Raw genomic sequence first — 135,180 nt, 5'->3', positions numbered from 1 at the left:
AGGGCTGGGAAGGGAGGGAGGGCTGCCTGAACTGGGGAAGGAGGGCTGTCTAAACTGAGGAAGGAGGGCTGTCTGAACTGGGGAAGGAGGGCTGTCTGAACTGGGGAAGGAGGGCTGTCTGAACTGGGGAGGGAGGGCTGTCTAAACTGGGGAAGGAGGGCTGGGAAGGGAGGGAGGGAGGGCTGCCTGAACTGGGGAAGGAGGGCTGTCTAAACTGAGGAAGGAGGGCTGTCTGAACTGGGGAAGGAGGGCTGTCTGAACTGGGGAAGGAGGGCTGTCTGAACTGGGGAAGGAGGGCTGTCTGAACTGGGGAGGGAGGGCTGTCTGAACTATCAACAAGAAGGCAGAGCAGTGCTTTATTATGGACAGAATTCTCCCCATTTTAGCTGCTGTTCTATCAATATGTTTGGACCATAACACTTTATAATCCAGGGTTACTCCAAGCAGGTTTAGTCACGTCAACTTGCTAAATTTCCACATTATTTATTACATTACATTACACACACACACACACACACACACACACACACACACACACACACACACACACACACACGCACACACACACACACACACACACACACACACACACACACACACACACACACACACACGCACACACACACAGTCAAAGTATTTTTGCAGCAATGGATACTGATACGTGCAGGAAGGGAGAAGTGTGGAGTAGAGGGGTGAAGGAAGGGAGGGAGGGCTGGGGAGGGAGGGGGTTAGGAGGGCTGTCTAAACTGGGGAGGGGGGCTGTCTAAACTGGGGAGGGGGCTGTCTAAACTGGGGAGGGAGGGAGGGAGGGCTGGGAAGGGAGGGAGGGAGGGCTGGCTGTCTAAACTGGGGAGGGGGCTGTCTAAACTGGGGAGGGGGCTGTCTAAACTGGGGGGGGGGCTGTCTAAACTGGGGAGGGAGGGAGGGCTGGGAAGGGAGGGAGGGAGGGCTGGCTGTCTAAACTGGGGAGGGGGCTGTCTAAACTGGGGGGGGGCTGTCTAAACTGGGGAGGGAGGGAGGGAGGGCTGGGAAGGGAGGGAGGGCTGGCTGTCTAAACTGGGGAGGGGGCTGTCTAAACTGGGGAGGGGGGGCTGTCTAAACTGGGGAAGGAGGGCTGTCTAAACTGGGAGGGAAAGAGGGCTGTCTAAACTGGGGAGGGAGGGCTGTCTAAACTGGGGAAGGAGGGCTGTCTAAACTGGGGAGGGAGGGAGGGAGGGCTGTCTAAACTGGGGAAGGAGGGCTGGGAAGGGAGGGAGGGAGGGCTGTCTGAACTGGGGAAGGAGGGCTGTCTGAACTGGGGAAGGAGGGCTGTCTAAACTGGGGAAGGAGGGCTGTCTGAACTGGGGAAGGAGGGCTGTCTGAACTGGGGAGGGAGGGCTGTCTGAACTGGGGAGGGAGGGCTGTCTGAACTGGGGAAGGAGGGCTGTCTAAACTGGGGAGGGAGGGAGGGCTGTCTAAACTGGGGAAGGAGGGCTGGGAAGGGAGGGAGGGAGGGCTGTCTGAACTGGGGAAGGAGGGCTGTCTAAACTGGGGAAGGAGGGCTGTCTTAACTGGGGAAGGAGGGCTGTCTAAACTGGGGAAGGAGGGCTGTCTAAACTGGGGAAGGAGGGCTGTCTAAACTGGGGAAGGAGGGCTGTCTAAACTGGGGAAGGAGGGCTGTCTAAACTGGGGAAGGAGGGCTTTCTAAACTGGGGAAGGAGGGCTGTCTAAACTGGGGAAGGAGGGCTGTCTAAACTGGGGAAGGAGGGCTTTCTAAACTGGGGAAGGAGGGCTGTCTAAACTGGGGAAGGAGGGCTGTCTAAACTGGGGAAGGAGGGCTTTCTAAACTGGGGAAGGAGGGCTGTCTGAACTATCAACAAGAAGGCAGAGCAGTGCTTTATTATGGACAGAATTCTCCCCATTTTAGCTGCTGTTGTATCAACATGTTTGGACCATAACACTTTATAATCCAGGGTTACTCCAAGCAGGTTTAGTCACGTCAACTTGCTAAATTTCCACATTATTTATTACAAGATTTAGATGGTTTAGGGTTTAATTAATGATTTGTCCCAAATACAATGCTTTTAGTTTTTGAAATATTTAAGACTAACATATCTTATAACTGCTACAGACCAGAGATCTATCCTGCCCTGCCATTTTAAGGTCTTCGAAAGCCAAGTTAACAAACAGATCACCGACCATTTCAAATCCCACCGTACCTTCTCCGCTATGCAATCTTGTTTCCGAGCTGGTCATGGGTGCACCTCAGCCACGCTCAAGGTCCTAAACGATATCATAACCGCCATCGATAAGAGACAATACTGTGCAGCTGTCTTCATCGACCAGGCCAAGGCTTTTCGACTCTGTCAATCACCGCATTCTTATCATCAGACTAAACAGCCTTGGTTTCTCAAATGATTTCCTCGCCTGGTTCACCAACTACTTCTCAGACAGAGTTCAATGTGTCAAATTGGAGGGCCTGTTGTCCCGACCTCTGGCATTCTATATGGGGGTGCCACAGGGTTCAATCCTCGGGCCGACTCTCTTCTCTGTATATATCAATGATGTCGCTCTCACTGCTGGTGATTCTCTGATCCACCTCTACGCAGACGACACCATTCTGTATACTTCTGGCCCTTCTTTGGACACTGTGTTAACTAACCTCCAGACGACACCATTCTGTATACCTCTGGCCCTTCTTTGGACACTGTGTTAACTAACCTCCAGACGAGCTTCAATGCCGTACAACTCTCCTTCCGTGGCCTCCAACTGCTCTTAAATGCAAGTAAAACTAAATGCATGCTCTTCAACTGATCGCTGCCCGCACCCGCCCGCCCGTCCAGCATCTCTACTCTTGACGGTTCTGACTTAGAATATGTGGACAACTACAAATATCTAGGTGTCTGGTTAGACTGTAAACTCTCCTTCCAGACTCACATTAAGCGTCTCCAATCCAAAATTAGATCTAAGCATCCTTCACTCATGCTACCAAACATACCCTCGTAAAACTGACTATCCTGCCGATCCTTGACTTCGGCGATGTAATTTACAAAATAGCCTCCAACACTCTACTCAGCAAATTGGATGCAGTCTATCACAGTGCCATCCGTTTTGTCACCAAAGCCCCATATACTACCCACCACTGCGACCTGTATGCTCTCGTTGGCTGGCCCTCACTTCATATTCGTCGCCAAACCCATTGGCTCCAGGTCATCTATAAGTCTTTGCTAGGAAAAGCCCCGCCTTATCTCAGCTCACTGGTTACCATAGCAGCACCCACTCGTAGCACACGCACCAGCAGGTATATCTCACTGGTCACCCCCAAAGCCAATTCCTCCTTTGGTCGTCTTTCCTTCCAGTTCTCTGCTGCCAATGACTGGAACGAACTGCAAAAATCACTGAAGCTGGAGACTCATATCTCCCTCACTAACTTTAAGCATCAGCTGTCAGAGCAGCTTACCGATCATTGCACCTGTACACAGCCCATCTGTAAACAGCCCACCCAACTACCTCATCCCGATGTTATAATTTATTTTGTTGCTCCTTTGCACTCCAGTATCTCTACTTGCACATTCATCTTCTGCACATCGATCACTCCAGTGTTAATGCTAAATTGTAATTATTTTGCCACTATGGCCTATTTATTGCCTTACCTCCCTTATCTTACTTCATTTGCTCACATTGTATATAGACTTTTTCTCTATTGTATTATTGACTGTATTTTTTTTATTCCATGTGTAACTCTGTGTTGTTGTTTGTGTCGCACTGCTTTGCTTTATCTTGGCCAGGTCGCAGCTGTAAATGAACACTTGTTCTCAACTGACCTACCTGGTTAAATAAAGGTGTTCTCAACTGGTTTACCTGGTTAAATAAAGGTGTTCTCAACTAGCCTACCTGGTTAAATAAAGGTGTTCTCAACTGGTTTACCTGGTTAAATACAGGTGTTCTCAACTGGCCTCCCTGGTTAAATAAAGGTGTTCTCAACTGGCCTCCCTGGTTAAATACAGGTGTTCTCAACTGGCCTCCCTGGTTAAATAAAGGTGTTCTCAACTAGCCTACCTGGTTAAATAAAGGTGTTCTCAACTAGCCTACCTGGTTAAATAAAGGTGTTCTCAACTAGCCTACCTGGTTAAATAAAGGTGTTCTCAACTAGCCTACCTGGTTAAATAAAGGTGTTCTCAACTGGTTTACCTGGTTAAATAAAGGTGTTCTCAACTGGTTTACCTGGTTAAATAAAGGTGAAATAATCTAATAATAAAATCTTGCCACCCTGAAACTACCTGCAGCTCTTTGTTAAGTGTAATTTCGCTGCAGTGTATAGTGTTGAGTCATCAGCATATTTTTTTATCCTTTATTTAACCAGGCAAATCAGTTAAGAACACATTCTTATTTTCACTTTGACGGCCTGGGAACAGTGGGTTAACTGCCTGTTCAGGGGCAGAACGACAGATGTGTACCTTGTCAGCTCAGGGGTTTGAACTCGCAACCTTCCGGTTACTAGTCCAACGCTCTAACCACTAGGCTACGCTGCCGCCCCCATATAGTTCCAGTCCAAAGTTTGGACACACCTACTCATTCCATGTTTTTTCTTTATTGTTACTATTCTCTACATAATGTATAATAAATAGGGAAGACTTCAAAACTATTAAATAGCACAGATGGAATCATGTTGTACCCAAAACAGTGTTACACAAATCAAAATATATATTTTATATTTGAGATTCTTCAAAGTAGCCATCCTTTGCCTTGATGACAACTTTGCACACGCTTGGCATTCTCTCAACCAGCTTCATGAGGTAGTCACCTGGAATGCATTTGAATTAACAGGTGTGCCTTGTTCATTTGTGGAATTTCTTTCCTTATGCGTTTGAGCCAATCAGTTGTGTTGTGACAAGGTAGGGGTGGTATACAGAAGATAGCCCTATTTGGTAAAAGACAAAGTCCATATTATGGTATGAACAGCTCAAAAAAGCAAAGAGAAACAACAGTCCATCATTCCGTTAGACGTGAGGGACTTTTTGCACATCGAGAGACTGACATTTTTTCCCATTCCTCCTTGCAAAACAGCTCGAGCTCAGTGAGGTTGGATGGAGAGCATTTGTGAACAGCAGTTTTCAGTTCTTTCCACAGATTCTCGATTGGATTCAGGTCTGGACTTTGACTTGGCCATTCTAACACCTGGATATGTTTATTTTTGAACCATTCCATTGCAGATTTTGTTTTATGTTTTGGATCATTGTCTTGTTGGAAGACAAATCTCCATCCCAGTCTCAGGTCTTTTGCAGACTCCATCAGGTTCTTTCAGAATGGTCCTGTATTTGGCTCCATCCATCTTCCCATCAATTTTAACCATCTTCCCTGTCCCTGCTGAAGAAAAGCAGGCCCAAACCATGATGCTGCCACCACCATGTTTGACAGTGGGGATGGTGTGTTCAGGGTGATGAGCTGTGTTGCTTTTACGCCAAACGTAACCTTTTGCATTGTTGCCAAAAAGTTCAATTTTGGTTTCATCTGACCAGAGCACCTTCTTCCACATGTTTGGTGTGTCTCCCAGGTGGCTTGTGGCAAACCTTAAACGACACTTTTATGGATATCTTTAAGAAATGGCTTTCTTCTTGCCACTCTTCCATAAAGGCCAGATTTGTGCAATATACGACTGATTGTTGTCCTATGGACAGAGTGTCCCACCTCAGCTGTAGATCTCTGCAGTTCACCCAGAGTGATCACGGGCCTCTTGGCTGCATCTCTGATCAGTCTTCTCCTTGTATGAGCTGAAAGTTTAGAGGGACGGCCAGGTCTTGGTAGATTTGCAGTGGTCTGATACTCCTTCCATTTCAATATTATCGCTTGCACAGTGCTCCTTGGGATGCTTAAAGCTTGGGAAATCTTTTTGCATCCAAATCCGGCTTTAAACTTCTTCACAACAGTATCTCGGACCTGCCTGGTGTGTTCCTTGTTCTTCATGATGCTCTCTGCGCTTTTAACGGACCTCTGAGACTATCACAGTGCAGGTGCATTTATACGGAGACTTGATTACACACAGGTGGATTGTATTTATCATCATTAGTCATTTAGGTCAACATTGGATCATTCAGAGATCCTCACTGAACTTCTGGAGAGAGTTTGCTGCACTGAAAGTAACGGGGCTGAATAATTTTGCACGCCCAATTTTTCAGTTTTTGATTTATTAAAAAAGTTTGAAATATCCAATAAATGTCGTTCCACTTCATGATTGTGTCCCACTTGTTGTTGATTCTTCACAAAAAAATACAGTTTTATATCTTTATGTTTGAAGCCTGAAATGTGGCAAAAGATCGCAAAGTTCAAGGGGGCCGAATACTTTCGCAAGGCACTGTATACTGGCTTTACTCAGAGCCAGTGGCATGTCATTAGTTAAAGATTGAAAAAAAGTAAGGGGCCGAGACAGCTGCCCTGGGGAATTCCTTATTCTACCTGAAATATGTTGGAGAGGCATCCATTCTAGAACACCCTCTGTGTTCTGTTAGACAGGTAACTCTTTATCTACAATATAGCAGGGGGTGTAAAGCCACAACACATACATATTTCCATCAGCAGACTGATCGATAAGCCAATCAGCAATCACAATCTTCTTATCATCAATTTATCTCAGCCAATCATCAGTCAATTGTGTAAGTGCCATGCATGTGAAAGGTCCTTCCCTATCAGCGTGCTGAAAGCCTGTTGTCAATTTGTTTTCTGTAAAATAGCATTGTATCTGGTCAAACACCGTTTTTCCCAGATGTTAACTAAGGGTTGGTAACAGGGGCTTTACTATTCTTAGGTAGTGGAATGACTTTAGCTTCCCTCCAGGCCTGAGGACACACACTTTCTACTAGGCTTAAATTGAAGATGTGGCAAATAGGAGATGTAATATTGTCCACTATTATCCTCAGTAATTTTCCATCCAAGTTGTCAGACCCCGGTGGCTTGTCATTGTTGATAGACAACAGAAATGCACCTCTTTCACACTACATTTTTGAAATTCAAAATGACAATGTTTGTCTTTTCATAATTAGATCAGATATACTTGGATGTGTAGTGTCGGCATTTGTTGCTGGCATGTCATGCCTAAATTTGCTAATCTTCCCAATAAAAACATCATTAAAGTAGTTGGCAATATCACTGGGTTTTGTGATGAATGAACCATCTGATTCAATGAATGATGGAGCCGAGTTTGCCTTTTTGCCAAAAATGTCATTTAAGGTGCTCCAAAGCTTTTTACTATAATTCTTCATGTCATTTATCTTTGTTTCATAGTGTAGTTTCTTCTTTTTATTCAGTTTAGTCACATGATTTCTCAACTTGCAGTACGCTTTGTAATCGGTTGTGCAGACAGATTTATTTGCTATTCCTTTGGCCTCATCCCTCTCAACCATACAACGTTTCAATTCCTTATCAATCCACAGGGATGTAACAGTTTTTACAGTAATTTTCTTAATGGGTGCGTGCTTATTAGTAAATGGAAAAAGCTATTTCATAAATGCATCAAGTGCAGCGTCTGGTTGCTCCTCATTACACACCACAGACCAGCAGCGTCTGGTTGCTCCTCATTACACACCACAGACCAGCAGCGTCTGGTTGCTCCTCATTACACACCACAGACCAGCAGCGTCTGGTTGCTCCTCATTACACACCACAGACCAGCAGCGTCTGGTTGCTCCTCATTACACACCACAGACCAGCAGCGTCTGGTTGCTCCTCATTACACACCACAGACCAGCAGCGTCTGGTTGCTCCTCATTACACACCACAGACCAGCAGCGTCTGGTTGCTCCTCATTACACACCACAGACCAACAACTATTCTTTACATCAACACCATTCGGCCCACTGTATTACATATAGCTGCACAGAGACTAGCTAGATAATTGGCACATTTCGTTTGAATGTTTGGCAGTGTTAGGAGAACGTAGGGTAGGATTCACAAATGAATAGATCCTTTTGATAAAATATAGCAAATAAAGACGTTAGTTGGGAAATGTTTTAAGGCTTCCTCTGTTATTTCCCTTTGGGGAAGCACTGGTCATGTACTGAATAACTAAGTTTACCTTTTCTTCAGAAGAAGGGGAAATGTTTTAAGGCGTCCTCTGTTATTTCCCTATGGGGAAGCACTGGTCATGTACTGAATAACTAAGTTTACCTTTTCTTAAGAAGAAGGGGAAATGTTTTAAGGCGTCCTCTGTTATTTCCCTATGGGGAAGCACTGGTCATGTACTGAATAACTAAGTTTACCTTTTCTTAAGAAGAAGGGGAAATGTTTTAAAATATATTGTAGTAAGTTCTAATAGACTTGTATGAGTGTGCTATTATGTATAATAATGTTCTGATACGATATAATGGTAGGAAGGCTTTCTGTTAGATGGGGCTTTACAAGCCTGTGGTGTGTGTGTGTGTGTGTGTGTGTGTCTATGGACAGGCTCGCTCACAGTGTCTGCACACAGTGCACACAGTGCAGGCAGGCATTTCTGTGTCTGTATGTCAGAGAGGGGGAAGGGATGGTTGTTATTCTGGTAGCAGTAGGCCAGCCCTCCCTCTGCTGTTGTCACATGGTCTCTAGGATGCATCTGAAATGGCACCCTATTCCCTATATATAGTGCAATGTGCCATTCTAAAGTAGTGCACTATATAGGGAATAGGGCCCTGGTCTATAGTAGTGCACTATATAGGGAATAGGGCCCTGGTTTAAAGTACTGCACTATATAGGGAATAGGGCCCTGGTTTAAAGTACTGCACTTTATAGGGAATAGGGTGCCATTCTAAAGTAGTGTACTATAATAGGGAGCCATTCTAAAGTAGTGCACTATATAGGGAATAGGGCCCTGGTCTAAAGTAGTGCACTATATAGAGAATAGGGTGCCATTCTATGTTGGGATAACAGTGACTGGCTGCCTGAGGCCCAGTGAAGAAAGAATCTCTCTCTCTCTCTCTCTCTCTCTCTCTCTCTCTCTCTCTCTCTCTCTCTCTCTCTCTCTCTCTCTCTCTCTCTCTCTCTCAAACCTCTCTCTCTCTCAACTCTCTCTCTCTCTCTCTCTCTCAGATCTCTCTCTGAACTCTCTCTTCTCTCTCAATCTCTCTCCTCTGGGTCTCTCTCTCTCTCTCTCTAATACTGAATCTCTCAAGATCTCTCTCTCAAATGACTCTCTCAGGCTCAGTCTCTGGGGAGGTCTCTCTCTCTCTCTCTCTCTCTCTCTCTCTCTCTCTCTCCTGGTCAAAAGTAGTGCACAATACTGAATAGTGTATAGGATGCCATTTGTGATGTAACACCGGTGCAGGCAACAGTTGGGGAGGTGCTGTTCTACTCTACTCTGTAGAGGACCGTGGGCTCTACTCTACTCTGTAGAGGACCGTGGGCCCTACTCTACTCTGTAGAGGACCGTGGGCTCTACTCTACTCTGTAGAGGACCGTGGGCTCTACTCTACTCTGTAGAGGACCGTGGGCCCTACTCTACTCTGTAGAGGACCGTGGGCCCTACTCTACTCTGTAGAGGACCGTGGGCTCTACTCTACTCTGTAGAGGACCGTGGGCTCTACTCTACTCTGTAGAGGACCGTGGGCCCTACTCTACTCTGTAGAGGACCGTGGGCCCTACTCTACTCTGTAGAGGGCCGTGGGCTCTACTCTACTCTGTAGAGGACCGTGGGCTCTACTCTACTCTGTAGAGGACCGTGGGCCCTACTCTACTCTGTAGAGGACCGTGGGCCCTACTCTACTCTGTAGAGGACCGTGGGCTCTACTCTACTCTGTAGAGGACCGTGGGCTCTACTCTACTCTGTAGAGGGCCGTGGGCTCTACTCTACTCTGTAGAGGACCGTGGGCTCTACTCTCTGACGTTCTACCAGCTGTAGAGGACCGTGGGCTCTACTCTACTCTGTAGAGGACCGTGGGCTCTACACTAAACAAGTTTATACATTTACACATGCTATTTGGGTTAATATGCAAAAGAAAGACATGAAAACTAATCGGCCTAGTTTCTCCTAAAATAAGTGTAACACACTTTAAAACACCTTGTGACAAACGTAAAATATAACGTAAAATATAACGTAAAATAATAACACATTTGACTGGTAGATAATAAGTGACTTGTTATTTCTTTAAACTTGTTATAGTTTCTAACTGGTATAACCTGTTATTACCGTGATAAACAGTGTCAGACAGAACAGATCCTGTAGAATGAAGCATTTGCCCGGAGTTCTATAACTGACCAGCACACAGCTTTACAACACTTGTATGACAGCTGGCATGAAAGTGTGTGAGCTGTGTGTGTGTGTGTCAGCTGTGCGTGTGTGTGTGAGCTGTGTGTGTGTGTGTGTGTCAGCTGTGCGTGTGTGTGTGTGTGTGTGTCAACTGTGCGTGTGTGTGTCAGCTGTGCGTGTGTGTGTGAGCTGTGTGTGTGTGTGTGTGTGTTCACGCTTCATCTGATCTTAATGTCTTTCTCTTTGTGTGTTTACCCCAAATGGCTCCCTTTACAGTGCACTACTGTTGGTCACTACCCTGTCCAAAAGTACTGCACTTTAACAAGTAATATGCTATTTGTGACTCAACTTCAGTCTCCCTGTGAGGAGGACATGGCTGATATAAAATGGCAGTTGGTTCTTTTGTGGTGTTTTTTTTTTTAATGGCGTGTCATGGCTGGTGTCGTGTCCCCGCCCTTCTTCTCCTCCATGCAGGCATCTGACGCGGTGATGTCACAAAGGAGGCGGGGCTGAAATAGGAAACCACAGCTTCCTGTTGACGAGACTGAGCCATGAAAAGGGAAAGGCTGTGGAACGCTTTAAATAGTACCCTTCGTAGTACACCAAGGCTCCTGGGGGCTCTACTCAAAAGTAATGGATTAAAATAGGGGTTAGGGTAGCATATGGGAGGCAGACTGAGGCTAGCAGAGTGTATGAGAGTGTATGGCTGTGCTATTGGACTGCATCGGTTCTCTCTAAACGAACGAACGTAAAACGTTTAAGCCCTGTTTAACTAATGTAAAGCTGAGCTCCAGAGTGACTTCAAGCCCTGTTTAACTAACGTAAAGCTGAGCTCCAGAGTGACTTCAAGCCCTGTTTAACTAACGTAAAGCTGAGCTCCAGAGTGACTTCAAGCCCTGTTTAACTAACGTAAAGCTGAGCTCCAGAGTGACTTCAAGCCCTGTTTAACTAATGTAAAGCTGAGCTCCAGAGTGACTTCAAGCCCTGTTTAACTAATGTAAAGCTGAGCTCCAGAGTGACTTCAAGCCCTGTTTAACTAACGTAAAGCTGAGCTCCAGAGTGACTTCAAGCCCTGTTTAACTAATGTAAAGCTGAGCTCCAGAGTGACTTCAAGCCCTGTTTAACTAATGTAAAGCTGAGCTCCAGAGTGACTTCAAGCCCTGTTTAACTAATGTAAAGCTGAGCTCCAGAGTGACTTCAAGCCCTGTTTAACTAATGTAAAGCTGAGCTCCAGAGTGACTTCAAGCCCTGTTTAACTAACGTAAAGCTGAGCTCCAGAGTGACTTCAAGCCTCGTTTAACTAACGTAAAGCTGAGCTACAATACAAGCTCGGTATTCTCACTGTAATGCTCAACAGCTTCTTTACACTTTAGGAAGCGTTGAATATATTTCAAAGACAGGATGTCAGTGGTAACAATCTGAGTTTTGTATTCAATGTTAACCAGCTAAATAAATTAAATAATTATTTAGCAAATTTTATAAATACCCTGAATTTGTACCTTGTACTTGAACCTGGCTAGTGGTAACGACTTAAAATAAGAGTTAACAACAGAGTGTTACCTAACATAACCCTCAGACCCTCAGTCTTAACCCTCAGACCATTTATAAAGTAGACCCTCAGCAAGTATCAAAGTCGTCTTAACCCTCAGACAAGGTACAAATCTGTCGTCTAACCCTCTAATATATAATATAATCTTAATATCAGACCATTATAAAGTAGACACTTTTACTCTCAGACCATGTATAAAGTACAGTCTTAACCCTCAGACCATGTATAAATTCTACGTCTTAACCCTGGACCATGTATAAAGTAGACGTCTTAACTCTCAGACCATGTATAAAGTAGACGTCTTAACTCTCAGACCATGTACAAAGTAGACGTCTTAACCCTCAGACCATGTATAAAGTGAAGTCTTAACAGACCATGTTAACAGGAAGTTAACCCCAGACCATGTATAAAGTCTTAACCCTCAGACCATGAAAATAGACGTCTTAACCCTCATTTGTATAAATACGTCTTAACCCTCAGACCATGTATAAAGTTCTTAACTCTCAGACCATGTATGTAGACGTCTTAACTCTAAATGTAAAAAAACGTCTTAACTCTCAGACCATGTATAAAGTAAATAGATGTCTTAACCCTCAGACCATGTATAAAGTAGAAGTCTTAACCCTCAGACCATGTATAAAGTAGAAGTCTTAACCCTCAGACCATGTATAAAGTCTTAACCCTCAGACCATGTATAAAGTAGACGTCTTAACCCTCAGACCATGTATAAAGTAGACGTCTTAACTCTCAGACCATGTATAAAGTAGACGTCTTAACCCTCAGACCATGTATAAAGTAGACGTCTTAACTCTCAGACCATGTATAAAGTAGACGTCTTAACCCTCAGACCATGTATAAAGTAGAAGTCTTAACCCTCAGACCATGTATAAAGTCAGACCAGTATAAAGTCTTAACCCTCAGACCATGTATAAAGTAGACGTCTTAACCCTCAGACCATGTATAAAGTAGACGTCTTAACCCTCAGACCATGTATAAAGTAGACGTCTTAACCCTCAGACCATGTATAAAGTAGACGTCTTAACCCTCAGACCATGTATAAAGTCTTAACCCTCAGACCATTTATAAAGTAGACGTCTTAACCCTCAGACCATGTATAAAGTAGACGTCTTAACCCTCAGACCATGTATAAAGTCTTAACCCTCAGACCATGTATAAAGTCTTAACCCTCAGACCATTTATAAAGTAGACGTCTTAACTCTCAGACCATTTATAAAGTAGACGTCTTAACCCTCAGACCATGTATAAAGTCTTAACCCTCAGACCATTTATAAAGTAGACGTCTTAACTCTCAGACCATGTATAAAGTAGACGTCTTAACCCTCAGACCATGTATAAAGTAGACGTCTTAACCCTCAGACCATGTATAAAGTAGACGTCTTAACTCTCAGACCATGTATAAAGTAGACGTCTTAACTCTCAGACCATGTATAAAGTAGACGTCTTAACTCTCAGACCATGTATAAAGTAGACGTCTTAACTCTCAGACCATGTATAAAGTAGACGTCTTAACCCTCAGACCATGTATAAAGTAGAAGTCTTAACTCTCAGACCATGTATAAAGTAGAAGTCTTAACCCTCAGACCATGTATAAAGTCTTAACCCTCAGACCATGTATAAAGTAGACGTCTTAACCCTCAGACCATGTATAAAGTAGACGTCTTAACCCTCAGACCATGTATAAAGTAGACGTCTTAACTCTCAGACCATGTATAAAGTAGAAGTCTTAACCCTCAGACCATGTATAAAGTAGAAGTCTTAACTCTCAGACCATGTATAAAGTAGAAGTCTTAACCCTCAGACCATGTATAAAGTCTTAACCCTCAGACCATGTATAAAGTAGACGTCTTAACCCTCAGACCATGTATAAAGTAGACGTCTTAACCCTCAGACCATGTATAAAGTAGACGTCTTAACTCTCAGACCATGTATAAAGTAGACGTCTTAACTCTCAGACCATGTATAAAGTAGAAGTCTTAACCCTCAGACCATGTATAAAGTAGACGTCTTAACTCTCAGACCATGTATAAAGTAGACGTCTTAACCTCAGACCATGTATAAAGTAGACGTCTTAACCCTCAGACCATGTATAAAGTAGACGTCTTAACCCTCAGACCATGTATAAAAAGTCTTAACCCTCAGACCATGTATAAAGTAGACGTCTTAACCCTCAGACCATGTATAAAGTAGACGTCTTAACCCTCAGACCATGTATAAAGTAGAAGTCTTAACTCTCAGACCATGTATAAAGTAGACGTCTTAACCTCAGACCATGTATAAAGTAGACGTCTTAACCCTCAGACCATGTATAAAGTAGACGTCTTAACCCTCAGACCATGTATAAAGTAGACGTCTTAACCCTCAGACCATGTATAAAGTAGACGTCTTAACCCTCAGACCATGTATAAAGTAGACGTCTTAACCCTCAGACCATGTATAAAGTAGACGTCTTAACCCTCAGACCATGTATAAAGTAGACGTCTTAACCCTCAGACCATGTATAAAGTCTTAACTCTCAGACCATTTATAAAGTAGACGTCTTAACTCTCAGACCATGTAAATAAAGACCATTTATAAAGACGTCTTAACTCTCAGACCATATAAATAAAGTCTTAACTCTCAGACCATGTATAAAGTCTTAACCCTCAGACCATGTATAAAAACGTCTTAACCCTCAGACCATGTATAAATAAACCATGTATAAAGTCTTAACCCTCAGACCATTTATAAAGTAGACGTCTTAACTCTCAGACCATGTATAAAGTAGACGTCTTAACCCTCAGACCATGTATAAAGTAGACGTCTTAACCCTCAGACCATGTATAAAGTAGACGTCTTAACTCTCAGACCATGTATAAAGTAGACGTCTTAACTCTCAGACCATGTATAAAGTAGACGTCTTAACCCTCAGACCATGTATAAAGTCAGAACGTCTTAACTCTCAGACCATGTATAAAGTAGACGTCTTAACTCTCAGACCATGTATAAAGTCTTAACCTCAGACCATGTATAAAGTAGACGTCTTAACTCTCAGACCATGTATAAAGTAGACGTCTTAACCCTCAGACCATGTATAAAAAGTCTTAACCCTCAGACCATTTATAAAGTAGACGTCTTAACCCTCAGACCATGTATAAAGTAGACGTCTTAACCCTCAGACCATGTATAAAGTAGACGTCTTAACTCTCAGACCATGTATAAAGTCTTAACCCTCAGACCATTTATAAAGTAGACGTCTTAACCCTCAGACCATGTATAAAAGTCTTAACCCTCAGACCATGTATAAAGTAGACGTCTTAACCCTCAGACCATGTATAAAGTAGACGTCTTAACTCTCAGACCATGTATAAAGTAGACGTCTTAACTCTCAGACCATGTATAAAGTAGACGTCTTAACTCTCAGACCATGTATAAAGTAGACGTCTTAACCCTCAGACCATGTATAAAGTAGAAGTCTTAACTCTCAGACCATGTATAAAGTAGAAGTCTTAACCCTCAGACCATGTATAACCCTCAGACCATAGACGTCTTAACCCTCAGACCATGTATAAAGTAGACGTCTTAACTCTCAGACCATGTATAAAGTAGACGTCTTAACCCTCAGACCATGTATAAAGTAGACGTCTTAACCCTCAGACCATGTATAAAGTAGAAGTCTTAACTCTCAGACCATGTATAAAGTCTTAACCCTCAGACCATGTATAAAGTAGACGTCTTAACCCTCAGACCATGTATAAAGTAGACGTCTTAACCCTCAGACCATGTATAAAGTAGACGTCTTAACCCTCAGACCATGTATAAAGTAGACGTCTTAACCCTCAGACCATGTATAAAGTAGACGTCTTAACCCTCAGACCATGTATAAAGTAGAAGTCTTAACTCTCAGACCATGTATAAAGTAGACGTCTTAACCCTCAGACCATGTATAAAGTAGACGTCTTAACCCTCAGACCATGTATAAAGTCTCTTAACCCTCAGACCATGTATAAAGTCTTAACTCTCAGACCATGTATAAAGTCTTAACCCTCAGACCATGTATAAAGTAGACGTCTTAACCCTCAGACCATGTATAAAGTAGACGTCTTAACCCTCAGACCATTTATAAAGTAGACGTCTTAACCCTCAGACCATGTATAAAGTAGACGTCTTAACCCTCAGACCATGTATAAAGTAGACGTCTTAACTCTCAGACCATTTATAAAGTAGACGTCTTAACTCTCAGACCATGTATAAAGTCTTAACCCTCAGACCATTTATAAAGTAGACGTCTTAACTCTCAGACCATTTATAAAGTAGACGTCTTAACTCTCAGACCATGTATAAAGTCTTAACCCTCAGACCATTTATAAAGTAGACGTCTTAACTCTCAGACCATGTATAAAGTAGACGTCTTAACTCTCAGACCATGTATAAAGTAACGTCTTAACCCTCAGACCATGTATAAAGTCTTAACCCTCAGACCATTTATAAAGTAGACGTCTTAACCCTCAGACCATGTATAAAGTCTTAACCCTCAGACCATGTATAAAAACGTCTTAACCCTCAGACCATGTATAAAGTAGACGTCTTAACCTCAGACCATTTATAAAGTAGACGTCTTAACCCTCAGACCATGTATAAAGTACGTCTTAACCCTCAGACCATGTATAAGTCTTAACCCTCAGACCATTTATAAAGTAGACGTCTTAACTCTCAGACCATTTATAAAAGACGTCTTAACTCTCAGACCATGTATAAAGTCTTAACCCTCAGACCATGTATAAAGTAACCTTAACTCTCAGACCATGTATAAAGTAGACGTCTTAACCCTCAGACCATTTATAAAGTCTTAACCCTCAGACCATTTATAAAGTAGAAGTCTTAACCCTCAGACCATGTATAAAGTAGACGTCTTAACCCTCAGACCATGTATAAAGTCTTAACCCTCAGACCATTTATAAAAGTCTTAACCATGTATAAAGTCTTAACCCTCAGACCATTTATAAAGTAGACGTCTTAACCCTTGTTAACAAACTATAGTTTTGGCAAGTTGGTTAGGACATCTACTTTGTGCATGACACAAGAAATTTACCCAACAATTGTTTACAGACAGATTATTTCACTTATAATTCACTGTATCACAATGCTAGTTGGTCAGAAGTTTACAAACACTAAGTTGACTACAAACACTAAACAGCTTGGAAAATTCCAGGAAGTGATGTCATGGATTTAGAAGCTTCTGATAGCCTCATTGACATCATTTGAGTCAATTGGAGGTGTACCAGTGGATGTATTTCAAGGCCTTCCTTCAAACTCAATGCCTCTTTGCTTGACATCATGGGGAAATCAAAAGAAATCAGTCAAGACCTTAGAAAGAAAAATCTATATCCACAGTAAAATGAGTCCTATATCGACAAAACCTGAAAGGCCGCTCAGTAAGGAAAAAGCCACTGCTCCAAAAACGCAATAAAAAAGCCAGACCTCGGTTTGCAACTGCACATGGGGACAAATATTTTTTTTTGAGAAATGTCCTCTGGTCTGATGAAACAAAAATAGAACTGTTCGGGCCACAATGAGGAAAAAGGGGAAGGCTTGCAAGCCGAAGAACACCATCCCAACCGTGAAGCACAGGGGTGGCAGCATCATGTTGTGGAGGTGCTTTGCTGCTGGAGGGACTGCTGCACTTCACAGAATAGATGGCATCATGAGGATGGAAAATGATGTGGATATATTGAAGCAACATCTCAAGACATCAGTCAGGAAGTTAAAGCTTAGTCGCAAATGGGTCTTCCAAATGAACAATGACCCCAAGCAACTTCCAAAGTTGTGACAAAATGGCTTAAGGACAACAAAGTCAAGGTATTGGAGTGGCCATCACAAAGCCCTGACCTCAATCCTATAGAAAATGTGTGGGCAGAACTGAAAAAGTGCTTGCGAGCAAGGAGGCCTACAAACCTGACTCAGTTTCTGTTGGGAGGAATTCTGGCCCAGTCCTCCTAACTTATTGTGGGAAGCTTGTGGAAGGCTACCCGAAACGTAACTGTTCCTGAAGGCTGTGTCTGTAGAGTCAGATAACGGTTGCTGATGGCTGTGTGTGATGGAAAGTAACACAGAAGACCGATAAAGGCTCTGAGAGACACGTTGACAATGGTACAGGTGGAATAACATAGTTAACTGCAAAAATAATATAAAAACCACCAAACAAAGTGTTTTAGTAGGCTGTCGGGCCACCACAAGCCGCCAGAACATATTCAGTGCAACTCGGCAGCGCCTCGATTCTAGAAGTGTCTCCTATTGGAGGGATGTGACACCATTTCTTCCACCAGAAATCCCATCATTTGGTGTTGTTGTTGATGGTGACGGGAAACCTCTGGTCTTCGGGCACCACTCCAGAATCTCCCATAAGTGTTCAATAGGATTGAGATCCGGGGACTGAGACGACCGTATGGTTTTTCATGCTCATCACAACGTTCAGTGACCACTGGTGCTGCCAATTAAAAGGTGTAATTTAGATTTCGCCATTGAGACTCCAATAAAGGTGTCATTGATATATACACCAAGTGTCCGAAACATTAAGGACTGTAGCCTGTGGCCTCTGTAGCCTGTGGCCTCTGTAGCCTGTGGCCTCTGTAGCCTGTGGCCTCTGTAGCCTGTGGCCTCTGTAGCCTGTGGCCTCTGTAGCCTGTGGCCTCTGTAGCCTGTGGCCTCTGTAGCCTGTGGCCTCTGTAGCCTGTGGCCTCTGTAGCCTGTGGCCTCTGTAGCCTGTGGCCTCTGTAGCCTGTGGCCTCTGTAGCCTGTGGCCTCTGTAGCCTGTGGCCTCTGTAGCCTCCATAGCCACTGTTCAGTCATTAGTAAAGAGAATAGAGAAAACACACTACTCACTAAAATTGTCCATGGAAATCTCAAAATAACACAAAGTCCTTTCTCCACCCAGTGATCCAAAATGGCTTAAATAATAAAATCACAATCGAAAGATATTCTGAGTTTTAATTCTCCATAGAAAAAAAGAGACATAAATCAATTACAACCATGCAATTCTGTAGTACAGATCAGATTCACATCATTATGTAATGTAAATGGATTTAGATCACTCCAGGGTGAAGTTTCCCCTCAGGTACAGATCTAGGATCAGCTTCCCCTTCCCACAATCCTAATGTTAACAATTAGTGGTGGAAAATTCAAAAACTGACCCGAGACCAGCGTCTAGGGGCACCTTCAGTCTCCCCACACCACCTCAAGGAAGTCAATAACACCATCTGAGGTAAAACGACACGGCCCTGTCCCCTGGTGGTGGAAAATGGAGCTGGTTTGATTGGTTATCGGCCCTGTCCCCTAGTGGTGGAAAATGGAGCTGGTTTGATTGGTTATCGGCCCTGTTTCTTTATAAATTAAAACTACACTATGCCGGTAACACGATTGCAGTTGGAGGTTAGAACATAAAAAAAATAAAATGAACGTCCCTAAAGTCAGAATATGATTGGAGGAGAAGTCTTGGGACTAGCATGGTTGTTAGTCCCAATTCGAGTCGGGTAAGACTGTGTCAAACGAGAGGTCCTCTCTCTCAATGTCTTGTGGATCTCCTGTCAGTTTCTTTGGGAGGTTTTCAGCTTCCTTCTTGCATCCTTGTGTTTTTTACGGTACTCCTGGGAAGAAAAACAAACATCAGAAAGACATTATCATATACATTATCATATACATTATTCTATATCGTCTACATTATCGTATTCGTGATTCTATATTGTATACATTATCGTACTCGTGATTCTATATTGTATACATTATCGTATTCATTATTCTATATCGTCTACATTATCGTATTCGTGATTCTATATTGTATACATTATCGTATTCGTGATTCTATATTGTATACATTATCGTACTCGTGATTCTATATTGTATACATTATCGTATTCATTATTCCATATTGTCTACATTATCGCATTCGTGATTCTATATTGTATACATTATCATATTAATTATTCTATATTGTATACATTATCGTATTCATTATTCTATATGGTATACATTATCGTATTCATTATTCTATATCGTATTCAAATCATTATTGTATGCATTATCACATTCAGTATTCTATATTGTATACATTATCATACACCTTATTCTATATTGAATACATTATCGTATTCGTGATTCTATATTGTATACATTATCGTATTCATTATTCTATATTGTCTACATTATCATATTCGTGATTCTATATTGTATACATTATCATATTCATGATTCTATATTGTATACATTATCGTATACATACATAGGTACTTTTTTTCGTTGCTTTACTGACAATCATTATTTTACAAAAGAATCCTTTTAAGTTATATTGAAAATTCTTAATTCATGTAATTTGACAGCAAACATTTACTAAAAGTAACTGTATAATAGTTTTAAGTCCATTAAAGTGTCAGACAGACAGGGCCTGACCTCTATGAGTCCCGTCCTCTTCTCCTCCCACATCTCTCTTTGGTCCTCCAGCTTGGATGACCTGCAGAACGCTTTAGGCCCCTCTGATTGGACAAAACAAAAGTGTGTCATGTTGATATTGTGATTATATGTTTTTAATACTTTTAAAAACATTTTTTTTTAAGTTAGTTGAAATTTTAAAACAAAGTTTCCTTTAGCCAAAAAAAAGAAGAGTGTTGTGACTGTGAAAAAAGGCCTAGTTAAAGTTACCTTTTAACCGTTCATCGTCGAGCCGGAAAAAGAAGAAAGCTTTCTTCGACGCCAGCGGCTCTCTAATGAACAGAAACAAACAGTTAACAAAGTCAATACACTGGCAGCACTGTCAAAGCAACCCATCATAATCAATAGTCAAAGCAACCCATCTAATACCATCATAATCAATATCCAGATGTTCCCAGGTTCACTAAATAACGATGCTATCGATACAGGTAAACGGGGGCCTAACTGTCGATACAGGTAAACGGGGGCCTAACTATCGATACAGGTAAACGGGGGCCTAACTGTCAATACAGGTAAACTGGGCCTAACTGTCGATACAGGTAAACAGGGGCCTAACTATCGATACAGGTAAACAGGGGCCCAACTGTCGATACAGGTAAACAGGGGCGTTTAACTCGATGTTTGATGTTACTCTGAAGCTGTAAGTAGTTGATAAAAAGACAAGTGGCTATAAGGTATTACTCTGTGGGTGTAGTGGTGTCAGTCTGTTCCTTGGCCTCCTCTTCCTCCTCCTCCTCCTCATCACTGCTGTCCTGGAAACGAGGGTCCACCTGCCATGACACCTTGGCCCCCTTGAGCGTCTCGAAACGGTACTCCTCTGGAGAGGGACAACCAGAGACAGATATAGACACTAAACTTGACGTCAAAGATCAAGCCACTGCTGTGTGTACTGACAACTGGCAGGGGGTCAGACAAGAGGAGAAACAGGGGGTCAGACCAGAGGAGAAACAGGGGGTCAGACCAGAGGAAAAACCCAGTGGGTCAGACCAGAGGAGACCCAGGGGGTCAGACCAGAGGAAAAACCCAGTGGGTCAGACCAGAGGAGACCCAGGGGGTCAGACCAGAGGAAAAACAGGGGGTCAGACCAGAGGAAAAACAGGGGGTCAGACCAGAGGAGAAACAGGGGGTCAGACCAGAGGAGACCCAGGGGGTCAGACCAGAGGAAAAACCCAGTGGGTCAGACCAGAGGAAAAACCCAGGGGGTCAGACCAGAGGAAAAACCCAGGGGGTCAGACCAGAGGAAAAACCCAGGGGTCAGACCAGAGGAAAAACCCAGGGGGTCAGACCAGAGGAAAAACACAGGGGGTCAGACCAGAGGAAACCCAGGGGGTCAGACCAGAGGAGACCCAGGGGGTCAGACCAGAGGAGACCCAGGGGGTCAGACCAGACGAGACCCAGGGGGTCAGACCAGAGGAAAACATGGGGTCAGACAGAGGAGACCCAGGGGGTCAGACCAGAGGAGACCCAGGGGTCAGACCAGAGGAGACCCAGGGGTCAGACCAGAGGAGACCCAGGGGTCAGACCAGAGGAGACCCAGGGGTCAGACCAGAGGAGACCCAGGGGGTCAGACCAGAGGAGACCCAGGGGGTCAGACCAGAGGAGACCCAGGGGGGTCAGACCAGACCAGAGGGTCAGACCAGAGGAGACCCAGGGGGTCAGACCAGAGGAGACCCAGGGGGTCAGACCAGAGGAGACCCAGGGGGGTCAGACCAGACGAGACCCAGGGGGTCAGACCAGAGGAAAAACATGGGGGTCAGACCAGAGGAGACCCAGGGGGTCAGACCAGAGGAGACCCAGGGGGTCAGACCAGAGGAGACCCAGGGGTCAGACCAGAGGAGACCCAAGGGGTCAGACCAGAGGAGACCCAAGGGGTCAGACCAGAGGAGACCCAAGGGGTCAGACCAGAGGAGACCCAGGGGGTCAGACCAGAGGAGACCCAGGGGGTCAGACCAGAGGAGACCCAGGGGGTCAGACCAGAGGAGACCCAGGGGGTCAGACCAGAGGAGACCCAGGGGGTCAGACCAGAGGAGACCCAGGGGGTCAGACCAGAGGAGACCCAGGGGGGTCAGACCAGAGGAGACCCAGGGGGTCAGACCAGAGGAGAAACAGGAGGTTAGACCAGAGGAGACCCAGGGGGTCAGACCAGAGGAAAAACATGGGGGTCAGACCAGAGGAAAAACATGGGGGTCAGACCAGAGGAGACCCAGGGGGTCAGACCAGAGGAGACCCAGTATTGGGCCATCACATGGTCATAACTGGTCCTGTGTGTAATGAGATTGAACAGAGGAAGATGCCAGGACCGGTAAGAGCAAAGACAGCTGGTTGCATTAGCAGAAGAAACGTAAACACACAACACGAGTCCAGTCCATTACCCTTTTCAGTGGTGGTTTCGGCTACCGTGTCACCCCCAAAGAACGAGAACTTGAAGCCTGACGATGCCTCTCCCTCATTGGTTGACAGGTGAGATGACGCCATCACTGGATCGACTGCCATAGGCTGACTGGTCTCTTCCTCTTCTTTATCCCAGGCCACATTCTCCTCCTCCTCCTCCGTTTTCTCCTCCTTGGAGGTTCCAAACACCTCCTTCAGATCCATGGACACATCGTAATACATCTCCCTGGAGACCTCTGGCAGCTTCTCCGCCTCCTCCCGCTTCTTCTTCCTTGCCAGTTTACTGTGATTAACACATGGGACAAGAACAACTCAGTAAAACATGTTCCTCACCTTCCTACGGCACCGCACCTGATCGCTGCACCTACTCTTTGTTTTTAATGATTTCTAAATTGGTAGTTACAGTCTTGTCTCAGCGCTGCAACTACCGAACGGACTCGGGAGAGGCGAAGGTCGAGAGGCACGCGTCCTCTGAAACACGACCCTGCCAAGCCGCACTGGTTCTTGACGCACTGCTCGCTTAAATCAAATCAAATGTATTTATATAGCCCTTCGTACATCAGCTGATGTCACAAAGTGCTGTACAGAAACCCAGCCTAAAACCACAAACAGCAAGCAATGCAGGTGTTGAAGCACAATTGGTTAACCCCGGAAGCCAGCTGCACCAATGTGTCGGAGGAAACATCGTACACCTGGCGACCGTGTCAGCGTGCACTGCGCCCGGCCCGCCACAAGAGTCGCTGGTGCGCAATGGGACAAGGACATCCCGGCCGGCCAAACCCTCCCCTAACCCGGACGACGCTGTGCCAAACCCTCCCCTAACCCGGACGACGCTGTGCCAAACCCTCCCCTAACCCGGACGACGCTGGGCCAAACCCTCCCCTAACCCGGACGACGCTGGGCCAAACCCTCCCCTAACCCGGACGAGGCTGGGCCAAACCCTCCCCTAACCCGGACGAGGCTGGGCCAAACCCTCCCCTAACCCGGACGAGGCTGGGCCAAACCCTCCCCTAACCCGGACGAGGCTGGGCCAATTGCGGGCCGCCTCATGGGTCTCCAAGTCGCGGCCCTGCAGCGACACAGACTGGGATCGTACCCGGGTCTGGAGTGACGTCTCTAGCACTGCGATGCAGTGTCTTAGACCGCTGCCCAACTCAGGAGGCCCCATGTACCTTACAGTATTTAGTTTGTACAAGGATGATGTTCAAAGGCAGACTCTGTGATAATAACAGGGTATATTTCTGTAAAGTCAGAGAAGGAGAAACAGTGTACTCTTCATCTATCATTACTTCGTGCATAGGAGGCCGGGCTACTTGGCGCGCAGGAGGCCGGGCTACTTGGCACGCTGGAGGCCGGGCTACTTGGCGCGCTGGAGGCCGGGCTACTTGGCGCGCTGGAGGCCGGGCTACTTGGCGCGCTGGAGGCCGGGCTACTTGGCGCGCAGGAGGCCGGGCTACTTGGCGCGCTGGAGGCCGGGCTACTTGGCGCGCTGGAGGCCGGGCTACTTGGCGCGCTGGAGGCCGGGCTACTTGGCGCGCTGGAGGCCGGGCTACTTGGCGCGCTGGAGGCCGGGCTACTTGGCGCGCAGGAGGCCGGGCTACTTGGCGCGCAGGAGGCCGGGCTACTTGGCGCGCAGGAGGCCGGGCTACTTGGCGCGCAGGAGGCCGGGCTACTTGGCGCGCAGGAGGCCGGGCTACTTGGCGCGCAGGAGGCCGGGCTACTTGGGCGCAGGAGGCCGGGCTACTTGAGCGCAGGAGGCCGGGCTACTTGGCGCGCAGGAGGCCGGGCTACTTGGCGCGCAGGAGGGCTGGGCTACTTGGCGCGTAGGAGGGCTGGGCTACTTGGTGCAGAGAATCACTGTTTGTACATACAGGAAACTTTTGTAATGAAAACATTTGACTTAATTTAAAAATAAAATGCATAAGGGCTTTTTGGTCCAGAACTACAAATCAAATTAGATTTCCTGATTCTCCTTTTGTTACTATGACAACGGGCTCTTTGTTCTTACGAAGCGGCTACCTGTCTTTCTTGGGCTTGTCGTTCTTAGTTTCAAAAGCAGCGTGCTCCTCTTTGGTTGGGTCATACTGCAACGCTGAGATATCTCTGCAACAACAGAAAAAAAAAACATTACAACATGCTGTGAAAATACAAAACATCAGAAATGGGGAACAAGATTAGACTTCAGAGCCATCTTTGCCCTCATACAGTAATCTGACCTCACAATTCGACAGACAGGCTGACAAGACGGTTGTCATTAGACTAACAGACACAACTCTTAGTGTTATGCAAACAGTGTCTGAAATGGCATTCAATTCCCTATATAGCGCACGACTGTTGACCAGGGGCCCCATAGTGCACTACTGTTGACCAGGGGCCCCATAGCGCACTACTGTTGACCAGGGGGCCCCATAGCGCACTACTGTTGACCAGGGGCCCCCCCATGACCAGGGGCGCACTACTGTTGATCAGGGGCCCCCATAGGGGCCCCATACTGTTGACCAGGGGGCCCCATAGCGCACTACTGTTGACCAGGGGCCCCATAGCGCACTACTGTTGACCAGGGGCCCCATAGCGCACTACTGTTGACCAGGGGCCCCATAGCGCACTACTGTTGACCAGGGGCCCCATAGCGCACTACTGTTGACCAGGGGCCCCATAGCGCACTACTGTTGACCAGGGGCCCCCATAGCGCACCACTGTTGACCAGGGGCCCCCATAGCGCACCACTGTTGACCAGGGGCCCCATAGCGCACCACTGTTGACCAGGGGCCCCCATAGCGCACTACTGTTGACCAGGGGCCCCATAGCGCACTACTGTTGACCAGGGGCCCCATAGTGCACTACTGTTGACCAGGGGCCCCCATAGTGCACTACTGTTGACCAGGGGCCCCCATAGCGCACTACTGTTGACCAGGGGGCCCCATAGCGCACTACTGTTGACCAGGGGACCCCATAGCGCACTACTGTTGACCAGGGGACCCCATAGCGCACCACTGTTGACCAGGGGGCCCCATAGCGCACCACTGTTGACCAGGGGCCCCATAGTGCACCACTGTTGACCAGGGGCCCCCCCTACTGTTGACCAGCGCACTACTGTTGACCAGGGGCCCCATAGCGCACCACTGTTGACCAGGGGCCCCCATAGCGCACCACTGTTGACCAGGGGCCCCCATAGTGCACCACTGTTGACCAGGGGCCCCCATAGTGCACCACTGTTGACCAGGGGCCCCCATAGTGCACCACTGTTGACCAGGGGCCCCCATAGTGCACCACTGTTGACCAGGGGCCCTACAGTGCACCACTGTTGACCAGGGGCCCTACAGTGCACTAGAACCCTATACAGGGAACAGGGTTTTCAGACACCATTCTAGTGACATGAACTCCAGTGAGTTCTGACTGACCTGAACGTCTTGCCCTTAGCTGTGGGTTTATTAGGGTCAGAGGGTTGTACGTTGATGTTGAGGAGATGATTTAAGATGTCTAGACTTTTCTTCTTCTCCTCTACCAGCTCACACTCTCTCTCCGGCTGAGACGACTCCATCTCTGTCAAGGGAGAAATTAAAAATAGTAAATAAAAATCAAACCCATAAGAGTACCGACTAAAAGGCAGAGTCCGATGGAGAGGGTTTAGGAAGGGGATTTTCAGAGAGAAAGAACATTCCAATAAGGACAGTCGATCTGCCTCACCTGGCTCACCTGGCTCACCTGGCTCACCTGGCTCACCTGCCTCACCTGGCTCATCGTCGTCGTCGTCGTCGTCGTCGTCAATAAACCTGCGATCCATCTGGAAACGCTCATCTGTTCCAAACCTCGACTGCAGTTGCATGAGCTACAAACAATTTAATAAAACAAGTTTGTAAGGAAAGATAATAAAAAGGTAGTATGTATATATATATATATATATATGCTCAGTGACTAAGTATATGCTGTTTGCTAACAGTTCTGTAAGTTGTTTCGGATCAGAGTGTTTCCTAAATGACCGTATTCTCATTGTTATTTCATCGGCTATTTATATTTTTACAGATCAGACTCTCTTATCCAGAGATACTTACAGTCAGTGAGTCATTTATCTGACTCTTATCTAGAGAGACTTACAGTCACTGAGTAATTTATCAGACTCTCTTATCTAGAGAGACTTACAGTCAGTGAGTCATTTATCAGACTCTCTTATCCAGAGATACTTACAGTCACTGAGTCATTTATCAGACTCTTATCCAGATAGACTTACAGTCACTGAGTCATTTATCAGACTCTCTTATCCAGAGAGACTTACAGTCAGTGAGTCATTTATCAGACTCTCTTATCCAGAGAGACTTACAGTCAGTGAGTCATTTATCAGACTCTCTTATCTAGTGAGTCATTTATCAGACTCTTATCTAGAGAGACTTACAGTCAGTGAGTCATTTATCAGACTCTTATCCAGAGAGACTTACAGTCAGTGAGTCATTTATCAGACTCTCTTATCCAGAGAGACTTACAGTCACTGAGTCATTTATCAGACTCTTATCCAGAGAGACTTACAGTCAGTGAGTCATTTATCAGACTCTTATCCAGAGAGACTTACAGTCACTGAGTCATTTATCAGACTCTCTTATCCAGAGATACTTACAGTCACTGAGTCATTTATCAGACTCTTATCCAGAGAGACTTACAGTCAGTGAGTCATTTATCAGACTCTCTTATCTAGAGAGACTTACAGTCAGTGAGTCATTTATCAGACTCTTATCCAGAGAGACTTACAGTCACTGAGTCATTTATCAGACTCTCTTATCCAGAGAGACTTACAGTCAGTGAGTCATTTATCAGACTCTCTTATCCAGAGAGACTTACAGTCAGTGAGTCATTTATCAGACTCTTATCTAGAGAGACTTACAGTCAGTGAGTCATTTATCAGACTCTCTTATCCAGAGAGACTTACAGTCACTGAGTCATTTATCAGACTCTCTTATCCAGAGAGACTTACAGTCAGTGAGTCATTTATCTGATGCTGTAAGTATCTCTGAGAGTCAGCTAAATGACTCACTGACTGTACATCTTTCCGGATAAGAGTGTCAACAGTCTAATGTCAGTATAATGTCAGTCTAATGTCAGCCTAATGTCAACAGCCTGAAATGTGTCTAATGTCAGTCTAATGTCAGCCTAATGTCAACAGTCTAATGTCAACAGCCTGAAATCTTTCGGATAAGTGTCAGTCTAATGTCAGTATAATGTCAGTCTAATGTCAGCCTAATGTCAACAGCCTGAAATGTGTCTAATGTCAGTCTAATGTCAGCCTAATGTCAACAGTCTAATGTCAACAGCCTGAAATGTGTCTAATGTCAGTCTAATGTCAACAGTCTAAAATGTGTCTAATGTCAGTCTAATGTCAGTCTAATGTCAACAGTCTAATGTCAACAGCCTGAAATGTGTCTAATGTCAGTCTAATGTCAGTCTAATGTCAACAGCCTGAAATGTGTCTAATGTCAGTCTAATGTCAACAGTCTAATGTCAACAGTCTGAAATGTGTCTAATGTCAACAGTCTAATGTCAGTCTAATGTCAACAGTCTAATGTCAGTCTAATGTCAACAGTCTAATGTCAACAGTCTAATGTCAGTCTAATGTCAACAGTCTAATGTCAACAGTCTGAAATGTGTCTAATGTCAACAGTCTAATGTCAGTCTAATGTCAACAGTCTAATGTCAACAGCCTGAAATGTGTCTAATGTCAACAGTCTAATGTCAACAGTCTAATGTCAACAGTCTAATGTCAACAGTCTAATGTCAGTATAATGTCAGTCTAATGTCAACAGTCTAATGTCAACAGCCTGAAATGTGTCTAATATCAGTCTAATGTCAGTCTAATGTCAACAGTCTAATGTCAACAGTCTAATGTCGTCAGCCTGAAATGTGTCTAATGTCAGTAGCCAGCCAGACAACAGTTTGTAAAACCAGCTCACCTTCGCTCCAGCTTTTCCTTCAAACTGAGGTTTAATCTGGAACCTGTCCCCATCCTTCTCCTCCTCCTCCTCCTCCTCATCATCGTCGTCAAACAGGTTGCTGCCCGCCAGCTTCTTATATCCCTGAAACAGGTAACAGCTAAAATGTACATGTGAAACAAGCCTACAGCCTGATCTCAGATTACCAGCCTGGGTACAAGTCTGTTTGTGCCATCATGCCCGTCTTTCTGATGACAAAACAGGGAGTGGCATGATGGCACAACAAGACCGGTACCCAGGCTAGTCAAACAACAGATAAGAGACCACGCTACCAATCATGTGTCTTTACTACGGTAGATAAGATGTGACTGTTGAATAAAAATGGTTTCTTCAAAGGGTCGTAACAGAAATCAAACGCTCAGGTTTTACGGATGTTATTTTGCCGTGATCCAACGACTTTAATATATCAGCTCACGGTTGTAACAATGCCCACCCCCCCAAAAAAACAATTACCTTGTTTTTAAGGCCTGGCTTTCCTCGAGCTGGTGATTCTTCATCACTAGAGTCTTCCTCATCGGACTGGCTGTTCTGGAACAGTGTCTTCTTGGGGTTGGGAGGTACAGGGGAAGTATGTTCTTCCTCGTCGCCATCCTCTTCCTCATCAGAGCTGAACTTGATGTGGTGATTCCCATCAGCAGCTGAATCCTTGACCAAAAACACCATGAAATTGGTGAGGAAAGTCTGACAAAAGTCCTTTTCTTCTTTTGTTGAAATATTTACATAAATATTTAAATATTTACAAGAGTTAAGAACCAACAATAAAGACATTAACCCAACAAAACAATGTGTCAAAGCCAAATATCCCACTGAGTTGGTGTATATTCAACAGGCCCTCGCAGTCTTCAGGACATTACATCAAAGTTGGATCAGCCTGTAGTGTGGTTTTCCACTTTAATTTTGAGTGTGACTCCAAATCCAGACCTCCATGGGTTGATACATTTGATTTTTGTGTGATTTTGTTGTCAGCACATTCAACTATGTAAAGAAAAAAGTATTTAATAAGAATATTTCATTCATTCAGATCTAGGATGTTATTTTAGTGTTCACTTTATTTTTTTGAGCAGTGTATATATACCACCCAGACTATAGAGTACTATGTGTCATGATATCACCACAGTCATCAACAAGCCAATAGCCACCCCCAGATAACAACATAACAGAGAACATAAGCAGCAATAGCACTACTTACTGGTGGCTCTGACCAGGAGACGGGCCTTGTACTGTACTGTGTTGTTGCTACTTGTATGTGTGTGACAGAGTGACATGCCACCAGTGACTTACCAGTTTAGCCAGAGCCTCCTGGATGAGCTTCTTCTGTAGTTCAGCCTCCTTCTGCCTCTGTTCCTGAGCAGCTAGGCGTTTCTGGTTGTCCTGTTGCTTAGCATCTATAACCCCACCAGCAGTCTGGGGCTTCTTGGACACCTGCAACAATTAATACATCCGATCAACACTTTCTTTAACGTGCATTTATTTATTTATTTACCCAGGTAGGTTAGGGTACTGACATAAAAGATTAAAAACAAATACAAGGCAATAAAAGAACAGAGAGAACAGAGAGAACGAGAACGCAGAGAGAGAGAGAGAACAGAGAGAACAGAGAGAACGAGAACGCAGAGAGAACGAGAACGCAGAGAGAGAGAGAGCACAGAGAGAACGAGAGGACAGAGAGAGCACAGAGAGAGAACAGCGAGAGAGAGAGAGCACAGAGAGAGAACAGCGAGAGAGAGAGAGCACAGAGAGAGAGAAAGCACAGACCTCAGCCTTCTGAGTCTTTTTAGCAGGTACATCTTCCTCCATCTCTGACTCCACACTGGAGCACCCACTGCTGCTGGACGTTGAGCTGGCCGCTGGGACGGACTTCTTCTCTGGCTCGGCTTTCGAAGTCGTTTTCCGTCCGAGGGCTGGTGACTTGGTTGTATCTTCACTGTCCGAGCTGCTAGGAGGACGAGTTTTAGTGCCTTTAGTTTCTGAGGGTTTTGACACAGTCTTGGCGTCGTCCTCTGAGGCACTGGGTTTAGACAATCTGTCACGTTTCTGTTTCTTAGTGGACGTCTTCATTTTTCCGTCCTCCTCAACTTGTCTCTTTAGACTTTGCGGCGATGTGGCTAAGAGAGCCTTGGTCCCCTGGAAAGCAGGAAGAGATGTTGACAGATTTGTTTTCTTCTTCTTCTTCTTCTTCTCTCTCACCTCGTCGCAGTTGTCCTCTTCAAAGATGGCCGCCAGAATCTCCTCCGGTGTGTTGCCATTTCCTGTCTTAGCCAGCGGTACAGGAGCCTCAGAGGCAGTAACCCGGGGTTCCATCCCCAGCACCTCAGACACTCGGTTTGGTCCAGGTTGTTGTGAATCAGATCCCGGATTGTCGTCGTCACTGTCCCGGTCCAAGCCTTTTAAAAACGATTCTTTAACCAGCTGCTGCAGATCGTCCAGTGAAAACGCTAACCTCTGACAGTTAGTAAACATGGCTTCGTATTCGGAATCGGCGCTAGCCTCAGATGTATCTTCATATGATTCACTATCGTCAGATGATAATGCTGAAGGAGGAGTCTTCTTTTTAGAGACAACCTTCTTGCCGGTCTTTTGGGCTTTTGAAGAGTCAGAATCACTCTCTTCTTCCGAATCATCATCATCATCATCATCAGATTCTGAAGGGGTAGTGGATTTCTCAATAGCCTTTTTCCTAGGGAGGACGTTATAAGTCCTTTTGGCTTTTGAAGAGTAGGAATCTTCCGAGTCGTCATCCTCACCGTCACCACTATCATTCTCTGGCGAAGGGGTCTTCTTTATAGGGAAGACTTTCTTTACAGCCTTTTTTGGGAGGACTTTGTTAGCCTTTTTTCCTTTAGTTCTGTCTGTTTCCAGGTTGTTGGTTTGCTTATTCACCTCAGCTTTCTCTTGTGTTTTACTGGCCTTGGGCAGTTGGTCCTGCTTGGTACCGCTGGGTGTTTTTCTGGAGTTGAGGATCTCATCAGTATCCGCTGAGTCATAATCCTCCTCGTTCTTCCCAGAAGACCCACCTGGAAGCTGGCAGACATCCTTAATCTTCTGCTGGGTAAGGAATGTTCTGGGTATGTAGTTATCGCCTACCACCTCCAGGTTATCTTCATCCTCATCTACTACCGGGCAGTCCACCGGGGTGCTCCGCTGTGCCAACATCCTAATGTCCCCACCTGAGTCATCGCCACTGTCAAAAACACACACGGAGGTCTGCGCCTGGAGTTTCTTAGAGGTCTGTTTAGGTTTAGTTGGAGGTCTGGTTTCGCCGTTAGACTTCAGAACCGTTGAACCTTTCTCCGAGGACTTCACACGGTCGGACTGTCCGTTTGCAACGACTTGGTTCGGACGGTCTTTCTTCTTTTTAGCAAGTGGTGTTTTCTGCGGTGGGAACTCTCCTCTCCTCTTCTTACTGATGTCGTCGTCGCCGCCTGATATTTCCCACGTTAGTTGGGACACGGGCGTCGGGTCTGGAACCTCGGCTGAACTCTCTAGTTTCTTGATGTTGTGGCTGTGTTTTGACGGATCGTACTTGATGAAGTGATACTGGAGTCAAGGGGAACTAACATTCTGTTTTTGAGACAATTCAAATAAATTAATATTTGTCACATGCGCCGAATACAACAGGTGTAGGTAGACCTTACCGTAAAATGCTGAATACAACAGGTGTAGGTAGACCTTACCGTAAAATGCTGAATACAACAGGTGTAGGTAGACCTTACCGTAAAATGAATACAACAGGTGTAGGTAGACCTTACCGTAAAATGCTGAATACAACAGGTGTAGGTAGACCTTACCGTAAAATGCTGAATACAACAGGTGTAGGTAGACCTTACCGTAAAATGCTGAATACAACAGGTGTAGGTAGACCTTACCGTAAAATGAATACAACAGGTGTAGGTAGACCTTACCGTAAAATGATGAATACAACAGGTGTAGGTAGACCTTACCGTAAAATGCTTACTTACAAGACCTTAACCAACAATGCAGATGAAATTATTATTTAAAAGAGTTATATAAAAAAACACAAATTATGACAAGGTTATATACAGGGGGTACCGAGTCAATGTGCGAGGGTGCAGGTTAGTCGAGCTAATATGTACATGTAGGTAGCAGGGGTAAAGTGACCCCATTTCCTGTAGTCTACGATCAGCTCTTTTGTCTTGCTCACGTTGAGGCAGAGGTTTTTGTCCTGGCACCACGCGGCCAGGTCTCGGACCTCCTCCCTGTAGGCTGTCTCATCGTTGTCTGTGATCAGGCCTAAAAACCTTCTGCAAATTTAATGGTGTTGGAGTCGTGCGCTGCCAAGCAGTCGTGGGTGAACAGGGAGTACAGGTGGGGAGTAAGCACGCACCCCTGGGGAGCTCCAGTGTTGAGGATCAGCGTGGCAGATGTGTTGTTACCTACCCTCACCAGCTGGGGGCGGCCCATCAGGAAGTCCAGGATCCAGTTGCAGAGGGAGGCGTTTAGTCTCAGGGTCCGTAGCTTTAGTGATGAGCTTTGTGGGCACTGTGGTGTTGAACGCTGAGCTGTAGTCAACGAACAGCTTTCTCACGGTTTAGAACTATATCGAGAAGATAAGCATCTGTAATAAAAACAAACACCATCACTAAATGATGACCAGGCAACGAGACAGGATTTCTACATTTACCACGTTTTTTTTTTCTCTCTCTCCAGACTGGACCATAAAAAATAAAATAAAATAAAAACATTTTTTAAAAGGATATCTTGTTCCTTCCTTGGCACTTGAGATTAAGAACCGGGAGGACTCGTCCAAATTTACTCACAACCCAATCCTAGAAAAAAAGAACAATAATTGAGAAATAACACTAAAACATTGATGTTTAAACAAAAAAAAAAAAAAAAAGACCACAGAACAGCCATTCAGCGCTCAGATTGCTTTGCTTTGTGTTGTATGACCATTGTCGCACCACATGCCAATGACTATAGGAGTTGACAGTCAATACAATTAGATCTGGCACCAGTCTAGTACAATAATAAAATACAGGCAAATATACCCCCCAACCCCCCCCACACACACACACACACACCTTGTGCCCAGGTATCTCTGTCCCAGGAACAGCTGCCTTCATGTGGAAGTTCTCCACCCCTGCCTCCTTCATTGACTCCACGAGTTTGTCTTTGTGGTTGACGCTTGGTGATTGGATCTTCTCTGCAGCTTCATGACGCTCCTGAGCTAATCTAGTAATAGAAAACAACATACACATCAATTCAATCATACTGTGATTCTGTGATACACAACAAGAGTTGGCCAACCTTCCTTTTGAGGAGCTACACTCGTGTAGGACTCTGGACCAGCCCTTATCTTCGTTCCCCTTTCAGGACTTTGATTCGCTGAAAGAAGTGTTTAGAACAGGGCTGGAGCAAAAGCCTGCACACGTAGTAGAGCTCCAAAAGGCTGGTTGGCAACTTCTGATGTAGATACATCATGTCAACACTCGTTCAGAAGATACCCAGGCCTACAGACGACACTAGTTCAGAAGATACCCAGGCCTACAGACGACACTCGTTCAGAAGATACCCAGGCCTACAGACGAGACTCGTTCAGAAGATACCCAGGCCAACAGACACTAGTTCAGAAGATACCCAGGCCAACAGACACTCGTTCAGAAGATACCCAGGCCAACAGACACTCGTTCAGAAGATACCCAGGCCTACAGACGACACTCGTTCAGAAGATACCCAGGCCAACAGACGACACTCGTTCAGAAGATACCCAGGCCAACAGACGACACTCGTTCAGAAGATACCCAGGCCTACAGACACTAGTTCAGAAGATACCCAGGCCAACAGACACTAGTCCAGAAGATACCCAGGCCAACAGACACTCGTTCAGAAGATACCCAGGCCTACAGACGACACTCGTTCAGAAGATACCCAGGCCTACAGACGACACTCGTCCAGAAGATACCCAGGCCAACAGACGACACTCGTTCAGAAGATACCCAGGCCAACAGACGACACTAGTTCAGAAGATACCCAGGCCTACAGACGACACTCGTTCAGAAGATACCCAGGCCTACAGACGACACTCGTTCAGAAGATACCCAGGCCTACAGACGACACTCGTTCAGAAGATACCCAGGCCTACAGACGACACTCGTCCAGAAGATACCCAGGCCTACAGACGACACTCGTTCAGAAGATACCCAGGCCTACAGACGACACTCGTCCAGAAGATACCCAGGCCTACAGACGACACTCGTTCAGAAGATACCCAGGCCAACAGACGACACTCGTTCAGAAGATACCCAGGCCAACAGACGACACTAGTTCAGAAGATACCCAGGCCAACAGACGACACTCGTTCAGAAGATACCCAGGCCAACAGACACTCGTTCAGAAGATACCCAGGCCTACAGACGACAATTGTTCAGAAGATACCCAGGCCAACAGACACTAGTTCAGAAGATACCCAGGCCAACAGACACTAGTTCAGAAGATACCCAGGCCAACAGACACTCGTTCAGAAGATACCCAGACCTACAGACGACACTCGTTCAGAAGATACCCAGGCCTACAGACGACACTCGTTCAGAAGATACCCAGGCCTACAGACACTAGTTCAGAAGATACCCAGGCCAACAGACACTAGTCCAGAAGATACCCAGGCCTACAGACGACAATTGTTCAGAAGATACCCAGGCCTACAGACGACACTCGTTCAGAAGATACCCAGGCCAACAGGACACTCGTTCAGAAGATACCCAGGCCAACAGACGACACTCGTTCAGAAGATACCCAGGCCTACAGACGACACTCGTTCAGAAGATACCCAGGCCTACAGACGACACTCGTTCAGAAGATACCCAGGCCTACAGACGACACTCGTTCAGAAGATACCCAGGCCTACAGACGACACTCGTCCAGAAGATACCCAGGCCTACAGACGACACTCGTCCAGAAGATACCCAGGCCAACAGACGACACTCGTCCAGAAGATACCCAGGCCTACAGACGACACTCGTCCAGAAGATACCCAGGCCTACAGACGACACTCGTCCAGAAGATACCCAGGCCTACAGACGACACTCGTTCAGAAGATACCCAGGCCAACAGACGACACTCGTTCAGAAGATACCCAGGCCAACAGACGACACTCGTTCAGAAGATACCCAGGCCAACAGGACACTAGTTCAGAAGATACCCAGGCCAACAGACACTCGTTCAGAAGATACCCAGGCCAACAGACGACACTAGTTCAGAAGATACCCAGGCCTACCACACTCGTCCAGAAGATACCCAGGCCTACAGACGGCACTCGTCCAGAAGATACCCAGGCCTACAGACGACACTCGTCCAGAAGATACCCAGGCCTACAGACGACACTCGTCCAGAAGATACCCAGGCCTACAGACGACACTCGTCCAGAAGATACCAAGGCCAACAGACACTCGTTCAGAAGATACCCAAGGCCAACAGACACTAGTTCAGAAGATACCCAGGCCAACAGACGACACTCGTTCAGAAGATACCCAGGCCAACAGACGACACTCGTTCAGAAGATACCCAGGCCTACAGACGACACTCGTTCAGAAGATACCCAGGCCTACAGACGACACTCGTTCAGAAGATACCCAGGCCAACAGACACTAGTTCAGAAGATACCCAGGCCAACAGACACTAGTTCAGAAGATACCCAGGCCTACAGACGACACTCGTTCAGAAGATACCCAGGCCAACAGACGACACTCGTTCAGAAGATACCCAGGCCTACAGACGACAATTGTTCAGAAGATACCCAGGCCTACAGACGACACTCGTTCAGAAGATACCCAGGCCTACAGACGACACTAGTTCAGAAGATACCCAGGCCTACAGACGACACTAGTTCAGAAGATACCCAGGCCTACAGACGACACTCGTCCAGAAGATACCCAGGCCAACAGACACTCGTTCAGAAGATACCCAGGCCAACAGACGACACTCGTTCAGAAGATACCCAGGCCAACAGACACTAGTTCAGAAGATACCCAGGCCAACAGACACTAGTTCAGAAGATACCCAGGCCAACAGACACTAGTTCAGAAGATACCCAGGCCTACAGACGACACTCGTTCAGAAGATACCCAGGCCAACAGACGACACTCGTTCAGAAGATACCCAGGCCTACAGACGACAATTGTTCAGAAGATACCCAGGCCAACAGACGACACTCGTTCAGAAGATACCCAGGCCAACAGACGACACTCGTTCAGAAGATACCCAGGCCTACAGACGACACTCGTTCAGAAGATACCCAGGCCTACAGACGACACTCGTTCAGAAGATACCCAGGCCTACAGACGACACTCGTTCAGAAGATACCCAGGCCTACAGACGACACTCGTCCAGAAGATACCCAGGCCTACAGACGACACTCGTTCAGAAGATACCCAGGCCTACAGACGACACTCGTCCAGAAGATACCCTACAGACGACACTCGTTCAGAAGATACCCAGGCCAACAGACGACACTCGTTCAGAAGATACCCAGGCCAACAGACGACACTAGTTCAGAAGATACCCAGGCCAACAGACGCTAGTTCAGAAGATACCCAGGCCAACAGACACTCGTTCAGAAGATACCCAGGCCTACAGACGACACTCGTTCAGAAGATACCCAGGCCAACAGACACTAGTTCAGAAGATACCCAGGCCAACAGACACTAGTTCAGAAGATACCCAGGCCAACAGACACTAGTTCAGAAGATACCCAGGCCTACAGACGACACTCGTTCAGAAGATACCCAGGCCAACAGACGACACTCGTTCAGAAGATACCCAGGCCAACAGACGACACTCGTTCAGAAGATACCCAGGCCAACAGACACTAGTTCAGAAGATACCCAGGCCAACAGACGACACTCGTTCAGAAGATACCCAGGCCAACAGACACTCGTTCAGAAGATACCCAGGCCTACAGACGACAATTGTTCAGAAGATACCCAGGCCTACAGACGACACTCGTTCAGAAGATACCCAGGCCAACAGACGACACTCGTTCAGAAGATACCCAGGCCAACAGACGACACTCGTTCAGAAGATACCCAGGCCAACAGACAACACTAGTTCAGAAGATACCCAGGCCTACAGACGACACTCGTTCAGAAGATACCCAGGCCTACAGACGACACTCGTTCAGAAGATACCCAGGCCTACAGACGACTCGTTCAGAAGATACCCAGGCCAACAGACGACACTCGTTCAGAAGATACCCAGGCCAACAGACGACACTAGTTCAGAAGATACCCAGGCCTACAGACGACACTCGTTCAGAAGATACCCAGGCCAACAGACACTCGTTCAGAAGATACCCAGGCCAACAGACGACACTAGTTCAGAAGATACCCAGGCCAACAGACACTCGTTCAGAAGATACCCAGGCCTACAGACGACACTCGTTCAGAAGATACCCAGGCCTACAGACGACACTCGTTCAGAAGATACCCAGGCCTACAGACGACACTCGTTCAGAAGATACCCAGGCCTACAGACGACACTCGTCCAGAAGATACCCAGGCCAACAGACGACACTCGTTCAGAAGATACCCAGGCCTACAGACGACACTCGTTCAGAAGATACCCAGGCCTACAGACGACACTCGTTCAGAAGATACCCAGGCCTACAGACGACACTCGTTCAGAAGATACCCAGGCCAACAGACGACACTCGTTCAGAAGATACCCAGGCCAACAGACGACACTAGTTCAGAAGATACCCAGGCCAACAGACACTCGTTCAGAAGATACCCAGGCCAACAGACGACACTCGTTCAGAAGATACCCAGGCCAACAGACGACACTCGTCCAGAAGATACCCAGGCCTACAGACGACACTCGTTCAGAAGATACCCAGGCCAACAGACGACACTCGTCCAGAAGATACCCAGGCCTACAGACGACACTCGTTCAGAAGATACCCAGGCCAACAGACACTAGTTCAGAAGATACCCAGGCCAACAGACACTAGTTCAGAAGATACCCAGGCCAACAGACACTAGTTCAGAAGATACCCAAGGCCAACAGACACTCGTTCAGAAGATACCCAGGCCTACAGACGACACTCGTTCAGAAGATACCCAGGCCTACAGACGACACTCGTTCAGAAGATACCCAGGCCTACAGACGACACTCGTTCAGAAGATACCCAGGCCTACAGACGACACTCGTTCAGAAGATACCCAGGCCTACAGACGACACTCGTCCAGAAGATACCCAGGCCTACAGACGACACTCGTTCAGAAGATACCCAGGCCTACAGACGACACTCGTTCAGAAGATACCCAGGCCAACAGACGACACTCGTTCAGAAGATACCCAGGCCTACAGACGACACTCGTTCAGAAGATACCCAGGCCTACAGACGACACTCGTTCAGAAGATACCCAGGCCTACAGACGACACTCGTTCAGAAGATACCCAGGCCTACAGACGACACTCGTTCAGAAGATACCCAGGCCTACAGACGACACTCGTTCAGAAGATACCCAGGCCTACAGACGACACTCGTTCAGAAGATACCCAGGCCTACAGACGACACTCGTTCAGAAGATACCCAGGCCAACAGACGACACTCGTTCAGAAGATACCCAGGCCAACAGACACTAGTTCAGAAGATACCCAGGCCAACAGACACTCGTTCAGAAGATACCCAGGCCTACAGACGACACTCGTTCAGAAGATACCCAGGCCTACAGACGACACTCGTTCAGAAGATACCCAGGCCAACAGACACTCGTTCAGAAGATACCCAGGCCAACAGACACTCGTTCAGAAGATACCCAGGCCAACAGACACTCGTTCAGAAGATACCCAGGCCAACAGACACTCGTTCAGAAGATACCCAGGCCAACAGACAACACTCGTTCAGAAGATACCCAGGCCTACAGACGACACTCGTTCAGAAGGCCAACAGACGTTTGCAGTGAAACACAAATGGGAATATCCTTACTTCTGTAAGAAGGTTTCTCTGGCCTGCTCAATTTGTATTGTTTCGCCTTTCCATTTGGACTTGTTCAACACAGTCATACCTGACAGGGACACAAAGACCGTCAGAAACACAGTCATACCTGACAGGGACACAAAGACCGTCAGAAACACAGTCATACCTGACAGGGACACAAAGACCGTCAGAAACAGAATTAATCATCGGACGTATCAGAATGTGTATATCATGTTTGAGAGAGCACACAAATAAAAGACACCTACATTTCTTAAAACCAGCATCAGTAATTTCTAAATTGATATATCCAAAGGTTTTATAAGGAACTCCTGTGGAAGAAGGACAAGACATCGTTACAAATGACAGTAAAACTGCGGTGGAAATACAATCAATGTCAGCAACGGGGATTAGCCCTACGAAGCTTGCCGTCACGTATCAATGTCAGCACGGGGATATCAATGTCAGCACGGGGATTAGCCCTATGAAGCTCGCCGTCACGTATCAATGTCAGCACGGGGATTAGCCCTATGAAGCTCGCCGTCACGTATCAATGTCAGCACGGAGATTAGCCCTACGAAGCTCGCCGTCACGTATCAATGTCAGCAACGGGGATTAGCCCTACGAAGCTCACCGTCACGTATCAATGTCAGCACGGAGATTAGCCCTATGAAGCTCGCCGTCACATATCAATGTCAGCAACGGGGATTAGCCCTACGAAGCTCGCCGTCACGTATCAATGTCAGCACGGAGATTAGCCCTATGAAGCTCGCCGTCACGTATCAATGTCAGCACGGGGATTAGCCCTACGAAGCTCGCCGTCACGTATCAATGTCAGCACGGAGATTAGCCCTATGAAGCTCGCCGTCACGTATCAATGTCAGCACGGGATTAGCCCTATGAAGCTCGCCGTCACGTATCAATGTCAGCACGGAGATTAGCCCTATGAAGCTCGCCGTCACGTATCAATGTCAGCACGGGATTAGCCCTACGAAGCTCGCCGTCACGTATCAATGTCAGCACGGAGATTAGCCCTATGAAGCTCGCCGTCACGTATCAATGTCAGCACGGAGATTAGCCCTATGAAGCTCGCCGTCACGTATCAATGTCAGCACGGGATTAGCCCTACGAAGGCCGTCACATATCAATGTCAGCACGGGGATTAGCCCTACGAAGCTCGCCGTCACGTATCAATGTCAGCACGGAGATTAGCCCTATGAAGCTCGCCGTCACGTATCAATGTCAGCACGGGATTAGCCCCGAAGCTCACCGTCACGTATCAATGTCAGCACGGAGATTAGCCCTATGAAGCTCGCCGTCACGTATCAATGTCAGCACGGAGATTAGCCCTATGAAGGGTCACGTATCAATGTCAGCACGGAGATTAGCCCTATGAAGCTCGCCGTCACGTATCAATGTCAGCACGGGATTAGCCCTCTGGCTCGCCGTCACGTATCAATGTCAGCACGGGATTAGCCCTATGAAGCTCGCCGTCACGTATCAATGTCAGCACGGGATTAGCCCTATGAAGCTCGCCGTCACGTATCAATGTCAGCACGGGATTAGCCCTCTGGCTTCGCCGTCACATATCAATGTCAGCACGGGATTAGCCCTACTGGCTTCGCCGTCACGTATCAATGTCAGCACGGAGATTAGCCCTATGAAGCTCGCCGTCACGTATCAATGTCAGCACGGGGATTAGCCCTACGAAGCTCGCCGTCACGTATCAATGTCAGCACGGAGATTAGCCCTATGAAGCTCGCCGTCACGTATCAATGTCAGCACGGAGATTAGCCCTATGAAGCTCGCCGTCACGTATCAATGTCAGCACGGAGATTAGCCCTATGAAGCTCGCCGTCACGTATCAATGTCAGCACGGAGATTAGCCCTATGAAGCTCGCCGTCACGTATCAATGTCAGCACGGAGATTAGCCCTATGAAGCTCGCCGTCACGTATCAATGTCAGCACGGGGATTAGCCCTACGAAGCTCGCCGTCACGTATCAATGTCAGCACGGGGATTAGCCCTACGAAGCTCACCTTCACGTATCAATGTCAGCACGGGGATTAGCCCTACGAAGCTCACCTTCACGTATCAATGTCAGCACGGGGATTAGCCCTACGAAGCTCACCTTCACGTATCAATGTCAGCACGGGGATTAGCCCTACGAAGCTCGCCGTCACGTATCAATGTCAGCACGGGGATTAGCCCTACGAAGCTCGCCGTCACGTATCAATGTCAGCACGGGGATTAGCCCTACGAAGCTCACCGTCACGTATCAATGTCAGCACGGGGATTAGCCCTACGAAGCTCACCTTCACGTATCAATGTCAGCACGGGGATTAGCCCTACGAAGCTCACCGTATCGTATCAATGTCAGCACGGGGATTAGCCCTACGAAGCTCGCCGTCACATATCCAAGTCAGCAACGGGGATTTCAATGTCAGCACGGGGATTAGCCCTCAGTCACGTATCAATGTCAGCACGGGATTAGCCCTACGAAGCTCACCGTCACGTATCAATGTCAGCACGGGGATTAGCCCTAAAGCTCACCTTCACGTATCAATGTCAGCACGGGGATTAGCCCTACGAAGCTCACCGTATCATCAATGTCAGCACGGGGATTAGCCCTACGAAGCTTCACGTATCAATGTCAGCACGGGATTAGCCCTCAATCGCCGTCACGTATCAATGTCAGCACGGAGATTACGCTCGCCGTCACGGATCAATGTCAGCACGGGATTAGCCCTACGAAGCTCGCCGTCACGTATCAATGTCAGCACGGAGATTAGATGAAGCTCGCCGCCGTATCAATGTCAGCACGGAGATTAGCCCTATGAACCGTCACGTATCAATGTCAGCACGGAGATTAGCCCTATGAAGCTAGCCGTCACGTATCAATGTCAGCACGGGATTAGCCCACGGCTCGCCGTCACGTATCAATGTCAGCACGGGGATTAGCCCTACGAAGCTCACCTTCACGTATCAATGTCAGCACGGGGATTAGCCCTACGAAGCTCACCTTCACGTATCAATGTCAGCACGGGGATTAGCCCTACGAAGCTCACCTTCACGTATCAATGTCAGCACGGGGATTAGCCCTACGAAGCTCGCCGTCACGTATCAATGTCAGCACGGGGATTAGCCCTACGAAGCTCACCGTCACGTATCAATGTCAGCACGGAGATTAGCCCTATGAAGCTCGCCGTCACGTATCAATGTCAGCACAGGGATTAGCCCTACGAAGCTCACCGTCACGTATCAATGTCAGCACGGGGATTAGCCCTACGAAGCTCGCCGTCACATATCAATGTCAGCAACGGGAATTTCAATGTCAGCACGGGGATTAGCCCTACGAAGCTCACCGTCACGTATCAATGTCAGCACGGGGATTAGCCCTACGAAGCTCGCCGTCACATATCAATGTCAGCAATGGGGATTAACCCTACGAAGCTCACCGTATCGTATCAATGTCAGCACGGGGATTAGCCCTACGAAGCTCGCTGTCACATATCAATGTCAGCACGGGGATTAGCCCTACGAAGCTCACCGTCACGTATCAATGTCAGCACGGAGATTAGCCCTATGAAGCTCGCCGTCACGTATCAATGTCAGCACGGGGATTAGCCCTATGAAGCTCACCGTCACGTATCAATGTCAGCACGGGGATTAGCCCTATGAAGCTCGCCGTCACGTATCAATGTCAGCACGGAGATTAGCCCTATGAAGCTCACCGTCACGTATCAATGTCAGCACGGGATTTAGCTCACCCGTATCAATGTCAGCACGGGAAGCTTCACATATCCAAGTCAGCAACGGGGATTTCAATGTCAGCACGGGGATTAGCCCTATGAAGCTCACCGTCACGTATCAATGTCAGCACGGGGATTAGCCCTACGAAGCTCGCCGTCACGTATCAATGTCAGCACGGGGATTAGCCCTATGAAGCTCACCGTCACGTATCAATGTCAGCACGGGGATTAGCCCTACGAAGCTCGCCGTCACGTATCAATGTCAGCACGGGGATTAGCCCTACGAAGCTCGCCGTCACGTATCAATGTCAGCAACGGGGATTAGCCCTACGAAGCTCACCGTCACGTATCAATGTCAGCACGGGGATTAGCCCTACGAAGCTCGCCGTCACATATCCAAGTCAGCAACGGGACGGCTCACCGTCACGTCAATGTCAGCACGGAGATTAGCCCTATGAAGCTCGCCGTCACGTATCAATGTCAGCACAGGGATTAGCCCTACGAAGCTCACCGTCACGTATCAATGTCAGCACGGGATTAGCCCTACGGCTTCACATATCAATGTCAGCAACGGGAATTTCAATGTCAGCACGGGATTAGCCCTACGAAGCTCACCGTCACGTATCAATGTCAGCACGGGATTAGCTCGCCGTCACATATCAATGTCAGCAATGGGGATTAACCCTACGAAGCTCACCGTATCGTATCAATGTCAGCACGGGGATTAGCCCTACGAAGCTCACCGTCACGTATCAATGTCAGCACGGGGATTAGCCCTATGAAGCTCACCGTCACGTATCAATGTCAGCACGGGGATTAGCCCTATGAAGCTCGCCGTCACGTATCAATGTCAGCACGGAGATTAGCCCTATGAAGCTCACCGTCACGTATCAATGTCAGCACGGGGATTAGCTCTACGAAGCTCACCGTATCGTATCAATGTCAGCACGGGGATTAGCCCTACGAAGCTCGCCGTCACATATCCAAGTCAGCAACGGGGATTTCAATGTCAGCACGGGGATTAGCCCTATGAAGCTCACCGTCACGTATCAATGTCAGCACGGGGATTAGCCCTACGAAGCTTGCCGTCACGTATCAATGTCAGCACGGGGATTAGCCCTACGAAGCTCACCTTCACGTATCAATGTCAGCACGGGGATTAGCCCTACGACGCTCACCGTCACGTATCAATGTCAGCACGGGGATTAGCCCTACGAAGCTCACCGTCACGTATCAATGTCAGCACGGGGATTAGCCCCATGAAGCTCACCGTCACGTATAAATGTCAGCACAGGGATTAGCCCTACGTAGCTCACCGTCACGTATCAATGTCAGCACGGGGATTAGCCCTACGAAGCTCACCGTCACGTATCAATGTCAGCACGGGGATTAGCCCTACGAAGCTCACCGTCACGTATCAATGTCAGCACGGAGATTAGCCCTACGAAGCTCGCCGTCACGTATCAATGTCAGCACGGGGATTAGCCCTACGAAGCTCGCCGTCACGTATCAATGTCAGCACGGGGATTTCAATGTCAGCACGGAGATTAGCCCTACGAAGCTCGCCGTCACGTATCAATGTCAGCACGGGGATTTCAATGTCAGCACGGAGATTAGCCCTACGAAGCTCGCCGTCACTTATCAATGTCAGCACGGGGATTTCAATGTCAGCACGGAGATTAGCCCTACGAAGCTCGCCGTCACGTATCAATGTCAGCACGGGGATTTCAATGTCAGCACGGAGATTAGCCCTACGAAGCTCGCCGTCACTTATCAATGTCAGCACGGGGATTTCAATGTCAGCACGGAGATTAGCCCTACGAAGCTCATCAGATGGTTCTGATGAAAAGGCCATTGTTTGCATTGCAGAGCCCGTGAAAGTATTCAAATCTAATTATTATTATTATTAATTATTTGATGCTACCACCCACTTCTAAGTCCAAACCAAACATGAATTCCATGTTGTGTCTCTCTTGTCACAAACACCGACCGGTCTGTGTTTCACAGCTGTTTGTCTAGCCAATCAGCCGCCTTGCATTTGGGCAACATGCTGCAGTAGATGGGAGATAGAACGAAGCCTGAGCACCATGTATGACTTGGGAGGCTGGTGGCAGCATCAAACAACATAATACTTCCTTGGGCTCGGAGATGAAAGTGACCTTTCCATCAGAACAGTCTACCGATTATGGGATACCTTCCACCGCGGGATACACGCTGCAAAAACAAGTGTTGCTACGGGTCGTGGCATAGCCACAAAGTTGTTGCTATAGATGGCCATTAGACTGTAATTTCATTCATTAAATAATTTTTTAAAAAGGTTGAATAAACTGGGCTAAACAGGGATATGATAATCACTGATCTGATCCTAGAAGATGTTGGGGTAGTGTGTGACCATACCTTCATCATCTCTCCGGGTCCGGAGTTCCACATCCTGAACAAAACCAAATTTACCAAATCTGTCTTTCAGATCCTTTTGAGTGATGGTGTGGCTCAGGCCACCGATATATAGACGTTTCATGATGACCAACTCCTCAGATTGACAGATCTGTCAAAGAGAACACGGTAAAAACTGATCAGCTAGCTAACTAAGTAAAGTCCTGCATGGCGAAAGCTAGGTGCAAGACCGATTGCACCATCAACTCTAGCGGACTAAACCTCACTATCTTAAAGTTGGTGAAGTTCATCATAAACTAACGGCGTGGAGCCGAGACTTTGTGGACTGTGGATCCGACTACATTCATTTGCCCAAGGTCAACACGTAACATACATGATGAAACTCCCACATATGTTTGTCTTCTGTAGCTGCGTCCCTTTTTTTTTGTTCGCTGAAAACTTTCTCAAACGTTTATTAAAATAGATCCACCTAGACTGTTTGCGCATTGCTTTTCAGCGCAAATGGCCGTGTTACAATTGAATCTCACCAAGGAAACAGTCGGTGGTCGTATTTGATTAACAAGCAACCACAGAAGACAAACAGTCAAAATGAGGGCATTTAATATTCGTGTTGTTGTTTCAGTATTGACCTTGGACAAAAACGATGTAATCGGAGCTAGATTCCACAACGCATGGTATCGGCTCCACGCCGTTATTGAAGTTCAGAAACTTCCTTCACCGCGGAGTTGAATCCGTTTATATCAACACCAAACACAACAGTTCGCGTTGACATAAGTACCTTTACTAACTGGACAAGTTGAACAAAATTGAGGCAGAAATCCAAGTGTGTAAAGTAACAGATTAAATATATTAATCGATCCGAAATGAACATGTAATCACGAACTGTTTACCTCGGCGTTGGAAATTCACACGCATCCAGATCGGTGGTACACGAAAAAGATTCCGGACACATTTGTGAACATGTGTGTTTTAGTTCCGGAGTTTCATGGTTCCGCGTTGTGTCGTCGTGTGTATTTCGGGGACGTTGGCTTTCTAAAATAAATAAATAAATAAAATACTTATCACACAAGTATCATATAATTTACCTTCGCTATCGTGGTATTACCAATGTTGTTTGAGTTGACAAAACGTTATGATCTTCTGAGATGTAATATACCTCCGTTAATTTGAGCAGATCCGTCCCACAACATTTATTCCGGAAGTCAGAAACAGCGCGAAAGGTTTGTTTTGAAACACAAGAGTATTTCAGAGGAGTCTGGCAGGTAAATTAGATCCACGTTGTCATAAATCTGCCAATACAGATGAGCTATCTGTGTTCAGTTAGCGAGTTCATCATGCTGAGTTACTAGTTCGTTCATCATTGATTAGATAAGTGTGAAAACTAACTATATGACGGGATATTTATGAGAATAGCAAGCTAGTTCTCTTCGTTGCTTTGCAAGAAGTTGCCACTCAAAAAAAAAACCCGTTGATTTCTTTGCAGAATGAAGAAGAGTCTGGAAAATGTTTACGAGGCTCAAATCGAAGCACTCCAAGAAGAGATTGCAGCACTGCAATGCCAACAGGACACGAATGAACGAGAGATCGCTATGAACCTCACGGGAGGACGCATGCAAGATGCTCTGTGAGTTGAAATTAGGACAGAATTGACTAAACTCGGTCCGGGGCTTTGGTGGGAAAAGTACGCAATTGTCATACTTGAGTAAAAGTAAAGATACCTTAAGAGAAAATGTCTCAAGTAAAAGTCACCCAGTAAAATACTACTTCAGTAAAAGTCTAAAAGTATTTGGGTTTTAAATATACTTAACTATCAAAAGTAAATGTAATTGCTAAAATATAGTTATAGTATAAGTCATTGAAAATTCCTTATTGAGCAAAGCAGACGTGTTTTAAAAATGTACAGATAGCCAGGGGCTCACTCCCAACACTCAGACATCATTTACAAAATATGCATTTGTGTTTAGTGAGTCCTCCAGATCAGAGGCAGTAGGGATGACCAGGGATGTTCTCTGTTTAGTGAGTCCACCAGATCAGAGGCAGTAGGGATGACCAGGGATGTTCTCTGTTTAGTGAGTCCTCCAGATCAGAGGCAGTAGGGATGACCAGGGATGTTCTCTGTTTAGTGAGTCCTCCAGATCAGAGTCCGTAGGGATGACCAGGGATGTTCTCTGTTTAGTGAGTCATCCAGATCAGAGGCAGTAGGGATGAAGGGATGTTCTCTGTTTAGTGAGTCCACCAGATCAGAGGCATTAGGTTTGACCAGGGATGTTCTCTGTTTAGTGAGTCATCCAGATCAGAGGCAGAGGGATGACCAGGGATGTTCTCTGTTTAGTGAACATCCAGATCAGAGGCAGTAGGGATGACCAGGGATGTTCTCTGTTTAGTGAGTCCACCAGATCAAAAGGGATGACCAGGATGTTCTCTGTTTAGTGAGTCATCCAGATCAGAGTTTAGGGATGTCCAGGGATGTTCTCTGTTTAGTGAGTCCTCCAGATCAGAGTCCTAGGGATGACCAGGGATGTTCTCTGTTTAGTGAGTCATCCAGATCAGAGGCAGTAGGGATGACCAGGGATGTTCTCTGTTTAGTGAGTCCACCAGATCAGAGGCAGTAGGTTTGACCAGGGATGTTCTCTGTTTAGTGAGTCATCCAGATCAGAGGCAGTAGGGATGACCAGGGATGTTCTCTGTTTAGTGAGTCCTCCAGATCAGAGGCAGTAGGGATGACCAGGGATGTTCTCTGTTTGTGAGTCCACCAGATCAGAGGCAGTAGGGATGACCAGGGATGTTCTCTGTTTAGTGAGTCCTCCAGATCAGAGGCAGTAGGGAGGACCAGGGATGTTCTCTGTTTAGGGAGTCCTCCAGATCAGAGGCTGTAGGGATGTCCAGGGATGTTCTCTGTTTAGTGAGTCCTCCAGATCAGAGGCAGTAGGGATGACCAGGGATGTTCTCTGTTTAGTGAGTCCTCCAGAAGAGGCAGTAGGGAGGACCAGGGATGTTCTCTGTTTAGTGAGTCCTCCAGATCAGAGGCTCAGGGATGTCCAGGGATGTTCTCTGTTTAGTGAGTCCTCCAGATCAGAGGCAGTAGGGATCACCAGGGATGTTCTCTGTTTAGTGAGTCCTCCAGATCAGAGGCAGTAGGGATGACCAGGGATGTTCTCTGTTTAGTGAGTCCTCCAGATCAGAGGCAGTAGGGATGACCAGGGATGTTCTCTGTTTAGTGAGTCCTCCAGATCAGAGGCAGTAGGGATGACCAGGGATGTTCTCTGTTTAGTGAGTCCTCCAGATCAGAGGCAGTAGGGATGACCAGGGATGTTTTCTGTTTAGTGATTCCACCAGATCAGAGGCAGTAGGGATGACCAGGGATGTTCTCTGTTTAGTGAGTCCACCAGATCAGAGGCAGTAGGGATGACCAGGGATGTTCTCTGTTTAGTGAGTCCTCCAGATCAGAGGCAGTAGGGATGACCAGGGATGTTCTCTGTTTAGTGAGTCCTCCAGATCAGAGGCTGTAGGGATGACCATGTGTTTTCTTGATAAGCACCGTCCGTTTTACAATTTCCCCGTCCTGCTAAGGCATTCAGATGTGATGAGTACTTTGGGTGTCAGGGGAAAATGTATGGAGTAAAAAGTACATTATTTTCTTTCTTTAGGAATGTATCGAAGAAAAGTTGTCAAACATAAAAATAGTAAAGTACATATACTCCCCCCAAAAAAACTTAAGTAGTACTTTTAAAGTATTTTTACTTAAGTACTTTACACCACTGGTCCGGGGGACAACCAAGGGGTGCACTTTTTTTTTTGCTGTAGTTTATCAATTGACTGAAGTTTCATAATGAGTTGATTTAATCTGATTTAGCTGTGTACAGTGCTATGGCAATAACCAAAATGTGCACCCGTCCCCAGAATTTGTGAAACGCAGATTTAGGGGGTCAAATGATTTCATTTATTAGGATCCCCATTAGCTAATGCAAATGGCGACAGCTTGTCTTACTGGGGTCCGACACATAACGAATAAGACATCGCAGACAAAGTAATTGACCATTTACATGCATTTAAAAACATGAACAGGTAGTGTGTGTACATCTATCAGTTCCACATACATGTCAGTACACACACACAACCAGTAGGTCACATGTCAGTACACACAACCAGTAGGTCACATGTCAGTACACACACACACAACAACCAGTAGGTCACATGTCAGTACACACAACCAGTAGGTCACATGTCAGTACACACACACAACCAGTAGGTCACATGTCAGTACACACACACAACCAGTAGGTCACATGTCAGTACACACACACACACACACACACACACACACACACACACACACACACACACACACACACACACACACACACACACACACACACACACACACACACACACACACACAACCAGTAGGTCACTTGTCAGTACACACACACACACACACACACAACCAGTAGGTCACTTGTCAGTACACACACACACACAACAATTAGGTCACATGTCAGTACACACACACACACACAACAATTAGGTCACATGTCAGTACACACACACACACACTCACACAACAATTAGGTCACATGTCAGTACACACACACACACACACACACACACACACACACACAACAATTAGGTCACATGTCAGTACACACACACAACAATTAGGTCACATGTCAGTACACACACACAACCAGTAGGTCACATGTCAGTACGTACACACAACCAGTAGGTCACATGTCAGTACACACAACCAGTAGGTCACATGTCAGTACATACACACAACCAGTAGGTCACATGTCAGTACGTACACACAACCAGTAGGTCACATGTCAGTACACACACACAACCAGTAGGTCACATGTCAGTACACACAACCAGTAGGTCACATGTCAGTACATATACACAACCAGTAGGTCACATGTCAGTACACACACACAACCAGTAGGTCACATGTCAGTACACACACACACACACACACACAACAACACACACACACACACACACACACACACACACACACACACACACACACACACAACCAGTAGGTCACTTGTCAGTACACACACACACACACACACACACACAACAATTAGGTCACATGTCAGTACACACACACAACAATTAGGTCACATGTCAGTACACACACACACACACTCACACAACAATTAGGTCACATGTCAGTACACACACACACACACACACACACACACACACACACACACACACACACACACACACAACAATTAGGTCACATGTCAGTACACACACACACACACACACACACACACACACAGGTCACACACACACACACACACACACACACACACACACACACAACAATTAGGTCACGTGTCAGTACACACACACACACACACACACACACACAATTAGGTCACGTGTCACACACACACACACACACACACACACACACACACACACACACACACACACACACACACACACACACACAACAATTAGGTCACATGTCAGTACACACACACACACACAACAATTAGGTCACATGTCAGTACACACACACACACACAACAATTAGGTCACATGTCAGTACACACACACACACACACAACAATTAGGTCACATGTCAGTACACACACACACAACAATTAGGTCACATGTCAGTACACACACACACACACAACAATTAGGTCACATGTCAGTACACACACACACACACAACAATTAGGTCACATGTCAGTACACACACACACACACAACAATTAGGTCACATGTCAGTACACACACACACACACAACAATTAGGTCACATGTCAGTACACACACACACACACAACAATTAGGTCACATGTCAGTACACACACACAACCAGTAGGTCACATGTCAGTACACACAACCAGTAGGTCACATTGTAGTTTTAAACCAGGTTTACTGATCACATGCTCTGTATATAAGATGGAAGGGAGGTCCATGCACTCATGGCTCTGTATAATACTGTATATGAGATGGAAGGGAGGTCCATGCACTCATGGCTCTGTATAATACTGTATATGAGATGGAAGGGAGGTCCATGCACTCATGGCTCTGTATAATACTGTATATGAGATGGAAGGGAGGTCCATGCACTCATGGCTCTGTATAATACTGTATATGAGATGGAAAGGAGGTCCAGGCACTCATGGCTCTGTATAATACTGTATATGAGATGGAAAGGAGGTCCATGCACTCATGGCTCTGTATAACACTATGCTTCCTTGAATTTGTTCCCACTGGACTACTGATATAACCCCTCCCACTAGACTACTGATATAACCCCTCCCACTAGACTACTGATATAACCCCTCCCACTAGACTACTGATATAACCCCTCCCACTAGACTACTGATATAACCCCTCCCACTAGACTACTGATATAACCCCTCCCACTAGACTACTGATATAACCCCTCCCACTAGACTACTGATATAACCCCTCCCACTAGACTACTGATATAACCCCTCCCACTAGACTACTGATATAACCCCTCCCACTGGACTACTGATATAACCCCTCACACTGGACTACTGTTATAACCCCTCACACTAGACTACTGATATAACCCCTCCCACTAGACTACTGATATAACCCCTCCCACTGGACTACTGATATAACCCCTCCCACTAGACTACTGATATAACCCCTCCCACTAGACTACTGATATAACCCCTCCCACTAGACTACTGATATAACCCCTCCCACTAGACTACTGATATAACCCCTCCCACTAGACTACTGATATAACCCCTCCCACTAGACTACTGATATAACCCCTCCCACTAGACTACTGATATAACCCCTCCCACTAGACTACTGATATAACCCCTCCCACTAGACTACTGATATAACCCCTCCCACTAGACTACTGATATAACCCCTCCCACTAGACTACTGATATAACCCCTCCCACTAGACTACTGATATAACCCTCCCACTAGACTACTGATATAACCCCTCCCACTAGACTACTGATATTATCCCTCCCACTGGACTACTGTTATAACCCCTCCCACTGGACTACTGATATAACCCCTCACACTAGACTACTGATATAACCCCTCACACTAGACTACTGATATAACCCCTCACACTGGACTACTGATATAACCCTCCCACTAGACTACTGATATAACCCCTCCCACTAGACTACTGATATAACCCCTCCCACTAGACTACTGATATAACCCCTCCCACTAGACTACTGATATAACCCCTCCCACTAGACTACTGATATAACCCCTCCCACTAGACTACTGATATAACCCCTCACACTAGACTACTGATATAACCCCTCACACTAGACTACTGATATAACCCCTCCCACTGGACTACTGATATAACCCCTCCCACTGGACTACTGATATAACCCCTCCCACTAGACTACTGATATAACCCCTCCCACTAGACTACTGATATAACCCCTCCCACTAGACTACTGATATAACCCCTCCCACTAGACTACTGTAACACTGTTTCCTCTCGTCTCATTGGTTCCCCAATAGAGAGATTATGCTGTGCAGGTGATTAGCGATTTGTTTAGGATGCACATAAATTCTGAAATGTGTGGAGTTTTGTAGTTCAGATGATGTGTTTGCAATATGTTAAACTACAGCCTAAGAGGGCTTCATCAACTGTTTTTTTTCTGGGTTTATTTAAATACTGTGAATAAAACATCATATTTGGTGAGAATCACCAGTAGTCTACGTTGGGTGGACAATTTTCAATTACAGTGTTATTTAATCTGCCGTTATTCATTCCTCTGCTATTTATTTTGTTACCAATAATATTTAAATGTTAATAGTATCTTCTGATTACAATTATTAACTAAATGCAATCTATTAGCTTCAAAATGTAAGTAGGTATATCTAGCTGTCTGATAACACATTCTGATGAAATAGCTTGTCCTGCACTTTGTAAAAACCCAGAATGCATTGAGTGAATGTTGTAAAAATATCTTGATTCCTTTCTTAACACAACAATGTGAATGCAAACAGGACTCGGACCACAACACGGGTGAAGTGAACTGGCAAAAGAGTTGAGTCCTCATTCAAAGTCAGGGGCAGTGGGAATACAAAGAGTTATTTTGGTCATTTAACGAGGACTGGGATCGGTTCTTTACAGGAGGACTGGGATCGGTTCTTTACGGGAGGACTGGGATCGGTTCTTTACAGGCGGACTGAGATCGGTTCTTTACAGGAGGACTGAGATGGGTACTTTACAGGAGGACTGGGATCGGTTCTTTTTTATTTTACCTTTATTTAACCAGGCAAGTCAGTTAAGAACAAATTCTTATTTTCAATGACGGCCTAGGAACAGTGGGTTAACTGCCTGTTCAGGGGCAGAACGACAGATTTGTACCTTGTCAGCTCGGGGATTTGAACTTGCAACCTTCCGTTTACTAGTAGAAAGCTCTAACCACTAGGCTACCCTGCCGCCCCGGGAGGACTGGGATCGTTTTTTTACGGGAAGACTGGGATCGGTTCTTTACAGGAGGACTGGGATCGGTTCTTTACAGGAGGACTGGGATCGGTTCTTTACAGGAGGACTGGGATCGGTTCTTTACAGGAGGACTGGGATCGGTTCTTTACGGGAGGACTGGGATCGGTTCTTTACGGGAGGACTGGGATCGGTTCTTTACGGGAGGACTGGGATCGGTTCTTTACGGGAGGACTGGGATCGGTTCTTTACGGGAGGACTGGGATCGGTTCTTTACAGGAGGACTGGGATCGGTTCTTTACGGGAGGACTGGGATCGGTTCTTTACGGGAGGACTGGGATCGGTTCTTTACAGGAGGACTGGGATCGGTTCTTTACGGGAGGACTGGGATCGGTTCTTTACGGGAGGACTGGGATCGGTTCTTTACGGGAGGACTGGGATCGGTTCTTTACGGGAGGACTGGGATCGGTTCTTTACGGGAGGACTGGGATCGGTTCTTTACGGGAGGACTGGGATCGGTTCTTTACGGGAGGACTGGGATCGGTTCTTTACGGGAGGACTGGGATCTGTTCTTTACGGGAGGACTGGGATCGGTTCTTTACAGGAGGACTGGGATCGGTTCTTTACAGGAGGACTGGGATCGGTTCTTTACGGGAGGACTGGGATCTGTTCTTTAAAAGAGAAAAAGTTCTTTAAAGAAGGACTGACTCCGGGGCATGGGCAATACAAAGAGCTGAGTTATGTTTACCACATAGTTTCAATCCATCAATCACATTTATTTACAAAGCCCTTTTTTACATCAGCCAATGTCACAAAGTGCTGTACAGAAACCCAGCCTAAAACCCCTTTTTTAAAAGAGGGCTATTTGTGAAAACACACCACGAGCATGTTGGAAATGAACACGTTTGCTAGTTCCCAACCAGCGTGTGAACGCGGCATGCGGTTGATGGCTTTCACAGCCTCCCGGGCCACTCTAGGAACACGTACAGTTTCCCCATTTAAATGTTCTAACATGTTGAATATATTTCGCCTCAAATCTGCCAATCGTACGTACTGCTGCGGAGGTGCCACCAATGTGTATGTACTATACCGATTTAAAAATAAATAAATACAAATAAAAATACAAACGCCACATGTTGGTTCCATGTTTCAAGAAGCTGATTTAAACCGCATGATCATTACATGTGTGTAATAAAATAAAAAACCATCGTCATTACACAGGTGCACCTTGTACTGGGGACAATTAAAATGGCACTCTAAAATGTGCAGTTTTTGTCACACAACACAATACCACAGATGTCTCAAGATTAGAGGGAGCGTGCAATTGGCATGCGGACTACAGGAATGTCCACTAGAGCTGTTGCCAGAGATTTGAATGTTAATTTCTCTACCATAAGCCGCCTCAGAGAATTTGTCAGTACGTCCAACCGGCCTCACAACCTGCAGACCACATGTCATAAGCTACGGACAACGAACACAATTGCATTTTATCAATGGCAACTTGAATGCACAGAGATACAATTTGGAAGCTGAAAATGTCCCAGTTCTTCCATTGCCTACGTACTCACCAGACAAGTCACCCATTGAGCATGTTTGGGATGCTCTGGATCGACGTGGTACGACAGCGTGTTCCAGTTCCCGCCAATATCCAGTAACTTTGCCACAGCCATTTATAGAGGAGTGGGACACCCCATCCCACAGGCCACAATCAAAAAGCCTGAACAACTCTATGTGAAGGAGATGTGTCGTGCTGGATGAGGCAAATGGTCACACCAGATACTGACTGGTTTTCTGATCCGCACCTCCACCTTTTTCTGTTTTCTGGTATCTGTGACCAACAGATGCATATCTATATTCCCAGTCATGTGAAATCCATAGATTAGGGTCTAATGAATCTATTTCAATTGACTGATTTCCTCATATGAACTGTAACTCCGTAACCCCCCCCCGTGGGAATCGAACCCACAATGCTGGCGTTGCTCTACCAACTGAGCCACACAGGACCAGTTAATTAATCTCTGGTGGTGTTGTTGTTTCCTCAACACACAGGTTGATCATGACAGGTCATCAGGAGAAGGAGATGGGGAAAAGTCAGAGAGACATCACAGCTCACCTGAAGACTGAGATAATGGAGATGGAGGAAGATCTCATCAGACAGACCAAGCTAAACGGAATCGTTCTGGTCAACTGCTGTGTGAAGACTGTGGAGAAAGGTAAGGGCTATGACTAGTCAACTGCTGTGTGAAGACTGTGGAGAAAGGTAACTGTCATTCTTTAGAACTACTCCTAAGACTAGGACTATGGGTAGGACTATGGGTAGGGGTAGGGCTAGGTTTACGACTAGGGGTAGGACTAGGTCTATGACTAGGGTTAGGTCTATGACTAGGGGTAGGACTAGGTCTATGACTAGGACTAGGGGTAGGGGTAGGGCTATGACTAGGACTATGGGTAGGGTTTAGATTAGGGGAAGGACTAGGTAGGGTTTAGATTAGGGGAAGGACTAGGTAGGGTTTAGATTAGGGGAAGGACTAGGTAGGGTTTAGATTAGGGTAAGGACTAGGTAGGGTTTAGATTAGGGGAAGGACTAGGTAGGGTTTAGATTAGGGGAGGGACTAGGAGTAGGGTTTAGATTAGGGGAGGGACTAGGTAGGGTTTAGATTAGGGGAAGGACTAGGTAGGGTTTAGATTAGGGGAGGGACTAGGAGTAGGGTTTAGATTAGGGGAGGGACTAGGTAGGGTTTAGATTAGGGGAAGGACTAGGGGTAGGGTTTAGATTAGGGGAAGGACTAGGGGTAGGGTTTAGATTAGGGGAAGGACTAGGGGTAGGGTTTAGATTAGGGGAAGGACTAGGGGTAGGGTTTAGATTAGAGGAAGGACTAGGTAGGGTTTAGATTAGGGGAGGGACTAGGTAGGGTTTAGATTAGGGGAGGGACTAGAGGTAGGCTTTAGATTAGGGGAAGGACTAGGGGAAGGCTTTAGATTAGGGGAAGGACTAGGTAGGGTTTAGATTAAAATATGTAGTGTTGGGGGTACTGGAAGACCGGAGCTGGGATACAGTGCAGTAGGAGACTGACTGGACAGAGACCAAGGGGAGGTCATCCATGATCCTGGAGTGTCGTATCCACTTCATGTTTTTGATTTAACCAACATGGAAAACCAGGTGTGTTTAAATTTAGTCGATCGCTGAACTGATCAGTTCGCTCAGTTGGTCAGACGTGGTGCCTAGTTGGAACAAAACCCTGCAGTATTGGCATCACTCCAGGTACAGGGTTGTCTTTCCCCTGGTCTACACAAAGATAAGGGCTCTCTCAATTAATCTTTCCACGATTCCTCATCTCCTTGCCGCCTCAACTGTATTGCAGGAGAAGGTCCAAAGCTCTCAGACTTTCTCCAATCTGTTTTGAGAAGGAGCCAAGGAGGTGAGGAGAGAGGATGTGAGGAATTGAAGAAAGATGAATAGATTAAGAGCTAAAGTTTGGTATAATCTTATGTTTTTCCTCTGCCCTCTTCTAAAGGCAACAAGAAGATGGTGCAACAACACAGGCTGACGGGCCACTGCTCCTTCTTAGACTTCCAAGTGGAGTTTGAGCTCACTGATGTTCAGGTGAGAAGAATGTCTGAAAAGGCTATTCTGAACTATTGCCTCTGGAGGGTGCTATTCAGCCAGAAGAGGTCCCCTTAAAGGACCCCCCCCCCCCCATTTAGGGCCAGTGTTCCGGTCTAAAATAACCGCTTCGACTGCTCCTACAGTTCTGCTTCGGAACTGCAGTTTAACTGATGATGGGTTCAGGTCAGGGCTTTTGTCGACCTCGTTTTGTGCGCGGGGGGGGGCGTGAATCCGCCATAGAAATAGTTAGAAAGAATAAGATGAAGCTCTGGTAATATGGATAACGATTGAAAGATGACTAATATGCATTTTCCTACGTTGAAATGGACCTTTAGGTAGGTAGGCTGCTGGCAGACACGGTGCAACCATTAGGTAGGTAGGCTGCTGGCAGACACGGTGCAACCTTTGGTAGGTAGGCTGCTGGCAGACACGGTGCAACCATTGGTAGGTAGGCTGTTGGCAGACACGGTGCAACCTTTAGGTAGGTAGGCTGCTGGCAGACACGGTGCAACCTTTAGGTAGGTAGACTGCTGGCAGACACGGTGCAACCATTGGTAGGTAGGCTGCTGGCAGACACGGTGCAACCTTTTGGTCGGTAGGCTGCTGGCAGACATGGTGCAACCTTTAGGTAGGTAGACTGCTGGCAGACACGGTGCAACCTTAGGTAGGTAGGCTGCTGGCAGACACGGTGCAACCTTTGGTCGGTAGGCTGCTGGCAGACACGGTGCAACCTTTAGGTGGGTAGGCTGCTGGCAGACACGGTGCAACCTTTAGGTAGGTAGACTGCTGGCAGACACAGTGCAACCTTTAGGTAGGTAGACTGCTGGCAGACACAGTGCAACCATTGGTAGGTAGGCTGCTGGCAGACATGGTGCAACCTTTAGGTAGGTAGACTGCTGGCAGACACGGTGCAACCTTTAGGTAGGTAGGCTGCTGGCAGACACGGTGCAACCTTTTGGTCGGTAGGCTGCTGGCAGACACGGTGCAACCTTTAGGTAGGTAGGCTGCTGGCAGACACTGTGCAACCTTTAGGTTAGGTAGGTAGGTTGCTGGCAGACACGGTGCAACCTTTAGGTAGGTAGGCTGCTGGCAGACACGGTGCAACCTTTAGGTAGGTAGGCTGCTGGCAGACACGGTGCAACCTTTGGCAGACACGGTGCAACCTTTAGGTAGGTAGGCTGCTGGCAGACACGGTGCAACCTTTAGGTGGGTAGGCTGCTGGCAGACACGGTGCAACCTTTAGGTAGGTAGACTGCTGGCAGACACAGTGCAACCTTTAGGTAGGTAGACTGCTGGCAGACACAGTGCAACCATTGGTAGGTAGGCTGCTGGCAGACATGGTGCAACCTTTAGGTAGGTAGACTGCTGGCAGACACGGTGCAACCTTTAGGTAGGTAGGCTGCTGGCAGACACGGTGCAACCTTTTGGTCGGTAGGCTGCTGGCAGACACGGTGCAACCTTTAGGTAGGTAGGCTGCTGGCAGACACGGTGCAACCTTTAGGTAGGTAGGTTGCTGGCAGACACGGTGCAACCTTTAGGTAGGTAGGCTGCTGGCAGACACGGTGCAACCTTTAGGTAGGTAGGCTGCTGGCAGACACGGTGCAACCTTTAGGTAGGTAGGCTGCTGGCAGACACGGTGCAACCTTTAGGTAGGTAGGCTGCTGGCAGACACGGTGCAACCTTTTGGTCGGTAGGCTGCTGGCAGACACGGTGCAACCTTTAGGTAGGTAGGTTGCTGGCAGACACGGTGCAACCTTTAGGTAGGTAGGCTGCTGGCAGACACGGTGCAACCTTTAGGGAGGTAGGCTGCTGGCAGACACGGTGCAACCATTGGTAGGTAGGCTGCTGGCAGACACGGTGCAACCTTTAGGTAGGTAGGCTGCTGGCAGACACGGTGCAACCTTTAGGGAGGTAGGCTGCTGGCAGACACGGTGCAACCTTTAGGTAGGTAGGCTGCTGGCAGACACGGTGCAACCTTTAGGTAGGTAGGCTGCTGGCAGACACGGTGCAACCTTTTGGTCGGTAGGCTGCTGGCAGACACGGTGCAACCTTTAGGTAGGTAGGTTGCTGGCAGACACGGTGCAACCTTTAGGTAGGTAGGCTGCTGGCAGACACGGTGCAACCTTTAGGGAGGTAGGCTGCTGGCAGACACGGTGCAACCATTGGTAGGTAGGCTGCTGGCAGACACGGTGCAACCTTTAGGTAGGTAGACTGCTGGCAGACACGGTGCAACCTTTAGGTAGGTAGGCTGCTGGCAGACACGGTGCAACCTTTAGGTAGGTAGGCTGCTGGCAGACACGGTGCAACCTTTGGTAGGTAGGCTGCTGGCAGACACGGTGCAACCATTGGTAGGTAGGCTGCTGGCAGACACGGTGCAACCATTGGTAGGTAGGCTGCTGGCAGACACGGTGCAACCATTGGTAGGTAGGCTGCTGGCAGACACGGTGCAACCTTTAGGTAGGTAGGCTGCTGGCAGACACGGTGCAACCATTGGTAGGTAGGCTGCTGGCAGACACGGTGCAACCATTGGTAGGTAGGCTGCTGGCAGACACGGTGCAACCATTGGTAGGTAGGCTGCTGGCAGACACGGTGCAACCTTTAGGTAGGTAGGCTGCTGGCAGACACGGTGCAACCTTTAGGTAGGTAGGCTGCTGGCAGACACGGTGCAACCATTGGTAGGTAGGCTGCTGGCAGACACGGTGCAACCTTTAGGTAGGTAGGCTGCTGGCAGACACGGTGCAACCATTGGTAGGTAGGCTGCTGGCAGACACGGTGCAACCATTGGTAGGTAGGCTGCTGGCAGACACGGTGCAACCTTTAGGTAGGTAGGCTGCTGGCAGACACGGTGCAACCTTTAGGTAGGTAGGCTGCTGGCAGACACGGTGCAACCATTGGTAGGTAGGCTGCTGGCAGACACGGTGCAACCTTTAGGTAGGTAGGCTGCTGGCAGACACGGTGCAACCATTGGTAGGTAGGCTGCTGGCAGACACGGTGCAACCATTGGTAGGTAGGCTGCTGGCAGACACGGTGCAACCTTTTGGTAGGTAGGCTGCTGGCTGCAACCTTTAGGTAGGTAGGCTGCTGGCAGACACGGTGCAACCATTGGTAGGTAGGCTGCTGGCAGACATGGTGCAACCATTGGTAGGTAGGCTGCTGGCAGACACGGTGCAACCTTTTGGTAGGTAGGCTGCTGGCAGACACGGTGCAACCTTTAGGTAGGTAGGCTGCTGGCAGACACGGTGCAACCTTTAGGTAGGTAGGCTGCTGGCAGACACGGTGCAACCTTTAGGTAGGTAGGCTGCTGGCAGTCATGGTGCAACCTTTAGGTAGGTAGGCTGCTGGCAGACACGGTGCAACCATTGGTAGGTAGGCTGCTGGCAGACACGGTGCAACCTTTAGGTAGGTAGGCTGCTGGCAGGTCTTGGCTGCGGTACAGCTGAGCCAAGTCAGCCCGTGGTCATGGTTCTCACAAGGGGAAGTGAAATGACAGACTACAATGACTTTGCTCGTGATCATGCACGCCACAAATAACATATAACTAAGTTCCTTGAATTTTTTCTTTTGCGAGCTGCCTTTTCATTATCTAGACAGACCCTTGTGGTTTCTAGCTAACGTTACACCAATCAAAGCAGTGGAGCGTGTAGTGAAGCAAAACTTCTGTGGTCAAAGCCATTTATCTTGGGGGGGACTGGGGGAGTGGGTTTGCAAAATGCCATCGTAGCACACAATTATATCATTTTATAAAATGCCTTCAGTAACTATTCAGACCCCTTGACTTTTTCCACATTTTGTTACGTTACAGCCTTATTCTAAAATATATTCCTCATCAATCTACACACAATACCCCATAATGACAAAGCAAAAACAGGTTTTTAGACATTTTAGCAAATAAAACAAATAATTTAAAAAACATACCTTATTTACATAAGTATTCAGACTCAAAATTGAGCTCAGGTACATCCTGTTTCCATTGATCATCCTTGAGATGTTTCTACAACTTGATTGGAGTCCACCTGTGGTAAATTCAATTGATTGGACATGATTTGGAAAGGCACACACCTGTCTATATAAGGTCCCACAGTTGACAGTGCATGTCAGCAGAAACCAAGCCACGAGGTTGAAGGAATTGTCTGTAGAGCTCAGAGACAGGATTGTGGCAAGGCACAGATCTTGGGAAGGGTACCAAAAACACAGTGACCTCCTTCATTCTTAAATGGAAGAAGTTTGGAACCACCAAGACTTTTCCTAGAGCTGGCAGCCCGGGCCAAACTGAGCAATCGGGGAGAAGGGTCTTGGTCAGGGAGGTGACAAAGAACCCAATGGTCACTGACTGAGCTCCAGAGTTCCACTGTGGAGATGGGAGAAGGACAACCATCTCTGCAGCACTCCACCAATCAGGCCTTTATGGTTGAGTGTCCAGACAGAAGCCACTCCTCAGTAAAAGGCACATGACAGCCCGCTTGGAGTTTGCCAAAAGGCACCTAAAGGACTGAAGAAATGAGAAACAGGATTCTCTGGTCTGATGAAACTAAGATTGAACTCCTTGTCCTGAATGCCAAGCGGGCTGGAGGATACTTGGCACTATCTCTACGGTGAAGCATGGTGGTGGCAGCATCATGCTGTGGGGATGTTTTTCAGCAGCAGGGAGTCAGGATCGAGGGGAAAGATGAACGGAGCAAAGTACAGCGAGATCCTTGACGAAAACCTGCTCCAGAGTGCTCAGGACCTCAGACTGTTGAGCCTTTTTTGTAAAGTTACCCTGTATTGGAATTAGCTCCCAGGCTCAGGAGGCCAAGTAGACACAAGGCTGTTTGGCTCATCTCAGTCACCAAGAGGTAGAGCTTTGCAAGCTGTTTCTGATGAATAAATAATGCCATGCTGGTGGATGGTAATGTTCAAATACCCAGCCAGCCCTGAAACAAAATGTAGGTTGATAACAATTTGTACATCATATCATAGGAAAAGACACTACATTCACACTGATTTTCACAAAGTGGGCCGTTTGATTTTGTCACGTCAAGCCCAAATATATGACTAAAACGATGATCTGTTGACTTAAATCATTGTGCAACGTCATGGCATAGCTCTGGCCATCGTCTGTGAGCTCGAAACGGTGGATATTCGCTGGTTTGGCCATTTTTAATTGACAGAAATATTGTCCAGAAATTGCCTGTAGTATGTAGGCCTATATATCTTCAATGGTTGAATGGATGAACCTGTTATCTGCTGTCTTCAACACCAGGGGGCAGTGTAGATCTATATTTATGGCAGACGGAAGCAAGGGCATGTAGTCAACACAGGAAACAGACATATCACCCCTCAGTTTAGGGATTCTATGGCAGACTGAATCGAGGGCATGTCGTCAACATGTTGTCAACACAGGAAACAGACATATCACCCCTCAGTTTAGGGATTCTATGGTCAACACAGGAAACAGACATATCACCCCTCAGTTTAGGGATTCTATGGCAGACTGAAGCGAGGGCATGTTGTCAACACAGGAAACAGACATATCACCCCCTCAGTTTAGGGATTCTGAGAGGGCATGTTGTCGAGGGCATGCGAGGGCATGTCAACACAGGAAACAGACATATCACCCCTCAGTTTAGGGATTCTAGAACCTTTGATTAATGGAAACCAGGTAGTATAAAGTTTAGATTTCCAATGGAGAACTGTCTAATACTGCTGGTTATAGATGCTTTTAGACCAAACCAATGGAGAACTGTCTAATACTGCTGGTTATAGATGCTTTTAGACCAAACCAATGGAGAACTGTCTAATACTGCTGGTTATAGATGCTTTTAGACCAAACCAATGGAGAACTGTCTAATACTGCTGGTTATAGATGCTTTTAGACCAAACCAATGGAGAACTGTCTAATACTGCTGGTTATAGATGCTTTTAGACCAAACCAATGGAGAACTGTCTAATACTGCTGGTTATAGATGCTTTTAGACCAAACCAATGGAGAACTGTCTAATACTGCTGGTTATAGATGCTTTTAGACCAAACCAATGGAGAACTGTCTAATACTGCTGGTTACAGATGCTTTTAGACCAAACCAATGGATAACTGTCTAATACTGCTGGTTATAGATGCTTTTAGACCAAACCAATGGATAACTGTCTAATACTGCTGGTTATAGATGCTTTTAGACCAAACCAATGGATAACTGTCTAATACTGCTGGTTACAGATGCTTTTAGACCAAACCAATGGAGAACTGTCTAATACTGCTGGTTATAGATGCTTTTAGACCAAACCAATGGAGAACTGTCTAATACTGCTGGTTATAGATGCTTTTAGACCAAACCAATGGAGAACTGTCTAATACTGCTGGTTATAGATGCTTTTAGACCAAACCAATGGAGAACTGTCTAATACTGCTGGTTATAGATGCTTTTAGACCAAACCAATGGAGAACTGTCTAATACTGCTGGTTATAGATGCTTTTAGACCAAACCAATGGAGAACTGTCTAATACTGCTGGTTATAGATGCTTTTAGACCAAACCAATGGAGAACTGTCTAATACTGCTGGTTATAGATGCTTTTTGACCAAACCAATGGAGAACTGTCTAATACTGCTGGTTACAGATGCTTTTAGACCAAACCAATGGAGAACTGTCTAATACTGCTGGTTATAGATGCTTTTAAACCAAACCAATGGAGAACTGTCTAATACTGCTGGTTATAGATGCTTTTAGACCAAACCAATGGAGAACTGTCTAATACTGCTGGTTATAGATGCTTTTAGACCAAACCAATGGAGAACTGTCTAATACTGCTGGTTATAGATGCTTTTAGACCAAACCAATGGAGAACTGTCTAATACTGCTGGTTATAGATGCTTTTAAACCAAACCAATGGAGAACTGTCTAATACTGCTGGTTACAGATGCTTTTAGACCAAACTAATGGAGAACTGTCTAATACTGCTGGTTATAGATGCTTTTAGACCAAACCAATGGAGAACTGTCTAATACTGCTGGTTATAGATGCTTTTAGACCAAACCAATGGAGAACTGTCTAATACTGCTGGTTATAGATGCTTTTTGACCAAACCAATGGAGAACTGTCTAATACTGCTGGTTATAGATGCTTTTAGACCAAACCAATGGAGAACTGTCTAATACTGCTGGTTAAAGATGCTTTTAGACCAAACCAATGGAGAACTGTCTAATACTGCTGGTTACAGATGCTTTTAGACCAAACCAATGGAGAACTGTCTAATACTGCTGGTTACAGATGCTTTTAGACCAAACCAATGGAGAACTGTCTAATACTGCTGGTTATAGATGCTTTTAGACCAAACCAATGGAGAACTGTCTAATACTGCTGGTTACAGATGCTTTTAGACCAAACCAATGGAGAACTGTCTAATACTGCTGGTTATAGATGCTTTTAGACCAAACCAATGGAGAACTGTCTAATACTGCTGGTTACAGATGCTTTTAGACCAAAGTAGGCTTTTGTTGAATAAGTATCAGTTCAGTGTATCATATAATTGTATTATGATTGGTTGTAATTGATCCCGTTTAAAGCTAACTGACATCTTTGACCTTCTCATAGGATGATACTACCCTGGTGAGGACGATCACTGACCTCAACATCGTCATGGACAGCACTGAGTTTAAGGACTTCAGTAATTTTGTGTCTGGGTAAGGTTTTAATGTTGAAACATGTATTTCAACAATTACTGTTCTAACACTCGCACTCGATCAATAGCGATCAATATCTTTACTGTCAGGGTATAAAGACACACTGTAGGTCTAACTACTTACCGGTGCAAGTCATTTGTAAATGTGAAACTTCGGAACGAGTTGTGGTTGTTTAGCTCATCTTAGGACTCTACTAAACACGCGTTTGTTTAGGAATGCTAAAAAAAATAAAAAAAATAAAGTTAATTCAGAATATTTAGGTAAATTAGGTGCTCCTGGAAGGACTAGGGGTAGGGTTTAGATTAGGGGAGGGGGTAGGGTTTAGATTAGGGAGGGGAGGGACTAGGGTTAGGGTTTAGATTAGGGGAGGGGTAGGGTTTAGATTAGGGGAAGGACTAGGTAGGGTTTAGATTAGGGGAGGGACTAGGGTTAGGGTTTAGATTAGGGGAAGGACTAGGGGTAGGGTTTAGATTAGGGGAGGGGGTAGGGTTTAGATTAGGGGAAGGACTAGGTAGGGTTTAGATTAGGGGAGGGGGTAGGGTTTAGATTAGGGGAAGGACTAGGTAGGGTTTAGATTAGGGGAGGGGCTAGGGGTAGGGTTTAGATTAGGGGAAGGACTAGGTAGGGTTTAGATTAGGGGAGGGGCTAGGGGTAGGGTTTAGATTTGGGGAGGGGGTAGGGTTTAGATTTGGGGAGGGGGTAGGGTTTAGATTAAAATATGTAGTGTTGGGGGTACTGGAAGACCGGAGCTGGGAAACAGTGCAGTAGGAGACTGACTGGACAGAGACCAAGAGTAGGTCATCCATGATCCTGGAGTGCTGTATCCATGGTCATAAAGTACATTAAGTTTGCTGGTCATAAAGTACATTAAGTTTGCTGGTCATAAAGTACAGTAAGTATGCTGGTCATAAAGTACATTAAGTATGCTGGTCATAAAGTACATTAAGTATGCTGGTCATAAAGTACATTAAGTATGCTGGTCATAAAGTACATTAAGTATGCTGGTCATAAAGTACATTAAGTTTGCTGGTCATAAAGTACATTAAGTATGCTGGTCATAAAGTACATTAAGTATGCTGGTCATAAAGTACATTAAGTTTGCTGGTCATAAAGTACAGTAAGTATGCTGGTCATAAAGTACATTAAGTATGCTGGTCATAAAGTACATTAAGTATGCTGGTCATAAAGTACATTAAGTATGCTGGTCATAAAGTACATTAAGTATGCTGGTCATAAAGTACATTAAGTTTGCTGGTCATAAAGTACATTAAGTATGCTGGTCATAAAGTACATTAAGTATGCTGGTCATAAAGTACATTAAGTATGCTGGTCATAAAGTACATTAAGTATGCTGGTCATAAAGTACATTAAGTTTGCTGGTCATAAAGTACATTAAGTTTGCTGGTCATAAAGTACATTAAGTATGCTGGTCATAAAGTACATTAAGTATGCTGGTCATAAAGTACATTAAGTATGCTGGTCATAAAGTACATTAAGTATGCTGGTCATAAAGTACATTAAGTATGCTCCTGTTTTGTACTACCTTCCTCTGGTTATAGACAGCTACAGGCTGTTGGAAGATCTGAAGACCAATCACATGTTCCCTATTGGCATTCTATTCCCTACAAAGTGCACTGCTTTTGACCAGCTCCGGAGTAATTTACTATATAAGGGAATATGATGAAAGTGCACTACTTTTGACCAGCTCCGGAGTAATTTACTATATAAGGGAATATGATGAAAGTGCACTACTTTTGACCAGCTCTGGAGTAATTTACTATATAAGGGAATATGATAAAAGTGCACTACTTTTGACCAGCTCTGGAGTAATTTACTATATAAGGGAATATGATGAAAGTGCACTACTTTTGACCAGCTCTGGAGTAATTTACTATATAAGGGAATATGATGAAACTGCACTACTTTTGACCAGCTCTGGAGTAATTTACTATATAAGGGAATATGATGAAAGTGCACTACTTTTGACCAACTCCGGAGTAATTTACTATACAAGGGAATATGATAAAAGTGCACTACTTTTGACCAGCTCTGGAGTAATTTACTATATAAGGGAATATGATGAAAGTGCACTACTTTTGACACTATGTAGGGATTAGAACGACATTAGGGACTGGTCTTTGTTTTTGGCTTGACCAGAGCCTTGGCATCATCTCTCTAGATTTATTTTCCCACTAGTGGAAAAGTATCCGAATCGATTCTCCTCAATGTGTATTACATTTATAGACAGATGGTCTGTGTTATTGAAGCCCTTGAGTGAATATATCAACCTGCAGATATCAACAGTTGTAATTCTTCCTAACAGAAACGGCATCAAATGTATTTTCTGTTTCTACAACAATGGCCGAGACATCCAAAAGGTTAGAGTGGTCACCGTTTCAGTAAATGAACAATGTACAAACATTTTAATTTAGGGGGTGTACATTTCTCATTTTCACTGTTCTTTTACTCCCATAAATCACCATGTTTTCAAGGTTCAACACGTTCCCATTTTATTGAGCCAACATTTAGTTCATCTGAGAGGTTGTTGTTGTAGTTGTATATAATGGAAAGGATCTATACAAAACCAACTATATAATGTTTCCCTGTTTCCTGTCATATGGTTCAGTTGAGACAACAGTCCATGTGATTTCTATCCAGACAGAAATTATTGCCGTTTGCATCCACACCCACAAGCTAGGTCTATTTCATGCTGTAGCTAGGTCTATTTCATGCTGTAGCTAGGTCTATTTCATGCTGTAGCTAGGTCTATTTCATGCTGTAGCTAGGTCTATTTCATGCTGTAGCTAGGTCTATTTCATGCTGTAGCTAGGTCTATTTCATGCTGTAGCTAGGTCTATTTCATGCTGTAGCTAGGTCTATTTCATGCTGTAGCTAGGTCTATTTCATGCTGTAGCTAGGTCTATTTCACGCTGTAGCTAGGTCTATTTCACGCTGTAGCTAGGTCTCTGTCACGGTGTAGCTAGGTCTCTGTCACGGTGTAGCTAGGTCTCTGTCACGGTGTAGCTAGGTCTATTTCATGCTGTAGCTAGGTCTATGTCATGCTGTAGCTAGGACTCTGTCATGCTGTAGCTAGGACTCTGTCATGCTGTAGCTAGGCCTCTGTCATGCTGTAGCTAGGTCTCTGTCATGGTGTAGCTAGGTCTCTGTCATGGTGTAGCTAGGTCTCTGTCATGCTGTAGCTAGGTCTCTGTCATGCTGTAGCTAGGTCTCTGTCATGATGTAGCTAGGTCTCTGTCATGATGTAGCTAGGTCTCTGTCATGATGTAGCTAGGTCTCTGTCATGGTGTAGCTAGGTCTCTGTCATGGTGTAGCTAGGTCTCTGTCATGCTGTAGCTAGGTCTCTGTCATGCTGTAGCTAGGTCTCTGTCATGCTGTAGCTAGGTCTCTGTCATGCTGTAGCTAGGTCTCTGTCATGATGTAGCTAGGTCTCTGTCATGATGTAGCTAGGTCTCTGTCATGATGTAGCTAGGTCTCTGTCATGATGTAGCTAGGTCTCTGTCATGGTGTAGCTAGGTCTCTGTCATGGTGTAGCTAGGACTCTGTCATGATGTAGCTAGGACTCTGTCATGATGTAGCTAGGTCTCTGTCATGCTGTAGCTAGGTCTCTGTCATGATGTAGCTAGGTCTCTGTCATGCTGTAGCTAGGTCTCTGTCATGCTGTAGCTAGGTCTCTGTCATGTTGTAGCTAGGTCTCTGTCATGGTGTAGCTAGGTCTCTGTCATGGTGTAGCTAGGTCTCTGTCATGGTGTAGCTAGGTCTCTGTCATGGTGTAGCTAGGTCTCTGTCATGCTGTAGCTAGGTCTCTGTCATGCTGTAGCTAGGACTCTCATGGTGTAGCTAGGCCTCTGTCATGGTGTAGCTAGGTCTCTGTCATGCTGTAGCTAGGTCTCTGTCATGCTGTAGCTAGGTCTCTGTCATGCTGTAGCTAGGTCTCTGTCATGCTGTAGCGAGGTCTCTGTCATGGTGTAGCGAGGTCTCTGTCATGGTGTAGCTAGGTCTCTGTCATGGTGTAGCTAGGTCTCTGTCATGGTGTAGCTAGGTCTCTGTCATGGTGTAGCTAGGTCTCTGTCATGCTGTAGCTAGGACTCTGTCATGCTGTAGCTAGGACTCTGTCATGCTGTAGCTAGGTCTCTGTCATGCTGTAGCTAGGACTCTGTCATGCTGTAGCTAGGTCTCTGTCATGCTGTAGCTAGGACTCTGTCATGCTGTAGCCAGGACTCTGTCATGCTGTAGCCAGGACTCTGTCATGCTGTAGCTAGGTCTCTGTCATGCTGTAGCTAGGTCTCTGTCATGCTGTAGCTAGGTCTCTGTCATGCTGTAGCTAGGTCTCTGTCATGCTGTAGCTAGGTCTCTGTCATGCTGTAGCTAGGTCTCTGTCATGTTGTAGCTCGGTCTCTGTCATGTTGTAGCTAGGTCTCTGTCATGCTGTAGCTAGGTCTCTGTCATGCTGTAGCTAGGACTCTGTCATGGTGTAGCTAGGACTCTGTCATGCTGTAGCCAGGACTCTATCATGATGTGCGGTATTACGGTTTACCTGATTTTGATTTATTTTTATGGGGTACTTTACTGAAGCTCAGAGCAGTCTCCTGCTCCACTTAGTAAAACACATGAAAGTGGATTTGAGTGTCAGTCTTTCTAGTTGTGGATGGATTGCAGGAGGATAAAGGGTCAGTCATTTGGTATTGTTATTTTGTGATGTTTCATTAGGATCCCCATTAGCAGTTTCATTCATTTCATCATTTTCCTCAAAAGAACTCTTAGAAGCACTAATGACGTTCTATTCACTGGTCAAAAGATTCTAAGAACACAGAATGGAACGGTTTTGGTGTTTCATTAGGATCCCCCATTAGCAGCTACTCTTCCTGGGGTTCCACACAGAACACTGAACACACAATGACATAATACAGAACATCAATAGACAAGAGCAGCTCAAGGACAGAACTACATAGATTTTTTATTTAAAGGCACACGTAGTCCACATATCAATACATACACACAAACTATCTAGGTCCAACAGGGGAGAGGTGATGTGCCGTGAGGTGTTGCTTTATCAGTTTTTTGAAACCAGTATATTTGAGCAATTTGAGATGGTAGGAAGTTCCATGCAATAAGGTATCTATATATATATATATATCTATATATCTACAATTTTAGTCTCCTCAACTTGTTCAACAGCCGCACCATTCATTACCAGATTCAGCTGAGGTCTAGAACTTGTACTAAATGCAATGCTCTTAGTTTTAGAGATATTCAGGACCAGTGTATTACTGGCCACCCATTCCAAAACAGACTGCAACTCTTTGTTAAGGTTTTAAGGGTTTCAGTGACTTCATTATCTGTGGATGCTGATGTGTATATGGTTGAATCATCAGCATACATGGACGCACAGGCTTTGTTTAATGCCAGTGGCAGGTCATTGGTACAAATAGAAAAGAGTAGAGGGCCTAGAGAGCTGCCCTGCGGTACACCACACGTTACATATTTAACATTAGAGAAGCTTCCATTAAAGAACACCCTTTGAGTTCTATTAGATAGTTCTGAATCCATGATATGGCAGAGGTTGGAAAGCCATAGCACTAAAGTGCTTTTTCAACAACAGGTTAAGGTCAATAATATCAAAGGCTGCACTGAAATCATTGGCAAATATCCCATTGGCTGAGCCAATCACCTTTGGCGGCGATTACAGCTTTGAGTCATCTTGGGTATATCTGTATCGGCTTTGAGTCGTCTTGGGTATGTCGGTATCAGCTCCTACAATCTTATTATTATCAATTTCTTTCAACCAGTCATTTGTGTCAGTGCAGTACATGTTGAGTGCCCTTCTCTAAAAGCATGCTGAAAGTCTGTTGTTAATTTGTTTACAGAGAAATAGCATTGTATTTGGTCGAACACAATTTTTTCCAACAGTTTGCTAAGATCTGGCAGCAAGCTGATTGGTCTGCTGTTAGAACCAGTAAAGGATGATGTACCACTATCGGGTAGTGGAATTACTTTGGCTTCCCTCCAGGCCTGAGGACAAAGACTTTCCTCTAGGCTCAGATTAAAGATATGACAGATAGGAGTGGCTATAGAGTCAGCTACCATCCTCAGTAGCTTTCCATCTAAGTTGTCAATGCCAGGAGATTTGTCATTATTGATCGTTAACAATAATTTTCCCACCTCTCCCACACTAATTTTACAAAATTCTAGTCGCTAGTGCTCAATGGACTAGAGGAGGATTAAAGCAATGAAAATTCAACCCAGTCAGTAGTGGGGTGCTGAACACAACATTTTCCTGGTTCTATGGTAACATTTGTGGTTCTTTTTGCTGCATAATCTCGAATGTCTGTCTCGAGTATTCTGTCTTTGACTGGAGGCATGAGGAAGGATGTTTTCTCTCCTAAATCTCTGGATTGATTAGTGGGGGACTTGTTCTCTCTTTACAGCAGAACCAACATGCTGCCGGTCTTCATAGCCTATAACGCCTGAATAATATTGTCTGGTCTGACAGAGGATCGGTGCTGGCACACGGGACGTGGAAAACTACTGGAGATAATGATTCTCACACAAGTCTGTGGTTGCGTCCCAAATTGTACTCCATTCCTTATGTAGTCCTATGGGCCCTGGTGAAAAGTAGTGCACTCCATAGGGAATAGGGTACCGTTTGGAATGTAGCCTAAGTAGTCTGTATATTTTTCTCTGTCTGGGGCAGAGGGCTTTTTTAAAATCATTACTCAGAGAAAACCCTGTTGGCGACATTTCATGTAAACTGCTGACTGGTCTCGCAGAGAGAGGTTCCCAGATGCCTTGCCAATACAGCCACTGATTGCTGACACCTGGTTGGATTGGAGCTTTTGGAGAGATTTAAAAACATGATTTGTTATGTATAAGACGCATCAAGATGGATATAAGAGCCTGAAACAGTATGATAAAGGCCCAATCGTACTGTACAGTGACTTCAGAAACTACTCGTACACCTTGACCTATTCCACGTTCTGTTGTGTTACAACCTGAATTCAAAATGGAATGACATTTTCAAAAAAAAAATCGCACCAATTTACACAAATTACATTAAAAAACATGTTCTTAGAAAGTTTTGATAAATTGTTTAAAACAAAATATACAGAAATCTCATTTACATAAATAGTATTTTAAAGATTTATTTCAAATGAAATACAGATCTCATTTACATAAATAGTATTTTTATGATTCTTCATTTATTCCGGGAAAAACCTCACTGAGGTCTCATTTCCAAAGGTGCCCATATTACAACAACCAATATAATGTAAAACAAAATGGGAATCAATACAAAACACCCAACAGTTACAGTCCACAGCTACCAGGTCCTCAATCAACACCTTAAACTGCCCCGAGCGACACCACAACATCTAATTGTAATGAGTTCTGCTAATTGTTCAAACTCATTTAAACTAAAAGAGGATTTACCTAATTTGGTGGAGACCCTTTTTCGAAGAGTTTATTTATTTATTTATTTATTTATTTATTTATCTCCCCTTTATTTAACCAGGTAGGCTAGTTGAGAACAAGTTCTCATTTGCAACTGCGACCTGGCCAAGATAAAGCATAGCAGTGTGAACAGACAACACAGAGTTACACATGGAGTAAACAATTAACAAGTCAATAACACAGTAGAAAAAAGGGGGAGTCTATATACAATGTGTGCAAAAGGCATGAGGAGGTAGGCAAATAATTACAATTTTGCAGATTAACACTGGAGTGATAAATGATCAGATGGTCATGTACAGGTAGAGATATTGGTGTGCAAAAGAGCAGAAAATAAAATAAACAAAAACAGTATGGGGATGAGGTAGGTAAAAATGGGTGGGCTATTTACCGATAGACTATGTACAGCGGCAGCGATCGGTTAGCTGCTCAGATAGCAGATGTTTGAAATTGGTGAGGGAGATAAAAGTCTCCAACTTCAGCGATTTTTGCAATTCGTTCCAGTCACAGGCAGCAGAGTACTGGAACGAAAGGCGGCCAAATGAGGTGTTGGCTTTAGGGATGATCAGTGAGATACACCTGCTGGAGTGTGTGCTACGGGTGGGTGTTGCTATGGTGACCAGTGAACTGAGATAAGGCGGAGCTTTACCTAGCATGGACTTGTAGATGACCTGGAGCCAGTGGGTCTGGCGACGAATATGTAGCGAGGGCCAGCCGACTAGAGCATACAGGTCGCAGTGGTGGGTGGAATAAGGTGCTTTAGTGACAAAACGGATGGCACTGTGATAAACTGCATCCAGTTTGCTGAGTAGAGTGTTGGAAGCAATTTTGTAGATGACTTATGACTTACTTATGTAAATGAGATATTCCTGAGCTCAGTTTGGAGTGTCATAGCAAAGGGGTGTGACTACTTATGTAAATGAGATATTCCTGAGCTCAGTTTGGAGTGTCACAGCAAAGGGGTGTGACTACTTATGTAAATGAGATATTCCTGAGCTCAGTTTGGAGTGTCATAGCAAAGGGGTGTGACTACTTATGTAAATGAGATATTTCTGTAAAAAAACAACACCATGTTATCGCTTTCTCATTATGGGATACTATGTGTAGATGGGAAATCCATTTTAAATTCTGACTGTAACAACAAGTGGAATAAGTCAAAGGGTATGAATACGCTTTGAAAGCACCGTATCCCACCCAGATACACTGTGGACAGGATGCTGTGTGTATATACCACCCTGATACACTGTGGACAGGATGCTGTGTGTATATACCACCCTGATACACTGTGGACATGATGCTGTGTGTATATACCACCCTGATACACTGTGGACAGGATGCTGTGTGTATATACCACCCTGATACACTGTGGACATGATGCTGTGTGTATATACCACCCTGATACACTGTGGACAGGATGCTGTGTGTATATACCACCCTGATACACTGTGGACAGGATGCTGTGTGTATATACCACCCTGATACACTGTGGACATGATGCTGTGTGTATATACCACCCTGATACACTGTGGACAGGATGCTGTGTGTATATACCACCCTGATACACTGTGGACATGATGCTGTGTGTATATACCACCCTGATACACTGTGGACAGGATGCTGTGTGTATATACCACCCTGATACACTGTGGACAGGATGCTGTGTGTTTATACCACCCTGATACACTGTGGACAGGATGCTGTGTGTATATACCACCCTGATACACTGTGGACAGGATGCTGTGTGTATATACCACCCTGATACACTGTAGACAGGATGCTGTGTTTATATACCACCCTGATACACTATGGACAGGATGCTGTGTGTATATACCACCCTGATACACTGTGGACAGGATGCTGTGTGTATATACCACCCTGATACACTGTGGACAGGATGCTGTGTGTATATACCACTGTAGACCTGATACACTGTAGACAGGATGCTGTGTGTATATACAGATACACTGTGGACAGGATGCTGTGTGTATATACCACCCTGATACACTGTAGACAGGATGCTGTGTGTATATACCACCCTGATACACTGTGGACAGGATGCTGTGTGTATATACAGATACACTGTAGACAGGATGCTGTGTGTATATACAGATACACTGTGGACAGGATGCTGTGTTTATATACACTGTGGACAGGAGATACACTGTGGACAGGATGCTGTGTGTATATCCCACCCTGATACACTGTGGACAGGAGGATGATACACTGTGGACAGGATGCTGTGTGTATATCCCACCCTGATACACTGTGGACAGGATGCTGTGTGTATATACCACCCTGATACACTGTGGACAGGATGCTGTGTGTATATACAGATACACTGTAGACAGGATGCTGTGTGTATATCCCACCCTGATACACTGTGGACAGGATGCTGTGTGTATATACAGATACACTGTAGACAGGATGCTGTGTGTATATACCACCCTGATACACTGTGGACAGGATGCTGTGTGTATATACCACCCTGATACACTGTGGACAGGATGCTGTGTGTATATACCACCCTGATACACTGTGGACAGGATGCTGTGTGTATATACCACCCTGATACACTGTGGACAGGATGCTGTGTGTATATACCACCCTGATACACTGTGGACAGGATGCTGTGTGTATATGATACACTGTGGACAGGATGCTGTGTGTATATACCACCCTGATACACTGTGGACAGGATGCTGTGTGTATATACCACCCTGATACACTGTGGACAGGATGCTGTGTGTATATACCACCCTGATACACTGTGGACAGGATGCTGTGTGTATATACCACCCTGATACACTGTGGACAGGATGCTGTGTGTATATACCACCCTGATACACTGTGGACAGGATGCTGTGTGTATATACCACCCTGATACCCTGATACCACTGTGGACAGGATGCTGTGTGTATATACCACCCTGATACACTGTGGACAGGATGCTGTGTGTATATACCACCCTGATACACTGTGGACAGGATGCTGTGTGTATATACCACTGTGGACCTGATACACTGTAGACAGGATGCTGTGTGTATATACCACCCCTGATACACTGTGGACAGGATGCTGTGTGGATACACTGTGGACAGGATGCTGTGTGTATATACCACCCTGATACACTGTGGACAGGATGCTGTGTGTATATACAGATACACTGTGGACAGGATGCTGTGTGTATATACCACCCTGATACACTGTAGACAGGATGCTGTGTGTATATACCACCCTGATACACTGTGGACAGGATGCTGTGTGTATATACCACCCTGATACACTGTAGACAGGATGCTGTGTGTATATACCACCCTGATACACTGTAGACAGGATGCTGTGTGTATATACAGATACACTGTGGACAGGATGCTGTGTGTATATACAGATACACTGTAGACAGGATGCTGTGTGTATATCCCACCCTGATACACTGTGGACAGGATGCTGTGTGTCTATACCACCCTGATACACTGTGGACAGGATGCTGTGTGTATATACAGATACACTGTAGACAGGATGCTGTGTGTGTATATACCACCCTGATACACTGTGGACAGGATGCTGTGTGTATATACCACCCTGATACACTGTAGACAGGATGCTGTGTGTATATACCACCCTGATACACTGTGGACAGGATGCTGTGTGTATATACCACCCTGATACACTGTGGACAGGATGCTGTGTGTATATACCACCCTGATACACTGTGGACAGGATGCTGTGTGTATATCCCACCCTGATACACTGTGGACAGGATGCTGTGTGTCTATACCACCCTGATACACTGTGGACAGGATGCTGTGTGTATATACAGATACACTGTAGACAGGATGCTGTGTGTGTATATACCACCCTGATACACTGTGGACAGGATGCTGTGTGTATATACCACCCTGATACACTGTAGACAGGATGCTGTGTGTATATACAGATACACTGTGGACAGGATGCTGTGTGTATATACCACCCTGATACACTGTGGACAGGATGCTGTGTGTATATACCACCCTGATACACTGTGGACAGGATGCTGTGTGTATATACCACCCTGATACACTGTGGACAGGATGCTGTGTGTATATACCACCCTGATACACTGTGGACAGGATGCTGTGTGTATATACCACCTGATACACTGTAGACAGGATGCTGTGTGTATATACCAGATACACTGTAGACAGGATGCTGTGTGTATATACCACCCTGATACACTGTGGACAGGATGCTGTGTGTATATACCACCCTGATACACTGTAGACAGGATGCTGTGTGTATATACCACCCTGATACACTGTGGACAGGATGCTGTGTGTATATACCACCCTGATACACTGTGGACAGGATGCTGTGTGTATATACCACCCTGATACACTGTAGACAGGATGCTGTGTGTATATACCACCCTGATACACTGTGGACAGGATGCTGTGTGTATATACCACCCTGATACACTGTGGACAGGATGCTGTGTGTATATACCACCCTGATACACTGTGGACAGGATGCTGTGTGTATATACCACCCTGATACACTGTGGACAGGATGCTGTGTGTATATACCACCCTGATACACTGTGGACAGGATGCTGTGTGTATATACCACCCTGATACACTGTGGACAGGATGCTGTGTGTATATACAGATACACTGTGGACAGGATGCTGTGTGTATATACCACCCTGATACACTGTGGACAGGATGCTGTGTGTATATACCACCCTGATACACTGTGGACAGGATGCTGTGTGTATATACCACCCTGATACACTGTGGACAGGATGCTGTGTGTATATACCACCTGATACACTGTGGACAGGATGCTGTGTGTATATACCACCCTGATACACTGTGGACAGGATGCTGTGTGTATATACCTGTAGACAGGATGCTGTGTGTATATACCACCCTGATACACTGTGGACAGGATGCTGTGTGTATATACCACCCTGATACACTGTGGACAGGATGCTGTGTGTATATACCACCCTGATACACTGTGGACAGGATGCTGTGTGATACACCAGGATGCTGATACACTGTGGACAGGATGCTGTGTGTATATACCACCCTGATACACTGTGGACAGGATGCTGTGTGTATATACCACCCTGATACACTGTAGACAGGATGCTGTGTGTATATACCACCCTGATACACTGTGGACAGGATGCTGTGTGTATATACCACCCTGATACACTGTAGACAGGATGCTGTGTGTATATACCACCCTGATACACTGTGGACAGGATGCTGTGTGTATATACCACCCTGATACACTGTGGACAGGATGCTGTGTGTATATACAGATACACTGTAGACAGGATGCTGTGTGTATATACCACCCTGATACACTGTGGACAGGATGCTGTGTGTATATACCACCCTGATACACTGTGGACAGGATGCTGTGTGTATATACCACCCTGATACACTGTGGACAGGATGCTGTGTGTATATACCACCCTGATACACTGTGGACAGGATGCTGTGTGTATATACCACCCTGATACATTGTGGACAGGATGCTGTGTGTTTATACAGATACACTGTGGACAGGATGCTGTGTGTATATACCACCCTGATACACTGTAGACAGGATGCTGTGTGTATATACCACTCTGATACACTGTAGGATGCTGTGTTTTATACAGATACACTGTAGACAGGATGCTGTGTGTATATACCACCCTGATACACTGTGGACAGGATGCTGTGTGTATATACCACCCTGATACACTGTGGACAGGATGCTGTGTGTATATACCACTCTGATACACTGTGGACAGGATGCTGTGTGTATATACCACCCTGATACACTGTGGACAGGATGCTGTGTGTATATACCACCCTGATACACTGTGGACAGGATGCTGTGTGTATATACCACCCTGATACACTGTGGACAGGATGCTGTGTGTATATACCACCTGATACACTGTGGACAGGATGCTGTGTGTATATACCACCCTGATACACTGTGGACAGGATGCTGTGTGTATATACCACCCTGATACACTGTGGACAGGATGCTGTGTGTATATACCACCCTGATACACTGTGGACAGGATGCTGTGTGTATATACCACCCTGATACACTGTGGACAGGATGCTGTGTGTATATACCACCCTGATACACTGTGGACAGGATGCTGTGTGTATATACCACCCTGATACACTGTGGACAGGATGCTGTGTGTATATACCACCCTGATACACTGTGGACAGGATGCTGTGTGTATATACCACCCTGATACACTGTGGACAGGATGCTGTGTGTATATACCACCCTGATACACTGTGGACAGGATGCTGTGTGTATATACCACCCTGATACACTGTGGACAGGATGCTGTGTGTATATACCACCCTGATACACTGTAGACAGGATGCTGTGTGTATATACCACCCTGATACACTGTAGACAGGATGCTGTGTGTATATACCACCCTGATACACTGTGGACAGGATGCTGTGTGTATATACCACCCTGATACACTGTGGACAGGATGCTGTGTGTATATACCACCCTGATACACTGTGGACAGGATGCTGTGTGTATATACCACCCACCCTGATACACTGTGGACAGGATGCTGTGTGTATATACCACCCTGATTCACTGTAGACAGGATGCTGTGTGTATATACCACCCTGATACACTGTAGACAGGATGCTGTGTGTATATACCACCCTGATACACTGTGGACAGGATGCTGTGTGTATATACCACCCTGATACACTGTGGACAGGATGCTGTGTGTATATACCACCCTGATACACTGTGGACAGGATGCTGTGTGTATATACCACCCTGATACACCGTAGACAGGATGCTGTGTGTATATACCACCCTGATACACTGTGGACAGGATGCTGTGTGTATATACCACCCTGATACACTGTGGACAGGATGCTGTGTGTATATACCACCCAGATACACTGTAGACAGGATGCTGTGTGTATATACCACCCTGATACACTGTGGACAGGATGCTGTGTGTATATACCACCCTGATACACTGTGGACAGGATGCTGTGTGTATATACCACCCTGATACACTGTAGACAGGATGCTGTGTGTATATACCACCCAGATACACTGTGGACAGGATGCTGTGTGTATATACCACCCTGATACACTGTGGACAGGATGCTGTGTGTATATACCACCCTGATACACTGTGGACAGGATGCTGTGTGTATATACCACCCTGATACACTGTAGACAGGATGCTGTGTGTATATACCACCCTGATACACTGTGGACAGGATGCTGTGTGTATATACCACCCTGATACACTGTGGACAGGATGCTGTGTGTATATACCACCCTGATACACTGTAGACAGGATGCTGTGTGTATATACAGATACACTGTGGACAGGATGCTGTGTGTATATACAGATACACTGTAGACAGGATGCTGTGTGTATATACCACCCTGATACACTGTGGACAGGATGCTGTGTGTATATACCACCCTGATACACTGTGGACAGGATGCTGTGTGTATATACCACCCTGATACACTGTGGACAGGATGCTGTGTGTATATACAGATACACTGTGGACAGGATGCTGTGTGTATATACCACCCTGATACACTGTAGACAGGATGCTGTGTGTATATACCACCCTGATACACTGTGGACAGGATGCTGTGTGTATATACCACCCTGATACACTGTGGACAGGATGCTGTGTGTATATACCACCCTGATACACTGTAGACAGGATGCTGTGTGTATATACCACCCTGATACACTGTGGACAGGATGCTGTGTGTATATACCACCCTGATACACTGTGGACAGGATGCTGTGTGTATATACCACCCTGATACACTGTGGACAGGATGCTGTGTGTATATACCACCCTGATACACTGTGGACAGGATGCTGTGTGTATATACCACCCTGATACACTGTGGACAGGATGCTGTGTGTATATACCACCCTGATACACTGTAGACAGGATGCTGTGTGTATATACCACCCTGATACACTGTGGACAGGATGCTGTGTGTATATACCACCCTGATACACTGTGGACAGGATGCTGTGTGTATATACCACCCTGATACACTGTGGACAGGATGCTGTGTGTATATACCACCCTGATACACTGTGGACAGGATGCTGTGTGTTTATACCACCCTGATACACTGTGGACAGGATGCTGTGTGTATATACCACCCTGATACACTGTAGACAGGATGCTGTGTGTATATCCCACCCTGATACACTGTGGACAGGATGCTGTGTGTATATACCACCCTGATACACTGTGGACAGGATGCTGTGTGTATATACCACCCTGATACACTGTAGACAGGATGCTGTGTGTATATACCACCCTGATACACTGTAGACAGGATGCTGTGTGTATATACCACCCTGATACACTGTGGACAGGATGCTGTGTGTATATACCACCCTGTTACACTGTAGACAGGATGCTGTGTGTATATACAGATACACTGTGGACAGGATGCTGTGTGTATATACCACCCTGATACACTGTGGACAGGATGCTGTGTGTATATACCACCCTGATACACTGTGGACAGGATGCTGTGTGTATATACCACCCTGATACACTGTGGACAGGATGCTGTGTGTATATACAGATACACTGTGGACAGGATGCTGTGTGTATATACCACCCTGATACACTGTGGACAGGATGCTGTGTGTATATACCACCCTGATACACTATGGACAGGATGCTGTGTGTATATACAGATACACTGTAGACAGGATGCTGTGTGTATATACAGATACACTGTGGACAGGATGCTGTGTGTATATACCACCCTGATACACTGTGGACAGGATGCTGTGTGTATATACCACTCTGATACACTGTGGACAGGATGCTGTGTGTATATACCACCCTGATACACTGTATATACACTGTGGACAGGATGCTGTGTGTATATACAGATACACTGTGGACAGGATGCTGTGTGTATATACCACCCAGATACACTGTGGACAGGATGCTGTGTGTATATACAGATACACTGTAGACAGGATGCTGTGTGTATATACCACCCTGATACACTGTGGACAGGATGCTGTGTGTATATACAGATACACTGTGGACAGGATGCTGTGTGTATATACCACCCTGATACACTGTGGACAGGATGCTGTGTGTATATACAGATACACTGTGGACAGGATGCTGTGTGTATATACCACCCAGATACACTGTGGACAGGATGCTGTGTGTATATACAGATACACTGTAGACAGGATGCTGTGTGTATATACCACCCTGATACACTGTAGACAGGATGCTGTGTGTATATACAGATACACTGTGGACAGGATGCTGTGTGTATATACAGATACACTGTGGACAGGATGCTGTGTGTATATACCACCCTGATACACTGTGGACAGGATGCTGTGTGTATATACCACCCTGATACACTGTGGACAGGATGCTGTGTGTATATACCACCCTGATACACTGTGGACAGGATGCTGTGTGTATATACCACCCTGATACACTGTGGACAGGATGCTGTGTGTATATACCACCCTGATACACTGTGGACAGGATGCTGTGTGTATATACCACCCTGATACACTGTAGACAGGATGCTGTGTGTATATACCACCCTGATACACTGTGGGCAGGATGCTGTGTGTATATACCACCCAGATACACTGTAGACAGGATGCTGTGTGTATATACCACCCAGATACACTGTGGACAGGATGCTGTGTGTATATACCACCCAGATACACTGTGGACAGGATGCTGTGTGTATATACCACCCTGATACACTGTGGACAGGATGCTGTGTGTATATACCACCCTGATACACTGTGGACAGGATGCTGTGTGTATATACCACCCTGATACACTGTAGACAGGATGCTGTGTGTATATACAGATACACTGTGGACAGGATGCTGTGTGTATATACCACCCTGATACACTGTGGACAGGATGCTGTGTGTATATACCACCCTGATACACTGTGGACAGGATGCTGTGTGTATATACCACCCTGATACACTGTGGACAGGATGCTGTGTGTATATACAGATACACTGTAGGATGCTGTGTGTATATACAGATACACTGTAGGATGCTGTGTGTTTATACAGATACACTGTAGGATGCTGTGTGTTTATACAGATACACTGTAGGATGCTGTAGTCATTACGCTGCTTAGTTTCTCAGTGTTGTTTGGGGGGGTTTAATTATTTGTCAGGGCCATGTTTCCACCACACCTTTTTGTTGCATTTCTTCCCCTGATTGGAGTTGAGCAGAGCGGGGAGCAGAGTTTGGGCTCCATAGCAGTGGAAAATTCTTCCCGATGTCTCTCAGACTGGGGGACCTGGCTGACAACATCTGTGGAAAGTTTCTAGAACTGTCAGAGGAGCCTCATCTGACAAGGGCCTGCTGAGGAGGGATTTTACTTTTAAATATGGGGCGGAGTTACTGTTTTGTTCTGTAGCTTGGATAGTCCTGCAAGCATCTCACCTGTAGTTTTCAATTTCTATCAACAATTTCCAACAAAACTCGATGTTGTTTTTGTGATAATGTGGTGCAGTAAGTGACAGCTTAAATTCAGTTTTAAATTGTGCCATGACAGGAATGTTTTAAAAAAAAGGGAGGGAGTCACCATTTGAGACCAGGATCTCTTTCACAAAGGAGTCCTGCATATATAATCTCATAAGACAAACTCTCAAATCAAATACAGCACAATTACAACCCCCCCAACAGTTTTGAAGGCCTTGGAAAGGTCTTTAAATAAAGCGCCATAATGATTTTTATGATCTAAGCAATTTAACACATCGAGAAAGAACGTAGCAGCTGAAATGGACTAAAACCAGATTGGTGCATATTTAGAATAGAATGCCAAGTTTAAAAAAAAGTTATTAGCTGACAGTTGGACAAAGATTCTAATACTTTGGAAAGGCAAGATAACTACTGTTCCATTTTCCAAGTCATGTTCAGTACCAGTCAAAAGCTTGAACACACCTACTCATTCAAGGGTTTTTCTTTATTTAAAAAAAAAAACTATTTTCTACATTTGTAGAATAATAGTGAAGACATCAAAACGATGACATGACACATATGGAATCATGAAGTAACTAAAAAAAAAAAAAGTTTTAAACAAATCATAATATTTTAGATTTGGGATTCTTCAAAGTCGCCACCCTTTGCCTTGATGACAGCTTTGGACATTCTTGACATTCTCTCAAACAGCTTTTTATGTTTTTTTTACATAGATTTTTAGCAAGGCTCTTATTAACTCCAAGATATAAAATGTTTGAAAAGAAAATAGACAATGTGGAAGTGCATCGTTCTCTACAGTCTGGTTAGAGGTGAATAAAGGACTCCCTCTAGTGGAATTCGAGGAATTTCCGTAAACTATTCTTTGAGGCAAAAAAGTTATTAAAAGCACCACAGATGTCTATTATGGGACCAGAGACTGTCACAACCTGTTGGGGGCAATGAGGGTGGGAGTGGGTTCAGAGATTTGTATGTTCTTTCCAGATGCTTGCTGGATTCCCAAATTTCTCAGATACACAAATTAAAGAAGTTAAAGTTCACTTTGCTTTTCTAACAAGTGAGCTACATCTATTTCTCGAACGTCTGAAGGACTGCCAGTCGGACGTAGTATCAGTCAATCTTGCCTTAGCACAAGCTACCTTTACTTCCTGTAATTTTTCAGACAATTCATCCGTAGACCAAGGGTTTGATATGTCCTTTACTCGTATCTTCTTCTTTTTTATACGGAGCATCTGTAGGTATCCTAGTGGTTAGAGTGTAGAGGTGACAGGGTAGCCTAGTGGTTAGAGTGTAGAGGTGGCAGGTAGCCTAGTGGTTAGAGTGTAGAGGTGGCAGGTAGCCTAGTGGTTAGAGTGTAGAGGAGGCAGGGTAGCCTAGTGGTAAGAGTGTAGGGAGGCAGGTAGCCTAGTGGTTAGAGTGTAGGGTGGCAGGTAGCCTAGTGGTTAGAGTGTAGGGGAGGCAGGTAGCCTAGTGGTAAGAGTGTAGAGGTGGCAGGTAGCCTAGTGGTTAGTGTAGAGGTGGCAGGTAGCCTAGTGGTTAGAGTGTAGAGGAGGCAGGTAGCCTAGTGGTTAGAGTGTAGAGGTGGTAGGTATCCTAGTGGTTAGAGTGTAGGGGAGGCAGGTAGCCTAGTGGTCAGAGTGTAGGGGATGCAGGTAGCCTAGTGGTAAGAGTGTAGAGGTGGCAGGTAGCCTAGTGGTTAGTGTAGAGGAGGCAGGTAGCCTAGTGGTTAGAGTGTAGAGGAGGCAGGTAGCCTAGTGGTTAGAGTGTAGAGGTGGTAGGTATCCTAGTGGTTAGAGTGTAGGGGAGGCAGGTAGCCTAGTGGTTAGAGTGTAGAGGAGGCAGGGTAGCCTAGTGGTTAATTTGTTCTTAACTGACTTGCCTAGTTAAATAAAGGTGTAAAAAATTATCTGCAACAATGTTAAACAGAGAAGTTAAACAATTTATGCAGAGTTCCTCTGTCTAGTGTCTGTGTTCTTTTGCCCATCTTAATATTTTATTTTTATTGGCCAGTCTGAGATATGGCTTGTTCTTTGCAACTCTGCCTAGAAGGCCAGAATCCCGGAGTCGCCTCTTCACTGTTGACGTTGAGACTGGTGTTTTGTGGTTACTATTTAATGAAGCTGCCAGTTGAGGACTTGAGAGGCGCCTGTTTCTCAAACTAGACTAGTACTTGTCCTCTTGCTCAGTTGTGCACCGGGGCCTCCCACTCCTCTTTCTATTCTGGTTAGAGCCCGTTTGCACTGTTCTGTGAAGGGAGTAGTACACATCGTTGTACAAGATCTTCAGTTTTTTGGACATTTCTTGCATAGAATAGCCTTAATTTCTCAGTACAAGAATATACTGATGAGTTTCAGAAGAAAGGTCTTTGTTTCTGGCCATGTTGAGCCTGTAATCGAACCCACAAATGCTGATGCTCCAGATACTCAACTAGTCTAACGAAGGTTTTTTTTGCTTTTTTAATCAGAACAACAGTTTTCAGCTGTACTAACATAATTGCAAAATGGTTTTGCAACATGGTAGCCTTTTTAAAATGATAAACTTGGATTAGCTAACACAACGTGCCATTGGAACACAGGAGTGATGGTTGCTGATAATGGGCCTCTGTACGCCTATGTAGATATTCCATACAAATCAGCCGTTTCCAGCTACAATAGTAATTTACAACATTAACCATGTCTACACTGTATTTCTGATCAATTTGATGATATTTTAATGGACTTTTTCCCCCGGCTTTTCTTTCAAACACAAGGACATTTCTAAGTGACCCCAAACTTTTGAATGGTATTGTGAATCTGATAATGGCATCAACCAATTCATATTACCCAATTATCAAATATTAATAATTCAGATTTAGCGCTGTCGGACAGTAATTCAGATTTAGCTCAGTCGGACAGTAATTCAGATTTAGCGCAGTCGGACAGTAATTCAGATTTAGCGCAGATTCAGCGCAGTCGGACAGTAATTCAGATTTAGCGCAGATTCGGCGCAGTCGGACAGTAATTCAGATTTAGCGCAGATTCGGCGCAGTCGGACAGTAATTCAGATTTAGCGCAGATTCAGCGCAGTCGGACAGTAATTCAGATTTAGCGCAGTCGGACAGTAATTCAGGTTTAGGGCAGTCGGACAGTAATTCAGATTTAGCGCAGTCGGACAGTAATTCAGATTTAGCGTAGTCGGACAGTAATTCAGATTTAGCGTAGTCTGACAGTAATTCAGATTTAGCGTAGTCTGACAGTAATTCAGATTTAGCGTAGTTGGACAGTAATTCAGATTTAGCTCAGACGGACAGTAATTCAGATTTAGCTCAGACGGACAGTAATTCAGATTTAGCGTAGTCGGACAGTAAATCAGATTTACCGCAGATTTAGCGCAGTCGGACAGTAATTCAGATTTAGCGTAGCCGGACAGTAAATCAGATTCAGCGCAGATTTAGCGTAGTCGGACAGTAATTCAGATTTAGCGTAGTCGGACAGTAATTCAGATTTAGCGTAGTCTGACAGTAATTCAGATTTAGCGTAGTCGGACAGTAATTCAGATTTAGCGCAGTCGGACAGAAATTCAGATTTAGCGTAGTCGGACAGTAATTCAGATTTAGCGTAGTCGGACAGAAATTCAGATTTAGCGTAGTCTGACAGTAATTCAGATTTAGCGTAGTCTGACAGTAATTCAGATTTAGCGTAGACGGACATGAATTCAGATTTAGCGCAGTCGGACTGTAATTCAGATTTAGCGCAGTCGGACAGTAATTCAGATTTAGCGCAGTCGGACTGTAATTCAGATTTAGCGCAGTCGGACTGTAATTCAGATTTAGCGCAGTCGGACTGTAATTCAGATTTAGCGCAGTCGGACTGTAATTCAGATTTAGCGCAGTCGGACAGTAATTCAGATTGAGCTCAGTCGGACAGTAAATTCCCACTACTGTCGGTTGGGCATTATTACCAGACATTCATATTGCTTAGGGACCGAGGTGGAAAGGGACACCGAAACATTTGAAGTTTCTCTTTACGAATCCCTCTGTCAGATCCAGAGCCTTCAGAAAGTATTCATACCCCTTTTCCACATGTTGTTGTGTTACAGCCTGCATTTTAAAATGGATTAAATTGAGATGTTGTGTCATTGGCCTACACACAATACCCCATAATACCCCAAAGTGAGAAGTCTGTTTAGTCATTTTTACAAATGTAATTAAAAATGGAAAAGCTGAAATGTTTTGAGTCAATCATTATTCAACCACTTTGTTATGGAAAACCTAAATACGTTCAGGGGTAAAAATGTGCGTAACAAGTCACATTAATAAATAATAAGTTGCATGGACTCTGTGTGCAATAATAGTGTTTAACATGATTTCTAAATGACTACCTCATCTCTGTACCCCACACATTCAATTATCCGTAAGGTCCCTCAGTCGAGCAGTGAATTCAAACACAGATTCAACCACAAAGACCACATTTTCCAATGCCTTCAAATAAGGTAGATATTGAATATCCCTTTGAGCATGGTGAAGTTATTAATTACACTTTGGATGGTGTATCAATGCACCCAGTCACTACAAAGATACAGGCGTCCTTCCTAACTCAGTTGCCGGAGAGGAAGGAAACCGCTCAGGGATTTCACCATGAGGCCAATGGTGACTTTAAAACAGTTACAGAGTTTAATGGCTGTGATAGGAGACAACTGAGGATGGATCAAAAACATTGTAGTTGCTCCACAATACTAACCTAATTGACAGAGTGAAAAGAAGGAAGCCTGTACAGAATACTAATATCCCAATAACAAACATCCTGTTTACAACAAGGCACTAAAGTAAAACTGCAAAAAATGGGTCAAACACAACCCATCACTGAGTACCACTCTTCATATTTTCGAGCATCGTGGTGGCTGCATTATGTTATGAGTATGCTTGTCATCAACAACGACTAGTGAGATTTTTAAAACATTTTTTTTAGGATAAACCGAAACGGAATAGAGCTAAGTCCTAGAGGAAAACCTGGTTCAGTCTGCTTTCCACCAGACACTGGGGAGACAAATTCACCTTTTCAGTAGGACAATAACGTAAAACACAAGGCCTAATAAACACTGGAGTTGCTTACCGAGACAACATTGAATGTTCCTGAATGGCCGAGTTACAGTTTTATTAAATTGGCTTGAAAGTTTATGACATGAAAAATGTCAATGATCAACAACCAATTAAAAAAAAAAAATAGTGTGCAAATATTGTACAATCCAGGTGTGCAAAAAAACTCTTGGAGACTTACCCAGAAATAGGTGAGAATACCCGCCATTTAGAATTCCGGCTGTAACGCAACACCATTTAGAATTCCGGCTGTAACGCAACACCATTTAGAATTCCGGCTGTAACGCAACACCATTTAGAATTCCGGCTGTAACGCAACACCATTTAGAATTCCGGCTGTAACGCAACACCATTTAGAATTCCGGCTGTAACTCAACACCATTTAGAATTCCGGCTGTAACTCAACACCATTTAGAATTCCGGCTGTAACGCAACACCATTTAGAATTCCGGCTGTAACTCAACACCATTTAGAATTCCGGCTGTAACGCAACACCATTTTCAAAGGACCTGTTGCTGTTGTTGATAGTGCTCAGTGATATTGTATGATAATGTACTGTGTAAATATGTGATCATGTACTGTGCAAATGTGTGATAATGTACTGTGTAAATGTGTGATAATGACAGGGATAATGTAGAGCAGTGACCCGACTTTGTTTTCTTGCAGAGTGGAGGACAAGTAGGACCTGTTGCTGTTTTTGATAGTGTTGTATGATAATGTACCGTGTAAATATGTGATAATGACAGGGATAATGTAGTGCAGTGACCTGACGAAACAGTGTTTTATGTTTTCTTGCAGAGTGGAGGACAAGAGAGACCTGCTGCTGTTAGTGTTCCGTGATAATGTATGATATTGTACTGTGTAAATGTGTGATAATGACAGGGATAATGTAGTGCAGTGACCTGACGAAACAGTGTTTTATGTTTTCTTGCAGAGTGGAGGACAAGAGAGACCTGCTGCTGTTTTTCAGGACCCTCAGGAGGTTCTCTGACAGATGTGAAGACAGACGTAGAACATTCCAGCACTTCCAGGTAGGACTTTACTTAGTCCTTTTTTACTGCTCGTATAGATCACACCTGCCTCAAGGTATCGTCTTCCAGTCCAGGTATGACTGCCGTTAAACTCTCTCTAGTTGTTGTCACAATGGGCCGGTCCATCTGGTGTATCCTGCGTAAACACTCCCCTAGTTGTTGTCACAATGGGCCGGTCCATCTGGTGTATCCTGCGTAAACACTCCCCTAGTTGTTGTCACAATGGGCCAGTCCATCTGGTGTATCCTGCATAAACACGTCTAAGCTGCAAGGTTACAGCAGAATCCCACTAAACAATTTAGTCAGACTAGAAACGCGTATCCGTGAATGCTGAAGCCAGACACTCAAATGTTCAAATTGAAGGTGCTAGAGAATGTGTTGAAGGTGATAGAGAATGTGTTTGAAGATGATAGAGAATGTGTTTGAAGATGATAGAGAATGTGTTGAAGGTGATAGAGAATGTGTTGATAGAGAATGTGTTTGAAGATGATAGAGAATGTGTTGAAGATGATAGAGAATGTGTTGAAGAAGATAGAGAATGTGTTGAAGGCGATAGAGAATGTGTTGAAGGTGATAGAGAATGTGTTTGAAGATGATAGAGAATGTGTTTGAAGATGATAGAGAATGTGTTTGAAGATGATAGAGAATGTGTTGAAGGTGATAGAGAATGTGTTGATAGAGAATGTGTTTGAAGATGATAGAGAATGTGTTGAAGATGATAGAGAATGTGTTGAAGAAGATAGAGAATGTGTTGAAGGTTATAGAGAATGTGTTGAAGAAGATAGAGAATGTGTTGAAGTTGATAGAGAATGTGTTGAAGTTGCTAGAGAATGTGTTGAAGGTGATAGAGAATGTGTTGATGGTGATAGAGAATGTGTTGAAGGTGATAGAGAATGTGTTGAAGGTGATAGAGAATGTGTTGAAGGTGATAGAGAATGTGTTGAAGGTGATAGAGAATGTGTTGATAGAGAATGTGTTGAAGATGATAGAGAATGTGTTGAAGGTGATAGAGAATGTGTTGAAGAAGATAGAGAATGTGTTGAAGATGATAGAGAATGTGTTGAAGGTGATAGAGAATGTGTTGAAGGTGATAGAGAATGTGTTTGAAGATGATAGAGAATGTGTTTGAAGATGATAGAGAATGTGTTGAAGGTGATAGAGAATGTGTTGATAGAGAATGTGTTGAAGGTGCTAGAGAACGTGTTGAAGAAGATAGAGAATGTGTTGAAGATGATAGAGAATGTGTTGAAGGTGATAGAGAATGTGTTGAAGGTGATAGAGAATGTGTTTGAAGATGATAGAGAATGTGTTTGAAGATGATAGAGAATGTGTTGAAGGTGATAGAGAATGTGTTGATAGAGAATGTGTTGAAGGTGCTAGAGAACGTGTTGAAGAAGATAGAGAATGTGTTGAAGATGATAGAGAATGTGTTGAAGGTGATAGAGAATGTGTTGAAGGTGCTAGATAATGTGTTGAAGGTGATAGAGAATGTGTTTGAAGATGATAGAGAATGTGTTTGAAGATGATAGAGAATGTGTTGAAGATGATAGAGAATGTGTTGAAGGTGATAGAGAATGTGTTGAAGAAGATAGAGAATGTGTTGAAGGTGATAGAGAATGTGTTGAAGGTGATAGAGAATGTGTTGAAGGTGATAGAGAATGTGTTGAAGGTGATAGAGAATGTGTTGAAGGTGATAGAGAATGTGTTGATAGAGAATGTGTTGAAAATGATAGAGAATGTGTTGAAGGTGATAGAGAATGTGTTGATAGAGAATGTGTTGAAGGTGATAGAGAATGTGTTGAAGATGATAGAGAATGTGTTGAAGGTGATAGAGAATGTGTTGAAGGTGTTAGAGAATGTGTTGAAGATGATAGAGAATGTGTTTGAAGGTGATAGAGAATGTGTTGAAGGTGATAGAGAATGTGTTGAAGGTGATAGAGAATGTGTTGAAGGTGATAGAGAATGTGTTGAAGATGATAGAGAATGTGTTGAAGGTGATAGAGAATGTGTTGAAGATGATAGAGAATGTGTTTGAAGATGATAGAGAATGTGTTGAAGGCGATAGAGAATGTGTTGAAGGTGATAGAGAATGTGTTGAAGATGATAGAGAATGTGTTGAAGGTGATAGAGAATGTGTTGAAGATGATAGAGAATGTGTTTGATAGAGAATGTGTTGAAGATGATAGAGAATGTGTTGAAGATGATAGAGAATGTGTTGAAGGTGATAGAGAATGTGTTGAAGATGATAGAGAATGTGTTGAAGGTGATAGAGAATGTGTTGAAGGTGATAGAGAATGTGTTGAAGATGATAGAGAATGTGTTGAAGGTGATAGAGAATGTGTTGAAGATGATAGAGAATGTGTTGAAGGTGATAGAGAATGTGTTGAAGGTGATAGAGAATGTGTTGAAGATGATAGAGAATGTGTTGAAGATGATAGAGAATGTGTTGAAGGCGATAGAGAATGTGTTGAAGGTGATAGAGAATGTGTTGAAGGCGACACCTTCACCTTTGGCCACCTTTTGAATAAGCACAGTATCTGAATGTTTGATATCCCAGTGAGTCCCAAGGGAATATCTGACAAGGAAAAGAGAGAAAAAAAAACCCTGAGTTTGGAAGTGTAGAAAATCTAGGAATGTTAAGTGTTGGTCTCCTGACCCTGCCTGGTAGTTACAGAGCCTGTTCCAACAAAGAAGGATGGTTTAGACTGGTTTACGCATCTATCTTTCTATCGTCAACATTTTGAACTTATTTAAACTTTTAACCTCCCAATACACATAAAGACAGGAAATTGACTGAGCAGTCGTTTCCACCGTCGTTCGTCCTCCGACTTCGACAGAGAAACAGTCCACTTCTGTGTTTTCGTCCGAACACTTCTTGGGTGGGGAGTGAGATGGTTGCTTTCTGCTGATATCGCTCTGTTCCGAGACGTTATCTGATCAATGATTTACTGTGATAGTGTTCAAAAATGGTTCACAGCTGGATCGTCATACCGTAGCCAACCTGTCAAGCTGACAGATGAGCAGTAGTCTCACAGTCCTCCCGACTTCACACCGTACCCTCCTCCCGACTTCACACCGTACCCTCCTCCCGACTTCACACCGTACCCTCCTCCCGACTTCACACCGTACCCTCCTCCCGACTTCACACCGTACCCTCCTCCCTGACTTCACACCGTACCCTCCTCCCGACTTCACACCGTACCCTCCTCCCGACTTCACACCGTACCCTCCTCCTGACTTCACACCGTACCCTCCTCTTGACTTCACACCGTACCCTCCTCCCGACTTCACACCGTACCCTCCTCTTAACTTCACACCTACCCTCCTCTTGACTTCACACCGTACCCTCCTCTTGACTTCACACCGTACCCTCCTCCCGACTTCACACCGTACCCTCCTCCCGACTTCACACCGTACCTCCTCCTGACTTCACACCGTACCCTCCTCTTGACTTCACATCGCCCTCCTCCCGACTTCACAATGACCCTCCTCCCGACTTCACACCGTACCCTCCTCCCGACTTCACACCGCACCCTCCTCCTGACTTCACACCGTACCCTCCCGACTTCACACCGTACCCTCCTCTTGACTTCACACCGTACCCTCCTCTTGACTTCACACCGTACCCTCCTCTTGACTTCACACCGTACCCTCCTCTTGACTTCAAACCGTACCCTCCTCTTGACTTCACACCGTACCCTCCTCTTGACTTCACACCGTACCCTCCTCTTGACTTCACACCGTACCCTCCTCTTGACTTCACACCGTACCCTCCTCTTGACTTCACACGTACCCTCCTCCTGACTTCACACCGTACCCTCCTCTTGACTTCACACCGTACCCTCCTCCCGACTTCACACCGTACCCTCCTCCCGACTTCACACCGCACCCTCCTCCTGACTTCACACCGTACCCTCCCGACTTCACACCGTACCCTCCTGACTTCACACCGTACCCTCCCGACTTCACACCGTACCCTCCTCTTGACTTCACACCGTACCCTCCTCTTGACTTCACACCGTACCCTCCTCCCGACTTCACACCGTACCCTCCTCTTGACTTCACACCGTACCCTCCTCTTGATTTCAAACCGTACCCTCCTCTTGACTTCACACCGTACCCTCCTCTTGACTTCACACCGCACCCTCCTCCTGACTTCACACCGTACCCTCCTCTTGACTTCACACCGTACCCTCCTCCCGACTTCACACCGTACCCTCCTCTTGACTTCACACCGTACCCTCCTCCCGACTTCACACGTACCCTCCTCCCGACTTCACACCGTACCCTCCTCCTGACTTCACACCGTACCTTCCTCTTGACTTCACACCGTACCCTCCTCCCGACTTCACACCGTACCCTCCTCCCGACTTCACACCGTACCCTCCTCCCGACTTCACACCGTACCCTCCTCCCGACTTCACACCGTACCCTCCTCCCGACTTCACACCGTACCTTCCTCTTGACTTCACACCGTACCCTCCTCCTGACTTCACACCGTACCTTCCTCTTGACTTCACACCGTACCCTCCTCTCGACTTCACACCGTACCCTCCTCCTGACTTCACACCGTACCTTCCTCTTGACTTCACACCGTACCCTCCTCCTGACTTCACACCGTACCTTCCTCTTGACTTCACACCGTACCCTCCTCTCGACTTCACACCGTACCCTCCTCCTGACTTCACACCGTACCTTCCTCTTGACTTCACACCGTACCCTCCTCCTGACTTCACACCGTACCTTCCTCTTGACTTCACACCGTACCCTCCTCTCGACTTCACACCGTACCCTCCTCTCGACTTCACACCGTACCCTCCTCCTGACTTCACACCGTACCCTCCTCCTGACTTCACACCGTACCCTCCTCCTGACTTCACACCGTACCCTCCTCCCGACTTCACACCGCACCCTCCTCCCGACTTCACACCGTACCCTCCTCTTGACTTCACACCGTACCCTCCTCCCGACTTCACACCGTACCCTCCTCTTGACTTCACACCGCACCCTCCTCCCGACTTCACACCGTACCTTCCTCTTGACTTCACACCGTACCCTCCTCCTGACTTCACACCGTACCCTCCTCCTGACTTCACACCGTACCTTCCTCTTGACTTCACACCGTACCCTCCTCTTGACTTCACACCGTACCCTCCTCCTGACTTCACACCGTACCCTCCTCTTGACTTCACACCGTACCCTCCTCCTGACTTCACACCGTACCCTCCTCTTGACTTCACACCGTACCCTCCTCCCGACTTCACACGTACCCTCCTCCCGACTTCACACCGTACCCTCCTCCTGACTTCACACCGTACCTTCCTCTTGACTTCACACCGTACCTTCCTCTTGACTTCACACCGTACCCTCCTCCCGACTTCACACCGTACCCTCCTCCCGACTTCACACCGTACCCTCCTCTTGACTTCACACCGTACCCTCCTCCCGACTTCACACCGTACCTTCCTCTTGACTTCACACCGTACCCTCCTCCTGACTTCACACCGTACCTTCCTCTTGACTTCACACCGTACCCTCCTCTCGACTTCACACCGTACCCTCCTCCTGACTTCACACCGTACCTTCCTCTTGACTTCACACCGTACCCTCCTCCTGACTTCACACCGTACCTTCCTCTTGACTTCACACCGTACCCTCCTCTCGACTTCACACCGTACCCTCCTCCTGACTTCACACCGTACCCTCCTCCTGACTTCACACCGTACCCTCCTCCTGACTTCACACCGTACCCTCCTCCTGACTTCACACCGTACCCTCCTCCCGACTTCACACCGCACCCTCCTCCCGACTTCACACCGCACCCTCCTCCCGACTTCACACCGTACCCTCCTCCCGACTTCACACCGTACCCTCCTCTTGACTTCACACCGCACCCCTCCTCCCGACTTCACACCGTACCTTCCTCTTGACTTCACACCGTACCCTCCTCCTGACTTCACACCGTACCCTCCTCCTGACTTCACACCGTACCTTCCTCTTGACTTCACACCGTACCCTCCTCTTGACTTCACACCGTACCCTCCTCCTGACTTCACACCGTACCCTCCTCTTGACTTCACACCGTACCCTCCTCCTGACTTCACACCGTACCCTCCTCTTGACTTCACACCGTACCCTCCTCTTGACTTCACACCGTACCCTCCTCCCGACTTCACACCGTACCCTCCTCCCGACTTCACACCGTACCCTCCTCCCGACTTCACACTGCTCCCTCCTCCCGACTTCACACCGTACCCTCCTCCCGACTTCACACCGTACCCTCCTCCCGACTTCACACCGTACCCTCCTCCCGACTTCACACCGTACCCTCCTCCCGACTTCACACCGTACCCTCCTCCCGACTTCACACCGTACCCTCCTCCCGACTTCACACCGTACCCTCCTCCCGACTTCACACCGTACCCTCCTCCCGACTTCACACCGTACCCTCCTCCCGACTTCACACCGTACCCTCCTCCCGACTTCACACCGTACCCTCCTCCCGACTTCACACCGTACCCTCCTCCTGACTTCACCGTACCCTCCTCCCGACTTCACACCGTACCCTCCTCCTGACTTCACACCGTACCCTCCTCCCGACTTCACACCGCTCCCTCCTCCCGACTTCACACCGTACCCTCCTCCCGACTTCACACCGTACCCTCCTCCTGACTTCACACCGTACCCTCCTCTTGACTTCACACCGTACCCTCCTCTTGACTTCACACCGTACCCTCCTCTTGACTTCACACCGTACCCTCCTCCCGACTTCACACCGTACCCTCCTCCCGACTTCACACCGTACCCTCCTCCCGACTTCACACCGTACCCTCCTCCCGACTTCACACCGTACCCTCCTCTTGACTTCACACCGTACCCTCCTCCCGACTTCACACCGTACCCTCCTCCCGACTTCACACCGTACCCTCCTCCCGACTTCACACCGTACCCTCCTCCCGACTTCACACCGTACCCTCCTCCCGACTTCACACCGTACCCTCCTCCCGACTTCACACCGTACCCTCCTCCCGACTTCACCGTACCCTCCTCCCGACTTCACCGTACCCTCCTCCCGACTTCACACCGTACCCTCCTCCCGACTTCACACCGTACCCTCCTCCTGACTTCACACCGTACCCTCCTCCCGACTTCACACCGTACCCTCCTCCCGACTTCACACCGTACCCTCCTCCCGACTTCACACCGTACCCTCCTCCCGACTTCACACCGTACCCTCCTCCCGACTTCACACCGTACCCTCCTCCCGACTTCACACCGTACCCTCCTCCTGACTTCACACCGTACCCTCCTCTTGACTTCACACCGTACCCTCCTCCCGACTTCACACTGCTCCCTCCTCCCGACTTCACACCGTACCCTCCTCCCGACTTCACACCGTACCCTCCTCCCGACTTCACACCGTACCCTCCTCCCGACTTCACACCGTACCCTCCTCCCGACTTCACACCGTACCCTCCTCCCGACTTCACACCGTACCCTCCTCCCGACTTCACACCGTACCCTCCTCCCGACTTCACACCGTACCCTCCTCCTGACTTCACACCGTACCCTCCTCCTGACTTCACACCGTACCCTCCTCCTGACTTCACACCGTACCCTCCTCCCGACTTCACACCGTACCCTCCTCCCGACTTCACACCGTACCCTCCTCCCGACTTCACACCGTACCCTCCTCTTGACTTCACACCGTACCCTCCTCTTGACTTCACACCGTACCCTCCTCCCGACTTCACACCGTACCCTCCTCCCGACTTCACACCGTACCCTCCTCCCGACTTCACACCGTACCCTCCTCCCGACTTCACACCGTACCCTCCTCTTGACTTCACACCGTACCCTCCTCCCGACTTCACACCGTACCCTCCTCCCGACTTCACACCGTACCCTCCTCCCGACTTCACACCGTACCCTCCTCCCGACTTCACACCGTACCCTCCTCCCGACTTCACACTGCTCCCTCCTCCCGACTTCACACCGTACCGTCTTTTGAGAATCAGGCTTGACTGGAGAAAAGTAGGAGTCCAGGAGCAGTAAAGCCTGGTTGGATGCCTGTAAAGCCTGGTTGGATGCCTGGTTGGATGCCTGTAATGCCTGGTTGGATGCCTGTAATGCCTGGTTGGATGCCTGGTTGGATGCCTGGTTAGATGCCAGTAATGCCTGTTTACCATTAAAGCCTGGTTGGATGCCTGGTTGGATGCCTGTAATGCCTGGTTGGATGCCTGGTTAGATGCCAGTAATGCCTGTTTACCAGTAAAGCCTTGTTGGGTGCCTGTAAAGCCTGGGTGCCTGTAAATTCTGGTTGCCTGTAAAGCCTGGTTGGTTGCCTGGTTGGATGCCTGTAATGCCTGGTTAGATGCCAGTAATGCCTGTTTACCAGTAAAGCCTGGTTGGTTGCCTGTAAAGCCTGGTTGGTTGCCTGGTTGGATGCCTGTAATGCCTGGTTAGATGCCAGTAATGCCTGTTTACCAGTAAAGCCTTGTTGGGTGCCTGTAAAGCCTGGTTGCCAGTAAAGCCTGGTTGCCTGTAAAGCCTGGTTGGTTGCCTGGTTGGATGCCTGTAATGCCTGGTTAGATGCCAGTAATGCCTGTTTACCAGTAAAGCCTTGTTGGGTGCCTGTAAAGCCTGGTTGCCAGTAAAGCCTGGTTGCCTGTAAAGCCTGGTTGCGTTCCTGTAAAGTCTGGGTTCCTGTAAAGCCTGGTTGCCTGTAAAGCCTGGTTGCCTGTAAAGCCTGGTTGCCTGTAAAGCCTGGTTGCCAGTAAAGCCTGGTTGGGTTCCTGTAAAGTCTGGGTTCCTGTAAAGCCTGGTTGCCTGTAAAGCCTGGTTGCCTGTAAAGCCTTGTTGCGTTCCTGTAAAGTCTGGGTTCCTGCAAAGCCTGGTTGCCAGTAAAGCCTGGTTGGGTTCCTGTAAAGCCTGGTTGCCAGTAAAGCCTGGTTGCCTGTAAAGCCTGGTTGCCAGTAAAGCCTGGTTGCCTGTAAAGCCTGGTTGCCTGTAAAGCCTGGTTGCCAGTAAAGCCTGGTTGCCTGTAAAGCCTGGTTGCCAGTAAAGCCTGGTTGGGTTCCTGTAAAGCCTGGTTGCCTGTAAAGCCTGGTTGCCAGTAAAGCCTGGTTGCCAGTAAAGCCTGGTTGCCTGTAAAGCCTGGTTGCCTGTAAAGCCTGGTTGCCTGTAAAGCCTGGTTGCCAGTCAGCATTTCACTGTAAGCTCTACACCTGTTCTATTCAGCACATGTGACTAATACAATTCGATTTGACAGACGATGATGATCTGTTGATGAGAGGAACGGGCTCTGTGGCGATTATTACTGTGATCAATAATGTGATCGATGAAGTTGATCAACAGGTTCTGTTCCCCTCTGGCTGTTCAATACGTGGTCCTTCTGTGGCTCAGTTGGTAGAGCATGGCGCTTGTAACGCCAGGGTAGTGGGTTCGATTCCCGGGACCACCCATACGTAGAATGTATGCACACATGACTGTAAGTCGCTTTGGATAAAAGCGTCTGCTAAATGGCATATATATATACGTCAATATAGATGCATTTGCGATACTGCTAAATACCCCAACTGTTACCCTGTCTGTTATAAACCGAACAAAAATATAAACGCAACATGAAACAATTTCAACTATTTGACTGAGTTACAGTTCATATGAGGAAATCGGTCAATTGAAAATAAGTTTATTAGGCCCTAACCTATAGATTTCACATGACTGGGCAGGAGCGCAGCCATTGGTGGGCCTGGGAGGGCATAGGCCCACCCACTGGGGAGCCAAGCCAATCAGAATGAGTTTTTACGCACAAAAGGGCTTTATTATAGACAGAAATACTCCTCAGGTGGCTGGATTATTTTGGCAAGGGAGAAATGCTCACTAACAGGAATGTAAGCAAATTGTGTGCAAAATTTCAGAGAAAGGTGTTTGTGAGTATGGCAAATTTTGTTCAGTGTATAAAGACAATGGTGTCCTATAAGAAAAGCACTAATATCTGATGAGATACACAAATGACTGGTGATTGGATGATAGAAATTGATGATAAAATGATTGTGGGGGCTGTCTTGTTATAGACTTCAGTGCAGCTTTTGACATTATCGATCCTAGTCTGTTGCTGGAAAAATGTGTTATGGCTTTACACCCCCTGCTATAATGTGGGTAGAGTGAGTTACCTGTCTAACAGAACACAGAGGGTGTTCTAGAATGGATCAATAATGTGATCGATGAAGTTGTGAACATGTTCTAGAATGGAAGCCTCTCAAAATAAAGGGTTACCTGTCTAACAGAACACAGAGGGTGTTCTAGAATGGAAGCCTCTCAAATGTAATCCAGTTAGAATCAGGAATTCCCCGGAGTACACACTATACACACACATACACATGGATTTAGTACTGTAGATATGTGGTAGTGGTAGAGTAGGGGCCTGAGGGCACACCGTGTGTTGGCAATTTATTGTAATGTTTTTAACATTTGTATGAACTGCCTAAATTTAGCTGGACACCACGAAGAGTAGCTGCTGCCCTTGGCAGGAACTAATGGGGATCCATAATAAACCCCAGGAAGAGTAGCTGCTGCCCTTGGCAGGAACTAATGGGGATCCATAATAAACCCCAGGAAGAGTAGCTGCTGCCTTGGCAGGAACTAATAGGGATCCATAATAAACCCCAGGAAGAGTAGCTGCTGCCCTTGGCAGGAACTAATGGGGATCCATAATAAACCCCAGGAAGAGTAGCTGCTGCCACCCTTGGCAGGAACTAATGGGGATCCATAATAAACCTCAGGAAGAGTAGCTGCTGCCTTGACAGGAACTCATTGGGATCCATAATGAATACAAATATACCCATTATATCACTTGTATATACACTGAGTGTATATTAAATCACCTTCCTAATATTGAGTTGAACCACCCCACTGGGGGATGGACTCTGTAAGGTGTCCAAAGCGTTCCACAGGGATGCTGGCCCAGGTTGACTCCAGTGCTTCCCCACAGTTGTGTCAAGTTGGTTGGATGTCCTTTAGGTGGTGGACCATTCTTGATCCACACGGGAAACTGTTGAGTGTGAAAAAACCCAGCAGCGTTGCAGTTCTTGACACAAACCGGTGTGCCTGGCACCTACAACCATACCCCGTTCAAAGGCTCTTAAATCTTTTGTCTTGCCCATTCACCCTCTGAATGGCACACGTACACAATCCATGTCTCAATTGTCTCAAGGCTTAAAAATCCTTCTTTAACCATGTCTCCTCCCCTTTAACCAGGTCTCCTGCCCTTTAACCAGGTCTCCTCCCCTTTAACCAGGTCTCCTCCCCTTTAACCAGGTCTCCTCCCCTTTAACCAGGTCTCCTCCCCTTTAACCAGGTCTCCTCCCCTTTAACCAGGTCTCCTCCCCTTTAACCAGGTCTCCTCCCCTTTAACCAGGTCTCCTCCCCTTTAACCAGGTCTCCTCCCCTTTAACCAGGTCTCCTCCCCTTTAACCAGGTCTCCTCCCCTTTAACCAGGTCTCCTCCCCTTTAACCAGGTCTCCTCCCCTTTAACCAGGTCTCCTCCCCTTTAACCAGGTCTCCTCCCCTTCATCTACACTGATTTTGAAGTGGATTTAACAAAGTGACATCCATTAAGGGATCATATCTTTCACCTTTGAAGTGCGCGTGCGTGCGCTGTGTGTGTGTGTGTCTCCCCGTGTGTGTGCGCGTGGGTGTGTGTCCGCGTAACCAGGTGTGTGTGTGTGTGTGTGTGTGTGTGTGTGTGTGTGTGTGTGTCCCCTTCATCTGTGGGTGATTTTGCGGGTGTGCGTTTAACGGGCGGGTGACATCAGTGCGCGTGGTGCGTGCGTGTGTATCGTGTTTCGCGTGGTCAGTCTGCGTGTGCGTGGAAAGAGCAGGTCTGCAAGCATGTTTTTATATCAAGATGGTAAAGGACTAATGAAAGATCTGAAACAAACTGCATATGAAACCATTCTCCTCCCCTTTAACCATGTCTCCTCCCCTTTAACCAGGTCCCCTCCCCAACCAGGTCTCCTCCCCTTTAACCAGGTCTCCTCCCCTTTAACCAGGTCTCCTCCCCTTCATCTACACTGATTTTGAAGTGGATTTAACAAAGTGACATCCATTAAGGGATCATATCTTTCACCTGGTCAGTCTGTCATGGAAAGAGCAGGTGTTCTTAATGTTTTGTCCATTCAGTGTCCCATAACTACTACGTGAAATAGTCTGATCCTGATCCTACACAGTAGGATCCAGTCATTTGCCTTCAGCTTCTGGCTGGTAGGCTGGCAGGTAATTTACGATTGTTCCCATATTGGCTGGTAGATAATGAATGATTTTGAAGTGTGCGTGTGTGTGTGTGCGCGTGTGTGTGTGCGCGTGTGTGTGCGTGTGTGTGTGTGTGTGTGGGTGTGTGTGTGTGTGTGCGTGTGCGTGCGTGTGCGTGAGAGAGCGATCTGCAAGCATGTTTTATATCAAGATGGTAAAGGACTCTAATGAAAGATCTGAAATCCAAACTGCATATGGAAACCATTCTCCTACTGGAGGATGTAGCGGTCGTGTTGCCAAGTTGTCTGCAGGAACAACAGCAACCCAGTTTCTCCACATGTGCTGAAACCCGTAGATATTAGCTTCTCTTGCAGTTAACAGTTTGTTGTTTTATTTTTGGAAAATATATATATATTTTTTAGTTTTGTTGTTGTTTCGTTGACTTTCATGGAGTTTAATTTAATTTGTATTAAAATATTTAAAAAATCAGCTGAAGTCTTACACACTTAAAAAAAAAAGTCTACATCATATTTGTTTATTTACATGAGTAATAATTCCTAAAATGAGTCATTATGATTGAAAGAAAAGGACTTAATACCTCCTCTCATTTGACCATTTTTAATATCAAAGCTTACGATGTTGTGAGCACAGGCACATTAGTTTCACATCACTATAGACGTATTTCAAAGATATATATTTTCTCATCAACTTCTACTTGAGTTGTTAAGTTAGGAACCAGTTTACATGAAAGTAATTCACAGAATTCGGAGGAAAAGCCAAAAAGCTTGACTCAACGTTTAAAAAAAAAAAAAAAAGTCAAAACACAAAACGCAAAAGCAAACATCCAAAGAAACGTTTTTTACAAACTTCCAAAGTCTTCCCTGATTGGAACATAACTTGAACAAATACAGATGTAAAATAACCTTTTTTTATAAATCGTAAAACAGGCGATCCGTAGTCGGCGTTGGCCTAGCCTGCTAACGTGAGATTACTAACCTCTAGTCTTCTGAAAGAGACCGAGAAAGACACAGTTTTACAGAAGGACATTAAGAACATAAATGGAATGTAAAAATGGTGTAGATTCGTCTTGTCTTTGTCAAGTAGAATAAGGAATCGTGTTGGGATCTATTCATTACATGGCTGTCTATCCGCAACGTTCATAATAACATTTCATCTGACTGTTATACGCCCCTGTAGAAGCTGTATGTCTTCCTATTGAAACCAGGAAGTCCCAATGACGTCAGAACGGAAGACCCCCCTCCAAGGGAGTTTAGTCTGTCTAGTGGTACTGTCCGACGGGGAGAGACTTGAGGCAGGTGAAGCTGTCGGGGTACTTGGACAGCAGCACTGGGTTCCCATCCAACCTCACCTCCATCAGGTTGGGTCTGATGTAGTACGTGTTGTTGCCCTTGCAGAACGTCTCGGAGCTGATATCCGTGATGTTGTTGTTCTGTATGGTAGAGAGAAGATGGAAGACCAAAGTTAGAATCATGATTACTCTCATGACCCTCCGATGGTGCCAGCAAAAACTATTTGGGTCAAGCTGTCGGGATTGGAGTCTCAGTCGGGATTGGAGTCTCAGTCGGGATTGGGAGTCTCAGTCGGGATTGGGAGTCTCAGTCGGGATTGGGAGTCGCAGTCGGGATTGGGAGTCTCAGTCGGGATTGGGAGTCTCAGTCGGGATTGGGAGTCGCAGTCGGGATTGGGAGTCTCAGTCGGGATTGGGAGTCTCAGTCGGGATTGGGAGTCTCAGTCGGGATTGGGAGTCGCAGTCGGGATTGGGAGTCGCAGTCGGGATTGGGAGTCGCAGTCGGGATTGGGAGTCGCAGTCGGGATTGGGAGTTGGGATTGGAGTCGCAGTCGGGATTGGGAGTGGGATTGGAGTCGGGATTGGGAGTCGCAGTTGGGATTGGGAGTCGCAGTCGGGATTGGGAGTCGCAGTCGGGATTGAGTCGCAGTCGGGATTGGGAGTCTCAGTCGGGATTGGGCGTCTCAGTCGGGATTGGGAGTCGCAGTCGGGATTGGGAGTCGCAGTCGGGATTGGGAGTTGGGATTGGAGTCGCAGTCGGGATTGGGAGTCGCAGTCGGGATTGGAGTCTCAGTCGGGATTGGAGTCGTCAGTCGGGATTGGGAGTCTCAGTCGGGATTGGGAGTCTCAGTCGGGATTGGGAGTCTCAGTCGGGATTGGGAGTCTCAGTCGGGATTGGGAGTCGCAGTCGGGATTGGGAGTCGCAGTCGGGATTGGGAGTTGGGATTGGAGTCTCAGTCGGGATTGGAGTCGCAGTCGGGATTGGGAGTTGGGATTGGGGTCGCAGTCGGGATTGGAGTCGCAGTCGGGATTGGGAGTCGCAGTCGGGATTGGGAGTCGCAGTCGGGATTGGGAGTCTCAGTCGGGATTGGGAGTCTCAGTCGGGATTGGAGTCTCAGTCGGGATTGGGAGTCTCAGTCGGGATTGGGCGTCTCAGTCGGGATTGGGAGTCGCAGTCGGGATTGGGAGTCGCAGTCGGGATTGGGAGTAGGGATTGGAGTCGCAGTCGGGATTGGGGTCTCAGTCGGGATTGGGAGTCGCAGTCGGGATTGGGAGTTGGGATTGGAGTCTCAGTCGGGATTGGAGTCTCAGTCGGGATTGGGAGTCGCAGTCGGGATTGGGGTCTCAGTCGGGATTGGGAGTCGCAGTCGGGATTGGGAGTCTCAGTCGGGATTGGGAGTCTCAGTCGGGATTGGAGTCTCAGTCGGGATTGTGAGTCGCAGTCGGGATTGGGAGTTGGGATTGGAGTCTCAGTCGGGATTGGAGTCTCAGTCGGGATTGGGAGTCTCAGTCGGGATTGGGGTCTCAGTCGGGATTGGGAGTCTCAGTCGGGATTGGAGTCTCAGTCGGGATTGGAGTCTCAGTCGGGATTGGGAGTCGCAGTCGGGATTGGGAGTCGCAGTCGGAATTGGAGTCGCAGTCGGGATTGGAGTCGCAGTCGGGATTGGAGTCGCAGTCGGGATTGGAGTCGCAGTCGGGATTGGGAGTCGCAGTCGGGATTGGGAGTCGCAGTCGGGATTGGGAGTCTCAGTCGGGATTGGAGTCGCAGTCGGGATTGGAGTCTCAGTCGGGATTGGAGTCTCAGTCGGGATTGGGAGTCGCAGTCGGGATTGGGAGTCGCAGTCGGGATTGGGAGTCGCAGTCGGGATTGGGAGTCGCAGTCGGGATTGGAGTCGCAGTCGGGATTGGGAGTCGCAGTCGGGATTGGGAGTCTCAGTCGGGATTGGGAGTCTCAGTCGGGATTGGGAGTCGCAGTCGGGATTGGGAGTCGCAGTCGGGATTGGGAGTCTCATGTCGGGATTGGGAGTCGCAGTCGGGATTGGGAGTCGCAGTCGGGATTGGGAGTCGCAGAAGTCGGGATTGGGAGTCGCAGTCGGGATTGGGAGTCGCAGTCGGGATTGGGAGTCGCAGTCGGGATTTAATTGGGATCTACACTAAATATTCTGTAATGTCGGGATTGGGAGTCTACAGTAAATATTCTGTAAGTCTCAGTCGGATTTGGATTTAAGTCGCACAATTCTGGGAACTTTCCCAAAGTTCTCATGTTTATCAGAAATCCCATTTCTGGTCAAAGGATTCCCGTTGAAACCACTAAATATTCTGTAATGTCAAAGATTAAGAGGGGACTCCTCCTAAATTTCTGTAATGTCCTCTAAAAGCAGAAGTCAAGACCGTAAATATTCTGTAATGTCGATTAAAATGGTACCGACCTGCAGATGGATTTAATTGCGATCTACACTAAATATTCTGTAATGTCGGGATAAAATGGATTTAAGCCTCCAGCGCATTGTCTCCCAGAAACAGGTTGATCAGTTTCTCCAGTTTCTGTAGGGTGGAAACAAGGACTCCAAAATAAACAGCATACAGTGCCTTGCAAAAGTACAAGTGGATTTCGTCACGTTATTGTGTTACAAAGTGGGATTAAAATGGATTTAATTGGAACGATCTACACTAAATATTCTGTAACGTCAAAGTGGGATTAAAATGGATTTAATTGTAACGATCTACACTAAATATTCTGTAATGTCAAAGTGGGATTAAAATGGATTTAATTGTAACGATCTACACGAAATATTCTGTAATGTCAAAGTGGGATTAAAATGGATTTAATTGTAACGATCTACACGAAATATTCTGTAATGTCAAAGTGGGATTAAAATGGATTTAATTGTAACGATCTACACTAAATATTCTGTAATGTCAAAGTGGGATTAAAATGGATTTAATTATAACGATCTACACTAAATATTTTTTTTTCTTCTCTAAAATAAATAACAAACGGATAACTAAATATAGTAAGTATTCAGTTTTCAGACAATCCTAAAATTAGTTCAGGAGAAAAATGTGACTTAACAAATCACATCGTAATAAATGACATGAAGTCACTGTGTGAAATAATAGGGTCGACTTGATTTTATTTTTTTTATGACTTAACCCTTCCTCTGTCCACCATACATACAACATCTGTCAGGTCCTTCAGTCAAGTAGTGAATTTCAAGCACAGATTCAACTACAAAGACCAGGAAGCTTCTCAAAAGCCTCATAAAGAAGGATAGTGATTGGTAGATGGGGTCGACCTTCTGAACTGAGCTGCAGGACAGGAATGTAACCGCTCGGGGAGGTCACCATGAGGCCATTTGAGGATTTTAAAACAGCTGCAGATCAATTGCTGTGATGGGAGAACTGAGGATGGATCAATAACATTGTAGTGACTCCACAATAATGACTTAGTAATGATACAAATACACAGAAATAAATATTCCAAAACATGCAACAAGGTACTAAAGTAATACTGGGGAAAAACACACAGCAAAGGAATAGTTTTTTGGCCTAAAAGCAAAGCATCACTGAGTAACTGCCTGTTTAATTTCAAGCATGGTGGTGGCTGCATCATGGGATGGGTATGCTTGACATCGGCAAGGACTAGGGAGTTTTTCAGGATAAAAATAAATGAGATTGGGCTAAGTACAGCCAAAATCCTATAGGAAAACCTGCTTCAGTCTTCTTTACACCAGCGTCTGTGAGAGGAATTCAACTTTCAGGTGGACAATAACCAACAACTAGGACAAATCTACCCTGGAGTTGCTTACCAAGAAGACATTGAATGTTCCTCATTGGCCAAGTTTGTTTTGACTTAAATCGGCTTGAAAATCTATGGCAAGACCGTCTGGCCATGACCCCCCATCATCTTGAAAGAGCTTGGAAGAATTGTGAAAAGAATAATGGTAAAATATGGCACAAGCCAGACTAACCCAAGAAGACAGCTGCAGTCAATGCCATTGACTCATGGAGCTGAGTACATATGCAGCCACTATGTTTTTTGTTATAAAATATATATATATATATATATTTTTATATATATATATATATATATAGAGAGAGAGTCACATATATTATATATATATAATAATATATATAAATATATATATATATTTATAAATTATATATTTAAAAAAAATAATATATATAAAAATATATTTATAAATTATATTTAAAAATTAAAATAAAAAAAATGATATTTAAAAAAAATATATATATACTGTATAAATTATATATACAAATATATATAAAAATATATTTATAAATTATACATTTAAAAAAATAATATATATATATATATTACTGTATAAATTATATTTAAAAATTAAAATAAAAAAAATGATATATATTAAAAAAAAAAAAAAAAAAAAATATATATATATATACTGTATATATATATACTGTATAAATTCGACTTTGTCGACAGAGTATTTTGTGCAGATTGTTGGCCAAAAAAAATGTCAATTCACAGAATTTGAATCCCAACCTGTAATGTAAAAAACAGGTGAAGAAATCCAAGGGGTCAGGGGGGGCGGGGGTTGTCCTGGCAAAGCTCAAATCAGCCACCGAATGTGCCTCAGTCAAGCACCTAAGGTACATAGACATTATCACGCAATGTTTTGAACAATGTCAAGCCTGACGAAGACCTATCGGGGTGAAATAAATGCATTCAATTAAAGCAGCCAGGAATCTATTTGTATTTCATGTCCTTTCATTGTACCTTGAAGGCGTTGGCCTTGACCCCTTTGGTTTTGAGCCGGTTGTGGTTGGCGTTGAAGGTGGTGAGCTTGCCGGGCAGCATGGGTAGCTTGACAAGTTGGTTCTCGGCCAAATTGAGTTCCTCCAGCAGGGTCAGCTTAGAAAACGCTCCTTCCTCAATCTCTGAGATCAGGTTCCCCGTCAGGTCGATTCTCTTCAGAGTCACTGAGGAAGAAACACCCCCCCCCCCCAAAAAAAACTAGAATTATAATGTAAGTTAGATCTGATTTCAACTACATCTATATTTAGAATAAACCCACGTCAGGTCGATTCTCTTCAGAGTCACTGAGGAAGAAACACCCCCCCCCCCAAAAAAAAACCTAGAATTATAATGTAAGTTAGATCTGATTTCAACTACATCTATATTTAGAATAAACCCACGTCAGGTCGATTCTCTTCAGAGTCACTGAGGAAGAAACATCAAAAAAAAAAAAAAAAAAAAAAAAAAAAAAAAAAAAAAACTAGAATTATAATGTAAGTTAGATCTGATTTCAACTACATCTATATTTAGAATAAACCCACGTCAGGTCGATTCTCTTCAGAGTCACTGAGGAAGTCAAAAAAAAAAAAAAAAAAAAACTAGAATTATAATGTAAGTTAGATCTGATTTCAACTACATCTATATTTAGAATAAACCCACGTCAGGTCGATTCTCTTCAGAGTCACTGAGGAAGAAACAAAAAAAACTAGAATTATAATGTAAGTTAGATCTGATTTCAACTACATCTATATTTAGAATAAATTCTCTTCAGAGTCACTGAGGAAGAACCCCCCACAGTTAGATCTTTGATTTTTACTCAATCTACATTTAGAATCAGAGTCAGAGTCATAATGTATTAGAACTTAATTGTCCATTTTGGAGGTTACAAACTGCAGTGTTGTTGTTTTCTGTAACACAGCACTAAGCTGTAGGCCGAGCTCTCATAGATCAAGTGAGTTACGCAATATTTAGATTTGTTCTGCCCACATGTCAGACACATGGAGGATTTGACCGTCTTCCTTCTGACAGTTAGGCCGTTTAAACTTCTGCATTCTAAATGTCAAGACAAGATGGAGACCTGGAAGAGTTTGCCCCAAAAAATTACATCTCGTCAGCTTTTAAATCTAGCTGTGTTTTTACTTATATCAGTGGGGGGCCGGGCCTGGTGGGGGGCCTGGAGGGCCGGGCCTGGAGGAAGCTTGGAGGGGGGTCTGGAGGAAGCTTGGAGGGCGTCTGGAGGGGAGCCTGGAGGGGCGGGCCTGGAGGGGGGCCTAGAGGGCCGGGCCTGGAGGGCCGGGCCTGGAGGGGTGCCTGGAGGGCTGGGCCTGGAGGGCTGGGCCTGGAGGGGGCCTGGAGGGAGCCTGGAGGGGGCCTGGAGGGGGGGAGCCTGGAGGAATCTTGGAGGGGGCCTGGAGGGGGTTCTGGGGGGAGCCTGGAGGGCCGGGCCTGGAGGGGAGCCTGGAGGGGGGCCTGGAGGGGGGCCTGGAGGGGCCCGCATAACATCCACTAGTATATCCAACTAAAGGGATCATTTATATATCCACCATATGTCTACCGACCCTCCGAAAATGTCCATCTTTTATCTTTATTTCTTCATTTCCTGAATGAATTTTCCTCAACGTGGTTGTCTCCCAGCTAGTGTATTAGGGAGACTGTGTGAAAAATGTTAGAGAAGACAGCAAGCCAAAGGAAACCTGAAAGCCAGAATCACCTAGCAAAGTACTGTACATTTTCCCAAAGATCCCAGGTTTTCTACCCCAGTTGAAGTGGTATCTGGATTCTCAAGGTAATTAGCAGGAAGGAAATTAGGAATCGACTAGGAATCATTCAACCCAGAATATCTGGAGAACCCAAGTTTCCCTGGATGTTCACCCCCCTACCGATATCTGCGAAGTCTTTATTGGTGATCTTCTTGATCTTGTTATAGCGGGCGTAGAGGTAGGCAGTCTCCTTGGGCAGGGTTGGCACAGCAGTCATCTCAGGAACAACTTCCTCACAGTACACGGAGCCGGTCAGACACACACACAGCAGGCATGTGGGCAGCTCTGGAGACACAGTACACAGAGCCGGTCAGACACACACACAGCAGGCATGTGGGCAGCTCTGGAGACACAGAACACAGAGCCGGTCAGACACACACACAGCAGGCATGTGGGCAGCTCTGGAGACACAGAACACAGCCGGTCAGACACACACACAGCAGGCATGTGGGCAGCTCTGGAGACACAGAACACAGAGCCGGTCAGACACACACACAGCAGGCATGTGGGCAGCTCTGGAGACACAGAACACAGCCGGTCAGACACACACACAGCAGGCATGTGGGCAGCTCTGGAGACACAGAACACAGAGCCGGTCAGACACACACACAGCAGGCATGTGGGCAGCTCTGGAGACACAGAACACAGAGCCGGTCAGACACACACACAGCAGGCATGTGGGCAGCTCTGGAGACACAGAACACAGAGCCGGTCAGACACACACACAGCAGGCATGTGGGCAGCTCTGGAGACACAGAACACAGCCGGTCAGACACACACACAGCAGGCATGTGGGCAGCTCTGGAGACACAGAACACAGAGCCGGTCAGACACACACACAGCAGGCATGTGGGCAGCTCTGGAGACACAGAACACAGCCGGTCAGACACACACACAGCAGGCATGTGGGCAGCTCTGGAGACACAGAACACAGAGCCGGTCAGACACACACACAGCAGGCATGTGGGCAGCTCTGGAGACACAGAACACAGCCGGTCAGACACACACACAGCAGGCATGTGGGCAGCTCTGGAGACACAGAACACAGAGCCGGTCAGACACACACACAGCAGGCATGTGGGCAGCTCTGGAGACACAGAACACAGAGCCGGTCAGACACACACACAGCAGGCATGTGGGCAGCTCTGGAGACACAGAACACAGCCGGTCAGACACACACACAGCAGGCATGTGGGCAGCTCTGGAGACACAGAACACAGCCGGTCAGACACACACACAGCAGGCATGTGGGCAGCTCTGGAGACACAGAACACAGCCGGTCAGACACACACACAGCAGGCATGTGGGCAGCTCTGGAGACACAGAACACAGAGCCGGTCAGACACACACACAGCAGGCATGTGGGCAGCTCTGGAGACACAGAACACAGAGCCGGTCAGACACACACACAGCAGGCATGTGGGCAGCTCTGAAGACACAGAACACAGCCGGTCAGACACACACACAGCAGGCATGTGGGCAGCTCTGGAGACACAGAACACAGCCGGTCAGACACACACACAGCAGGCATGTGGGCAGCTCTGGAGACACAGAACACAGAGCCGGTCAGACACACACACAGCAGGCATGTGGGCAGCTCTGGAGACACAGAACACAGCCGGTCAGACACACACACAGCAGGCATGTGGGCAGCTCTGGAGACACAGAACACAGAGCCGGTCAGACACACACACAGCAGGCATGTGGGCAGCTCTGGAGACACAGAACACAGCCGGTCAGACACACACACAGCAGGCATGTGGGCAGCTCTGGAGACACAGTGAAGACACAGAGCCGGTCAGACACACACACAGCAGGCATGTGGGCAGCTCTGGAGACACAGAACACAGAGCCGGTCAGACACACACACAGCAGGCATGTGGGCAGCTCTGGAGACACAGAACACAGCCGGTCAGACACACACACAGCAGGCATGTGGGCAGCTCTGGAGACACAGAACACAGAGCCGGTCAGACACACACACAGCAGGCATGTGGGCAGCTCTGGAGACACAGAACACAGCCGGTCAGACACACACACAGCAGGCATGTGGGCAGCTCTGGAGACACAGAACACAGCCGGTCAGACACACACACAGCAGGCATGTGGGCAGCTCTGGAGACACAGAACACAGAACACAGCCGGTCAGACACACACACAGCAGGCATGTGGGCAGCTCTGGAGACACAGAACACAGCCGGTCAGACACACACACAGCAGGCATGTGGGCAGCTCTGGAGACACAGAACACAGCCGGTCAGACACACACACAGCAGGCATGTGGGCAGCTCTGGAGACACAGAACACAGCCGGTCAGACACACACACACAGCAGGCATGTGGGCAGCTCTGAGACACAGAACACAGAGCCGGTCAGACACACACACAGCAGGCATGTGGGCATCTCTGGAGACACAGTACACAGAGCCGGTCAGACACACACACAGCAGGCATGTGGGCAGCTCTGGAGACACAGAACACAGCCGGTCAGACACACACACAGCAGGCATGTGGGCAGCTCTGGAGACACAGTACACAGAGCCGGTCAGACACACACACAGCAGGCATGTGGGCAGCTCTGGAGACACAGAACACAGCCGGTCAGACACACACACAGCAGGCATGTGGGCAGCTCTGGAGACACAGAACACAGCCGGTCAGACACACACACAGCAGGCATGTGGGCAGCTCTGGAGACACAGAACACAGCCGGTCAGACACACACACAGCAGGCATGTGGGCAGCTCTGGAGACACAGAACACAGCCGGTCAGACACACACACAGCAGGCATGTGGGCAGCTCTGAAGACACAGAACACAGCCGGTCAGACACACACACAGCAGGCATGTGGGCAGCTCTGGAGACACAGAATTCATTTAATTGTTTATTTGATTTTGATATGGATGTCTCAAGCCTTACGGCCTATAAGTAAGGCACCATATTATCATTCATTTACAATAGCACTGGCTATGGTTGTCTAAACTGTCCACATTTAGGGTGTGTTAGCTTAACAACGTGGTCAATGCTCCTCTAGAAGCCAAGTCCTGGTAGCCCAGATATCATGGCTCTAGAAGCCAAGTCCTGGTAGCCCAGATATCATGTCTCTAGAAGCCAAGTCCTGGTAGCCCAGATATCATGGCTCTAGAAGCCAAGTCCTGGTAGCCCAGATATCATGGCTCTAGAAGCCAAGTCCTGGTAGCCCAGATATCATGGCTCTAGAAGCCAAGTCCTGGTAGCCCAGATATCATGGCTCTAGAAGCCAAGTCTTGGTAGCCCAGATATCATGGCTCTAGAAGCCAAGTCCTGGTAGCCCAGATATCATGGCTCTAGAAGCCAAGTCCTGGTAGCCCAGATATCATGGCTCTAGAAGCCAAGTCTTGGTAGCCCAGATATCATGGCTCTAAAAGCCAAGTCCTGGTAGCCCAGATATCATGGCTCTAGAAGCCAAGTCTTGGTAGCCCAGATATCATGGCTCTAGAAGCCAAGTCCTGGTAGCCCAGATATCATGGCTCTAGAAGCCAAGTCCTGGTAGCCCAGATATCATGGCTCTAGAAGCCAAGTCTTGGTAGCCCAGATATCATGGCTCTAGAAGCCAAGTCTTGGTAGCCCAGATATCATGGCTCTAGAAGCCAAGTCTTGGTAGCCCAGATATCATGGCTCTAGAAGCCAAGTCTTGGTAGCCCAGATATCATGGCTCTAGAAGCCAAGTCTTGGTAGCCCAGATATCATGGCTCTAGAATCCAAGTCCTGGTAGCCCAGATATCATGGCTCTAGAAGCCAAGTCCTGGTAGCCCAGATATCATAGGGGCCTCTGTTACTATAATGGAGGATATAGCCAAGTAGGGAGGTTTCTCTCCTCTAAGTAATGCTTTTAAAAAGCTCAGCTGCTGCCTGCTGTATAGAGTAGACAACATGGTCCTGAGCAGAACTGTGTTAAATATACTAGGACACTGGAGAGGAGGCAGGGAGGGAGGGAGGGAAGGAGAGTAGGAGAGTAGGAGAGGAGGCAGGGAGAGGTAGGGAAGGAGGGTAGGAGAGGAGGCAGTGAGAGGTAGGAGAGGAGGCAGGGAAGGGGGAAAGGAGGGTAGGAGAGGAGGCAGGGAAGGAGGGAAGGAGAGTAGGAGAGGAGGCAGGGAGAGGTAGGGAGGGAGGGTAGGAGAGGAGGCAGTGAGAGGTAGGAGAGGAGGCAGGGAAGGGGGAAAGGAGGGTAGGAGAGGAGGCAGGGAAGGGAAGGAGGGTAGGAGAGGAGGCAGGTAGGGAAGGAGGGTAGGAGAAGAGGCAAGGAGGGAGGGGAGGAGGCAGGGAGAGGTAGGAGAGAAGGCAGGGAAGGAGGAGAGGAGGCAGGGAGGGAAGGAGGGTAGGAGAAGAGGCAAGGAGGGAGGGGAGGAGAGGAGGGGAAGGAGGGTAGGAGAGGAGGGGAAGGAGGGTAGGAGAGGAGGGGAAGGAGGGTAGGAGAGGAGGGGAAGGAGGGTAGGAGAGGAGGCAGGGAGGGAGGGAAGAAGGGTAGGAGAGGGGGCAGGGAAGGAGGGTAGGAGGGGAGGCAGAGAGCGGTAGGGAGGCAGGGAGAGGTAGTAGTGAGAGGCAGGGAGGGAGGTTAGGAGAGGAGGCAGGGAGGAGAGGAGGAGGGGAGGGAGGGTAGGAGGGGAGGCAGGGAGAGGTAGGGAGGCGGGGAGAGGTAGTAGTGAGAGGCAGGGAGGGAGGTTAGGAGAGGAGGCAGGGAGGAGAGGAGGGGAGGGAGGGTAGGAGGGGAGGCAGGGAGAGGTAGGGAGGCGGGGAGAGGTAGTAGTGAGAGGCAGGGAGGGAGGTTAGGAGAGGAGGCAGGGAGGGTAGGAGAGGAGGGGAAGGAGGGTAGGAGGGGAGGCGAGGAGGGGAAGGAGGGTAGGAGAGGAGGGTAGGAGAGGAGGCAGGGAGGGAGGGAAGAAGGGTAGGAGAGGGGGCAGGGAAGGAGGGTAGGAGGGGAGGCAGAGAGCGGTAGGGAGGCAGGGAGAGGTAGTAGTGAGAGGCAGGGAGGGAGGTTAGGAGAGGAGGCAGGGAGGAGAGGAGGGGAGGGAGGGTAGGAGGGGAGGCAGGGAGAGGTAGGGAGGCGGGGAGAGGTAGTAGTGAGAGGCAGGGAGGGAGGTTAGGAGAGGAGGCAGGGAGGGTAGGAGAGGAGGGGAAGGAGGGTAGGAGGGGAGGCAGGGAGGGTAGGAGAGGAGGGGAAGGAGGGTAGGAGAGGAGGCGGGGAGAGGTAGTAGTGAGAGGCAGGGAGGGAGGTTAGGAGAGTTAGAAGTGGGAAGGAGGGTAGGAGAGGAGGCAGTGAGAGTCGGGGAGGGAGGTTAGGAGAGTTAGAAGTGGGAGGGAGGGTAGGAGAGGAGGCAGGGAGAGGTAAGGAGGGAGGGTAGGAGAGGAGGCAGTGAGAGGTAAGGAGGGAGGGTAGGAGAGGAGGCAGTGAGAGGTAAGGAGGGAGGGTAGGAGAGGAGGCAGGGAGAGGTAAGGAGGGAGGGTAGGAGAGGAGGCAGGGAGAGGTAAGGAGGGAGGGTAGGAGAGGAGGCAGTGAGAGTCGAGGAGAGGGGTCAGGGAGGGAGGCAGTGAGAGTCGGGGAGGGAGGAGAGGGGTCAGGGAGGGAGGCAGTGAGAGTCGGGGAGGGAGGAGAGGGGTCAGGGAGGGAGGCAGTGAGAGGCGGGGAGGGAGGAGAGGGGTCAGGGAGGGAGGCAGTGAGAGACGGGGAGGGAGGAGAGGGGTAAGGGAGGGAGGCAGTGAGAGTCGGGGGGGGAGGAGAGGGGTCAGGGAGGGAGGCAGTGAGAGTCGGGGAGGGAGGAGAGGGGTCAGGGAGGGAGGCAGTGAGAGTCGGGGAGGGAGGAGAGGGGTCAGGGAGAGGTAAGGAGGGAGGGTAGGAGAGGAGGCAGGGAGAGGTAGGGAAGGAGGGAGGGTAGGAGAGGAGGCAGTGAGAGTCGGGGAGGGAGGAGAGGGGTCAGGGAGGGAGGCAGTGAGAGTCGGGGAGGGAGGAGAGGGGTCAGGGAGGGAGGCAGTGAGAGTCGGGGAGGGAGGAGAGGGGTCAGGGAGGGAGGCAGTGAGAGTCGGGGAGGGAGGAGAGGGGTCAGGGAGGGAGGAGAGGGGTCAGGGAGGGAGGCAGTGAGAGTCGGGGAGGGAGGAGAGGGGTCAGGGAGGGAGGAGAGGGGTCAGGGAGGGAGGAGAGGGGTCAGGGAGGGAGGAGAGGGGTCGGGGAGGGAGGCAGTGAGAGACAGGGAAGAAGAGGAAGGTAGAACTGTTGTCTTACCCAAGGCGTCACCCCCCTCAGCTGGGGCGTTGTCTGGTTCATCAGCAGCCAGGAAGACCATGCTGGAGTCATAATCCTCTCCCAGCCACAACACTGCTGCCTCTCTCTAGTGGAGGATAGAGTCACACTGTTAGGATCAACACTGTAGAGTCACACTGTTAGGATTAACACTGTAGAGTCACACTGTTAGGATTAACACTGTAGAGTCACACTGTTAGGATTAACACTGTAGAGTCACATTGTTAGGATTAACACTGTAGAGTCACATTGTAGAGTAACACTGTAGAGTCACATTGTAGAGTAACACTGTAGAGTCACACTGTAGAGTCACACTGTAGAGTAACGCACACAGGGATCAGGGATTCAGGGCCTGGTTTCCAATAGCGACAGAATTTAAACGATGCATCTTTCCTACAACGGCCTGAAGACGGCCTGAAGACGTACCGTGCGTTTTTCCAGAACACCACGGAGAGGGAACGGCCACTAAGTGCGTAGTTTATTCAAATGCTTACCCACTATATCCCAGATTTGGCCCATGAAATATGTTAAGAATAGGCCTAATAGCTTTTACTCGTTGACCTAGTAGTCATCTCGGTTTTTAATATATAATAATATATGCCATTTAGCAGACGCTTTTATCCAAAGCGACTTACAGTCATGTGTGCATACATTCTACGTATGGGTGGTCCCGGGAATCGAACCCACTACCCTGGCGTTACAAGCGCCATGCTCTACCAACTGAGCTACAGAAGGACCAATTAGAAGCATGTTTTTCAATTGCAAAGACATGGGCAACTTTTGTATTCGAAGTCAACGTTGTTTTATGTTTAACATTTACGCCGTCACAGAGAGACGGATAAACCATGTTGATTCTGGGTTTAACAGAGATCCTCTTTTGTGTTAAAGTGACGCGGGAGGTATAAAAAAATAAATATTTAAAAAAGGCATCTTAACTTCGCTGTTCTACAAGTGGTTACGTTAGATTACGAGCCTCAGACGACTTTGCGATCGATTTTTACGAGCGTTTTTTCAAGTGCGAAGTTCATGAAAAAAAAAGTTTTTTAGGAAACAGCTCGGAGATTTCACAGTGCTCCTACGAATGTTCTAAGGAAGAACTCGGTCTTAAAATGTTTTTGAGAAACCAGGCTTTGGGCAGTAAACACGTGCAACGCAATTTTCAGTTCATATGGTACATTTTGCAGCAAGTAGACAAACCCGTGAAGACAAGGTAGTTATTCACACTGTTTGTCTCATCCCTTGTTTTGTAATTTGGGAGAGCACTGTCATATAATCTCCCATCTTCTCCAGTAATCTGCCATTTTTTGTTAGCATGGTTATTACCCGTGTAAGAATTTTAAATATCAAATATTTCGATGTCAGGCACCCGAAAGAGAAGTTGCGTATTTTGAACCCTGCTCTTCGGGTGTCTGGCCGCTGCCTCGTAAAATAAGGACTCCTTCCCCCATGTCCTTTAGATCTGTTGAACCTTGAACTATGTAGCCACTGGTTGTCAACTGGTGTGGAGCCCAGCAGAGTGTAGCAGGCAGCAGTCAGGCCTTTCCAGGTGTTCAACTGCCTCCTCAAATAATTACTCCCCCACTTCTCCAGGCTCTGAGCCCTGACCCCATGGCAGCTGTAGCAGGTCTGCTGTTTGGATAGGAGTTCTTCAGACTGGAACCGACCCCCACTTCTCCAGGCTCTGAACCCTGACCCCATGGCAGCTGTAGCAGGTCTGCTGTTTGGATAGGAGTTCTTCAGACTGGAACCGACCTCCGCTTATGCTTTGGAACATTACCTAACCATTATAGGAATATTCAAAGAATGTTGTGTTTGCTTGGTGGTCCCTGAGCTTTAGCCCATTGGCTACAGAACCAGGGCTGCTGTTTGGATGGGAGCTCTTCAGACTGGATTCAACCTCAGTTCTATTCTGTTCTGTTGGAGCCTTGGAATGTAAGCGTACATAATGTTCACAGAACATTCAAGACCTGAGCTTTTGGTCCCTTGGCATGATGAGAAGGATGGCCCCCTGGTAGGATGAGAAGGATGGCCCCTTGGTAGGATGAGAAGGATGGCCCCTTGGTAGGATGAGAAGGATGGCCCCTTGGTAGGATGAGAAGGATGGCCCCTTGGCAGGAGGAGAAGGATGGTCCCTTGGTAGGAGGAGAAGGATGGTCCCTTGGTAGGAGGAGAAGGATGGTCCCTTGGTAGGATGAGAAGGATGGTCCCTTGGCAGGATGAGAAGGATGGTCCCTTGGCAGGATGAGAAGGATGGTCCCTTGGCAGGATGAGAAGGATGGTCCCTTGGCAGGATGAGAAGGATGGTCCCTTGGCAGGAGGAGAAGGATGGTCCCTTGGCAGGATGAGAAGGATGGTCCCTTGGCAGGATGAGAAGGATGGCCCCTTGGCAGGATGAGAAGGATGGTCCCTTGGCAGGATGAGAAGGATGGCCCCTTGGCAGGATGAGAAGGATGGCCCCTGGCAGGATGAGAAGGATGGCCCCTTGGTAGGAGGAGAAGGATGGCCCCTTGGCAGGATGAGAAGGATGGTCCCTTGGCAGGATGAGAAGGATGGCCCCCTGGCAGGATGAGAAGGATGGCCCCCTGGCAGGATGAGAAGGATGGCCCCTTGGCAGGATGAGAAGGATGGCCCCTTGGTAGGAGGAGAAGGATGGCCCCTTGGTAGGATGAGAAGGATGGCCCCTTGGCAGGAGGAGAAGGATGGCCCCTTGGCAGGAGGAGAAGGATGGCCCCTTGGCAGGATGAGAAGGATGGCCCCTTGGCAGGATGAGAAGGATGGCCCCTTGGCAGGAGGAGAAGGATGGCCCCTTGGCAGGATGAGAAGGATGGTCCCTTGGCAGGATGAGAAGGATGGTCCCTTGGTAGGAGGAGGATGGTCCCTTGGCAGGATGGTCCCTTGGCAGGATGAGAATGATGGCCCCTTGGTAGGAGGAGAAGGATGGCCCCTTGGTAGGATGAGAAGGATGGCCCCTTGGTAGGATGAGAAGGATGGCCCCTTGGTAGGAGGAGAAGGATGGCCCCTTGGTAGGATGAGAAGGATGGCCCCTTGGTAGGAGGAGAAGGATGGTCCCTTGGTAGGATGAGAAGGATGGCCCCTTGGCAGGATGAGAAGGATGGTCCCTTGGTAGGAGGAGAAGGATGGTCCCTTGGTAGGATGAGAAGGATGGTCCCTTGGCAGACAGACCGGGGGAGCTGTTTGTATGGGAGTTCTCTGGACTTGAGACTGTGTGGGACTGTGTTGGGACTGTGTTGGAACGTTACCTAATGCTGTAGGAATGTTTTTAATTCATTTAAGGATTATAAGTAATAGACCTCTCCAGTTGGAGACAGCATTACATACATTTACAAATGATTGAGGCTAAAACCGAAATAATACCCAAAGGCTTATTTCCATCGTGATCCTCTTTTGGCAAAAATGTTTTTAATTCGGGTTTAAGATTTAAGTTCCCATCCAGTTGACACGGTTCACATTTACCGATTGACTAAACGGTTCAGGCTTATTTCCATTGATCCGGTTCACTCTGATTGGCAAGATTGACACGGTTCACTCCGATTGACACGGTTCACTCTGATTGACACGGTTCCCATCCGATTGACACGGTTCACTCCGATTGACACGGTTCCCATCCGATTGACACGGTTCACTCCGATTGACACGGTTCACTCCGATTGACACGGTTCCCATCCGATTGACACGGTTCACTCCGATTGACACGGTTCACTCCGATTGACACGGTTCATTCAACGCAACATTTTTGGCCTCTTGGTGGCAGATAGGAGCTATCTAGACTGGAACCTCCGTTGTCCTCTATTGGAACGTTCCCATTTGTAGCTCCACCCTCGCAGCACACTGATTAATGGGACTGCTGAACGATGTCCATTTTGCCCCTCTTGCTTTGTTTGCTCTTTTCCATATTATCTTTGATAATTAATAAGCTACACAGGAAAGGGCTGAAAATAGCCCATATTAATATATGAAGCCTTAAAGAAATAAGGTTCACGAAATCAATAACTTGCTAACATCAGATAACATTCATATATTAGCCATTTCTGACACTCACTTAGATAATTCCGTTGATACAGCAGTAGCAATACAAGGATATAACATCTATAGAAGAGACAGGAATGCTTTGTTTGCTCTTTTATATTCAGAGCTTTGATCCCTGTAATGCTCAGGGGAGGGCTGATAAATATAATAATAATAATAATATATGCCATTAAAGAAATACGGTTTTATCCAAATCACTTAAGTCTTGTGCAACATTCACGATAACGAACCCACTACCCTGGCGTTACAAGCGCCATTTCTACCAACTGAGCTACAGAAAGACCACTGTTAAGGCTCCATGGGATCGATGAGGAATTAGAAGAAAAACTGTATGGCTGAAAGAGATGGAGCTAAATGAGTGGCTAATAAATCTGGCTGCACATCTGACTCCAAATTGAGAAATGATTGAGCCAAACTCAACAAAAGAATAAGAAACTGTATTATGAAGCTAAGATATTCAGAGCCATATCCCTGTAATGCTTAGAGAAGATCTCATGTAACATTTACAGAAGAGACAGGAATGCTTATGGCGGAGGTGTTGCTGTATATATTCAGAGCAATATTCCCTGTGATGCTTAGAGAAGATCTCATGTAACATTTACAGAAGAGACAGGAATGCTTATGGGGGAGGTGTTGCTGTATATATTCAGAGCCATATTCCCTGTAATGCTTAGAGAAGATCTCATGTCAAGTGTTATTGAAGTGTTGTGGTTGGAGGTTCACTTGGCACATCTAAAGCCTTTTCTTTTAGGGTGTTGCTACAGGCCACCAAGTGCTAACAGTCGGTATCTAAATAATATGTGTGAAATGCTTGCTAGTCTATGTGATGGAAACAAAGAGGTCTACTTTCTTGGGGACCTGAATATTGACTGGTTTTCATCAAGCTGTCCACTCAAGAGAAAGCTTCTCACTGTAACCAGTGTCTGTAATTTGGTTCAGGGTATTAATCAACCTACCAGGGTGTTTACAAACACCACAGGAACAAATTGGATTGATGAGGAATTGAAAAACGGACTGTTGGAACTGTTAAGGCTCCATGGGATCGATGAGGAATTGAAAAACTGTATGGCTGAAAGAGATGGAGCTAAATGAGTGGCTAATAAATCTGGCTGCACATCTGACTCCAAATTGAGAAATGATGTGACCAAACTCAACAAAAGAATAAGAAACTGTATTATGAAGCTAAGATCAATGATATAAAGAATGATGGAATGAAAAAAAACCTAAGAACTTTAATTAAATGAAATTATTGGGCAGAAAGACAAATTCAACTCCCATCTTTCATCCAATCAGATGGCTTATTCATCACAAAACCATTTGATGTTGCCAATTGTCTTTATGATTACTTCATTGGTAGAGGAAATGCCAAGAACAAACACTGTGGGAGAGGTGGAAAAATGATTGTTATCGATCAATAATGACAAACCTCCTGGCATTGACAACTTAGATGGAAAGCTGCAGAGGATGGTGGCTGACACTATAGTCACTCCTATCTGTCATATCTTTAATCTGAGCCTAGAGGAAAGTCTTTGTCCTCAGGCCTGGAGGGAAGCCTAAGTCATTCCGCTACCCAAGAGTGGTACATCATCCTTTATTGGTTCTAACAGCAGACCTATCAGCTTGCTGCCAGCTCTTAGCAAACTGTTGGGGAAAAAATGGTGTTTGACCAAATACAATGCTATTTGCCTCAAAACAAATGAACAGACTTTGAGCATGCTTTTAGACCGGGGGTCTTCTCACTGTCTTTAGACCAGGGGTCTTCTCACTGTCTTTAGACCGGGGGTCTTCTCACTGTCTTTAGACCGGGGGTCTTCTCACTGTCTTTAGACCGGGGGTCTTCTCACTGTCTTTAGACCGGGGGTCTTCTCACTGTCTTTAGACCGGGGGTCTTCTCACTGTCTTTAGACCGGGGGTCTTCTCACTGTCTTTAGACCGGGGGTCTTTTCACTGTCTTTAGACCGGGGGTCTTCTCACTGTCTTTAGACCGGGGGTCTTTCACTGTCTTTAGACCGGGGTCTTCTCACTGTCTTTAGACCAGGGGTCTTCTCACTGTCTTTAGACCGGGGTCTTCTCACTGTCTTTAGACCAGGGGTCTTCTCACTGTCTTTAGACCGGGGTCTTCTCACTGTCTTTAGACCGGGGTCTTCTCACTGTCTTTAGACCGGGGTCTTTTCACTGTCTTTAGACCGGGGTCTTTTCACTGTCTTTAGACCGGGGTCTTTTCACTGTCTTTAGACCGGGGGTCTTCTCACTGTCTTTAGACCAGGGGTCTTCTCACTGTCTTTAGACCAGGGGTCTTCTCACTGTCTTTAGACCGGGGGTCTTCTCACTGTCTTTAGACCAGGGGTCTTCTCACTGTCTTTAGACCGGGGTTTTCTCACTGTCTTTAGACCGGGGTCTTCTCACTGTCTTTAGACCAGGGGTCTTCTCACTGTCTTTAGACCGGGGGTCTTTTCACTGTCTTTAGACCGGGGTCTTTTCACTGTCTTTAGACCAGGGTTCTTCTCACTGTCTTTAGACCGGGGTCTTCTCACTGTCTTTAGACCGGGGTCTTTTCACTGTCTTTAGACCGGGGTCTTTTCACTGTCTTTAGACCGGGGTCTTTTCACTGTCTTTAGACCGGGGTCTTCTCACTGTCTTTAGACCAGGGGTCTTCTCACTGTCTTTAGACCAGGGTTCTTTTCACTGTCTTTAGACCGGGGTCTTTTCACTGTCTTTAGACCGGGGGTCTTCTCACTGTCTTTAGACCGGGGGTCTTCTCACTGTCTTTAGACCAGGGGTCTTCTCACTGTCTTTAGACCAGGTGTTTTCTCACTGTCTTTAGACTGGGGGTCTTCTCACTGTCTTTAGACCAGGGGTCTTCTCACTGTCTTTAGACCGGGGGTCTTTTCACTGTCTTTAGACCGGGGGTCTTTTCACTGTCTCCAGGTCGAGAAGGAAGTGTACAGTATTTTGCAGAGCGATGAGGAACTCCCCTCATAAGTATATTTTTCGTTTTTATTTTACCTTTTTATTTAACTAGGCAAGTCAGTAGGTCGGTTACTGGCCCAACGCTCTAACTACTAGGCTCCCTGTCGTCCCTACACTCTAACTACTAGGCTACCTGTCGTCCCTACACTCTAACCACTAGGCTACCTGTCGTCCCTACACTCTAACTACTAGGCTACCTACCGTCCCTACACTCTAACTACTAGGCTACCTACCGTCCCTACACTCTAACTACTAGGCTACCTGTCGTCCCTACACTCTAACTACTAGGCTACCTACCGTCCCTACACTCTAACCACTAGGCTACCTACCGTCCCTACACTCTAACCACTAGGCTCCCTGTCGTCCCTACACTCTAACTACTAGGCTACCTGTCGTCCCTACACTCTAACTACTAGGCTACCTGTCGTCCCTACACTCTAACTACTAGGCTACCTGTCGTCCCTACACTCTAACTACTAGGCTCCCTGTCGTCCCTACACTCTAACTACTAGGCTACCTGTCGTCCCTACACTCTAACTACTAGGCTACCTGTCGTCCCTACACTCTAACTACTAGGCTACCTGTCGTCCCTACACTCTAACCACTAGGCTACCTGTCGTCCCTACACTCTAACCACTAGGCTACCTACCGTCCCTACACTCTAACCACTAGGCTACCTACCGTCCCTACACTCTAACTACTAGGCTACCTACCGTCCCTACACTCTAACTACTAGGCTACCTACCGTCCCTACACTCTAACCACAAGTGAACAGCAAGTCTGGTTTCAAAACAACAAATAAAGCAACACCTCTCCCCTATGTGACCTACTGGTTGTGTGTACTGACATATGACCTACTGGTTGTTGTATGTACTGACATGTGACCTACTGGTTGTGTGTACTGACATGTGACCTACTGGTTGTGTGTACTGACATATGACCTACTGGTTGTTGTATGTACTGACATGTGACCTACTGGTTGTGTGTACTGACATGTGACCTACTGGTTGTGTGTACTGACATGTGACCAACTGGTTGTGTGTACTGACATGTGACCTACTGGTTGTTGTGTGTATGTACTGACATGTGACCTACTGGTTGTTGTGTGTGTGTGTACTGACATGTGACCTACTGGTTGTGTGTATGTACTGACATGTGACCTACTGGTTGTGTGTGTGTACTGACATGTGACCTACTGGTTGTTGTATGTACTGACATGTGACCTACTGGTTGTTGTGTGTACTGACATGTGACCTACTGGTTGTGTGTACTGACATGTGACCTACTGGTTGTGTCTGACATGTGACCTACTGGTTGTGTGTACTGACATGTGACCTACTGGGTGTGTGTACTGACATGTGACCTACTGGTTGTGTGTGTGTACGTACTGACATGTGACCTACTGGTTGTGTGTGTGTACTGACATGTGACCTACTGGTTGTTGTGTGTGTACGTACTGACATGTGACCTACTGGTTGTGTGTGTGTACGTACTGACATGTGACCTACTGGTTGTTGTGTGTGTGTGTACTGACATGTGACCTACTGGTTGTGTGTATGTACTGACATGTGACCTACTGGGTGTGTGTACTGACATGTGACCTACTGGTTGTGTGTACTGACATGTGACCTACTGGGTGTATGTACTGACATGTGACCTACTGGGTGTATGTACTGACATGTGACCTACTGGTTGTGTGGGTACTGACATGTGACCTACTGGTTGTGTGTACGTACTGACATGTGACCTACTGGTTGTTGTGTGTGTGTGTACTGACATGTGACCTACTGGTTGTTGTGTGTGTGTGTACTGACATGTGACCTACTGGTTGTGTGTGTACTGACATGTGACCTACTGGTTGTGTGTACGTACTGACATGTGACCTACTGGTTGTGTGTATGTACTGACATGTGACCTACTGGTTGTGTGTATGTACTGACATGTGACCTACTGGTTGTTGTGTGTGTGTGTACTGACATGTGACCTACTGGTTGTGTGTATGTACTGACATGTGACCTACTGGTTGTGTGTATGTACTGACATGTGACCTACTGGTTGTGTGGGTACTGACACGTGACCTACTGGTTGTGTGTACTGACATGTGACCTACTGGTTGTGTGTGTACTGACATGTGACCTACTGGTTGTGTGTATGTACTGACATGTGACCTACTGGTTGTGTGTATGTACTGACATGTGACCTACTGGTGTGTGTGTGTACGTACTGACATGTGACCTATTGGTTGTGTGTACTGACATGTGACCTACTGGTTGTGTGTGTACTGACATGTGACCTACTGGTTGTGTGTATGTACTGACATGTGACCTACTGGTTGTGTGGGTACTGACACGTGACCTACTGGTTGTGTATGTACTGACATGTGACCTACTGGTTGTGTCTGTACTGACATGTGACCTACTGGTTGTGTCTGTACTGACATGTGACCTACTGGTTGTGTGTATGTACTGACATGTGACCTACTGGTTGTGTGTGTGTACTGACATGTGACCTACTGGTTGTGTGTGTGTACTGACATGTGACCTACTGGTTGTGTGTGTGTACTGACATGTGACCTACTGGTTGTGTGTGTGTACTGACATGTGACCTACTGGTTGTGTGTGTGTACTGACATGTGACCTACTGGTTGTGTGTGTGTACTGACATGTGACCTACTGGTTGTGTGTACTGACATGTGACCTACTGGTTGTGTGTGTGTACTGACATGTGACCTACTGGTTGTGTGTGTGTACTGACATGTATGTGGAACTGATAGATGTACACACACTACCTGTTCATGTTTTTAAATGTAAATGGTCCAGTATTTTGTCTGTGTTTTTCCATTATTTGTCAGACCCCTTTAAGACTAGCGGTCGCTAATGGGGATCAAAATAAGGTATTTTATTTGCAGTTGTAGGAACATTCCAGGAACGTTAACTGTTTTCTGGGTGAGCCCTAAGCTTCGGCCCCTTGGCAACAGGAGGAGGAGCGGGGCCCCTTGGCAACAGGAGGAGGAGCGGGGCCCCTTGGCAACAGGAGGAGGAGCGGGGCCCCTTGGCAACAGGAGGAGGAGCGGGGCCCCTTGGCAACAGGAGGAGGAGCGGGGCCCCTTGGCAACAAGAGGAGCGGGGCCCCTTGGCAACAAGAGGAGCGGGGCCCCTTGGCAACAAGAGGAGCGGGGCCCCTTGGCAACAGGAGGAGCGGGGCCCCTTGGCAACAGGAGGAGCGGGGCCCCTTGGCAACAGGAGGAGCGGGGCCCCTTGGCAACAGGAGGAGCGGGGCCCCTTGGCAACAGGAGGAGCGGGGCCCCTTGGCAGCCAGACCGGGGCTGCTGTTTGGATGTGAGTTCTTCAGACTGGAACCTCCATTGTACTAGAGCAGTGGAGCCTCCTGTAAGCGGCAGCCCCGCCCCTTACTGTGCTGACTAATCATAATCACTGTGTCTGGACTCACTGTGTCTGGAGCTCTGGGCAGACCGACAGCCCAGCTGTTAGACTGGGGGGAGAGAGAGGAATTAGACTGGGCCAACGCGCTGGCTCCTTCCCAATGGGAAATGCTTCCAATGAAATGGGACAATGGTTTGATTTCTCAAATAAGGGGAAGAAAAGGTATAACCGTGGATTCAAAATGATTTCTGCTTGTAAGAATATGAATTAAAAAGGTGGAACCAACTCATGTAATGTACTCAAGTCTTGGTGTAGATCAGTTGTTTACAAGTGAAATGAATAAAACAATGGAAGAAGAAGAAGAAGAAGAAGAAGAAGAAGAAGAAGAAGAAGAAGAAGAAGAAGAAGAAGAAGAAGAAGAAGAAGAAGCTGGATGTTCAAAGGGGAAATAGAATAATAGATAAATTAATTCAAAGTATAAATCACAAATGTTTAAGGAAATTGGGTTTGTTTGCCTCTAGTTACATTATTTGCCTCTAGTTACACTGATTGAATATAACATTTATCAATTAAATTGTATCATAAGAAAAATAAGAATGACATCTTATTAAAGAATAATTTTATTAAATAAATCCCAGCTATAAGCATGCAAGATGTTTGAAATTACTTGATTTAATCAAACTACGAGCAAACTATATTTGAGTGTATAAGAACTATAACTTATCATTAACCTATTTACTATTGACTTACTATAGTTAGTCATTAATCAATACTAGAAAATACAATGTGATCAAGTCAGTTTATAGCCTACCTTAGACCTCTTTGCTTCCAGATTAGCTTCTCTGTTCAGCAGTACATCCTGTTGTTTCCCAGTTGAGCAGAGCACCCACGGTGACGATATAAAGGACAAGAGGAATAACACTCTCAGAGTTCCCATCGTGTCCCTGTGTGCGTTTGAACACACCGGGAGCTGCTGGGGCTAGTGGTAGTAGTAGTAGTGGTGGTGGTGGTGGTAGTAGTCGTGGGCTATTTTCTCAGTGGCAGGTTGTGTGTAAAATGTGATCTGTCAAATCAGTATTTAAAGCACAAGTAGCTTCCAGGCGATTCTTGAAGCACGGGAGAGTTTATGGAACAGACTTTAACTCTTTGGTTGCCAATTCAGAGAAACCTCTTCTCCACGCTGCTGCTGCTAGTCTGGTGGTGCTCTCTGCTGCTGCTCTGGTGGTACTCTCTGCTGCTAGTCTGGTGGTGCTCTCTGCTGCTAGTCTGGTGGTGCTCTCTGCTGCTAGTCTGGTGGTGCTCTCTGCTGCTAGTCTGGTGGTGCTCTCTGCTGCTAGTCTGGTGGTGCTCTCTGCTGCTAGTCTGGTGGTGCTCTCTGCTGCTAGTCTGGTGGTGCTCTCTGATGCTAGTCTGGTGGTGCTCTCTGCTGCTAGTCTGGTGGTGCTCTCTGATGCTAGTCTGGTGGTGCTCTCTGCTGCTAGTCTGGTGGTGCTCTCTGATGCTAGTCTGGTGGTGCTCTCTGATGCTAGTCTGGTGGTGCTCTCTGATGCTAGTCTGGTGGTGCTCTCTGATGCTAGTCTGGTGGTGCTCTCTGCTGCTGCTAGTCTGGTGGTGCTCTCTGATGCTAGTCTGGTGGTGCTCTCTGCTGCTAGTCTGGTGGTGCTCTCTGCTGCTAGTCTGGTGGTGCTCTCTGCTGCTAGTCTGGTGGTGCTCTCTGCTGCTAGTCTGGTGGTGCTCTCTGCTGCTAGTCTGGTGGTGCTCTCTGCTGCTAGTCTGGTGGTGCTCTCTGCTGCTAGTCTGGTGGTGCTCTCTGCTGCTGCTAGTCTGGTGGTGCTCTCTGCTGCTAGTCTGGTGGTGCTCTCTGATGCTAGTCTGGTGGTGCTCTCTGCTGCTAGTCTGGTGGTGCTCTCTGCTGCTAGTCTGGTGGTGCTCTCTGCTGCTAGTCTGGTGGTGCTCTCTGATGCTAGTCTGGTGGTGCTCTCTGATGCTAGTCTGGTGGTGCTCTCTGATGCTAGTCTGGTGGTGCTCTCTGCTGCTAGTCTGGTGGTGCTCTCTGCTGCTAGTCTGGTGGTGCTCTCTGCTGCTAGTCTGGTGGTGCTCTCTGCTGCTAGTCTGGTGGTGCTCTCTGCTGCTAGTCTGGTGGTGCTCTCTGCTGCTAGTCTGGTGGTGCTCTCTGCTGCTAGTCTGGTGGTGCTCTCTGCTGCTAGTCTGGTGGTGCTCTCTGCTGCTGCTAGTCTGGTGGTGCTCTCTGCTGCTGCTAGTCTGGTGGTGCTCTCTGCTGCTAGTCTGGTGGTGCTCTCTGCTGCTAGTCTGGTGGTGCTCTCTGCTGCTAGTCTGGTGGTGCTCTCTGCTGCTAGTCTGGTGGTGCTCTCTGCTGCTAGTCTGGTGGTGCTCTCTGATGCTAGTCTGGTGGTGCTCTCTGATGCTAGTCTGGTGGTGCTCTCTGATGCTAGTCTGGTGGTGCTCTCTGATGCTAGTCTGGTGGTGCTCTCTGATGCTAGTCTGGTGGTGCTCTCTGATGCTAGTCTGGTGGTGCTCTCTGATGCTAGTCTGGTGGTGCTCTCTGATGCTAGTCTGGTGGTGCTCTCTGCTGCTAGTCTGGTGGTGCTCTCTGCTGCTAGTCTGGTGGTGTTCTCTGCTGCTAGTCTGGTGGTGCTCTCTGATGCTAGTCTGGTGGTGCTCTCTGCTGCTGCTAGTCTGGTGGTGCTCTCTGCTGCTAGTCTGGTGGTGCTCTCTGATGCTAGTCTGGTGGTGCTCTCTGATGCTAGTCTGGTGGTGCTCTCTGCTGCTAGTCTGGTGGTGCTCTCTGCTGCTAGTCTGGTGGTGCTCTCTGATGCTAGTCTGGTGGTGCTCTCTGCTGCTAGTCTGGTGGTGCTCTCTGATGCTAGTCTGGTGGTGCTCTCTGATGCTAGTCTGGTGGTGCTCTCTGCTGCTAGTCTGGTGGTGCTCTCTGCTGCTAGTCTGGTGGTGCTCTCTGCTGCTAGTCTGGTGGTGCTCTCTGATGCTAGTCTGGTGGTGCTCTCTGCTGCTAGTCTGGTGGTGCTCTCTGATGCTAGTCTGGTGGTGCTCTCTGCTGCTAGTCTGGTGGTGCTAGTCTGGTGGTGCTCTCTGATGCTAGTCTGGTGGTGCTCTCTGATGCTAGTCTGGTGGTGCTCTCTGATGCTAGTCTGGTGGTGCTCTCTGATGCTAGTCTGGTGGTGCTCTCTGATGCTAGTCTGGTGGTGCTCTCTGATGCTAGTCTGGTGGTGCTCTCTGCTGCTAGTCTGGTGGTGCTCTCTGCTGCTAGTCTGGTGGTGCTCTCTGCTGCTGCTAGTCTGGTGGTGCTCTCTGCTGCTAGTCTGGTGGTGCTCTCTGCTGCTAGTCTGGTGGTGCTCTCTGATGCTAGTCTGGTGGTGCTCTCTGCTGCTAGTCTGGTGGTGCTCTCTGCTGCTAGTCTGGTGGTGCTCTCTGCTGCTAGTCTGGTGGTGCTCTCTGATGCTAGTCTGGTGGTGCTCTCTGATGCTAGTCTGGTGGTGCTCTCTGATGCTAGTCTGGTGGTGCTCTCTGATGCTAGTCTGGTGGTGCTCTCTGATGCTAGTCTGGTGGTGCTCTCTGCTGCTAGTCTGGTGGTGCTCTCTGCAGCTAGTCTGGTGGTGCTCTCTGCTGCTAGTCTGGTGGTGCTCTCTGCTGCTAGTCTGGTGGTGCTCTCTGCTGCTAGTCTGGTGGTGCTCTCTGCTAGTCTGGTGGTGCTCTCTGCTGCTAGTCTGGTGGTGCTCTCTGCTGCTAGTCTGGTGGTGCTCTCTGCTAGTCTGGTGGTGCTCTCTGATGCTAGTCTGGTGGTGCTCTCTGATGCTAGTCTGGAGGTGCTCTCTGATGCTGCTGCTAGTCTGGTGGTGCTCTCTGCTGCTAGTCTGGTGGTGCTCTCTGATGCTAGTCTGGTGGTGCTCTCTACACATATTAGGCCTGGAGTCCAAAGCAGGAAAATATGCAGCATTACAATGCTCAAAAAGCTTAATCACTTTTACTGTGAAACTCTGGAGTTCTGGCTGATAACCACCAGTATTTAGTTGAGTGGAATGTGAGTGTGTGTGTGTGTGTGTGTGTGTGTGTGTGTGTGTGTGTGTGTGTGTGTGTGTGTGTGTGTGTGTGTGTGTGTGTGTGTGTGTGTGTGTGTGTGTGTGTGTGTGTGTGTGTGTGTGTGTGTGTGTGGCACCTTCAGTAATAACTGATTTATTTAGCGTTCACTTTTACAAGCTGTTTTTTCGGTTGTCTTTTTCAAGTCTGGTCGGTTCCCAGTTCTGGTCTGAGTAATGGGACATTATCTTATTAGAAACTGCACCTTATTTTCCTTACAACATGGATTTATGAGATTACAATTGGAAGGATCTCACAGTTTAGAAAGTGATGAAGCTAGTATTTCCCCCCTTTTATAATAATTCATTAGCTGCGGTCTGAGGCACTGCATCGCTGTGTTGTGGCGTCACTACAGCCTGGAGGTCCCGGGTGGTTCCCGGCTGGTTCCCGGGTCGTTTCCGGCTGGTTCCCGACTGGTTCCCGGGTGGTTCCCGGCTGGTTCCCGGGTGGTTCCCGGCTGGTTCCCGGGTGGTTCCCGGGTGGTTCCCGGGTGGTTCCCGGCTGGTTCCCGGGTGGTTTCCGGCTGGTTCCCGGGTGGTTTCCCGGCTGGTTCCCGGCTGGTTCCCGGCTGGTTCCCGGCTGGTTCCCGGGTTAAGCGGGCGTCTGTTTAAGAAGCGCGGTTTGGCGGGTCATGTTTCGTGTGGCGGACGCATGACTTGACCCTTTGCCTCTCCTCAGTCCGTTGGAGAGTTTCAGCGATGAGACAAGATCGTAACCACGACATTTGGGGAGAAAAATAACACATTTAAATAAATACAAATTAAAAAAAAAGAATACTTCATTGGCCTAGCAGTTTGGTATAGATTTGATATAGGATGTGATAATGCTGTTGTGACAAGCCGTTATATTTATATTTATTTATATTTATTTATATTTATTTATATTTTAAGTGTCCTAGTAAATGTGAGAGCTGTGTAAAGCAATAGACTATTGGCGTTTCTGGAGCCAGCAGGTGAACACTTCACCTGGCTCCCCAGACTCCCTGCTCCGGCCAAACGCCACGCCCACGGACGTTAGTTTCTCCTCTGCAATGAGTCTGGATCTGAGTAGATTGGTCCCAGAAACCGATGTGTGTGTGTGGGTCAAAATCATAACTCGCGTGGGTAAAACCCAGAGTTTTGAAAATTCATCATTGGCTTTGATACTCTGATACTCACTATACAGGGAAACGTATTCCCTGTATAGTCCACTACTGGGTGGCAGGAAGCTTAGTGGTTAGAGCGTTGGACTTGTAACCGAAAGGTTGCAAGATCGAATCCCCGAGCTCTCTGACAAGGTAAAAATCTGTCCTTCTGAACAGGCACTGTTCCTAGGCCATCATTGAAAATAAGAATTTGTTCTTAACTGACCTACCTAGTTACATAAAGGTAAAATAAAAACTGTTGACCAGAGCCCTATAGGCTACTGTCACTGTATTCATTCCCCAGGCAGCGAATGGGAGGGCAGCGAGGGTATTGTCAGGCAGCGAATGGGAGGGCAGCGAGGGTATTGTCAGGCAGCGAATGGGAGGGCAGCAAGGGTATTGTCAGGCAGGTCACTTCCATAACAGGAAATTTGCAGTAGAGATGAGGAAACCTAAATGCCAATGACTACAATAAACACTGGCTCAAGTCTCCTTAAGTTTAACAGTATGTGTCTCCACAGAGTAGAGGAGTTTTAGTAGAGTCCCCTCCTAGGAGAGGAGTTTTAGTAGAGTCCCCTCCTAGGAGAGGAGTTTTAGTAGAGTCCCCTCCTAGGAGAAGAGTTTTAGTAGAGTCCCCTCCTAGGAGAGGAGTTTTAGTAGAGTCCCCTCCTAGGAGAGGAGTTTTAGTAGAGTCCCCTCCTAGGAGAGGAGTTTTAGTAGAGTCCCCTCCTAGGAGAGGAGTTTTAGTAGAGTCCCCTCCTAGGAGAGGAGTTTTAGTAGAGTCCCCTCCTAGGAGAGGAGTTTTAGTAGAGTCCCCTCCTAGGAGAGGAGTTTTAGTAGAGTCCCCTCCTCAGAGAGGAGTTTTAGTTGAATCCCCTCCTAGGAGAGGAGTTTTAGTTGAATCCCCTCCTAGGAGAGGAGTTTTAGTAGAGTCCCCTCCTCGGAGAGGAGTTTTAGTAGAGTCCCCTCCTCGGAGAGGAGTTTTAGTAGAGTCCCCTCCTCGGAGAGGAGTTTTAGTAGAGTCCCCTCCTCGGAGAGGAGTTTTAGTAGAATCCCCTCCTAGGAGAGGAGCTTTAGTAGAGACCTCAAATGGAGCCCTATATGATCCTACGGAGCCCTATATGATCCTACGGAGCCCTATATGATCCTACGGAGCCCTATATGATCCTACGGAGCCCTATATGATCCTACGGAGCCCTATAGTGTCACTGCTGAGCTGTATCCAGCTGCTGGAACCTGGAAGGTAGATGGATGTACTAGGACTGCTTCCCCAGAGTTGTATGTGGCAATATATACAGTATCCTCTCTGGATCTGTTCTGTGAATCCTGTGCATTGTTATTGACACCAGAAAGGTTTAAATAAAATAAAAAGACAGACTTTTATAAACATAACCGTTTAAGGTTTAAAAGGAAAAAAATGTTAAATGGAAAACATGCAATATACCCTGATGAAGACAGCTTGGCTGTGGAAACGTTGGTAATTACCATTTTTGCATCTGAGCTCTTTTTTTATTTTCAAATGGAAAACGAAATGCAGACACACAGACACACTCCTCCTCCTCTGCACCTCAAGGTCAAGAAGGAAATGGGGGCCCCAGAAATAAACATTCGAGGAATGGAAACAAGGGGAGTGAAACTGAGGCAAGTGCTGTTAGAAGTGTGGTAGCACTTATGAAGGACCTGTAAACCATTCACTATGCTGGGAAGTGTGTCAATAAAGTGGAAAAATACCATTTTCTGTCATACCTTTTCTCTCTCAGGGTGGTATTCCACTGCTGGGACAGGAGACGGGGCGATATGGTGAACATTTTAAAGCAGACCAGACCTGGGTTCAAGTACTATTTGAATTCCTTCAAATAATTTTGAGTGTTTTCTCTAGTCTGCATGGGGTTGTCAGATGGGTTTGCAGTTTTGGGACCATTCTATTTGCCCCCGAACTGACAGGCAATGCTCAGTCGAGCAAATCAAAACCAATTGATATTTGTTGCATACGCCGAATACAACACCTGTTAATGCAAGCCATGACCAGCAAAAACCTGTCGTTCTGCCCCTGAACAAGGCAGTTAACAGATTTTTACCTTGTCAGCTCTGAGATTTTGATCTTGCCAACCTTTCGTTTACTAGTCCAACGCTCCAACCACTAGGCCACCTGCCGCCTCTACACTCTAACCACTAGGCCACCTGCCGCCTCTACACTCTAACCACTAGGCCACCTGCCGCCTCTACACTCTAACCACTAGGCCACCTGCCGCCTCTACACTCTAACCACAAGGCCACCTGCCTCCTCTACACTCTAACCACTAGGCTACCTGCCGCCTCTACACTCTAACCACTAGGCCACCTGCCGCCTCTACACTCTAACCACTAGGCCACCTGCCGCCTCTACACTCTAACCACTAGGCCACCTGCCGCCTCTACACTCTAACCACGAGGCCACCTGCCACCTCTACACTCTAACCACTAGGCCACCTGCCGCCTCTACACTCTAACCACTAGGCCACCTGCCGCCTCTACACTCTAACCACTAGGCCACCTGCCGCCTCTACACTCTAACCACTAGGCCACCTGCCGCCTCTACACTCCAACCACTAGGCCACCTGCCGCCTCTACACTCTAACCACAAGGCTACCTGCCGCCTCTACACTCTAACCACTAGGCCACCTGCCGCCTCTACACTCTAACCACTAGGCCACCTGCCGCCTCTACACTCTAACCACTAGGCTACCTGCCTCCTCTACACTCTAACCACTAGGCCACCTGCCGCCTCTACACTCTAACCACTAGGCCACCTGCCGCCTCTACACTCTAACCACTAGGCCACCTGCCGCCTCTACACTCTAACCACTAGGCCACCTGCCGCCTCTACACTCTAACCACTAGGCTACCCTGCCGCCTCTACACTCTAACCACTAGGCTACCCTGCCGCCTCTACACTCTAACCACTAGGCTACCCTGCCGCCTCTACACTCTAACCACTAGGCTACCTGCCACCTCTACACTCTAACCACTAGGCTACCTGCCACCTCTACACTCTAACCACTAGGCTACCTGCCACCTCTACACTCTAACCACTAGGCTACCTGCCACCTCTACACTCTAACCACTAGGCTACCTGCCACCTCTACACTCTAACCACTAGGCTACCTGCCGCCTCTACACTCTAACCACAAGGCTTCCTGCCGCCTCTACACTCTAACCACTAGGCTACCCTGCCGCCTCTACACTCTAACCACTAGGCTACCCTGCCGCCTCTACACTCTAACCACTAGGCCACCTGCCTCCTCTACACTCTAACCACTAGGCTACCTGCCGCCTCTACACTCTAACCACTAGGCTACCTGCCGCCTCTACACTCTAACCACAAGGCTTCCTGCCGCCTCTACACTCTAACCACAAGGCCACCTGCCGCCTCTACACTCTAACCACTAGGCTACCTGCCGCCTCTACACTCTAACCACTAGGCTACCTGCCGCCCGCCTGTGATTTTTTGTAGAGCACGACACTAGCGGAAGAATTTAGTGTGAGTCGTCAGGCAAACAACGACTGTCTATGTCTACGTCACTGTGAATCAGCCTGGCTTTTACACGCTAACTTAGTTATGGTTTCTAACTTTCCTTTTGTAACATTTCACCCCATTATCCACGAAGTGTCCATTATTATTTCACCCCATTATCCACGAAGTGTCC

The 135,180-nt window shown here is 46.9% G+C and overlaps 3 protein-coding genes, 1 long non-coding RNA gene and 1 pseudogene across 13 annotated transcripts; 2 read left to right on the top strand and 3 right to left on the bottom strand.

The window, feature by feature from the left end:
- Nucleotides 1-18,707: 18,707 nt before the first annotated feature.
- On the bottom strand, nucleotides 18,708-46,866 carry nol8 (nucleolar protein 8). Of its 8 annotated transcripts, none has more exons than XM_052474275.1 (18): nucleotides 46,750-46,866; nucleotides 45,668-45,815; nucleotides 39,788-39,850; nucleotides 39,531-39,648; nucleotides 33,628-33,778; nucleotides 33,304-33,372; nucleotides 30,341-32,116; nucleotides 29,867-30,007; nucleotides 29,039-29,230; nucleotides 28,547-28,669; nucleotides 26,298-26,439; nucleotides 26,012-26,153; nucleotides 24,630-24,713; nucleotides 22,592-22,893; nucleotides 20,901-21,036; nucleotides 20,430-20,491; nucleotides 20,181-20,263; nucleotides 18,708-19,381 (listed from the first exon to the last, which is right to left on the bottom strand). In XM_052474275.1, exons 2-18 carry the CDS (start codon nucleotides 45,786-45,788, stop codon nucleotides 19,322-19,324), a joined length of 3,765 nt encoding a protein of 1,254 aa, XP_052330235.1. In that variant the 5' UTR covers nucleotides 45,789-45,815; nucleotides 46,750-46,866; the 3' UTR covers nucleotides 18,708-19,321. The 8 variants fall into 8 exon arrangements, with proteins under 8 accessions (XP_052330235.1, XP_052330234.1, XP_052330228.1 ...); XM_052474274.1 differs by lacking the exon at nucleotides 46,750-46,866 and adding an exon at nucleotides 46,555-46,711; XM_052474268.1 differs by lacking the exon at nucleotides 46,750-46,866 and adding an exon at nucleotides 46,443-46,561.
- LOC127910466 (uncharacterized) lies at nucleotides 32,123-33,295 on the bottom strand. The gene is made up of 3 exons (XR_008074975.1): nucleotides 32,522-33,295; nucleotides 32,330-32,446; nucleotides 32,123-32,293 (listed from the first exon to the last, which is right to left on the bottom strand). It is a non-coding gene; the product is annotated as an uncharacterized LOC127910466 (long non-coding RNA).
- On the top strand, nucleotides 46,741-89,591 carry LOC118380902 (centromere protein P-like). 3 transcript variants are annotated; one of them, XM_052474281.1, is made up of 6 exons: nucleotides 46,741-46,884; nucleotides 47,148-47,288; nucleotides 56,155-56,318; nucleotides 57,621-57,709; nucleotides 65,282-65,370; nucleotides 89,390-89,591. In XM_052474281.1, the coding sequence occupies exons 2-6, from the start codon at nucleotides 47,149-47,151 to the stop codon at nucleotides 89,574-89,576; spliced, it is 669 nt and encodes a 222-aa protein (XP_052330241.1). In that variant the 5' UTR covers nucleotides 46,741-46,884; nucleotide 47,148; the 3' UTR covers nucleotides 89,577-89,591. The 3 variants fall into 3 exon arrangements, with proteins under 3 accessions (XP_052330241.1, XP_052330240.1, XP_052330242.1); XM_052474280.1 differs by having other exon boundaries at nucleotides 46,786-46,926; XM_052474282.1 differs by lacking the exon at nucleotides 89,390-89,591 and adding an exon at nucleotides 89,254-89,358 and having other exon boundaries at nucleotides 46,786-46,926.
- Nucleotides 89,592-89,608: 17 nt separating this feature from the next.
- Nucleotides 89,609-92,010, top strand: LOC127910539 (uncharacterized). Its single transcript, XM_052474586.1, has 6 exons — nucleotides 89,609-89,935; nucleotides 90,202-90,243; nucleotides 90,370-90,573; nucleotides 91,051-91,176; nucleotides 91,376-91,565; nucleotides 91,652-92,010. The coding sequence occupies exons 1-6, from the start codon at nucleotides 89,903-89,905 to the stop codon at nucleotides 92,008-92,010; spliced, it is 954 nt and encodes a 317-aa protein (XP_052330546.1). The 5' UTR covers nucleotides 89,609-89,902.
- A 10,987-nt stretch (nucleotides 92,011-102,997) lies between these two features.
- LOC118379154 (mimecan-like) lies at nucleotides 102,998-127,374 on the bottom strand (annotated as a pseudogene).
- Nucleotides 127,375-135,180: the final 7,806 nt, after the last annotated feature.

This window comes from Oncorhynchus keta, chromosome 21 (genome assembly GCF_023373465.1).
Source record: "Oncorhynchus keta strain PuntledgeMale-10-30-2019 chromosome 21, Oket_V2, whole genome shotgun sequence".
Lineage (NCBI taxonomy): Eukaryota > Metazoa > Chordata > Actinopteri > Salmoniformes > Salmonidae > Oncorhynchus > Oncorhynchus keta.
This window is presented reverse-complemented; position numbering and strand designations above follow the sequence as displayed.

Coding starts and splice junctions, on each gene's coding strand:
- LOC118380902 (XM_052474281.1), top strand. CDS start 47,149: ATGAAGAAGAGTCTGGAAAATGTTTACGAGGCTCAAATCGAAGCACTC. Junction 57,710..65,281: donor TTGAGCTCACTGATGTTCAG/GTGAGAAGAATG, acceptor ACCTTCTCATAG/GATGATACTACCCTGGTGAG. Junction 65,371..89,389: donor TTCAGTAATTTTGTGTCTGG/GTAAGGTTTTAA, acceptor GTTTTCTTGCAG/AGTGGAGGACAAGAGAGACC.
- LOC127910539 (XM_052474586.1), top strand. CDS start 89,903: ATGTGTTTGAAGATGATAGAGAATGTGTTGAAG. Junction 89,936..90,201: donor TGATAGAGAATGTGTTGAAG/GTGATAGAGAAT, acceptor AATGTGTTGAAG/ATGATAGAGAATGTGTTGAA. Junction 90,574..91,050: donor TGATAGAGAATGTGTTGAAG/GTGATAGAGAAT, acceptor AATGTGTTGAAG/GTGATAGAGAATGTGTTGAA.
- nol8 (XM_052474268.1), bottom strand. CDS start 46,535: ATGTTCATTTCGGATCGATTAATATATTTAATCTGTTACTTTACACAC. Junction 32,117..33,303: donor AGTGCCAAGGAAGGAACAAG/ATATCCTTTTAA, acceptor CTCCAGTATCAC/TTCATCAAGTACGATCCGTC. Junction 26,440..28,546: donor AAGGAAAAGCTGGAGCGAAG/GTGAGCTGGTTT, acceptor AATTGTTTGTAG/CTCATGCAACTGCAGTCGAG.